The sequence below is a fragment of the Cupressus sempervirens genome, chromosome 10, assembly GCF_028749045.1.
Source record: "Cupressus sempervirens isolate cs-2001-9-10 chromosome 10, ASM2874904v1, whole genome shotgun sequence".
In the NCBI taxonomy this organism is placed as follows: Eukaryota; Viridiplantae; Streptophyta; class Pinopsida; order Cupressales; family Cupressaceae; genus Cupressus; species Cupressus sempervirens.
This window is the reverse complement of record NC_143127.1, coordinates 50,375,767-50,519,945: the sequence shown is the minus strand read 5'-3', so window position 1 is coordinate 50,519,945 and position 144,179 is coordinate 50,375,767. Positions and strand designations below refer to the sequence as shown.

The following is a 144,179-nucleotide window of genomic DNA, read 5'->3' as shown; positions in this document are numbered from 1 at the left end:
AGGCACTCCTAGTGTGTTTGTACATATAATATAGAGCAATGTATTAGGACATACTCTGATATATTGATCATACTCCTTTTTGGTCTACAATTGTGCTTGTGTTTGAGTTCTACGATCTTGGGTGAATATTTCCCTAAGATAGAAAAAGAAAGGTAATGAATGAAAACTAGATCATTCTAGTATAGGTTAGAAAGGACCATAAGTCTTAAGACCTCTAATAGAGGCAAACAATGAGACATAGACACAAGAAAATAAGAATGAATAATCTATTCTTGCATTTCTCTCATCCTAATGATGGATCATAGAGTGTGATCTAAAATGTTGATGCTAAAAATTAAAAACACAATCGAATCCAAAAACAAATCATGCTATTAAAATGGATTGTGGAAACCTGATAAAATTCAAGAATGAAGAAGATAAATAGATGTTTTATAGTTAAAGATGAGTGTGCAAGCTCACACTCCACCCCCAACTACTTCAAATCCAACATTTTTACAATAGATGCAAGCCCATAGAGTACAAATCATGTCAAGTGCTACTATTTCTATTGTTGGCACAAATGCAAAAGATAGATTGAGTGGTGAAACCCTTCAATCGCTCTAGCCTTAGTTGTGTCGAGTAGTAGCACTCCTAAAAGGGAAAAGGGAAAAAGAAGAAGATAAGTTCTCTAGTTAAATTTGTTACCTCAGACCAATTCATTGAGTTTCCAGATTGGGATTTGAAGAATATCACATTTGAGTAGATAGTAATCTTGCAAGACATCTTAGCAAAAAATAATAGACAAGAGGAAATGTGAAGAGAGCAACAAAAAAGGAAAGTATTGCATGATATTAAAGACATATTTGTTGATGCATTTGATATTCAACACATTGATGAGCATGCCCCTATTGTCTCTTAGTTAGTGCAACTTATTGAAAAAGTTAACAAAAAGGATATAGAAACAAATAAGAAATTAATGGCATGGTCACAAAATAAGTTTCAACAAAAGGTACTTGAAAAGGTTTCCATCTTGATTGCATTGAGAAAGGTTGAACTATTCGCACTTGTATTGAATTTGGAAATACTTGTGTAGAAAATAAAAGATTTTTACAATATTATCTATGATGTGCCTAGATTCACAAATGAATTTCAAGTTAGTTTTCAAAAGATTAGAGCTGATTTGAAATCTTTAGGGAGTTCTATCTCTCAATTAGCTAGGTTGAGTTCAATGCATTAGAATAGACTATTTTTTGCACAAGGGAGGTTGGCTAAGCTACATGGAGAAGATAGCCAAATGAGGGCCAAGATTATCTCCATATAATCCATGTTTATATCTCATCTAGAGGTAATGCAACATGAGTTAGCTTCAACAAAGGATCTAGTACACATAGATCATAATCTTTCTACTGCTAATAGCTTGATCGACTTAGTTGCAAATTTGGAGATCAAGATTCAAATTAGAGAATCTATAAGAACTACTTGGGATCATTCTCATTTTATGATTATTCACACTCATAAGTTATTCATTGATAAATATGGTTTGATTCCATCCTCCCAACCCCAGTAGAAGACATGAGTGAAAAAATCAAGGGGGGTAGAAGAAGATTCAAAAGAATGAATAGAAAAATGATATGCATTCAAAAGATAGAACAAAGGTATGACAAGATACATCAAACTATTTAAGTCATGTAACATATGTATGATGTAAAATTTTTTTAGTCCTATATGAACCAAGTCATAGGAATAGAGGGAGTACTCTCATTTCTTGAATTATACTATAATCATGCAATCAGGACAAAGTGATTTTCCCACTAATGTCAAAGGGGGAGATTGTTGATCTCTCTAGTTTTTTTGTCTATTAGTGCCAAACACTTAGTCATATAGAAGGAAAATTTGGTCCATCATCACTGCATCTCAATCACTCTATATAAGTTGAGTCGTGTATTTTTAAATACTTATAAATAAACTTATATATGCCAATCTCTATAGAAGCTAAGAAATTCTATGATCACTGAGTATTCCTATGCAAGTTGAGTTTAGTAAATATCGAGAAAAATAGAGAAAGTGTATGTGAAGTCATACAAAAGGTGTCAAGCTAGTTGAGGTTGAGTGTCAGTAGGAAGAATAGTTATGATTGAGCATTAGAGATAGTATATGGTGAGTAACACAACTTGTACAAGAAAGTATGAAATGGAACAAACTTTGAGATAAACTATTTTGAGTCGACTTGTAAATAATATCTAATGATTGTAGATTTTTTTTATAGAGGTTTTTATGCATTTTGATGAGGATCATTGATCCCTATGAAGGAAAGATAACCAATCAGATAACGAGGCCAAAAAGGGAAACATCTAGATCATTGATTTTATTCTAGAAGACTCTACAAATGTCTATTTAAAGGCAAATTTTATTTTGGTATGAATGTGAGCATATGTAGTGGAGTCAAGTTTTGGAAGCTACAAGAGAAGTTGTGATGTAATAGAGTATAACAACCTAGTGAAGTAGTGAAGAGAAAACAAAATATATATAAGATACGAGATCATATTAGACATTGGAAAGAGAAGATTTGTAAACAACATTTTAAGTGTCGATCAAAGGATCAGGTGCTAAATCATTTTGGTAAGTGAATCATAGTAAATCTCTTAACAGACTAGTCCTAACAGGCCTATGTAAATATCTTAATGAATTTCTTACTTTATTGTGAGTTTTAAATCCTTTTGAATAGAGGTAAAAATAAATTAATGTATATGTAGGAGAAATGTGATTTGAGGGGGAATATAGGATCTATCCTTAACCAAAATTCCCAAAAGGAATGATCCAAATTGATTAACCACAAGGAAGTGATTAATGCACAAATTAATCAAACAATGGAGAATATGAAGAAAGGAGGAAATCCTATAATCTACTATGGAAAGTAAGTACTTGAAACCTTTAATGCATATAAGACAAATATATGTTGGAAATCTGATTGAAAAGCTTATTGATGTTGAAGATCAAAGAGAGAGATTGTTGTAAAATAATGTTTTCAATCATTTTTTTGCCATTGATGTCAAACCTGCTATTTGTAGGAATGACATTTTCTTATAAGATCCAAGTGCTATCACTTAGTTGATTGATGAAGAGGATTTGATCAACAAGATGTAACAAGAGAACCTAAAGGAAAGGTTGAGTTATGATGTTGTAATGACGTGCAAGGATTAGTTAAGACAATGGCTAAGTAATGTCTTAATGGCATACTCATAGATACAGAGGTTGGTCACACTTAGAAACACTAGAGGAAGAAACTGTGAAAAGGATGACTGCAAATCTTAGACTAAAATATTTAGTGGGTGCTGAACAAGTTAGTTGAAGCCAAGAAAATTCTTAGTAGAAAGCAAGTAACAGACATTTCTAGTGTGTGCCAAGTAACACAGTATGTGTCGAGCATCAAGAAAAACATAGTTGATGCCAAGTAACATAGTATGTACCAAGCACCAATATTTCAATAGTGCCAAGCTGTTGTATTATTTCAAATAACAAAGATTCACCTAATCCAAGCTGACTTAGTGGTTACATTGAATTTTGTGAATGAATTGGAGGATAAGGATGATGAGTTGTTGGCACAGAAACCTATGTAAATCATTTTGGGAAAATTCTAATAGATTATTCAAGAAGTTTCTAGAGGAAATAGAATATGGGTTAGGTGCAATGAATCCTACCTAATCCATGCAAATTGAAATTGAAAAAATGGAAGAATTGAGTGGGAAAAGGAACTACAAGACTTCTATTTAAGAATTAAAAAACCAAGAAGCAAAGACCTGTTGATACTGTTGCTATAGAAGTGCCAAATCTATGAAGTGGTTGAAAGGGTGTCAAGAGGGAGACATTTAGGAGAAGGAAGAGCACAGAGGCTCTACTTCTACAAGTGGTCATGAAGAGATGATTGCATTGGTACATTAAGTATGGAGACTCAAGGAGATAAAGCTTGAAAGATATGGCAAGCAGTTAAGAGTTGCAAAGATAGAAGACTATGCAAGGGTATGAGCTAAGAAGTGATCTAAGATCTACAAGATAAGTTGTATGTTGTAGTTAGGTCAAGATTTTCTAACACTCTCTAGCAATTGTATTAGATCTGAAAATCCTATGGACTTAGGTTGGCCTAACAGCCATTTGTAAATCATTTAATAGGGTGGCATTCCAAGTGAATGTTCTAAAGTACTTTAACTAGGCCCACTTCTAATAGGGTAGTTAAATCCTCTAACAAGGTCACATTTAACAATTTGTTTGTAAGCTTTTAACAGGGTAGGCCTTTCATAGGGCATCACTTCAAAAGGCTGGGAATTGAGTAGCATGTTACTGGTGGTTTTTCTCAAATTGATTTTCCACATAAATCATTGTGTCATGTGTTGATTTCTTATGTGTTATGTATAAATGTTGATTTACAGTAACTTGCTAATTAGATAAGTTAAAGTTTGGATGAATGAATGATTGAATGGATTTTAAGGGACATTTAGACCTTGAATAACTGATTCACCCCCCCACCCTCTCAGTTATTCTAAAGCAATTCTAACAATATAACCTTAAAGTAGAGTGACTATGGAAAATGTTGATTTCTGATGTTTATGTATAGTTTTGGGGAATCCTACAAGCTTCTCTGAACAAGAAATTTTAAGAAAGAGAAAACCCAAAAAAATTGTCCTTTTGAGGCTAGGTCAACCTTGATCTAGATAGCGGGACACAATTTTACCTTGGGGTATAATTGTACCCCAAAACTTTAACCTTGACCTACACAACTCTGATGAAAATTATGCTCCTAGAGCCTACAAGTTTAGTAAAAAGGGTATCCAAATCTACACTTTAATTCATTGTCCTATACCTGCACCTGCATGAAAAATGATTTTTTTGTTTGGATGGGGAGTTTTCCTTGGTTAAACCCTAGTTTTGAATTAACCTTGGAATGTAATTGAAATTAAAATATTTATAAACAAAGTAAATGGAACTATTCACCTTGCTTATGTTGAAGTCCTTGTGGAGGATTTGAATCCTTGAATCTACAAGTATGGATGCTCCAAAATGAATGTAGGATGTCTCAAATCAATGGTATTAGATCTTCAACACCAATATTGAATGGATCTTTTCATAAGAAAAGGCTTGGATGAATATCAATATGGATGAAAAGATCTTCAACAAGAGGGCTCCATAAAGATTGAATCCTTCAATGACTAACAATGGATCTCCTTGATGAATTGAATGCTTGAATACTTGAATGATTGAACACTTGATGGATAGTAGATCTTCACTTCATAGAAAAATTGTTCGTCTAATATCTTTTGTGTGTGTAAAATGAGAGAGGAAGGATTACTTATATAGAGATCTATGGCACAAACTTCTAGAGAAGGTCAACATTGGAGAATTAAATCCCTATTAACCTTAACCCCTAGAGGTGGTCCTAGATTTAATTCAATTTAAGAGTCTACCATTCTAAAACCCAAAATAGGTGACCCAAAAGTGGGAAAATGAAACATTTTGAAGCCCAATATCTAGAAACCTCCAAAAATTGAAAATTAGACTTAGGGTTAGGGACATGGTTGACCCTACCCTAGATCAGGGTTGAGGTTGTAGGGTCAACCTCATCCTTGACCTAGGTGAAGGTTAAGGTTGACCTTTACCCTTCAGGTCATCCTTGACCTTGAAAGTCAAAGTCTTCAGTTTCATAGAGAAAATTGTCAAAAAGATGTTGGAAATAGAGAGAGAGAGAGAGAGAGAGAGAGAGAGAGAGAGAGAGAGAGAGAGAGAGAGAGAGAGAGAGAGAGAGAGAGAGAGAGAGAGAGAGAGAAGAAGAATAGGGGAAAATAGCTAGATCCATGCAAAAAACTATTCAAGGTGCTTGACATGATCCCAGACAACTTATGCAGAGGGCTAAATGCTCTTAACATGGAAGTGCTTCCATTTTAAGATGATACATTAAGCCCCCACTGTAGCAAGAGTATGGAGTTGATATAAACTCTTGGTAAAGTAGATCATAATGAAAAGATAATCTTGTTAAAATCAAAGGGAAAATAAGGTCCTTAAGCCTACAAAGACACAAGTCTTCATCAACTCCAATATTCCAATAAGAGAATCATCTCTAGAAAAATAGAAAAACTAGAGTATGACTATCTTGCCCAATGAGAACTTATGTCCCATTAGGAACCACACAAGGAAACAACACAATTGGAAAGATGGAATTGAACTCACTAGTCAACTGATCAAGGATTCACCCTCAAGAATATTCTATTCCATAAGACTAAAACCAAAAAGAGATCCAATCTTAAGGACACCTTTAACCTTAAGGGATCAAAAATATTTGAAACTAGTTGGATCAAGAGATCCTAAAATATAAATACATGCTTTAAGGATTAGTCACTAATGCAAAAAGGGAGAAAAGGTATCTTGAAAAATAATATATATGTATCGAAATGTGTGTGTGTGTGTGTGTGTGTGTGTGTGTGTGTGTGTAATAAGTGAGAAGAGTATGTGCCCCCACATTAAAGTCATTTCTAACACTTTAAAAAGAAAAATGGCTTTACATAAACAACTCCACTAATTACATTTCCACTATGAGATGCTCCCATATGAAGAGAAATCAAGGAAAATACCACATAAACATAAAGAGAAAATAGAAGGGATCTACCTACTATGGGGTCAATATGATCATTATATATATATATATACATACATACATACATACATACATACATATGTATGTATATATGTATGTATGTATGTATATATATGATATTATTGCAAATGAATTGACATCATTCCACAAAGAAAGTAGAACTACAATCACAAAAGAGGAAAGATCACATAAGAAATACGAAGAAGAATATTGTTGGACCATGACCTAGAGACCAAAAAGAATTAGTGCTACCAAGTCAAAGATCTAAGTAGATTACACAAGGAAACATGTATGGGCAATAGCACAAGTACAACATAACATGAAAAAACATATGGAAGAATAGAGATACATATAGAGGAATAGTACAACAAGTTTGATTCCTTTAGCACCTTGCACCAACAGAGAAACAATGATTGTATAAAAGAATCTAATAACAAAACACATTATGGGAGAAGCATAGTACAATGGATAAACACAAAAAAGGCTACCATAAAGGACAAGCCAATCAAGCATGTCTCCTAATCTCCCAATCTCATTATATATCATTCAAGGAAGGTGGGTAACTCACAAGAGAGACTATAACCAACATAGTAGGAATGATAGTCAGTTCCAAAAAAGGATCCTCTTGAGAATCACAATGTTTGATACTAGGTATAATTGTCAATTGTGAGGAAAGTATATTAGGTAAATTAATATGAATGTAAATAGTTTCATATTCACCATTAACATCACAAATATCATCAAGATTATCTTCCACATCTAAATTAATAAAAATAGGATCTAAGATATGAATAGAATCATCATAATCATGTAGCTTAACATCATTATTAGCAACCACTTCTTCTAACACATCATGCATAGTTGTATCCAAAGAAGGTAAATATTTTTGAAGATCAAAATTATGAGATTTAGGTTGAGCATGATTCTTCTTACGATGTTCATTAGTAGATTGAGTATGTTTTGTTTTGTTTGAAATGTGTTGAGAACTAGGAGGAGCAATTACTAGATCCTTCACAATTTCTATAGGAGAAATAATAGGATTATCAGCAGACTAAGAAGCAACAAGAGGATCTTGATTAACTAATGTAGAAGACATAGATAAAGGAGGTTTGGAAGGTGTAGGTAAAAGACCACAATTAAGATCCATAGGAGGTAAACTTAACTCAAGAATCTTATGATGCTTATAAGCTTGATATGAACAAAAAATATGATCAAACTGAGAAGGACATGAATTAGGTAATCAAGGCCAAAACAAGTCAAGTATAGAAAAATCTTTGGGCCTAGAAGTGTGATATAAAATATGCTCAACCATCTTCACTTCTTCATCATGAAAAAATTTAAGACATTTATGGATAGGTGAAGCAACAACATGGATGACGGTTAACCACGAAAAACCAAGCTTAACTTGAAACTGGTGAGAAGTAGGAACAACAACAAAGGTAGTGTTCACAATTTTTCCACAAAATTTAACTATTAAATCAATAGAACCAAATGATGGATAAAGGAAACCATTACAAGTTTGAATCCACACTTTAGATGTATCATAAAAATTACATTGCAATATTTTCATAAAAATATTTTCTTTAGTAATAACATTGACTAAGGATGTAGGATCAACAAGACAACCACAAGTAGGCATCTAAGACACCTTAGTAACAATATAAAGGGAACCACCATGAGCTTTAATAGTCTCATAATTATCGAAGGTAATCAAAAGTCCTAGAGGTCATTTATGCTTAGCGTGTTATCAAGGTTTAGGTTGAGGATTCAATTTAGGCTAAGGTTTCAATTGAGATTGAGATGAAACTTGAGATTGAAGCTGAGGTTGAGGATGACGTGGAGATGCAAACTAAACCACATGCTCCACTTGATTAATAGCATGATCAAAATCATCCATCCTTGAATCATACACAATATCTATAGAAGATAGCTGAGAAATAGTATTAGTATCATGTTGAGGTAAAGGATTTGTATAGATTTTTAGATTTTGATTAGGAGGAGAAATAGACTTATTCCCACTACCATCAAAATTATCAAAAGATAAAGCATTAGAGTCAATTAAATCCTAAACCTTTTGTTTTAAAGAATAACATTTCTCAATAACATGACCATTCTGATGATGATATTGGCAAAAATCTTTAGGATCAAAAGATTTAGATGCAATTAGAGCAAGTGAAAGGGGTCGAATAAGAGGTAAAGTAATCGTATTAGTAGTTAACAACCTATACATAATAGAATGTAAAGATTAAGAAAGAGGAGTAAACATATGATTTAATCAAAAATAAGTGAATTTAGAAGTGGCCTTGTGAGATGAAAAAACAATTTGATCAGAAAATGCTTTTACTTGTTTGTTTATCTTGACATAGTTGTTGAATTTTTGAAATTTATTTAGATTAGGAAAAGTATTTATAAAAAGAAATAGGATCCATTGGAGTGTTGTTCTCAAATTGACTCACTTGTAATTGATAATGATGAAGCATTGCACAAAGTTGTTGAAAAGAGGTAAATTTAGTAAGTAGAATCTTAGTTCTACATCCTTTTCCAAATTTAAAATAAACATAGATTGAATATCAATATTAAGAACATGATAGGAAATCTGAGCATCTAAATGCTTAAATCTACCAATAAATTGAATCAATTTTTCCTTATAATTTTGTTTACACTACATCAAATCAGTCAAAGACATTGATGGGCCAATGTTGTTTTGAAATTGTTGAATAAAAGTGTTGGCAAGTTATGGAAGTGAATCAATAGAATAAGGAGTCAAGGAAAAAAGCCATTGCAGGCCTTGTTATGAAAGGTTTGAGCAAACAACTTAACTAAAATACTATGGTCATGAGCATAATCACTACAAAGGATTTGAAATATTTTAACATGATGAACAAGGTCTCCCTTACCATTGTAATTCTCAAGAAAAGGCACATCAGCTTGCTAAGGAAAGAGAGTACAAATAATATCTCAAGACAATGGACTTGCCATGTCACAAGTAGGAATACTAAACTTGAGTCAAGGTAGCAATTTATTTTTGTAAAGATGACACAATTTGGGCCAAAGTGATAAGTGTTGAATCATTAGATGAATAGGAGAAGTAGCAACATTAGAAACACTAGGTAAAGTGTATGAAGCTATCGGAATAGAAGACACAACTAGAGAAACACTTAGAACTATAGTTGGAAGAGGATTAGAATAAGTAGAAGGAATATTATGATAAGAAGGTGGTGATATAGGAAGGGACATAGGAGGAACACTCATAGGAATAGAGGGAACCATCACAGTCACCAAAGAAGGAGTATAGATAAGCATACTAGTGACATGAGGAATCAACCCTAAATCTTGAGCTTCTTGAGCTAAAGGTTTAACATTTGAATGCATAAGGTGAGTAATATCACATAATAGATTAACATCTTGATCACTATCATGAAGAACTTTCTTAAGAGCCTCTATAGCTTGAATAGAATCTTGATTATGGTTTTCTTGACTAAGCCAACTACTCATTTTATCAAGTTCAATTGAAAGTTTTTGCACTTGTTCAAGAGGAACACTTAAAGCATCATCCTCATCATGAGATAAGTGAGAAGAGTTTTTCTCCATAATAGGATTGGAATCAGGAAGAAGTAGATTCTCATCCGAGATCCTAAGGAAATGAGAAGAAGACTCAAGATCAAAGGTACCCATAAGTCTACAACTTCATCTAACTGGAAGATTAGAAGTAGGACTAGAAGTAATAAAGCTCATAAATCAATACAATACAAATGAGTTAAACTAATAAAACATAATGCATGATTTTTTTAAAATTTTGATAGAGACTTTGCAATTTCTTTTTATTTTTGAAATATAAATGCAAGAAATCTAATTAGCATGTAGGATTTAACATAAAAGACAAATCTAACACCAAAAAAATAAGATAAAAGGAAATCTAACACCACAAAACACAATAAGGCATCTAATTCCACAAAAGAAAAGAGGGTAAGTGTGTCAGGTTCACCAAAATGAATAGAGGTAAAAATGAATGAATTTATGTTTAGGGGAAATATGATAAGAGGGGGGATATAGGATCTATCCTTAACCCAAATTCCCAAAAGGAATGATCTAAATTGATTAACCACAAGGAAGAGATCAATACATAAATGAATCAAACAATGGAGAACATGAAGAAAGGAGGAAATCCTATAATATACTATGGAAAGTAAGTACTTGAAACCCTAAATGAATGAATATAAGACAAATATTAACCTCAAAATAGAGTGAATCTAGAAACTGTTGATTTCTAATGTTTGTGTATAGTTTTGGGGAATAATGCAATCTTTTATGGACTAGAAATGTTGAGACAAATAAAACCTAGAAAATTCTTGTCCTTCCAAGGGTAGGTTGATCTTGACCCAGATAGCAGGGCACAATCTTACCCTGGGGCACAATTATACCCCAAAAAGGTTACCTTGACCTACACAACTCTGACAAAAATTATGTCTGTAGATCATGCAAGTTCTAAAAAAAGGGTATCAAAATCTACACTTTAACTCATTGTCATGTACCTGTACCTACAAGAAAAATGGTTTATTTGTTTGGATGGGAAATTTTCCTTGGTCAAACCCCAATTCAAAATTAACCTTGAAATGTAATTAATATTGCAATATGTATAAGCAAAGTGAATGGAACTATTCACCTTGCTTATGTTGAAGTCCTTGTGGAGGATTTGAATCCTTGAATCCACAAGTATATATGCTCCAAAATGAATGTAGAATGAATGTAGGATGTCCCAAATCAATGACATTAGAACTTCAACACCAATCTTGAATGAATCTTTGCATAAGAAATGACTTAGATGAAAATGGATGTGGATGTAGAAATCTTCAACAAGAGGGCTCCATAGAGATTGGATACTTCAATGGCTAATAATGGATCTCCTTGATGAATTGAATTCTTGAAAACTTGAACACTTAAACACTTGTTGGATAGTAGAGCTTCACTTTATAAAAAAATTGTTTGTTTGATATCTATTGTGTGTGTAAAATAAGAGAGGAAGACTTCCTTATATAGAGATCTGGGGTACAAACTTCTACAGAAGGTTGACATTAGAGAATTAAATCCCAATTAACATTAACCCCTAGAGATGTACCTAGATTAAATAAAATTTAAGAGTCTACCATTCCAAAACCTAAAATAGCTGACTCAAAAGTGGAAAAATTTCTAAAGGTTGATATCCTGAAAAATCTAGAAATTGAAAATTAGACCTAGGGTTGGGGACAAGGTCAACCCTATCCTAGGTTAGGGTCAAGGTCATCCTTGACCTAGGCTAGGGTTGAGGTCAACCTTGACCCTTTAGGTTTTCATTGATCCTAAAAGTCAAAGTCTTTAGGTTCATAGAGAAAATTATTAGAAAGAGGCTAGAAATAGAGAGAGATAGAAGCAGAACAGGGGAAAATAGGTAGATCCATGTAAAGACCTATTCAAGGTGCTTGACATGACCCAAGACCACTTAGTTAGAGGGCTAAATCCTCTTAACATGGAAATGCTTCTATTTTAAGACAATACACCTTTAATCAAGGTAGACCTAACAATCTTGTAAAGCTCTTAACAAGGAATACCCCTCATACAATAGATTATCATAAGTGATCAAATTTTTACCCCTAAAAAGAAAACTTTGTTATTGCAGTAGTCAATATTTGCGGGTGTCATCCCAACCCCAATTTTACCTTCACCTTGGAGGGTTTTTGGATAACCAAAACCTTATGTGTTATGTGTTTACATTTTCATCTTGATGGATGTGATAAATACTTGCATTTATTTCAACATTTAAGGTTATATTAAATGCATGATCTAGATATGTGTGGATTGAGTGGTGAATGCAGCTAAGTTATTTTGAAGGATAAAAGTCAAGTAGTGATCCTAATTTCTCTCCCCCCTCTCAGTATATCAGTTTCCCCATAAAATTCCAACAAAAGTTACTGAAATGGCCCTCTAACATAAAATATTTCATCACATAAAAATAAACTAGAGCATACAGAGGGAGAAGGACAAAGAACTCATAACCATTATCAATCACCACAATCACTAGATTCTTTTCCTTCTTAAAGAATTTATTTATGTGGCTCTTATAATATTTTTTCCTTACTTTTAGTCCATCCCTTTTGAGCTTCTAGCTTGATGTGTTTTCATTGGAATAATGTTCAATTTCTTGTCTAGATAGTGCCTAGGTGGCTCTCTTCTCATCAAGCACCCTAAGGCTTTCCCTTGTGTCTTTTCTAGGTTTTCCCTACTCTATTTTCCCTTATACCTCCATGTGGAATTATTGTCATTCCACTACATTAGGGTCTTAGGTGATCTAGGATTAGGTGTGTTGTTGTCTGAGCATCTTCTTGATGAGAAGAAATTCCTATTTGTTTTGCAAATTTTTTACTACCTCAAGTAAGCATGTTCTGGCCCTTTCTACTAGCTATCCATCTTTGGTAAACTTCATTATGATATAGTCAGAAGAATAGAGTAACAAAGAAATCTATAGATATGTGTCCAGTTGATTCTTGATCAAAGACCAAGAGAAGAAAATATATAAAGATAAGAAACTCTCAGATCAAAGATCCGAAGTCAAAATTTAGTAAGTTATAGAGAGACAAAACTTCATGTTTTCAGCTGCTCATCATCTAGAAGAGAACATTTTCTAATGTGTTTTGGAAGCTAAGGAAATATGTTCTCTATTTAGAAGATATCATGTGTTTATCAGGACCTAGGCACAATGTTATAAAAAAATTAATCTAGTCCCTTGATACACATCACTAAATGATGAATCCACAATTAACAATTTGTCTCGAGGATATATAAGGAAAAGTGGCCAAGGCAAGGAAAATGTTTCAAAATGCTTCTCTCTTCAAAAAGAAAAGGTCCAAATGGTGCCTTTCCATCTAATAGAAACATACAAGGCTTTCTTTCCAAAAGACACGAAGGAAAACAATTCTAAGAACTACATACAAGGATATTCTACGGAGATGCTAGAAAGATGCTTCTAGTGAAGTCAGTTGCAAGCCTCCACCCTTGATACAAAGGAAATCAAGTATTCATGATCAAGGTGGAGAATCCATTCTGTGTCTTCCCTAAATTAAGTTGTGAAATTAAGAAAGAAATCCTTGTGCAGAAAAGAAGGAAATAAAATGCCCAAGGTGTCAGAGGAGTATTGCTCGCACTACGATCCCAAATCAAGGGTAAAAGTAACCTTATAGAAAGATATGTCTAATCTCTCCTTCCCCACACATGCAAAGTTGTGATGAGAACCTTTGTTCTAGATTCTAAAGTAAAGAGGGAATTTACCATAAGGCCAAATTCAATTGATTCAGTAAGTGGCTAATCTCACTACTATACTAGATTTAAGTGAATGATATGATAGTTAGATTTATGAATCTTCATACAGGTGGAAGTGGAAAATTTTAAATAGTCATTAACCATAAAATTCATTAAAAAATCCTACAGTTATGGCCATTAGTTGTGATTTATTTCATTCGTGTGGCACCAACATTCGGATTCCTAAATCTATATGATCATATTTTTCCCAGACATAGTTCTTCATTATTTTAATGACTATTTATCAAGAAATTTGTCCCCTTTATGAAATTGTAAGCTAATGAAAATTAGAGTAGCAATGTATGATCATCTAATTGGTTTGGAAAGTGAATTTAAGAACTTCTCAAATACCTCTTTCAAATTATATAATTTAGGTGATCTACATAGAAGTCTCAACTCTTAGTCAATTCACCCAATAACCTAGAAATTGAAGGAAAGTAGAATAGTTGAAGTTTTTTGATTTCCCATGGTTGTGAAAGAACTAGAACTAGTAAAGGAATGTATCAAAAGATACAATCTGGAGATAGAGAAAATATTTCTACCTGATCAATCCATTATGTTGTCTCTAAACAAAGCATTGATACAATTTTCATTTTGCATTATAGTAAAAGAGGAGTGCTATGACATCAAATTCTCACCCTTTGCATTGATGCTCAATGAAAAGAAGACTCTAAGAAGATGAGACATTTAGAGGAGTTGGTTATAGACACCTTAATCCAAAAAGAGTAAAATGCCAAAGATTATTTTTGGAACCAATTCAAAAAGAGAGATTGTGGACATCTTGGCACTATTGGTAAGATTGAAAGGAAGGGAGGAAATCTTGGATTTCATCAAACATCACTTCTTCTTGGTACATGCCATATCTACTGATTCAACTTAGATCATATTAGAAGAGCTTTCTTCTTGGCTAAGTTTGACTATGGCATTCAGGTAGTTCTATATGTCTTCATACTTGATATATGCATTAACCACACATCACCTCTAGTTGGGTCTTCCCAATATCAAAGACTATGATGAAAATAGAAAGTTATATGAGTTCTATCCCCACTTATAGCTACAAAGGAGCTTCAAATAATATTTAAAGGTTGTGTCAAGAATTTTGAGATTACCCTAAGTGGAACTTTCCACTCCAGGCTATATTGGTTGTGAGTTAATTCAAATGTTGTTTCATCCAATTACCATCTTTCTCCTACCTAAGGATTTGTGCATTTGATGGTTTTCCCAAAAGACTTCCTAAGTATCTAGAGGACAAGGTCATTCTTGTCGAACTATGTAGAAAAATACTAGAGGTCAACACCTTGTGTTCCAATATGAAGAAGTTAGTTGAGATTTCCTTCCCTATAGTGGTAGGACCTTATTCCTATGCTTCTAGATATGATGCCAAAAATCTAGTAAAAATATTTGTGAGTAAAATCAAACTAATAGATTATGAGGTAATAAGGCCTTAGTATGACCGAGTGAACTTTGTGAGAGATCATCTAAATCATTGATATCCTCATAGGCATGTCTTAGATATTGAAGAATATTGGGCTGAATGCTATGATGAATACCAGACTAGGTAGAGGTATTGGTCTAGGCTAACATTAGATGAAATTAAATTTTATAATGATACTTTTGTTGTTTTTAATCTTGTAGATGATATCTCTTGCATTCATCCCTTAACCTATGAGCAAGTCAAGAAGATTCTCATTGTGTCAACTCTACCTAATGGTCCTCTTGTTGACATAGTGGAAGTCCTTATGTGTGGAATCATCAAAAAGACATACAAGTGGGTGGAATGGACTAGAGAAAGAAAGAAAAGAAATAGAAGTGCAAGTTGTACTGGTGGAGTACCTTTCAAAATAACTCAATCAACTATTGCTACATCTAGGACTATTACTACTTCAACATCAGCCTGTCCAACACATTCTTTCAATGGAGGAGGAGACCAACCTCATAAAATTAATATCCAAATTACTCCAACTTGTGAAGGAGGATCACTTCTAGACACATGAATTTTTGAGGATGATGAGAGGAAAAAATAGAAGGCACAGGAGAAGTCAGTGGCTAAGACATCCTCCCTTGTGCAAGTCATCAACTTAGATGGTGAAAACAATCTCCTAGATGGTTAAGAAAAAGAGGCATCTCAACAAGGTGACACTCTAGCCCTCTCAATCAAAAAGGTAATTTTTTTTTCTACTACCACATAAAGCAAGGTGACAACCCTAGTGGGGAGGAAGCTCTTTGATCCTACAATCCTACAGATAGAAATTAATGTCCTTTCAATTGAGTCATGGTTGGAAGAGACTACTAATTTGAAGAAGTGAAAATGTGAATAAGATGCCCCATCCAAGGACCTCATTATGCAAGTAACTTCAACTTAGCCAACATTAAAGAAGGGAAAGAAGTAGAATACTATAGCAGCTTTGGCCACTAATTCTTCTGCTAGTCATATGCTAGTAGAGATTTCAGAACCTCTATAGAAGGGAAATTTTCATGAGTTGACTATAAGAGATTTCTAGATCAAAACTATTGACATAAAAATTATAGTTCATGACTCTATGGTCAACATTTGGAAATCAAAAAATGATATTATTGAGGATAGACTAGAAGAACTTAGGGAAGATAAAGAGGTAATCAAAGTCTTTGTAGTGCCTCTTGTGTTTGCAGTTTGTACCTTATCCATTTTGATTCAAGAGATGCTTGATACCCTTATTATATGTACTTTGAGATGACCTGAGGGTCAAATGTTATACTTTGATTCAATATCATAGATGCTTTTCTGGTATGCTATTCATTTTATCATATTTTCATGTTGATTCCATTTTGAGATGACAATAGATCTATGAGGATATCTGATTATGTGGTTTATTGGGACATATTCTCTAATTATGTTATGAGATGAATTTTATGCTATGGTGATTTACTTTATTCTTGTTCTTTATGCTTTATTTGAATGCAAGTGATGTAAATTGATTAATTAGTTATTTAATACATTAATTGCTTTAGCTATTACATTATATGCAATTGCACTTGATTGTGTGTTTTAGTGTGTAGGATTTATATCCCTGGCAGTTGCATATGGAGTTAGTGATTCAACTATTCATATTTTACCAATGAGATCCCTATATGGTTGATGTATGCTTATTTTAATTATTTAAATTAAAAAAATTTAGTGATTCATAAATCCAAACTCATAGGCATTATGTGATTAGACCAGTGAGCATGTCTGTGCATTTAGAGGTTCGCTCTGTCACGAAAGTGTTAAGTGATTTTTTGTTATTTTGGATTTTTAGGTTTTAAATCTTTTTAGATTTAATGTCTAGTAGCTTTTTCTTATGTGAATTCTTGTTATGAAGAATAACCTATTTTATTTTAGGTTGATTCAGAGTCTAGCTACTCTAGTTGGCTATTTGCCCTAATCGACTATTCACTCAAAAAGTGAATAAGTATTGAAAAAGTGATTTTATTATTCACTTCTCACTTTTTGAATTAGAAAATTTAAGAGCTTTTTGAGAATCCTCTTCTAAAGGGTTCAAATTTTCTTCATTTTGGGCATTTTAAGCATGGGTTTTTTGTGAGGTTAGTCTCATTGGATCTAGCTCAGGGAGTTCCTCCTTTGCCGTCACTTTTAGCAATTTTGATGAGATATTTATTTTATTCTGCGGGTTTCAGTTTCTGCCCCTTTGGCTATCAGGTAGAGCCTTCTCATTTTGTTATTTTTGCTCCATTTTAACTTCCATTTCTTGTAGCAGTATGTTAGGAGGCTGAGAACTAGTGTTCCCCTCTATTTTTGTTTGCTGGTTTTGCCCAATTGGTTGAGTGTGAATGGTTGGTTCTATCGTTATGCTAGCAATTTTTGCATATGGTGTCTAAACCCAAATATTATTGATTTTTTGCAATTTTTGTACCCAAAGGTCAAATGGGTTTTAATTTTGGAATTTTTCCAGTTTGTTGGGTTTTTACCTCATTTTGTGTATCACCCTATTTTCTCAATTTTTCTTGGCATAATGTGGGTCATGGACCTAGATGATCCATCTGGATGTTAGTTAGACCACTATTTCACTTTTATGTTGCATTTGGATGCGTGCCATATCTATCCTCCCGACCTTATTTTTGTTTGAGTGACCTTTTGTATTATTTTCTCATCCAGTCCTTGTGTTATGATCTTCATGATGGTGGTGTGCCACACAAGAGTACATGTGCATACATTTATTGAGTGGATTGTGAGTCTTGATAATCTATGGTACTTCCATAATTAAGATCATTGGGGTTGGGTTGGGAATTTGCATGCCTATGAGAACTCATCATTGGATGAGCATGGGTAGGGTAGGGTAGCATATGGAGGGGCTTCTATCTCATAGCCTAGTGACCATTTCTCAGTTGGCAAAGGAAGTTTTATATAAGTGATAACTAAATAAAACACTGGGTGGTAATAAAATATAAGATAATTAAATGTTTGGGTTTGTGCACCTTCCATTGAGGAGAGCTGCCACTTGGAGTGTGTTTCTCGTTGGGGAGTTCAACTGCCAATACTAGCTTGGGCTTGTTGATGCCAAGCGAATCTCCATGATGTCAGCCCCTACTAAGTAGCCCATTGAGTGTTTGACTAGGACATGTAGTTTATGCATTGTCTTTGTCTTAGTTTTAGTCATCATACTGTCTATCATGTGTGTTAACCATGGACATTTTCTTTGTGTGTGTTTATGGTTGGATCATTATCTCCATCAACACTATGGATATGGACCTATGAGTGCTACATAGTTGGGAGGTGCAGCTACTTATACCACTACTAGGGACCGGTGTATAGAGACAGTCTATTATTCTAGCACGATCACTACTGGATGTTTTCATGTGGTACTTTGGGTTTCGGAGTATGCTTTCATTGGGATGGTTGTCTATCATGTTTAGATGATGTTAGTTATTGTCACATTTCCTTATTATGATGATTAGCATGTGATAAGTGATGTTATCTACTTTGTAGGATTATCTTATGCTTTACTTCTACCATGTTAGATTTCATTATGCTTATGTTGTATCATGTTTTAGTGGTGATGTCTATATTATGATAGTACCAATGATCTGATCAGTGGCTACAATGTTATGTGTGGGGGATGGCTAGGGTCCACAATGGCCTTATGATGCTATTATGGTTGGAAGGAACCATGTACTTTGTTTGTACTATTCATTGTAATGTTATTTCCATCTATTTCAATGTTGCTTTCAGTAATCTGCAATGTTCCTTTCTGTTCTTTCCTTCACTATATGATCAAATGGTTAGATTGTGTTTCCTATTTTCTGTCTTTTAGTTTTGTTCAAGTGTTCTTGCCTCAAAGTGTAGATTTGGTACTCCCTAGTGTGGAGGAACTTTGTTTCTTAGTTCCCTTAGCTTTTAACTACTTTTTGTTCTTGTGTGCTGATTTGAGATTTCACTTTCTCGCACAAGGATGCAAGTCTTTGTATGGTGTGTTGGGTTTCTTCATGTGGCTTGGCACTTTCTTGCACGAAACCTTACATTAGTTCTAGGGTGTCATGGTTGTATAGCCAACACTTCCTCATGCCTTCAACCACATCTTTGTGCAAAAAGGTAGTTCTTCGTGTGGCATGTGGCACATCTTCATGCAAGAATATGGCATTTTGTTGGCCTTGCGCAAAAAATAGGGGCTATCTAGCCTTGTCACAAAAAAGTTTGGAAGTTGGTTTTGGACACTCTTTTAGGTTTTACACCTTCCTAGTTCAAAATAGATTTCCTATGGGGTTTAAAATATATCATTTAAGTTTCCTTATAATTAAGATATATTTTAATATATGTGACAAGTCTTTTGAGATAGGTTCCAGACCTCTATGAGCTCAGATAAAGATTCTAGGAAATTTAAGGGCTTCAAAAATTTAAACTTAGTCAAATTTTAGAGCTTCAGGATTTCAAGCTTAGCTAATTTTCAGGAGTCAGCTTTTGTCTTTTAGCTTGGGTGGTCCCTTTTATTTTCTTGTTTATGTTTTGGTCAATAGTGGCATTTGGAGATCTATTGGTGTTTGGGTGTTTGTTAATCTTACATTGCGATCTTTGTGATCCTCATATGTCGATTGTTGTCTGCTTTCATACTTGTTTAAAAAAAAAATTGACTTGCATTTTCATCCTTGTTCCAACGATCTCTGGGCAGGGCATTACATATGGTATCAGATCCCATGTTGCAACATTGGGATCTCTGTATTATGCTTCCACTATGGTCTTGTTTTCTATTTTGTATTATTATATTATGGTTGTTATTCTAATATCTCATTGGTCTTTGTTTTTTACTCTTATGCTTGTGATCCAATTGTTTTGACATTATCTTGTTGTTTCCAATGAGATGCCTCTTGTACATAGAACTGGTGGCCTTGGTGGTACTCATAGTTGTAATCATGGAGATGAACACTAGGAAGAAGGACATCAAGAAGGAGGGGGAGAACAAGGTAATAATACTAATCACAATGGCATGGAGGCATTGTTGCTAGTGCTCTAGGAAATTTGTGCTTGGATGGGCCCTAATGTTGAGGAGCACCAACAAGATCATGATCAGGAAGAGGGATCTCATCATGGAGATTCCTATCATTTAGAGCTTAGAGAGGAGGAATGTGAACATGAAAATTATCTTACTCCACCAAGTGGTAGAGGGCACCGTCAAGGTGGTAGGGACTGAAATAATGAAGATTCCATCAGGTTGATCAATATCATGAAGTCTCTTCAGTAATCCAAACTACCATTGTATGATGGAAATGGAAGTGGCCTCAAGGCTAAGACTTGGTTGTTGGACATGGAGCACTACTTCACCATGTATCCATATTCAACCAACATGAGGGCCTATTGTGCAAGTATGTAGTTGATAGAGCATGCATCCATTTGGTGGAATATTGAGAGTTAGAAGATTTATATTAGTGTTGCTGATTTCACTTGGGAGATCTTTGAAGAGAGGTGTTGAGAGAGATTTTTATCTACTTAGTTCAAAGAGGCCCATGCTGATGAGTTCCACATCATTTGACAAGGAAACATGATAGTGGATTAGTAAAAATTCTAATTCTCTGAGCTTAGGTAGTATTCTTGTTACAACAATGATGATTTACTCCTCACTCATCATTTCATCTAAGGCCTTAAAGATTCCCTCATTGGAGAAGTTCATATGCATCAACCTAGGACTCTTATTCTTGTTGTTGAGAAGGCATGTATTGCAATGAAAAATCTAGCTAGAGGTTTCAATAGTAGATTTGGTTCTCAAAAACAAAGTGCTTAGAATTTAGGAAAGGATGCATAGTATTCTTGATCCTCGGGGAAGGGCCAAGCTCAATCTAAACCCTCTCAAGGTGGTAGTCATCATTTCTGATCAAGGGGAAAATGACCTAAAGATGAACATGACTCTAGTACCTTAGGAAAGAAGAAAATAAGTAGATCTAAGGATAGAAATATTAGTAGGATCATCCCCTTTAGAGTGCTTAGCAGAATTCTAGCCAGGGTAGTGCACCTTATCCTAGTGCTACCCAGGGTGGTCGTAGGATAGGTTCCAACTTTACAAGGAACTATTACTCTTGTGGTCAGCCTAGCCACAAATCTTTTGATTATTCAAACAAACCATCTTTAGGACTTGGTAAGGGCACAATGAGATCTGAGCCTACTTTAGGAGATAGAGGTCAGAATCATAGTCTTTGCGATAGTTGACAATCATCAAGCTGATGATCAAGGTACAATAGTCTAGGCTATAGGTACATTGCATGGTATTTCCTCTTTAGTATTATTTGACTCTTATGCTTTGGATTCTTTCATATCACCATCTCTTGTTCAATGATGTGGGCTAGTGGTAGTGTGTCAGGTCAATAGGTGGCAGGTTGAGTTACCCACAGGTTTCAAAGTGGTTGTTGATTCATTGGTTAAGAGTTGTGTTTTGAATTTAGGAACCTTCACCACCATAATGGATCTACACATTCTAGCTCTGGGATCATATGACATTGTGTTAGGCATGGATTGGTTAGCCACCCATTAGGAAAATATTGATTGTCATTGTAAGATGGTATAGTGTGTTGATGACACAGGTGAGTAGGTAGAACTTTTGGGAGTTTTGAGACTAGTTTCACTTTGATTGATCTCAACTAATCAACTGAAGCAAAGTGTGTAGAAGGGTTGTCAATTTTTTCTTGTATTTTTCAGTGATCCTGAGGAAGCTAAGAGCCAAACAATGACACTTGATGATTACCCCCTATGTCATGAGTATGCAAATGTGTTTCCTGATAATATTTTAGGTATGCCACCATAGTGTACTAGGAGTGAAGCCAATTTCACAAGCTCCTTACCACGTGACTACTTAGGAGTTGAGTGAGCTTAGATTGAAGTTAGAGGAATTTTTTTCCAAGGGCCATATTCATCCTAGTGTATCCCCTTAGGGTACACCAGTCATCTTTGTGAAGAAGAAGGATGGTTCATTGCATTTGTACATTGACTTCTGATATTTGAACAAGGTGACAGTGAAGAACTATTATCCTTTGCTAAGGATGGATGACTTTTTCAATCAAATTAAGGGAGCATGAATGTTTTCAAATATTGATCTTAAGTTGAGATACCATCAACTTTGTATCTAGGAGCCTAATATTCATCAAACAACTTTTCATACATAATATGGGCATTATGAGTTCACAGTTGTACCCTTTGGGTTAACCAATGTGCTATTAGTGTTTATGAGTTTGATGAATGGTGTGTTTCACACTTACCTTAATTAGTATGTCATTATACTCTTGGATGACATACTGATCTATTTAAAGACTATGGAGGAGCATGAATTCCATTTAAATTAGTTATTGTAGTGCTTGAGAGACCATTAGCTATATGGAAACTTGAGTAAATGTGGGTTCTTCCAGTCTAAGGTGAAGTATTTGGGACACATCATTATAGGTGATGGAATTGCAGTGGATCTAGAGAAGATTCATGCTATCATAGATTGGCCGGTACCCACTAATGTGTTTCATGGGATCATCACTTCATGAAGGATTTCTCATGAGTAGCTCATCTAATCACTCCTCTTCAGCAAAAAGGGAAAAAGTATGTTTGTTCATACCAATGTGAAGCACCATTTAATGCTCTTAAGGAGTGTTTGAATAGTACACCAATCCTTTTAGTGCCTAATCCTATAGGTGATTTCATGGTTTTCACAAATGCTTTGTTGGAAGGCATGGGTGTGGTGTTGATGCAGGATGGTCGCATAATTACATATGAGTCTAGGAAACTCAAGGACCATAAGCTTAACTACCCCACTCATGATTTGGAACTCACGGTCATAGTGCATTCCCTTGTACATTGGAGGCATTTTCTTTTGGGGCATAGGTTTGAATTGCATAGTGACCATAGGAGCTTGCAATATATCTTTACTCAACCAAACCTGAATGCATGACAGCATCACTGGATGGAGTTCTTGTGTGAGTATGAATTTGATGTTCATTACATTAAAGGGAAGGAGAATGTTGTCATGGATTCCTAGACTAGGAGGTGATATGAGGTATCAGTGATGTCATTAGGAGTGGATTTGTGAGGCTGTAACTTGGAGGCCTTGCCTAGTAACACTTGGTATCAGGAGGTGAGGGTAGAGATCAAGTCCGAACATACCCTTGAGGAGAGATTTTTAGGTTATGTGCTAGTATTTGATGGACTACTACATCACATGGGGCATATCTATGTACTCATGTTGGGTGATCTTCATACATTGGTTTTGTTGGAACTGCATTATGCACCATATTCTGCACATCCTAGAGTCAAAAAGATGCATGCTAATCTCAAATAGCTATACTTTTGGGCAAGAATGAGGTGTGATATTGCTGATTTTTTTTCTTGATGTCTTAAGTGCTAGAGAGTGAAGGCAAAACATCAACATCTAGTGGGTCTCTTGCAACCACATACTATTCTAGAGTGGAAGTGGGATACAATATCTCTTGATTTTATCATAGGATTGCCTATGTCATCATGGAGACATGATTGTATCATGGTGATAGTGAACAAGTTGTTGAAGATAGCACATTTTTCACCCATGAGAGCATCCTACATAGCTTCTTTTGTAGCACATGTTTTCTTGGTAGATATTGTTCATTTGCATGGGATTCCTCATTAGATTATTTTGAATAGAGATCCAGTGTTTATTTTTACAATGTGGATGTCTCTCTACCATGCTTTAGGAGCATAGCTCAATTTTAGTTTGGCTTATCACCCAGAGACCAATGGTAAGACTGAGAGAGTAATCAAGTTCTAGAGGATATGCTTTACATGTACATTATGGATAGGTAGGTGAAGTGGGGGGACTATTTGTACCTCCTTGAGTTTTCATACAACGAGTATCATTGTTCTCTTGGCATGTCACTTTTTGAGGCCATGTATGATAGACCATGTCATACTCCTTTGAGTTGGGATCACTTAGAGGATTGAGTTCTTTTGGGTCCAGAGATGCTTCAAGATATGGAGTAGGAGGTTGTTTAAATTAGGGAGCATTTGGTTATTGCTTAGGATAGGTAGAAGAAGCATACAGATGCCCATAGGTTGGATCGGCACTTTTCTAATGCTGATAGGGTGTTTTAGTGAGTGCATCTAAGGAAGAGCCCCATCCATTATGGGAAAGGCTCTAAGTTGGCACCACATTTTTCCAAACCATTTGAGATCCTCAAGAGGATTGGTCCTATTTCTTATTGACCAGTGTTTCCACCTATCCTATCACACATCCATTATGTCTTTCATGTTTCTATTTTGAGGCAGTATATTCTGGATGTGACCCATGTTCTTGATTGCGATGCTTTGCAAGTAGCGGATGGGTAGCTTACTTTGGAGTCCATTTGTATCCTACAACACTAGAATCTAACCTTGTGAGGTCAAGACATAAAGAAAGTAAGGGTCCAATGGGACCTGAGTGATGATACCTCTATGAGTTAGGAGGATGCTACACAACTGAGGGGATTGTACCCCTATCTTTTTGCTAGCTTCCAAGAGTAAGCCTATACTAGTGGGGAGGATGTGGTGCCTCTCATGTTTGCAATCTATACCTTGTCCATTTTGATTCAAGAGATACTTGTTACTCTTATTATATGTACTTTAAGATGACATGCGGGTCAAATGCTATACTTTGATTTAGTAACATAGATGCTTTTCTAGCTATGCCATTCAGTTTATCATATTTGATGTTGATGGCATTCTGAGATGACAATAGATCTATGAGGATATATGATTATGTGGTTTATTGGGACATATTGTCTGATTATGTTATGAGATGGATTTTATACTATGGTGATTTACTTCATTCTTGTTCTTTATGCTTTATGCAAATGTGAGTTTTAGTGTGTAGGATTTATATCCCTAGCAGTGGCATATGGAGTTAGTGATTTAGCTATTCACATTTTACTAATGTCTTCCATGTATGGTCGACATATCCTTATTTTAATTATTTAAATTAAAACCTTTTAATAATTAGTAAATCCAAACTCATCTAAATTATGTGATTAGACCAGTGAGTGTGTCTGTGCATTTAGAGGTGCACTCTGTTGTGAAAGTATTAAGTGATTTTATGTGATTTTGGGTTTTTTGGTTTTAAATCTTTTTGGATTTAATTTCTAGTAGCTTTGCTTAGGGTTTGCACTTGGAAGCACATTTGACTAAAGTGTAGAGGAGGAAAAGAATATGCTACTAAAGTAACAACAGGAAAGGAAATTCAATCAAATTGGTCATGCCTAGATTGATCAAATAAAGGCCCAAGTTCCCCCTTTCATTGAGAACCTTGGAAACCTGCTGCTAGATATCAACAAATGAAGAGTAGTGTCTAGCCATCAAACATCAATGCACAAACCATCAAAGGGTCTGACAGAGCAGTTAGCCTTGATACAGGAGGTAAATGATATGAAAAGTAATGTTCTCATGACCTATGGGATTCTCAAAATAGGCCAAGAACCATTGCTTCATTAATTCATAATTGAGAGCTCAATAAGGTCTAAAAATGAGCTAAAAGATGTACACGATTTAGTGCAGAAAGTCATGGATAAAATATTTGAATATCTAAAGGTGCTCTATACATAATCATATGTCACAAATAATGGTTAATTGGTAGACATTGAAAAAATCAAAACAATATTTTTGACATTTGTGGAAGAAGCTACTAATCCATCAAGCTTCTAGATGTCAAAGATCCTAGAGCTTTTAGTAGTGGATTCAGTTTTGAGGCATGCATTGGAGAAGCTACATTCAAAGATATCTAGAGTTGAAAAAGTGACAAAAATGCATGATTATTGGATGATTTAAGATGATAACATTCTCATCCCATGTATTGGTGAACTCAAAAGTATAACTAATGCAATAAAAGCATACAAAGCTAAGGCTATGATCCCAAAGAAAAATGGATTCTCTAACACTCTCTTTGAAAAATATCACGTCTTCTCTTTCTCAATTTCTAATGTTGTAGCCATATTTGAAATTCTTCTCAAAGGTTAAAATTTTGGAATAGATAACCCTCTAGTTAGTTCTATTATTAAAATTATTCAAAGATACTCTACGGAGTAATCATTAATGTAACTGACCATTCCCATGAAGGCCTATAAATGTAACCTTTTGAGGAATATATCACATCAGCAAATTTATTTTGTGGGAAAATCCTTGTACCGGGATAACTTTAAGAAACGCCCTCCCTTAAAAATATGTAAATTTGTGGTGAATCTAGCATTACATTTGGGGGGGGGAATTAATTTCTATTGGTGAATTTTTTTTTTGATGTCAAGAAAAGTTTAATGTTAGATGTGAATTTTCTTCAACCATTACAAAATTTCATAAAATCAAGATGATTTTGTCCCTTTTAAGACAAAGTGTATATATTGTAGATGGTGATTTTTCCCATTCATAAGATATATATATATATATATATATATATATATATATATATATATATATATATATATATATATATATATATATATATATATATATATATATATATATATATATATATATATATATATATATATATATATATATATATATATATATATATATATATATATATATATATATATATATATATATATATATATATATATATATTACATTAGGAAAATTTTCCTTTCTATTGAAAAATCTATATAATACATTAGCATATGTGGCTGGATGACATGTGTGGAATGTCCTAATGCATTTATGGCATGGTGGAATTGGTTTGGCAAAACATTCTTTAAAATGCAAACATCCTACTAGGTGGTTGCCAAAAATGGGACTACTTGTGGAAGAGGGATCATCAAATGAAAATCCAAGCTCTATTGTCCACCTAGATTTTTTTGTAGAGGAGGATGAGGAACAAAATGATCTTCCAACTAGGCTTATTGTAGCTTTGCAAGTTTTCTCTGCTAATCCTAAGGATGCCATCAAAGAACTCAAAAAGGAGATGGAAGAGGTAGACCTCCAAGCAATGTTTGTTGAAATAGGTCTTGTCCTTGCTAATTTTGAAGATCAAATTGCGGATGCAGTGGAACAACAAATCTAGAACTTCAATGCTTTTGGGATGTTTTGAAGGGTAAAAGAAGTGTTACACAAATAATTGTTAGTTTATTTTTTTAAAGATATTGTCAAAAATGTATGATTTTGAAATGTAATACTTCAAAGCTTTGTCGCTTCCTTTTTTAAGGGAAACCACAACCATTATATATATGAAGATGAAATGTAAAGTAGTTGCAAATAATATAATGCAAAGTAAAAACTTTTTGTTGATATTTGATATTACAATGGGCATTGTGTTTTTTTTGGGCTCTAGTTATTTTATAGTAATTGTAAATTTACTTTCTAAATTAGTGTGAATCGTAATTTCACTTTCTAGTAAGTAATTACTGGTTAGTAGTAGTACAAGTACATACTACACATGCCACATGCAACTAGGAATTGATGTATGCAATAACGGATCTTTGGGAAATGTTTCTAATATTTGTTCATATCTCAAACATATGTAGGGAGTTGGGACCATTTCTCATCCACTTAGCTTATTTATAGGCAATTGAGCTACTTCTTTCATCATTTCTCATCTCATTTTTGGTAGTCAATAGTCTAGTAATAGGTATATACTTTTAGGGCTTGTTCAATTGTAGTTTGATTTACTTGGTGGAATTTTAGTAGAGTGATAGGCTTTACTTTGTAGTCAAGATGGCCACTTAAATTCGCCTAAAATACAAATTTGAAGAGGAATAGAAGGCCTTTTAGGTGAAGTCCCTGATGAAAAACCTCTTCTCAATCTACAATGAGGTTGTTCCTACTACAACTACTACTATGAACTTAATTATTCATGTCGTGAAAATGGTTATGGGGTGTTAGCTTTTGGAGAATAGGAATAGGTACCATGTCAACACTAACATTACATCCTATTTTCTAGCCTCTTCGCTTGACCTCAAAGAAGCAAAGGCCAACATTTTGCTGCTCCTAAGGAAAACTTTTAAAGAAAAATACTTGGGCAATGACATTGATATTGTTGCTCATGTAGAAGTAGGGGTTGGGATCCCTTGGGTGGGTGAAATCCATAAGATTTTGGAACCTAGCCAGAATGTGGCCCTACAACCATATCTATTGGGCTTGACTACTGGGCAACTGAAGCACCATAAGAAATGGGCACAAATTGGCTTGGATTTTCTCTAAAAATAATATAACCTAGATGAAGTCACATAGGACAACCCATGGTTAGAAGAATTTACAACCTTAATCTAGTCTTGTCTTGGAAAATCTTTTAAAATAACTTGGGGGGTGGATTCGTTATTCAAGGTCCAGATGTACAAATAAAACTTTTCACAATTTAGTGAACCCATAAAACATTCTTAAACATGCATGCATTCATTGTGTGTTAACCAAAATTGATATGTTACTATAAAATCAATATGTAGAAATGTAAACCATTAAACACAACATATCCATCAGCACACTTGACATAATGATTTAATGTGGAAACCCAATTTGGGATAAACCACTAGTAACATGCTACTCCTTTTGCACTCTTCTAAAGTGATACCCTATTAAAGGTTACAAAACACATTGTTAAATGTGACCTGGTTAAGGGATTTCAATCACCCTATTAAAACTGAGCCTTGTTAGAGGACTTTAGGCCATTCACTTGGAATGTCACCCTATTAAAGGATTTTCTAATGACTGTTAAGTCAACCTTTCTCCAAAGGATTTACCCTATGCCGATACAATTGTTAGAAAGTAACAGTAGAGCTTTGATCTGATACAACTTACAACCTTACTTGTAGATTACATATATCTATTTAGTCCTCAACTCTACTTGGCTTCCAATCTTTACAGCTCTGACAACTTGTTCACCCTTCAAGAATTCATCCTCTTTAAGCCTTCTTGATTAGTTTATCATTGTAGACTTCTTCTCTGGGTTCACTAGATGAAGCAAACCCTCTTCCTTCTCTTTGTCAAATTTTTGCATCCAAAACTCTCTAACCTTTTTGCTCCATGACCAGACATCCTTACATATAGGAAATTAGAACTCTTTTCCCACTCATTATCCATCACCAAAATTAGGGTTTTTGATAGATTAGTTCAGATACAATGTATCTGCCCCATATCTTGTCTTTTCTAGAAACTTCTCCTAGAATTCATTTGAATTTGCCTCCAAAATAGTTTACATAAGATTTTGAGTCTCTAGCTCATCAATCTTATCTTCCTCTTGATTCACAAGTTCCAAGATAACAAACTTGTCATCTTTTAATTTTAAAATCTTCGATCTTTTTCATAATTTAGCAACTTAGTATTATTAATTTACTGATGCTCAGTACATACTGTGTTACTTAACATCTATTGTAAAATCACTTGGCATCAATTAGATTTTATTGGTGCTCAAAATCAATTGAAAATCACTTGGCATCTACTAACTTGCTCAACATCCACTAGAAATTGCTTTCACTTAGCTCCAACTAACTTTTTTCTTGGCTTGCACTAACTTTTCTCAGCACCTTCTATCACCTTGGTCAAGCTTGGCAAATGAACTTTGTTCAACCTTATCATTCTAAACTTTCTAAGTGTAACCAATTATTTTGTAACCTCAAGTAGATCATCAATACATTATGTTATCACTGTCTTAACTAATTCTTCCACTTCAATACATAATCATAACTCAACCTTTCCTCTAGGTACTTTTGGTACATCTTGTTGACCAAATTCTCCTCATCAATCAAGTGATAGTTCTTGAAACATATAAGCAATTATCTTACCAACATATAGTAGGTTTGATATATGTGACAAAATAATGATTGAAACACTTCAACAATTTTTCCACTTAAATGATCTTTTCAATCATATATCAATAATCTCCCTCTTCGGCATTGATGGCACACCAAACTGATCAACCAGTCAAACAAATAATAAACTAACTAAGTTAAAATAGTAAGGAAATACCAAAAAGAAAGTTTGTGAATAAAACTTCTCCTTCTATCTACAACTCCCTCTTATGATTAGGTTACAAAATAAAACTCCCTCTTTTGTTTTGATCCTTCCTCTAAGTACTTTCTACTTTCTCCCTCTTTCATTCTTACCAAACTAAAATTTTGAATAAAACTTCTTCCCTTGATCAGTTTACTGTACTTTCTCCCTCTTTGCCTACAATTCCAAAGACATATACTCAACACTTGGCATCTTGATATATGCAAACATAGGCTTTTACAGGTTCTTCATTTTTCTCCCTTTGTCACCTTGCTTATGACTAATTTGAAATTCCAACTCTATGATTACTTTAGGCAATTCCTAAAGTTAGGTCCACTGCATCAATTTGTATGAAATAAATTTCATCTTATTTGATGCAAGGTACTCCCTCTATCTCTTACATAGCCTTTGATAGGGGTATCACCCCTAGTTTACTTCTTAAATACTCATAAGCATCCTTAGGTAATGCTTTGGTGAAGATATCAGTAATTTGCTCCTTTGTGTTGGTATATTTCATCTTCACCTCTTTGTATTGAACCAACTCCCTTACATAATGATACTTTATTGCAATGTGCTTTATCTTTGTATGCATTATAGGATTCTTTGATATATTTATAACACTTGTATTATAACAATAAAGTGTCACTGATTCTGTGATTTCTTCATTCATTCCCTTAAGTAATTTTTTGATACATACAATGTTTGTGCAATTAATAGCAATAGCAACATACTCTACTTCAACAATAGATTGGGAAGTACAACTCTACTTCTTGCTTATCCATGTAACAAGTCTTCTACCTAAGAAGAATGCTCCTCCACTGGTGCTCTTTATGTTATCAATATTTCCAACCCAATCAGCATCAGTGTACGCTTTCAGTTCTATATGAATACACATTTTGTGCCAATCACATTCTTTTCTTCTAGTCTAGGAACTAGACTCTAGGTCTTGTTATTTTCTATCTACTAAATTTCTTCTTCCATAGCCTTGTACCAGTCATCATCTTCTAATGTATCTCTCACTATCTTAGGTTTCTTCATGCTTAACAAACATGATTCACTTTTCAACCTATTTCTTGTCATTGTCCTTGCATCTTTGTCTCCAATGATTTGATCTATAGGATGATGTCTTTTGACATATTTGTACAATCTAGGCTCAATTCTTGTGGCTACATTTTGTCTCTCAACTTCAATATCACTATGTGCATCTCTGTCAGGTGTTTCAACATCTCTTTCATGTGTGTTAATCTCAAAGTCAGATTGTGCATTCTCCTCATTCTATAACTTAGCATCTAAATGCAACTTGACATTCATAGGATGTGACTTGGCAGTTGTTGAGACTTGCTATTGATTTTCTACATGATTTATAGAATCTTCTTTAGTAGGCATTCCTACATAGTTGCATACAAATGACTTGTAATCTTTTTGTTCTTTTGTAGGTTCAACTTCATGTGCTTCTATAAACTCATCAAAATTCACATTTGCACTTTTCACAATTTTGTTAATGTTAATATTTAAACACTTGTAAGCTTCGATTCTTGTGGAGTAACCAAGGAATATACCTTCTTCACTCTTTGCATCAAACTTTCCATTCTTAACATCTTTAAGAATATAGCATTTGCTTACAAATACCTTAAAATATTTCACATTAGGTGGATGACCATAGTATAGTTTAAAAGGTGTTGAGTGAGTACCTTTCTTTACTTGCACATGGTTCAAGGTGTATACAATAGTACTTACAACTTCTCTACAGTATTTTAGAGAAACATTTTTCTCCATCATGAATGTTTTGGCACAATCTATTATAGGTCTATTTCTTCTTTCAACAATTCCATTTTGTGGAGGGGTCCTAGGTGCAGATGTTTGTCTCTTGATTTCTCTATCATTGCAGAACATCTCAAACTCATGTGAAGTGAATTCACCTCCTTTGTTTGATCTCAATCATTTCAAACTCTTACCTGTTTCTTTTTCCACTCTTACCAAGTACCATTTAAATATTTGAAAAACATCTGATTTTTTTTTTAGAAACATGATTGTCATCATTCTTGAGTAATCATCAACTAACAATATTATATATCTATCTCCTTTATAGCTTTCCACTTCAATAGGTCCACACAAGTCAATATGAACAATTTAAAGTATCTCCTTAGAGGTATAAGCTTTACTTTTGAAGCTTGACTTTGTCATCTTGCCTAGTTGACATTGTTTGCACATTATATTTTTTGGTTTCTTCAACTTAGGCAAACCTCTAACTCTTTTCATGTTGCTGATACTAATCAGATTATCAAAGTTAACATGACATACTCTCTTGTGCCAAAGCCATACATCATCAAATTTTGCAATAAGACAACTAGCATCTTCTATATCCAAATAGAACAAATTACTCCTAGTTTGGAATAGTCTATTATAGATCTTTTTCTTCTTTCAGCTATTCCATTTTGTGGAGGGGTCCTAGGTGCAAATGTTTGTCTCTTGATTCCTCTGTCATTGCAGAACATCTCAAACTTATGTGAAGTGAATTCACCTCCTCTGTCTGATCTCAAGCATTTCAAACTCTTACCTGCTTCTTTTTTCACTCTTGCCAAGTACCATTTAAACATTTGAAAAGTATCTAATTTTTTTTTTAGAGACATGATTGTCATCATTCTAGAGTAATCATCAAAAAAAAATAGTATATACCTATCTCCTTTGTAGCTTTTCACTTCAATAGGTCCACACAAGTTAGTATGAACAATTTCAAGTATTTCCTTAGTGGTATAAGCTTTACTTTTAAAGCTTGACTTTTTCATCTTACCTAGTTGACATTGTTTGCACATTATATTTTCTAGTTTCTTCAACTTAGGAAAACCTCTAACTCTTTTCATGTTGCTGATGCTAATCAGATTATCAAAGTTAACATGACATAATCTCTTGTACAAAAGCCACACATTATCAAATTTTGCAATAAGACAAGTAGCATCTTCTATATCCAAATAGAACAAATTACTCCTAGTTTGATCACCTTTTTTGGTGCAGGGGCACCTATTCAAGTATGGTAAAACCATTAAAAAGTATAAATATAGAGTGGAAATGATATTATCTAAGTCTTAAAGTCATTTTAATCATATTTTAGGTGTGTAAGAAAAGTTTGAAGTCATTTGGATAATAATTGTAAGAGTTGTTAAAAAGTTGCCAAAATTGTAATGACAACTTTTACAACTTGGTGACAACTTTTTAAAAGTTGGTTTAAAGGTGTTAATGGGTAGTTGTAGGTTGGTTGGAGAATTTAATGTGATTCAAAATTATATATATATATTTGGTCTCTAAAACACAAAATTTTATGTTGGAGAAGTTGGAGGAAGGATTTGGAATGGAAGAAAACTTATTTTGGTGTTGTATATTTTATTTTTCCTATAATTTCTCTAATGTTTTGGGTGGTGCAAACTCATTGTGAATGATAAAAACCTAAACCTTATATTTTTGGAAATTTATATGAGTTAGATTTCATTTAGTTTTGGTCTTTCTTATTTTCATTATGTTTGGAAGAAGTTATGGTTGTTTTAGTAAAGACTAGTCAGATTCTATCATAGTATGAACAACATTGAGAAAATTGCAATAAATTTTATTTCCTTGCTTGTATTTGGCTATAACTTGGACAAAATTTTGAAAAATCACTATTATTGAATCTCACAAAAATTATTGGTTTCATTCTTTCATTTATGGAAGTTATTAATGATTGATTAAGGGTTTTAAATTCTACCCTAGTTGAGAAATTATTATTAAAAGATGCAACATTCTTGATTTCATTTCAATGGTTGGAAAAGATTATAAATGTGAATCCATACATATAATTTCAATTTTTTTTGAAAGACCCATATAACACACTTCTTTTGTGCTACTCTGCATCATTTTTTGATCAAGTTTCCATTTATTTCATATATCTCGGCTGATTTGTTTTCAAACTCAACTTTGCACCCTAAATTATTCAATTGTGGCACACTTAATAAGTTATAATTCAATCCTTCAACATAATAAACATTGTCACATGAAATCTTGTCTATGGAGTCATTTTCATCAGTAATGTAGCATGACTTCTTGTCTTTATCTCTATAGACTCTTCCATAATCTTCTCTTTTATTTGTGTGCTTGTTCTATTCTCTAAAGTTCTTCTTCTATGTGCATCTTGTTGCAATATGACCAAATTCATTGCTATTAAAAAAAATGATAGGTAGCTTACCTTTGAATTTACCTTTTTCTCTATGAAATCTTCTTGCTAGCAATGCTTCCAATTGTTCAATGTCTTCCTCACATACACTACTATCACTGGATGCATACTTTATCTTTATTTTCTTCTTTTTAGGCTTTACCTCCTTAGAATCCTTTAGTAAAAAAAATTATTTAAAAGTTGATTCAATACTCTCTGGTCTATAGTTGTTAAAATTAGATAACTCAAAAGTAGCGAATCTACCCACCAGACCTTCAAGGGTTAGTGTTGAGATAATGGGTGTTGCACACATTGCATAATATTGTTATATTATGTTATTTTATTTTATTATGTAATGTTACACCTAGATGGGTATGCAACATTTAAATATTTCCACAAATATTCTTGATGAGTTGTATTGTAACATTGTGATAATATTTTATGTAATTATTTAATATTGGGGAAAAGAATTAAAATTTTAATATTAAATGTGGAGTTAATGGGTTAGGTAGCACATGATTTTAGCATATGGTTTATGTAATACCACTTGGTGGTTTTGTAAGATTTGCTACTATATAAGTAGCCATAAGGGTACTTGTTGGTGTGACAAGGAGAAGACCAAAGGCAAGAGTTGAGTGAGACAAGGCTTGATAGGTTAGCCAAGGGAGAATTTGTGAAGGTTGGAAGCATGGCATGGGATGTGTGGATTCATGCTTATTCACATAGATTTCTTGGTGGTGGCTATAGCTTTGAAAGCTTCTTTGGTTGTATTGCAATGGTGTTTTTTGCTAAATAATACATGGTGATGGATGCTTTTGGAGGTTGGGTTTTTCCCTCAATGAGGGTTTCCCAGGGTATATCTTGTGTCACATTTGTGTGGGTATGTTGTTTCTTCTCTTGCATGTGGATTTTAATTCATATTTATTTTAGATCTTTTATGGGATATGTGGAAATAGTTATATTCTTTATTCCAAGTTTCCTTACAAGTGGTATCAAAGCTAAGTTGTGTTGTTGTAACCCTAGATTAAATCCATGGGAATGCATGAGAGGATCAAAGAAAGGGCAAGATATATGAGTTGTTTATTGTAGATTTGAGGGTTTTTGGTTTATTGTTATGATGGGGTGTTGGTAGATTTTTTGTGCATGTGAAATTATTGGACAAAAGGGTTTTTTGGATGTTTCATTTAAATGAGGGTTTTAGGGGGTAGCTTGCAGAAATGATCTCCTAGGTAAAAATAGACCTCACCATTGGATCTGGGTTGATGTTTCCATAATTTTTGATATATAATATGCCCTAATTTGGCCATTTTCATAGGAAATGAAAGAGTTTCATCCTATGATGACCATCAAATTTAATCTCGTTAGAATTTTCGTCACCAATATATATATATATATATATATATATATATATATATATTTCAGTGAAAATGGTAAAAAGACTGTCTTAATAAAATGACCATAACTTTCTCTTAGGATATCAAATTTTAGAATTCTTATAAGCATTCTAAAGCTAATTCAGAGCACTACAACTTAGTATAGGTTTGGTTCTATGATTTTGACATTTTGTTAGGTTTTAAGAGCTTGAAAGTTAGATGTTATTTATCTAGAGCATAGATTAGGGCATAACTTGTTCATATGGAGTTAGATTTTGGACTTCAAGTAGTCAACAAAAAGCTCTTCGAGAGCTCTATACATTGGTTCAGATTTGGCGTAGGTTTGGCATGGTTTATTTAGTGATATATTAATTTGAACATTTTATGATATATATTGAGTATCGTAGCATTGTGAGTTTATAACATTGGAGATTCAAGATTTGATGTCATTGTATACTTAGTTCATATTTTAGATTGGTCTCATGATGATATGGTTATCAGTATTTTATTTTGGATATGTATGATGACTTGTTAGGTCTAAAAGTTGTGTAGTGTTGAAAGTGGTCTCTACCTACAAATTGCATTTAAAGCTTGGTTATGGGTTGTCTTTGCCCATTGATCTTTCATTATTGATTCATAATCAAATTGGTGGCTTGGATTTGAGTTGTCTATGCTCTAAGTCACATAATTTTCTGATTTTTTTCTTCATGTAGAAGGGATGAGATGTTGTTACCAGGTACAGTCATGGTGGAGGATTATAGTTGACTATTTTATGCTGATAGGTTGGAGAAATTGAGAGCCAAATGCTCAGTTCATGGATGTGATCATGGTGTCATGGATTTTGGCATGACATAATTAGATATAAAGATGATGGGGTTTTGATATCATGATGTCATGGATAGCTTGGATACACAATTTTTAGTAGAAGCTTGTGGTAGTGATGGGGTGATAGTGCAGGATTAGTTCCTAGTTTGGTTTGTATCTTCTTGGTTTGAAGATCTTGGTTTCACTTGGTACTGACACTTTGGTTGTGTTGGTGTAGAGCTAGAGGATCTTCATATAGGAGATGGGTTTTATGATGCCATAGGTGACTCGGTACCACATTTGAGTGAGATTTTTTGACATTGATATATTTATTGAGTGTTTGTAGATATTGGAGGTTTGTCTTAGATCCTATTGTTGCAGAAGTGCCTTTGACATTTGCATGGTGCACTTGGTTATCTTCATGGTGTGTGAAGATGGTTAGATCTTGAGGGCTCATGGATTTCTTGATTATCTTCATGGTGTGTGGAGATGGTTGTATCTTGAGGACTCACATAGTTTTTGGTAAAAGTGTGGTTTATTCTTTCATTTGGCATGTTATCCTTGATGTGAGGATGGTTTTCATTATTATGTCATGGTATACTCTTGATACAGATTTAGACTTTTGATATGTTATAGTATGTTCATATGGGGCATGTTGTCTCTTTGGTTGAGATGGTAAGATCATGTTGTCATGTGTATGTTCCTTAGGCCACGGTTGGAATTTTGATATTAATCTTGGTTTAGTTTATTTGTATTGAGTAGACTGATCATAATCTAGATACTTCATGATATTGCTATGTTGCATTTGGATTTGGCATGGATTGATTGGTTATAAGTGCTTATGGATACTTAGAGACAGTGGTGATGCTGATTTCTCTTGGATTAGAGAAGTATTTGTTGGAACGGTTGATGGATTTAGTAGAAAGTTTGAGGAGTAGTCACCTGATATGAACTTGAGAGGAGATTGTTCTTAGATGATTCTTAGTTGGAGACTTGGATATCTTGATGAACATTCTCATTCCCCACTCTTGGTCTACTCAGTAGTTTGCTACTTGAGAGGTATAGCCCATTGTTTTTCTCAGTTTCTTTATATTTATACTTGTCTTTCATGGATATGGATCTTAAGCTATGGTACATAAGTTAGTTCTATAGGGTTCATTTGAGAGATGGTTTAGCATTGGTTAGCTCCATTTTCATATGTTCTTATGCTAGTTGAGTTTGGAAGATGGTTTTATATTGGGCATATTCTTTAGTTTAGGAATGGTTTTATGAGTTTGATCTTCTTGTGAGAGGTTCACATCCATGATTAGTTATATGGTATGTTTCGGGTGTTATTGAGGCTTCTTGTTGGGGTTTATTAGAGGAGATTATACTAACACAATTTATATCTAGAGGTGTGTGTAGAAGGACATGATACAGGTTATGATTTGCATGGTTTCTCTCTGGTCTTGGTTATCTCCCTAGATATTTGATTTCACTTACATTGGATTTGAGATTGGTAAGAGATTGTGATCACTAGTTTGTGCTCATGTATGTCATGTGAGAGATGACATGGTTATTCCTTTATCTCTTTTCTCTATTGGTTGTGGAGAACTTGGGAGAGTGTTAGAAACTTGTTATGAGAGTTGTTCTTATAGGATATTAGTTTATGTGTTGTGGATGTCCTTGAGGCTACATGGATTCACTTTTTTGAGATGTTGTGAGTGGATTGGTTATAGATTTGACATTATATTTTATAGTGGGAGCTTCTTGGTATATATGTGGTAGGTATTTCTCTTGAGACTTGTGATTGCAAGTTATAGATTGGATATGTTGATGATGTGAGATTCACGTGGTATACCTTTGGAGGTATGGATAGTTGGATGGATTTGGCAGTTGCCATGGGTGCTATTTCAGCTATAGATATGTTTGATAACTATGGATACATGTGATTTCTTTTTTTTCAGGTTTTTTGTGCTGGCCATTTCAGTTAGTACAAGATTTTATGATCTTCTAATAAGATAGGTTGGGTGACTTTCTCTTTGGATGGCTTCTATGTATGTCCATTGGAAGTAGCATAATAGGATGTGAGATTATTCATGTTTGATATGTTGGATACTTTTTTTTTTGTGGGTACTAGGATGGAGCATTTGGTGTACTTTGATCCATGATGGTGGATGTGCTGGGAGAGATTATTCCCTTGTTCATTTGAGTGGCTACGGATTGACCCTATGTAATGTATACAACAACTGGGAGATTGTTGAGATAATGGGTGTTGCACACATTACATAATATTGTTATATTGTGTTATTTTGTTTTATTATGTAAATTTGCACCTAGATGGGCATGCAACATGTAAATATTCTCATGGAATATTCTTGATGAGTTGTATTATAACATTGTGATAATATTTTATGTAATTATTTAATATTGGGGAAAAGAATTAAATTTTAAATATTAAATGCAGGGTCAATGGATTAGGTAGCACATGGTTTATGTAATACCATTTAGTGGTTTTGTGATATTTGCTACTGATAAGCAACCACAAGGGTAGTTGTTGGTGTGACAGGGAGAAGACAAAAGGCAAGAGTCGAGCAAGAAAAGGCTTGACATGTTAGCCAAGAGAGTATTTATGAAGCTTGGAAGCATGGCATGGGATGTGTGGATTTATGCTTGTTCACATGGATTTCTTGATGGTGGCTATGGCTTTGAAGGCTTCCATGGTTGTATTGCAATGGTGCTTTTTGTTGAATAATACATGGTGATGGATGCTTTTAGAGGTTGGATTTTTCCCTCAATGATGGTTTCTCAGGGTATATCTTGTGTCACATTTGTGTGGGTATGTTGTCTATTCTCTTGCATGTGGATTTTAATTCCGTATTTATTTCAAATATATTACGAGTTATGTGGAAATGGTTATATTTTTTATTCCAAGTTTCCTTATAGTTAGATCATTTCCTAGTATACATATTAACTCTTGGATTGTAGACACACTAATGGCATACATAGGCAACAATGTTCTCAAGAATTTTATTAGCATAGTATCATCATCTATTTTACCAGTAGCACCTTTTATTGGACTAAGAATTTTTTTTATTCTAGAAAAATATTGAGTATTATTTTCACTTTCTTCCATTCTCATGTCATCAAACTTACCTTTGAGGCTCTCTGACTTGGCTCTTTGAATATTTTTGTCTCCTCCATAGATGGTGTCTAGGGCATCCCACATCTACTTTGTATTCTTAAGGCCTTTTATATCATCAAATTCAGCATAGTTAGAGTAGACGCAATCTCCAACATCACCTCATTGTATTCTTTCTTTTTCATCATATCTTTAGCAATTAGGGCTCCTACTAGATCAACATGTTCTATTGAAATGCAAGATTGTGCATAGTCTCCAAATCCTCTAAGGTGTAATTTCTCCATGTAGGGAAATTATCTCTATTGAGCTTGGTTACCTTTCTTTTTGACATCTTGATCTTTATGCTTTTAGCACCTTAAAACTAATCCTCTTAAGCAATTGCACTCTAATACCAATTGGTGAAAAATATTTTAGAATAACTAAGAGGGGGAGTGAATCATTTATTCAAGGTCTAGATGTATAAATAAAACTTTTCACAATTTAGTGAACCCATAAAACATTCTTAACCATGCATGCATTAATTGTGTGTTAACCAAAACTGATATGTTACTATAAAATCAACATGCAAAAATGTAAAACATTAAACACAACATATCCATCAACACACTTGACATGATTTAACATAGAAACCCAATTTAAGAAAAACCACTAGTAACATGCTACTCCTTTTTCACTCTTCTAAAGTGATTCCTTGTTAAATGTTACAACACACACTATTAAATGTGACTCGATTAAGGGATTTCAATCACCCTGTTAAATGTGAGCCTTGTTAGAGGAATTTAGACCATTCACTTGGAATGCCACCATGTTAAAGGATTTTCTAATGATTGCTAAGTCAACCTTTCTCCAAAGGATTTACCTTATGTTGATACAATTGTTAGAAAGTAACAGTAGAGCTTTGATCTAATATAACTTACAACGTTACTTGCAGATTGAAAATCTCTTTTTAGTCCTCAACTCTACTTTGCTTCAAATCTTTGTAGCTCTAATAGATTGTTCACCCCTCAAGCATTCATCCTCCTTAAGCCTTCTTACTTATTTTTCCATTCCAAGCTTCTTCTCTTGGGTCACTGGATGAAGCAAACCCTCTTCCTTCTCCTTGTCAGATTTTTGCATCCAAAACTCTCTAACCTTTTTGCTTCATGACCAAACATCCCTACATATAGGAAATTAGAACTCTTTTCCTACTCATTATCCACCACCAAAATTAGGGTTTTCGATAGATTAGGTAGGATACAATGTATCTACCCCATATCTTGTCTTTTCTAGAAACTTCTCCTAGAATCCATTTGAATTTGACTCCAAAATAGTTTACATAAGATTTTGTCTCCAACTCATCAATATTATCTTCTTCCTAATTCACAATTTTCAAAAAAAAAAAAATTGTTAACTTTTCATTGGCGAATCTTTGATCTTTTTCATGATGCAGCAGCTCGACATTATTAATGTATTGATGCTTGGCACATACTATATTACTTGGCATCAATTGGATTTTATTGGTGCTCAAAATCAACTAAAAATCACTCAACATCTACTAACTTGCTCAGCATCCACTAGAAATTGCTTTCACTCAGCTCCAACTAACTTTTTGCTCAGCTTGCACTAACTATGCTCAACACCTTCTATCAACTTGGTCAAGATTAGCAAATGAACTTTGTTTAACCTTATTCTTCTAAATTTTCCTAAGTGTGGCCAATCATTTTGTAACCTCAAGTAGATCATCAACACATTATGCTATTACTATCTTAATTGATTCTTACACTTCAATACATAATCATAACTCAATATTTCCTCTAGGTACATTTGTTACATCTTGTTGATCAAATCCTCCTCATCAATCAGCTAAATGATAGTGCTTGAAACATATAAGAAATTGTCTTATCAACATGTAGCAGGTTTGACATCAGTGAAAAAATAATGATTGAAACACTTCTTCAACATTTTTTCTACTCAAATGATCTTTTCAATCATATATCAACATCATGTGCTTTCTAAAATGATTAATACAGTAGTACTAGGGTTTTCACCCGAAGTCCAGTTTCACTTTCCATTTTTTTTATCAAATTAAAATCACTCTCCATGCCTCTAGATTCTCTAGATTCTACTTTAAATTGTAATTTTCAAGTGACAATGAATATCAATGAAATTTCTAGAGTTCCATATAAAATTATATTTCATTATTATGCTTACTTATGCAATATTTTTACATTTTCCAATTTTTCTATTAAATTGTTAAGAAAAAAAATATAACATTTAACACTGAATTAAAATTAACATATTGAATTTTCTCATTTAAAAATCAATTTAATTGATAGTTGCTTTTACAATAAGATTTAACTCTCCATTGGATAGGCTTATTTTAGAATCAAATTTAAAGTATCATTGAAAAACTATTTCATTTTTAAAATTAGAAATATTCTAATATATTTAAGAACTATGTTACCAATATTATAAAGTTAAAAGGTCATGTTGCAATGACCATTGGATGAACAAAGATCAATGACTTCAAATGATTTTCACACCAATTTTGGCAACAGCTGACTAGATTATCTAAAAGCCCTAGAAAGAAGACACGTGGCAAACTTGATCAAGTATGAAATCACTATGCACATAGTAGCGCTATTTGATCAAGTTAGATCAATGACCAGAGATGATTTTTGGGAAAATGTAGGGCACACTCAACCAATTTTATACATGCAACTAGAAAAAAGACATGTGGCATATCTAGTTTGTAATAACTAATAAATATGCTATATAAGAATGCTCAACTATTCATATTATAATCACTTTTTAATTAAAACTTTAAGTATGCTATATGAATTAGAATATTTTAACTATATTGTACTAGGTCCTTGAAGTTATTTATATTTTAAGCATCATTAAAAATATAAAATAACTAATAAGATATTAAAAAAATTAATCTAAATGGTTTAGTTTGAAATTCAATGCACATTGCACAAATGCACAAGTGTTAATAGAATATTGTTTTTATTATAATATAATAACAATTAATATTATAATTATAATTTAATATGATGATGCAAGTATTAATATAATAAAGGGGATGCCACCATTACCTTTGGATGAGCAAGGATCAATGACTCGAGATGTATTTTGGGCTGATTTGGGCATCACTCAACTCATTTCCCCAAATCACTTCAGAGGGAAGACACATGACATACATGTAATTTTGGCATGGATGTGGATATCATATTGACATGTGAGACATGGAATCAAGCTGACCAACATTTGATCAACATAGATCAATGAATCCAAATGAATTTTGGGCTATTTTCAACAACAATCGACTTGCATTCACATATTCGCTAGGAAGAGGACATGTGGCATACTTGAAATAAAATCTATTGCATCATCTACATCCTTTACAGTGATACACATCATTCGATCAATAAAGAGCGAATGGCCCTAGTCATATTTTAGGCTGATTTCTAATAGAGTAGTCTTGCTTTCTCAAATGTCATAGAAAGAAGACACATATCATAAAGGAATCGAGTCAGAAAGAAGACATGTGGCATTGACATAGACCATGGTGCGGTAACAAAACATGTAAATATCAATGATTAACACCATTGGAGCATCATCGATTGATGGCCTGAGATTTATTGTGGGCCAAATTTAGCTACCTTCAATTTTGTTTCAAAATTTTCCCCAAAAAGAAATCTTCATAAATTAGTGATAACTATTAGAGTTAATCCTGAATTATATTGTAACAATCATATGCTTCTGGTTTCACAAATAATTATAATAATAGTTTTCCACTGTACAATGTACATTAGAATTAATATCAAACACATGCTCGAGTAATTTTCTTTTGTGCATATCGTAAGGTTTAGTTTTCATTATTCAAACTTGGATTTCTATTGTATGTATAAATTACCAATCCAAGGACTGAGATTTATTAAAAGTAGTGGAATTGCAAGCATCAAAAACTTGGTCTTCTTTGACAACTCACAACATCACAAAAAATAGTTATCAATTACAGTTTCAACTTTCCAAGTAAGAACTAAGATCATGATTACTAAACACATTTTTTACTATGAGGTTTGTAACTAGTATTGGCTGTAAACTTCAAGGTTTAATTTCCAATTTATCATGAATTGTAAGCCTAAATTGTTTACTTTTTAGTGGCTAGATAACTTGAAAAGTTAAAAATTAAAAATATAATTTAGAGTTTAAATGTTATTCATGTCTATAAATTGTAATTTGTGTTTGCGTATAGTTCTATAAATTTTTCAATGATCACAAAAACATATAAAAGGAGTGGCAATAACAATGGACTTGCAACCTAAAAGAAAATATAGGGGACCCAAAAACTAGTTTTTGACATGCACAAACTTGTTAAAATGTCAGGTTTTACTAATAAATTCCATGATGTTTTGGACCTTGTTATCTATGGAAGGAGTATTAAGGAAATCAGATATGCAATTGAAGATAAGTGGAATGATGCACAAAAAGAATCAACATATATTAAATTCAAACACCATGATAGGGACCATTGTTAACAAAGTTGTAATGTCGACTCGTGGAATTGCCCTGTTGGGGTTCCCTCAAGTATTCTCTTTTCTAGAATTTTTAATAGTTTGTATTAAAAACTATTATGAAAATAGAAAGGCAATTGTGAATCAAAACAAATGAGGTAATTTGTTAGAGTAAATAATTAATTAATTGTTAATTATTTATTCTATTACTTAAGCTTACTTAGGTTAATGCATGTAGTTGAGGTAAGTTGTTGACAACATTGAAGTTTGTTCCCTTAGCACACTTATCTTTTCCACCTCTTGTGGATGTGTGCTTAGTTGTCAAGCTTATCTCCTACCTCATTTCAGCTTGTTCTACAAGCTTCCATGAGGCCTTTTTATTCAATCTCTCACTCATTGTAAATTCATTCCAATTCCATTTTCACACAACAATTCTAATTTCCTATTGTGAAATATTCTTATGCGGTATTTGCTTCAAGCTCTTTTCTCCCTAGGTTTCTCTTCAACAAGTTATTTTCATTGTAGGTGATCTTGGCCATTATTGGAGTTAGATTCTCAACTCCTACATGGTATCAAAGCCTCCCTACTGCTTCTTGTTCAAAGGATTTTTGAAGCCATAATTTGGAGTCACAAACCCTAGTTTGTTTGTGCAATTTTTGTTCAAATCGGGGGTAGGGAAAATTTTTGAAGCATTTTCAGCCCAAACAAACACTACCATTGGATTCAAAAGGCTTTTTATAGCTAAGTTTCATATAAAACTTTTCATTTTTGGCTTCAGGCATTTTTTGGAAATTTTTTGGCCTCCCAAGTGGCCATACGGACGAACAGAGAATTTTTTTTTTTTTTAAATAAAAAAATGGGCATCGCCATAGCAGCGTCGAAGCACCACTCGATAGCCACCCACTAGCCAGCTTCCAGTCACCTGCTCTGCACTTAGCTGGAGGCTCCTCATAGCAACGCCACCCACAGAATGCTTCAGCACCACCGCAGTCAAGCTCTACCAAAGCCCCGCCAGGGAGCCACCAACACTAGTGGTGCCACTAGGTTTACCTCCTGGGTGCCATTGCCATCAATAGATTTTTCCATTCTACCACCTTATGACCACTACGACAATTTGACATCGTTTCTCGATAGGATTACATCATTTTTTGACGATCGTACACTGCTGATGTGACCTTCCTGACAGACCACATCACTTTTTCAACAACTTTGCCGATGTCATTTTTGGTGATTTGACATCATCTTTTTGTTTCTTGATGTCACCTATCTAGCCACTAACATCATTATCCTGGTTGCTGACATCATCAATCTAGCGACAGCCTCCTGACGGGCATACGGGCATCAAATTTAATCCATTGTCTGTAATTTTCCAACAAGGTACATTTTTGGAGTAGCAGTCAATTTTTTTGCCATCACTTGAGCATATAGAGGTCTTTTTCTGATTTGAAAGAAGGCATCAAAAAGTTAACTTAGAGACAGAGACATTGGTACTAGTTTTGTAAAATTATCAGTTCATTTGAGCTCCCATTTTTGGCATCAAATTAGAGGCTTCTATTTACTCCTATTCCGCATCAACAAATCTAGGTTCTTTTTCAATTTTTTGGTTTCCATAGTTATTTTTGTGGTATTTGGGAGATATTCTTATATGTTTGTGAGGGGGGCGTGTCTTTTTTTTCTATAATTTTCTTCGATTAAGACCCTTCTACTTTTGTCTTATTCTTTCTCTCAATGGCAGATCCATCTATGACCCATCTCACACCATACAACTACCACACCTAGAAGGCACAAATGACTAGACTTCTCATGTCAAGAGGTCTATGGTCTTGTCTGGATGAGAATCAACCTATTACATGACCTTTTGAGGTTCTATAACACAGGAACAAGATGGATGAAGCCATGGGACTAATTGCACTCAACATTTCAGACAGTCTACTATTTCACCTAGATGGTTTGACTACTCCACGAGCTTATTGGAAAAAATTTTAGACTTTGTTTCGATAGGTGAATGAGTTTCGAGCACTTTAGTTGGATGCAAAATTGACATCTTTGTCGCCAAGCAACTTTCCCACCATCGAGAACTTTTTGATGAAGTTCAAATCCCTACATGCAATTTTTCAAGGATGTCGTAAGAACAAAATGGATAATGAGTGCATATTTTTGATACTTTCAAAGCTAAAGGGGCAGTATCAGGTCTTTTCTTCTACTTTCTACTCCACCACGGATGCCCTTGGAGACAGATATAGGATGCCTACATTTGAGACATTTTGTGACAGGTTCACTAGGGAACAGGCAAATATCCAATAGGTGGATGGCTCTGGCTCTTCCAGCCAAGCATTGGTTGCTCAAAATTCTAAGGGGAAATCAAAGAAAGACACATCAAAATCTGATCCTAAGCCTCCAACAAACCCTCCCAAGGGTAAAGATTCTTCAAAGTTAGGTGAGTCTACCTCCAAGACCAAGAAGAAATCGAGTGAGAACTGTAGCTTTTGTGGGAAAGATGGACATTTAGTTTTTAGGTTTTGGAAATGATTAGAGGCTTTAGAGGAAGCCATGAAGGAGCATCACATTTCAGCTCCTCAGTCTTCATCTCCACCTGCAAGGAAAGGTCATGCTCTTTCTACACGAGCTACGACTTTAGCACCTTTATGGATTCTTGATTTTGGGTCTCTCACCACTTAACAAACACTCATAAGTTGCTTACTTCACTTGCTCATTGTGCCACCACATAGATTACAATTGGGAACTCTTCACAACTTTCAATTTTGGGTTCTAGCACTATTGCTTTGGCTGGGGGCTCTCTACAGGATGTACTTTGTGTTCCTGATATTTTGATGAACCTTTTGTCTATCTATCAGATTTACCACTCTAGCTCTAGGAAGATAGTCAAGTTCTCACCACATGATGTGGTTATTCAGGACTTGCATGATCTAGAGATGATTGTGGCCACTGGGAGTGTTGACTTTGCATTTTGCCTCTACAGATTTGTTGGATTTGAGTCTTCTGATGACATAGGTTCATGCTTAGTTGCACATGCAAATTTAGTAAGCAGACATTGGCATGAACATTTTGGGCATGTCAATTACAGATTTCTTCAGTAGATGAGCACATAGCCACTTGTTCTTGGGCTTCCCCAGATTTCTTGTCCAAATGGTGGTTGTCAGGGATGTGTACTTGGCAAACAACATAGGGATTCTTTTCCACATGGATGAGCCACTCGTGCTTTAGCACCTTTGGAGTTGATTCATAGTGACCTTATGTCATTTCCTACTCCTTTTCAAGTGCTAGATATGTACTTACATTCATTGATGACTTCTCTAGATGCACATGAGTGTACTTTCTTAAGTACAAGTATGATGCCTTTGACTCATTTCGACTTTTGAAGGCATTTGCAGAGAAGCAGTTTGGACTTTCTATTCAACACATACATATAGATAATGGGGGGGGAGTATGTGAACTAGGCTTTTAGAGATTTCTATTCTGAGCATGGTCTTCAGCATCAGCTTTCAGTGCCCTACACTCGTCAGCAAAATGGTGTGGCCAAGAGGAAGAACAAAACCCTTTAGGAGATGGAAAATTGTATGATTCAATCTAGGTCCATGGATTCATGTTTTTGGGCAGAGGTAGTCAATTGTGCCAAATACATTTAGAATCAGATGCCTCACAAGGCACTTCAACATATGACCCCTGAGGAGGCTTGGTCCCATGTCAAGCCTGATGTGTCATCATTCAGAGTTTTTGGGAGTACAACATATGTATTTGTACCTAATGCTCAAAGGAAAGCAATATAACTGAAGAGCTAATGATTGATTTTTGTTGGCTACTGCAAGGATGTAAAGACTTAAAGGTTATTTGATCTTGATTCTAGAGAGGTCCTATTTTGATGGGATGTCTAGTTTGATGAGAGCCCTCCTGTAGTTCATTCCTCACCTCCAGCACCTCCTCCAGCTCCCACTACTCCCTCTTCATCTCCACTTTTTTTCACGGATGATGAGGATGATGATCAAGGTGATCTCAATATACCTCCACCATAGGATCCTCCCCAGATGCTTAAATGGGCTCGAGCTACTGTTGAGGCTACAGGATCTCTAGCTGGTGACCCATCCACATCCTGTCGCACCCATTCGCACACTGCAGGTTCCAGTCTACTCAATCACATTGTTAATACTAATCCTTAGACTTTTATGGAGGTGAAAGGACATTCAGAATGGGATAGTGCAATAGAGGAGGAATATTTTTGTTTGATGAAGAACCACACACGGGATCTTTGTTCTCTTCCTAAGGGGAGAAAACTAGTGTGTTGTAAGTGGATTTATCACACTAAGTATGTTGCTGATGGTTCCATTGATAAGTATAAGGCTTGTCTTATTGTGAAGGGTTTTTTTCAAGTTGAGGGTGTTTATTACTCCAAGACATTTTCCCCTATCACCAAGATGAATTCTATACGCATTGTCTCATCCCTCGCAATTTCACAAGGATGGTCAGCTTATCAGATGGATGTGAAGAGTGCCTTCCTGCACCATGATATCACTGAGGAGATTTATATGGAGCAGCCTCTAGGTTTTGTGCAAGATCCCACCTTCATTTGTAGGCTTAGATGTTCATTATACGGTCTCAAACAAGCCCTTAGGGCTTGGTATGAGAAGATGGACTCATTTTTGTTGTCTACAAGCTTCACTCACTGCCATTCTGATCCCATAGTGTACATTGAACATCTTGGTAATGAGATTTTGATTCTTGTTTTCTATGTTGATGATCATATCCTTATAGGTAGTTCATCATCCATGCTTTAGGATGTAAAGCGTGCACTGATGGACTAGTTTGAGATAATTGATCTTGGTTTGCTGCACTACTTTCTTGGTCTTCAGATTCATCAGTATCCTACTGGTATTTTTGTGTATCAGAAGAAGTATGCTCTTCACATGCTTCATCGCTTTCACATGTTTGATTTTAAGGCTGCTCCTACACCATTTTATTCTAGTGTCACTTTGTCTACCTCTTGCTCCTCACTTACAGTGGATGCTACTTTATATTAGCAATTGGTTGGTAGCCTGTTGTACCTGACACACACCTACCCTAATCCTTCTTTTGTAGTTGGTCTAGTCTCTCAATTTTCTCAAGACCCTCATGAGAATCATTGGCAAGCTACCAGACGTATTCTACACTACATTCAAGGCACACTTCTATATGGCATTCATTACACTACAAGGACTCCATACATTTTTGGCTACACTAACTCAGATTGGGTCGATCATGTCAATGATCGAAAGTCTGCTTCTTTCTTTGTATTTTTCCTTGGCTCCGGTCCTATCACATGGTTGTGCAAGAAGAAACATGCTCGAGCACTTTAATCTATAGAGGCTGAGTATAGGGACGCAATTCTTGCTAGTTAGGAGGCTTTATGGCTTCATTAGTTGATGACTGAGTTTGGCTTTCCTCCTGATCATCCCACTATTTTGTGGTGCAATAATCAGAGTACCGTCCACATTTCTCACAACCCAGTAGAACATCAGCATACCAAGCACATTGAGTTGCATATGCATTTCATCCGTCAGTTGATCTAGGATGGTGTTATTACATTAGAGTACATTCTTGCTGTTGGTTAGGTTGCGGACATCTTCACTAAACCTTTTGCATCACCATGCTTTCTTTAGCTATAGTCAATGCTTGGGGTTATAGAAGTTGTCCTTGGGGGGATTGGTTGAGGCCATCCTCTTTTTGGGGGAGATTTTTCCCCAACTAGTTTTCTCTCTTTCCCCATTTTACAGAGGTTACATTTTTTTGCATTGTACTTGGGTACCTAAAATGGCCTTGTTGCCAGGACCCATTTTTCATTTTTTCTTTGTTTTGTGAGCTTAAGGCATTCCCCTAAGTTGTACTTAAGGGGGGGTGTTAGAGTAAATAATCAATTAATTGTTAATTATTTATTATACTTAAGCTTACTTAGGTTAATGCATGTAGTTAAGGTTAGTTGTTGACAACATGGGAGTTTGTTCCCTTAACACACTTATCTTTTCCACCTCTTATGGATGTGTGCTTAGTTGTCAACCTTATCTCCTACCTCATTCCAGCTTGTTCTACAAGCTTCAATTAGGCCTTTTTATTCGGTCTCTCACTCATTGTAAATTCATTCCAATTCCATTTTCACATAGCAATTCTAATTTTCTATTATGAAATATTCTTGTGCAATATTTGCTTCAAGATCTTTTCTCCCTAGGTTTATCTTTAGCAAGTTATTTGCATTGCAGGTGATCTTGGCACATTATTAGAGTCAGATTCTCAACTCCTACTTAATTTTTTCTATCATATAGAGTGAATTTGGTAGACTATTGGACCTAGGGTTTGAAGAACAAAACCCAACTAACATTGACTTGGAAAAATTGGCAAAAAAATATGACAAGTAAGGTTCAGATAAAAAACATTGCTATATTAGAGGGTTAAAAAATGCATTCAATCAACCTCATGAGCATAAACCTCCTTATGAATTGGATTTTTTTATAGTAGGTTTAGGATATTGTATCTTAGCTATCAATGTGTTTAGGTTTGGAAAGTAATAAAAAGTGGGTGCTAGCATTTTAGATATGATTTTCAATATTCATTGTCTAAAAAAACTTGTAAAATATAATTATATTAGGCACATTGTACATCACATGAATGAACAATTGTTAATGATTACAAGAGAGGCAAACCCATTATCACAGAAGATATTTAGATACATGACCTACTTGTACTATCTTCTATTATCAAAGCATCATCAAATTTTTGAAACAAACAATCTTCAACTTAACTTTGGTAAACCAATATTTGAATGGAAAACTATGATTAGGATGGCAATCCCTAAGGGAACTACAACCACTTTGTAGACTTCTTTCTGGCAACACTTTATCATAAAATTATAGGAACTTCAATGCATAAATTACCTGTGTCTTGTAAATGATTAAATCAACTAGGAAGTCAAATTCAATTAGTTGATTGGTACTTTATGGAAGAGTGTATTGTATTAAGATTTTATGTTTTAGTTGTAGAACCATACAAACTTCCTATACATGTGACAGAGTGTTGACATTCAATCAAGTTTTTTATTAGTGACAACACTTATTCAGATTCTATATCACTATTGATCTCATTGAATAGTCTACAGTGTTTGCCATGTAGTTCAATAGCCACCAAGCACTATAGTTTCTATAGAGCATTTTAGAGGTTACCAAGTGAATTTAGTTAGTATGAAGTGCAACGGTTCAAACCAAGTAGAATCAGGCCATGTGAAGTCTAGTAGTTCAACCCGAGCATTTCAGTGGTTACCAAGCTTTACAATTTCTATTGAGCTAGCAATTCATGTAAAGTGAACTTAATTTTAACTGAGCTATATGATGATTATTGTTCACCAAGTGTAGTCATGGAAAATGAGTAATTCAATTTATACTAAGTTATACAGTATCTACCAAGTCACTAGTGCAGATTGAGTTCAAGACTACATTGAAGTGATTAGTATGGACTTAGCTTCTACTTCTACTGAGTGCATGATAATGTCAAGTAGTGACAATGGACATCGAGTATCAGAACTTCACCAAGTCAGTCTTCAAAACCCAAGTATCTACATTTCAGCTGACCTTGTAATATTAGTGTTAACTTGTATATTGGCCGACTTTGAAATTTTGTAAATTGAATTGATATATATGTAATGCATTGTATCATATCCAAGATAGTATGAAAAGTGTGACAATGAGAATAATGTGAATAGAAGCATGCAAATTTGAATCAGTAGCAAAAAAAGTGTATTGTAAGGCCATATTAGAAAAGGAGCAGTAGAGTCATATCTATCACATAAAGGTTATCAGTACTTCAAAGAATCTCTATCAAAAAATTAGTTGTAATTCAGAGATCAACTATTTCATTATAATACATAAATCAATCCAAATCCTTTAACAAGGTAGACTTAACAATCTTCTCTCAAATCTTTTTACCGAGTGCATACTTCATTGTGTGTTTGTAAAACCTCTAACAAGGTGGACCTAGCAATTCTAACTACTCCTAATCAGCAAGATCATTAGAAGTGATCATTGTAAGCCTTAATAGGCCAAATTTATGATGCAATATTGAATTTTTGTGGGTATCATCCCCACGCTAGTTTTACTTTCCATTTGGAAGGTTTTTGGGTCACCAAATTATTATGTTCAAGTATTATTAATGTTTTGTTTTTAGTTTCTCATGCATGCAGTTAGATCTAATTTAATGAACTAAATGGTAATTGGATTATTGCAATAAAAATCTAAATTTGATAAATTTTTTGAGGTTACAAATTCACCCCTCCCTTCTTAGTAACCTAGCTAGTCTTGAATATTTCCAACAATTGGTATTAGAGCTTAGTGGTTCTCAGGATAAAGTTTGACAGCTTGAGCAAAAGATCAAGGACAATGGAGATATTCAAACTTGATAAAGAAATTGATGATGAAAAGTTGGATCTAGAGATGGCCACTACATAACTCAAGAACACTAAGGAGCAACTTTTTGAATCCTTGAAAAGAAGGAAGGAACTTGCAAATCAAATGAATGATCATCAGTACATTGAAAAAAGAATTGAAGACATTTTCCCTTCAAGCAGTTTAGATGAAGCAAATGATACAATCAGAGAACTCTTAGAGATGAATGGTTCCCTATAAGAAGAAGTAAGAAAGCTCAAAAGAGAACAAGAAATTTAGTCAGTAAGGCTATGTGAAATCTTGGAATAGAGGAACAAGATGAAAGAAGAAATTGATGGAAGAAATAATGAAATTCAGAACCAATCCCTTCAACATGCAAATCTTATGAATCAAATCTCCAATGCAAATGAGGAAATCATGAGCCAAAGATAGATCAATGAAAGCTTTAGGAATGATCTAAATTTGGAAAGACAAATCAATAAAAGAATAAGAAATGAGTTGAGATCTAAGAAGAAAATTAGTGAAAGATTGAAAAATGACCTAAATACTAAAAAGTAAATCAATAAAAGAATGATGAAATCCCAAGCAGACATGAATCAATTGAATCAATTAAATGAGCACAATCTCTATAGACAAAAAGGTAAAGTAGGAATTGGATACAAAGAAGAAGGTGAATCATTCGAACAATATGCTCAAAGGAGTCAAAGACCTACTTGCAATCATTGTGGTAAGATAGGTCATACATCAAATAAATGTTGGAGTAATGTTAAAAAAAAATTCAATGGTAACTGCTACAATTGCAGTCAGCATGGTCACAAGGCTAATGAATGCAAAGAGAAACCAAAATTTGAAGGCAAATGTCACAAATGTAAGAAACAAGGTCACAAGCGTTAGATTGCAGAACCAAGTCATTCAATCTAGCAGAGAAAATTGTGAAAGCAATATCCAGTTAGGACTACAACACTTGGTGTAGATGTTGTTACTGTGGATAATATGGACACATTAGCATGAAGTGTGTTAAACATCACACAAGGAAAAGAGACCACCATAAGATGTTTCACTTGTACTAAACTTGGTCATATAGCTAAAAATTGCATGAATATAGGTAGAATTAAAGATGAAAAGAAAGAAAAAGTAGATAACATTTGAAAGAAATATGAGGTAGCAATGGATTCTTAAATCTACTGAAGAAGCTAGTTTAAGAAATGATGGTCATGTCACTAAAGAAGTGGGTGATTCCACCATTTCCAACTAAGTTCTTAAGGAATAACTAGAATTGTGCTATCAAGATCACATCCAAATAGTTCTAGTTGAAAGGAAGTAAAGATCCAAAGCAGTATTCAAGATACAAAAGGATCATCAAGTAAGATTGGTATCAATTATAACTGAGTTGACTTCTCTACCGAGTAAGGTCAGGTCATGGACTCTACTAAGAAAAGTCAGGAGTAACAAGAACATGTTTGATTAGTGAGTTATGAAGCCTTTACTGAGTGATTCGAATAGATAGTGGATGACAACATATCATGCATAATGATGTCATCATACCTACCTTCGTACTGAGCATTAATGGTGGAGTTTTAACAAAAAGTAGGAAATTAAATTCATTTTTCCTTAGAATTCTAAGTGTTATTGCGATCAAGTGAATTATAGAGCGATCAAGCAACTTCGAGCAGAATTTGTACCTAAAATTCTTCAAAGTTTTTCATAGATAACTGAGTAGCCATGGTAGCATCAAGTAGTAGCAGCAAAGATAGGAAAGGGTCAGAGATGTTGGTCCAAGGAGTAGAATGGAAAGCGCCTGACTTCAAACTTGTGCTAGTGATTGTTGAAACGCTCAACCCAAATAGAGCACAATCACAGATCCCTCCAAAGGTACTACTCATTAGAAAAATTTGAACTCATTTTAAGTGTACAATTCAAGAAATCAAAACCCTAGAGATGGATGATTCCTTAGGTGGATTGTGTGTAAATGGTGTTCTTGAACCTGAACATAAGCATTTGGAAGATAAGGATTTAACCCACATTCCCCACCTACCTCAAAGTTTCTAAATCAAATGAATTAGATACATCCTAAGCTATTTTCACAATAGTTAGTTATGGCTTGAGAAACTAGTTTTGATTTCTAAGAAGATGATTAATCGCATCATTGGCCTTCCTATGCTCTCTAGGGCCAAAACCACTAAAACCCTAGGAAGGGTGGAGTTAGAAAAGAAAACCCTAGCCAAGTGGGACAACAAAGGTATGAAGATCAGTAGTGTAATTGATGTAGAACTAAAATTTAGCATACATGTGATAGTTCACAAGATCTATAGTTTTAGTCATCTCAACAGTGTGTCATGTGAAGCTATTAACCTAGCTTACAAGGTTTTGAAGAATAATCTATCATATGACCATGCAAATTTTTTGTTGAAGTAGTTTAACAAGAACATGGAAAGTATTAGGACTTCCAAGAACAACCCTTGCAAATTTTGTTCTTTGGTAACTTGTTTATTTTTCTATGTTCAAAAGTCATTCCCTTCAAAAGGAATAGTAGTATGGAGAAAGGATGTGCCAATACTAAATCAAATTAATGAGTATATTGTAGAAATTGGAGAAAATTTTGTTAGCATAATGGATAATTATTTTGATGTCTTCAAGGAGAAAATGAATAATAGATTCAAGATACCCAAGAAACTGGTAGAAGACTACAAAGATCATGTTTATTTCATGGTAGACTGTGACAAAGTCTACATTCAAGCAGTAAAACCCAGAGTTGTATGGGTAAAACCTCTTTCCTATGAGGTGAACATTGATGAAGTAAAGGACATAATTGAAGCCTTGATTAATGAGCCCATTGATCCAAAGGCACCACACTTTGGAACATATGATGAGGCCAAGGCAAGGATAGAGCTTGAAATCAAGTTTCAATAGGCAATTAACAAAGGTAAGAGAAATATAGAAAAACTCAAAACAAGCACACCTCTTATGTTAATTGAGAATAAAAGAGAAGATGTGGAAGAAGTAGAGGATGAAGAGGAGTCAAAAAAGGAAGAAGAACTAGTGAAGAAGAAAGGCAAGGTGATCATCACCAAGCCATCCAAGCCATCCACTATAGTGTTCACCAGAAGATCAAGGAAGAAAGGAAATGAATTTGTCTTTAGCACACCTCCTTCCACCTTCCAGGAAAAACTGAAACAATTGGTAGAAGGTGCAAGCATAACTGACTTCAAATCATTGAAGTATGAAACCAGGAAAAAGGTTGAGAAGAAATAGGTTGAAGAGCTGGTTTTAACCAAGATCGGAAAATGGAAGTATTTTCCTGACTAGATAGCCTCCCAAATCTCTAATGAATTATTAGAGAAAATAAATCCAAGATGGAACTTTACTATGCAAACAAAAAAAGATATCTATGCACAAACCCTAAGGCAATTTCTACCTGCATGATAGATGCTGAGGTGAAAGAGTCCATAAAGAAAAAAGAAGATAAGATGACTCTTAGATTTAATACTTGTTTAATTTTGATAAAGGATATAGAGCATGTGGTTAAGAATGCCACAAGTATGTAAAAGAATGTCTATCACTTGCATAAACAAAGTGACTTCCTAGTAGAAGTCAAGGATGATGACAATGATGATGAGGAAGAAGAAGCTTACACTGAGCCAACACATTTTGACAATGAAGAAGTTGAAGAAGATAGAGAGGAAGAAGCTATTGAGGAAGATAAAGAAGATGATAAGGAGATTGATCCTATGAAGATAGTAGCAACAATCATTTCCTCACTTCCTCACTCTCCAAGTAAACCAACAGCTACATCAAGCTCAGAGATAGCTTTAGTAAGTTTTATTATGACCACATCAGATACATCAAATGTCCAATCACTCTTCACTCCCTCATAGCTTAGCACATCAATGATAGAAGTGTCTACCACTTCATCTACCAAGTTGTAGCCTCCCTCTTCTTTAGCTCCTGAGTCAGTATCATCAAGCATGAGTACTATATGTTCTACAATTTTGTGCTCTTATGTAGTAAGTACAGTTTTGAGTACTACAATTTTGAATTCTACAGTTTTTTCTTCTACAGTTTTGGATACTTTTGTAGGTACTTCAATTTTGGATTTAGTAAGCATACTAGTTAGTATTCCATCTATTGGTACTATATCAATTTTTACTGCTAGTCCTACTATCTCTACTATTGTTTCCATTCTAGATTCAAAGGCATTAAGTACAAGGATAGCTAAACCTACGGCTCAACCAAGTACAAGATTTTTGAGTAGAGGTAAGGAGATAGAGGAGGATATAGACCTAGATGAGGAGATTGAGATTCCCAAATGGGATTTTGATAATATCACTATGGATCAAATGCATATAGCTGGTCAACTCCTCCAAAAGAAGGCAAAGAAGAAGAAATTGAGAGAGGAGAGAGATAGAGAATATAAAATCATTAATGATGCCAAGAACGTTTTGACTGAGCCGATAGGTATTGAAGTTGATACTTCTCAACACATTTTGTGTCAACTAGAAGAGGCAGTCTAGATGTTTAATGAGGACTCTAGCAGTCAAGATAAATTGATTGAGAAAGTAGAAAAGAAATTTTATAATAAAGTGCTTCAGCACATTGCTCAGCAAATAGCTATCCAACAAGTGGAGCTCTCATCAATTTTCACCAATCTTGAAACCTCTTGCACAAATGTAAGATCACTTTTTGGAAAGTTGTGTAATGTTATCGAGCTTACAATGGAGATAATGAGAAAACTAACAAAGATTGATGAAGATCTGAAGGCTAGTGCATAGTAGTTGCAACTTGACCCTAGTTCAAGCTCTGCACATCATATGAAAATCAAATTCTTGGCAGATATGCAGGTAGAGTTGTTAAAAGAAGAAGCAAGGATATACTCTACACTAATAGATATTTAGAATATGATCCTTCCCTTCATGGATACAATGCAAAAGCATATTGTTTATTCAAAAACATTGATCCATGACAATAATTTCTTCATTGCAGATCACATGATAGAACTATCTACAAAATTATAAATTGCTCTACATATGTGCAAAGTTTTGCAAGAGAATTGGCATAAGATTCTAGCACTTATACTTAAGGTACATTCTAATTTTCTTTCTTATATTGTTGTTTCCATGTAAATAAGTTTTGAATAAATCTTTGGCATTATTGTCAAAAAGGGGGAGAGACACTTAGTATGCTATACATGGGGAGAGACTCTTATTATGTATAGTGAAATACTTGTTATGCTATGTATATTGTATGGGGAAGAATCATGTGAAAGATAGAGAAGTTTCAGATATAGTATATTGTATATACTTACAAAGACAAATTTTGAAAAATCTCAAAAATAGTATACCATACCAAACCAGTACCACATTGTGATGTATATAAGTTTTGGTTGATAAGTTTTTTTGTCACTAACGCCAAAGGGGGAGATTGTTGACATTCAGTCAAGTTTGTTATTAGTGACAACACTTATTTAGATTCTATATGGCTACTGAGCTCTTTGAATAGTCTATAGTGTTTGAAATGTAATTCAATAGCCACCAACCACTATAGTTCCTACCAAACATTCCAAATGTTACCAAGTGAATTCAGTTAGTGTGAAGTACAATAGTTCAAATGAAGCAGAATCAAGTAGTTTGAAGTCTAGCATTTCAACATGAGCATTTCAGTGGTTACCAAGCTTTATAGTTTCTACTGAGCTAGCAGTTCACGTAAAGTGAAGTTAGTGTTAACTAAGTTGTATGATGATTAGTGTCACAAAGTGCAGTCATGGTAAATGAGTAATTTAGTTTATACCGAGTTACATAGTATCTATCGAGTCACCAGTACAGACAAAGTTTAAGACTACATTGGAGTGATTAGTATAGACTAAGCTTCTACTTCTACTGAGTGCATGATGATGCCAAGAAGCGATAGTGGACACTGAGTATTAGAACTTCACCAAGTCAGTCTTCAAAACCTGAGTATCTACATTTGGGCCGACTTTTTAATATTGGTGTTAACTTGTATATTGGTTGACTTTGTAATTTTGTAAATTGAATTGATATATATGTAATGTATTGTATCATATCCAAGATAGTATGAAAAGTGTGACATTAATAATAATGTGAATAGAAGCATACAAATGTGAATCAGTAGTAGACAAAGTGTATTGTAAGGCCATATTAGAAAATGAGTACCAGAGTCATATCTATCACATAAAGGTGATTAGTACTTCAAAGAATCTCTATCAACAAATTAGTTGTAAGTCAAAGGTCAATTGTTTCATTCTAATAGGTGAATCAATCCAAATCCTTTAACAATGTAAACTTAATAGTCTTCTCTCAAATCTCTTTAGGGAGTGCATACTTCATTGTGTGTTTGTAAAACCTCTAACAAGGTGGACCTAGTAGTCCTAACTGCTCCTAAAAGGGAAGATCATCAAAAGTGATCATTCTAAGCCTTAATAGGCCAACTTTATGGTACATTATTGATTTTTTGTGGATATCATCCCCACCTTGGTTTTACTTTCTATATGGAAGGTCTCTGAGTCACCAAATTATTGTGTTCAAGTGTTATGAATGTTTTGTTTTTAGTTTCTCATGCATGCAATTAGATCTAATTTAATGAACTAAATGGTGATTGGATTATTACAATTAAGATCTAAATTTGATAAAAAAAACTAGGTTACTGATTCACTCCTCCCCTCTTAGCAACCTTGCTAGTCTTGAGTATTTCCAACACAGAGAGCGTATTTGCATTAGAATATGTACGACAAATGGAAAGCATAGATGTATTGTTTCATGGTCACTGAAAGAAAACCATTTTTTCTTCCTTTCCTTTTGGACACAAAGGGTTCACATTTGAGACGAGAGCATTCCATGTGGTACAAGAATTGTTTACAATTTTTAAATTTGATGTTGTCAGGCATTGGCACTATGGCCCACTAAACATAATTGGTACAAAGCTTGTACAGAATGGGAAATCTGCAAGCAAATGTCAACATGAGAGTGTGCCATTAATTGAAAGATTTAAAAATATGCACTCATGGGAAGACATCAAAATAGAGATGGAAAAACACTCTAGTGAAAAATATATTTTAATACATAAATTGTCAGCATAAATTAAAGAATTGCACAAACAAAAAGAAAAAGTGTAGCCTGTGATATCCTAAAATTTCTACTAGAAAGTGAATCATCCAAGTAAAAAAAATCATCCAAATGCCATAAATCAAGATTGTGTAGCTACAAAGTGGTGTTGATAAAAAATTAATGCATCTTAGGAGATGAGGAAGAATCTCGGTGAACCAAACACCTTTGCAGATTTTGGAGACATGTATGAGGATGAAATATTTAGAAAATTATGGGATAATGAGAATCTATATGTAGCAGCACAATGTGATGTAGCTAATGAAGGCAATGAGTATGAGGTTTGTAAGAATCCTTCTTCCATAGCCATGGGCACTAGCACTAGTTCCACTGAATCCACTACTCCAAGTAGTAGTACATTTGATTCAATAAAAATTGGGCAATATGTTGTACTTAATCAATAGACAAGGGAAAAAATGTCATAGGGGCAAATATGATAGAAAAAATGGGTTATCCAGGTGATGGGGGGCTAGGCATAACTAGTGAAGGAAATTGGTATCCACTCCCAGTAATAGATGTACCAAAACATGGTCATAAACACAACATTAGAGATGAATTAGATAACCCATCAAGTTCAAAAAAAGGTGAACCCAAGAAATTTTTCATCCTAGGTGGATATATAACCTCCAATGTTGTTTCCTCTACAAAAGGTACTATGCAACTAAAATTTGACAAGATCGCTACCCCTAGAGTTGAAGATCACTATGCAAAGAAGCAAACGGTTTTGGATATTGATACTAGTACAATGTCAGTCTCAACTCCCTCAACACAAAAGCTTTAGAATAGTCCAAAAACTCCATTTGTTAGTAGCAGTGGGGCAAGATTAGGAAGGGGTGATGTTGTTGGTATTGGTAATTCTCAAAATACAATTATTGCAACCTCAGGCATTGGTGGAGACAAGTAAAATGTTGCAAGTGCTCTTTCTCCTTTCAAGCATTGTATTTTATCAGTAGACCCAAAATTTAAATTCAATAATTTTGTATCAAATTTTCAAGAAACCACAAAGATGAATACAAAAAATAATAAGGCATTCAAGAAGGATGCACTTGAGGTGGTTCGATCTCAAGAACCTAAATTGAGTAGGATATTTCCAACATATAACACCAATAAATAAATGATGGAGTTTATGATTATTTTTCCCCTATAGCTAGATAATAATACACCAAAGAGTGAGATAAATCCATCAGATATTCATGTTAGCACACTATCTATGGATTTCTCCAAAGTACAAAATGTGGACAAAGTTAGTGTACCAAAAAAGACCAACTTTGTGGTCTACGGTTTACTATTCAAGGTGAGAGAGAGAGAGAGAGAGAGAGAGAGAGAGAGAGAGAGAGAGAGAGAGAGAGAGAGAGAGAGAGAGAGAGAGAGAGAGAGAGAGAGAGAGAGAGAGAGAAGGGTTGGAGAGGGAAATTAAAAAGTTAAAAGAAGACCTAGAAAATGCAAAGGCAAAGGGGAAAGGAGCAGATAGCAGGTACAAAGAAATTGAGGAAAGGATTACAAGTGCTTCCTCTCAAGGACCAAGTGCACAGTCTCAGCCAAAAAATATGGAGCCAAAAATGAAAATTATAAAGGAATAATTGGAAGAAAGCAATAAAAAGTTATCTGATGTAAATGTAAAAAGAGAAGCAAAACTCAAGATGTTGAATGAGCAATTGGAATAGAGAAATAAGAAACTCAATGATACTCTGAACCATGTTAATATGGAAGCTAATGAAAAATTCAAATAACTCAAGGACAAATTGCAAGAAAAAAATAAAAAAACTTGAGGATGAAAGAGCATTTGTAGTAGATATTTTCAAAAACTTGTAGTCTAGTATACATATAATTAGTAACATAAATAAGGAATTGGACAATGAGAAGGAAAAAATAAAACATTGGGAAGAAAAAGTAGAGGAAATAAAGAAACAAACTAAAAATTAGTTGTTACAAATGGTGCAAGAGGTACAAAAGACTAATAAAATGATAAAAACCTTGAAGAACAACTTCTCTAAGTCAAATGAAAAAATAAAAAATTCTATCAAGCTAATTAAAGAAAAAATGTGGGGGGGAGGTTTGGAAAATACTGATAGATTGTGTGATTGGTTTGAATTGCATTAAAGTTTTTGAGTTGTTTGTGGGAGTATCAAAGAGCAGGTTGAGAAGAAAAATGACATTTTTAAGCTCAAGAAGATTATAAGATAGATTATACACAAAATCAACACACATAGTGATAGGTATTTGATCATCCAAGGAGTCATGACTGCATTAGTGCATCAGTAAAGACATCAGCTATCATTAAAAAATGCCAAAGTATAAGGGAAGGAGAGTAATATTTGAACTCAATTGGGATAAAATTCACCAAGATTGATGATAGAGAAAAATTAATGATAAGTCTTGGTTTGCCTACTCCTTGCTCTAGTAATTTTTCAATGACATACATTGGTAGGGAAGCTTACAAAAAAGAGTTGGAGGCCCAAATTATGTTTGAAGTAGTCAAGTATCCTTAGAATTCAAATCTTGAAGGCATTTTGAATTGCATCAAACCATTGGAAAATCTAAATGCACTATTGGATGTAGCATTTCTTTCAATTATATCTTCCAAATATGGAATTCTGATGAAGTTAAAAGTCATCCACTATAACATAACATATAATAAAACACAAAATGAACCAGACTTCAACATCCTAAAAAAGTTGACCAAATCTTCAGTTGTATCATAAGACATCCATCAGGCATAAGATTATGTATAATGTGACACTTGGAAAGTGATTTTAATCATCTTTGAAGTGTTTACTTTATTTCAATTTTTTAATTTTTTAATATGATTTTAAAGTTTGAACTTTATTTCTTGAACAAGATAAATGTAGCAAAATTAAAATGCTATTTTTTTTTATCAAGCAGAGACCTATCAAATGCAAAGGAAAAAAAAGTAACTGATACTATATTTGATGTTAGTCTAAGAGTCTAAGACTCTCCCCATAAGGCAAAACAACCTAAAGTTGTTGTTACTCTCTTATTTTTATATTTGTATAGAAGAGAGTTCAAGTTCATTTGTTAAATGTTATAGTTATAAATTAGTACTTTTAACTCATTATTATGGAATTGGGCATTCAAATTTAACTTTTGAAAATTGAAATCACTGAATTTTACCATTTGATTTGCTATATTTTCACAAAAATCATCAAGGATTGTCATTGTACCATAACAATGTATCATATGAGCATAATAATGCGAATAAAAAATAATGGTAATGGTAAAATTTGAATGAATCTCAATTCATGAATCATGGCATCATCTAACTTAAAATGTACTTGTTTTTTTGATATTAGACATTTTTAAAATGATATAACTTATTATGCATGATAGATGAATTATGATTAGATTTAGATAATAATTCAGAATTGGCACATCATACCATAACTATTAAACTTGCCACATCAACTCATCATCTGATTCTTTTGATTCCTTAGCATCAAGTTCAAACAGTCCATCATGCTCCATGTTTTCTCTAGTAGGCATACCTTCATCATCCTAATAGTAATCCTCAGCTTCAACATCAATGCTACCACTACTAGTAGTAGCACCACTACCTAAGTTACTCATATCATTGTTTGAAACATTTCCCAAACCTCTTCTTTGGCATTTCTTCATCCATAATTTCAGTGCCCTTTCATAAGGAAAAGTATTGATTTCATATCTGGCTATATACAGCCTCAAACAATTTTCCAAATTCTTGTCTAGTTTATCTCTTACCTTTGATTTTAGGAACCTCGAAGCACCAAAAACTCTATCATCCTCCACAAACCCCAATATCATGGCCAAACATAATTCAACAAGCTTGAAAAATTCTGATATTGAATCTTGCAACACTTTGCTCTGAGCTAGATTTGTCCAAAGTTTGGTTACTAGTCCTTCTTCTCTAGGGTTCCACATAAGATCATATTGTTCCATCATTATATGAGAAAATGAAAGGATTTCTCTCTCAAATGAGATTCATCTAAAATTCCATACACAATCACCCCATTGATTTCTTTTCTTTTGCGAAATTGATCTATCAAAACCATTAACTTTTCTCAAAAATCTTTAGCACTTCTTAAACTCCAGTAATGGGGAAACACAACACACATTGATTCAAGTAATTTGTGTTGAGGAAATCTTTCTCTAATTTATGAGGAAATATTATAAGAAATATCCTTCATAGAATACATTACAAACTCAACAATCTATTCAAACACTTCCTTTGTAATATTTAATTTTTGTTGCGTGGGTTTCTTTCCTTTTCTTGTGGACATGGGCCTTCCATAGTAGTGCATTGGTATCTCAACACCACATATATTAGCACATTATTCCCCCTTTGCATAAATCTTTAAAAATTTATTAGGATTATCCAATTTTGTGATTCTCATCCACCTTAAAAGTTTTTCATCTATAGAAAATAAATCTAGATTTCTATAGAGATTATCAAGGGTTGTGCATGTCATTTTACACAACGTATTATATTTTGCAATATACATATATCTTTGTTGGATCTTCTTCACTATATTTTTCATTTCCTCTAGCATGGGGAGAATGGTTGCTAATGTTAAGAGTGTCTCTACATTACTTAACCTTTCAAGTAGATCACCATATTTCTATTGACCACCCTGATCATCGTGAGTTGATTCCATTGTACCAAGCAACAATGAATATCCAAAAAAAAACCTGATGAGCTGGACCATCCAAAGAGATCCATTTGGTATATCATTATCCTTAAGAAACTTTCTCCCATTAGTTAGGCCCTTAGAAAACTATTGAAATTCCCTGAATCATTTAGGACTTCAACAAAAGTGCCTATAGATCTCTTTGATTAAAACTTCAACTCTGTACATTCGTGGAGAGTTGCTGACAATTCCAAAAGGTAGATTCATTCTATGGGCCATGCAGTGAATGCCAACAGTGTAAGGTGCAACAATTTTTTTTAACTTTGTGACAAGACGATTCTTGTGGCCTTGCATTATTGAAGCTCCCTCTGCTCCAACACACACCAATTTTTGGGCAATTGTTATTTCATCTATACCTCCATATTCAATTAGGGAACTCTTTATCAATTCAAATATATTTTCCACCATTGAATTATCATTCATTTTAACAATAGTTAGTAGATTGGGTTGGTAGACAAGATTGTGTACAATATAGACATGCATTCATACCTAGGAAGTATTGTCTGTTGTTGTCACCTCATCTAAAGATAATGCAATGAATTTTGACTTTTTGATTTTCTCTTTGATATCTTCCTTTTCAACCTCAACAAGATAACTTGCCCATTCCCATCTATTTTTTACTAACCAGTGACTCCTCGCATAATAAAAAATGTTTGCAAAGTGTAATAAAGTGCTCAATGATGGGTAGTCTATCATGACACACCCTTTTCTTAAAATATAGAAGATAACACTTAATTGAAGAACTGTACCCATTTCTTATCTTCCATTGCTTTTCCAATAAGAGATTCCATGGAGCCCTTTAATTTAGTAGGCTTCATCTGTATTTTCTCCTAAAATTCTAAGATTTATGCATTTTTAATATGTTGACATTCCTCCTTGGTTTTCCATCTTGTAACTGATTTTCCCACTCCATCTATGATTTGCTTCTTATAAACTTTACCCATATGCTTTTCTATGGTGTCAATTTTTAGCTGCAACCTCTTTTACTTTTTATTTATCCTTGAGCATATCGTACATTTGCATTCTACCAAAGGCTCACCTTCTTTTGGATTGCATATAGGTTCAGTGAATGGATACTTTGAGGCCCAATCTATTTGAAAATTCTTGATTGATACATCCCAATGCTAATTTTTGTTAGATTTTGTACCAATTTTTGCATTGTATTTCCTTTTTCCCTTCCCTGGTCATGCACCATCACTAGCTTTGAATTATCATCCAAGTCTATTATATTATTTTGGCTACTCTAGCTATTGACCTATAGATCTTGGATACTCTGGCTATTTACCTAAATATCTTCTTCAAGTTCATCACGATTAGATATATTAGGTTTGTAACTTCTTCAATATATGCCAATGGAACTAGTAGTGGCAATGGTTGGGAATCCTATAAATGCAGTTGTGATGATGTTGCTTCTTGATTTTTGCCACCAAAATATGATACCAAGGTGCAAGTGCACTTGGCTGGCCTTTCTTGACTTCCACCACATGTAGGAGTCCCTCCTTTGTTCATGTTCGACATCTCTGAAGAAATATGGGCTACCATAAAATTAAAGTTATTCAAAAATTGATGATTGACTATGGTCTATTACATATATTTATCTAAATAATATCCATTGGTTGTATGACCTACACTTTAAAATATAGATGTCCTAAGTCTCCTTGGTTACTATACTAGTCCTTGTTGATAACTGACCACTAACAATCTAACTTGTATCTACTACATATAAGAATGAACTAAAATTATAGAGAACAGACATATAGGGGTCTGAGTTACGTACCTTTGGCTAAAATGTAGGCATCGTACTTGTGGCTCACTCAACAATGATCTTGACAATATGAGAAATTGAGACTTTGCAACTGAATACTGATTGGAACTAAGACAACCTACTTATATATGAATGCATTTATACCACTCTTTTGTGGTAGAATCCATGGGAATATTTTATGGCGTAAGAAATATTTGGTGAAGCCCATGTAAGAAAAAACTATATGTTTGAGAGAACTATTAATTACCTTAAATATAATTAATTAGGTAAATAATAACTTAATGTATATTCTATTAAAGTAGAGAAATGCATGTTTTCAATGAGAAACATATATCTATGTAAATTTAATGCTAGTGTTAATTTTTAAATTTATAATTTAATAGTAGTATTAATATTCCAAAATCCATAAAAAATATTGCAATCAAAGTGACTAAGTCTACTTATGCAAAAAAGTAGTAAGAGAGATCGGTCAGTCACAAAAACCTAAATGGGCAATAAACTACAAGAATACATCACTTCCAATCAAAACTAGGGCAAACATTCAACAAGATGTTCCCCCACTAACTACCAGGAATAGCTTCAAATCCCTAGTAAAACTCCATGAAGATCATAATACAAATCTTGGAAACCATTAGATGATCCCAAAATCCTCCATAAAAAGGATCTCAGAAGTATCACACTCAAGGAATATAGATCTGAATGGAGTGGAGGAGTATGGGTGGAAAACTATCAAAACCCCTAGAAACATCAAAAAATGGAAAACATCAATAGCTAGGAATTTAGATTTAGGAAATTTTAGGACAAGAGAACTATCAGGAAACAAAGTCATAAATGAAAAAGTGGAGAGACAAAACATTTTCTTTGCAAAAAGAAATATGCAAACTAGACACCAAAATTAATCACAACAACCAAAATGGGATCTCAAAATGTAGCTAGAGAAAAGCCTATCAACACACAAGAGACCATTATTCCAAAGCCCTCCAAGCTATCAAAAGCCAATAAAGTAACATTAGGTTGTAAACTTCTTCCCTCAGGTCCATATATCCCATCGTATAGGAAAACACTATCTTAGCAATCAACTCTATTTAAGTTTAGATCCTTCAATGCAGAAACCTTAGAAGAAAAAACTAGCATTGCTAAACTTTTTAGAAAACCCCTTTATAAGAGAGTCAACAAATATGTAGAAAAGAAAAAGATTCAAAATTCATCCCTAGATCCAAGTTACTCTAAAATCCAACATCAGCAACCATCATTCAGAATAAAGGTGGAATGAATGTCAGAGACTTGGGATATATGGGTTGGAATGGCCCAGGTAGGAATATTTACAAATTAACAAGTTGGATACAAGAAGTATGCAAAGGCCAGGTAAGTATCTCTATCATTTCGAGTAAATTGATTTACTTTCATTGTAAAAGTATTAGTATTAGAAACAAGATGATTTCTAATTCTAAATGGCTCTTTAAAGGTGATGCTTTAAAAAAAAAATTCCTTGGGAACCCAACTTTAATGAAATCAAAGAAAATCTTAACATGGTTCCAACATGGCTTTGCTTGAAATTCATTACCCCAAAATTAAATCAATCTCATATTATAGAACAAATAGGAAAAGACCTAGGTAATATCATAGGTTTAGAAATAGGAGATCATACATCAAGTGACATCAAAGTATTACTAAATCTAGAAGGATAATATAAGGAAATTCATAAAAATATTATAAAAAATAGATCTATATATAATCTATCCTTTACCAAATATGAAGGAAAAATTAACAAAATAAAAAATATGGAGTCTACTAAACATTACAAGATATTGAAATGTACTTCTAATCTAGAGATAATGATGGAAATTTAAAAATAAAGTAAAGAATACAGAGAAGTGTCAACTAGTAGAGGGACCATATCAAGAGAAAGAGAAGAGGAAGCATGTATAGACAAAGCATTAAAAGGGACTACAAGACATTATGCAGATAATGAAACATAAAGGATGCTAACTACAAAAATTTCTAATTATTACCAAAAAAATGGAAAGCCTATAGGACTGGGTATTATGTCAAGCAGAAGTAGCAGATACATAAACAAGTCTAAGAGAATTCAAAAACTAATTTATAGTTTATTATTAACAAAAACTGATATAAAGGATCAGTTAGAAATATAGTAGAAGACACATTTAGAGAATAAGGGACTCAAATCAAGAAGAAATAAGCAAGGAATAGAAAAGAATCAGAATATCAGTTCAACTAGCAGAGGAAAAGGATTTGCTTCATCAAATAGAGACATGAACTAATCTTGATAGAGAAGTAGGGTAATGTAGAAAAGAGTAAGAATAGTAAGATAGAAAATAAAGTAGACAATTATATACATAAAATAGGGAAAGATTACCCAGAAAAAATGGATACCTCAAAAAGTAGTAAAAAAGAGGCTCTAAAGCCAACACATAATGAAGATCAATGTGCTAAGGAAGCTATTATTTCATTAGCTTCATCAAATCATTGGAGTAATGTGACTATTAGAAAGAAGAAGAAAAATAGATCCAATAAATTTTGGCAAATGCCAAAAAATGGTGAGGACCCCTAGGTAATTAATGATCACAAAAATTAACAATATCAAAGGAAAATCTACTAAACAAATATATTCAAATGTATGTTGAAGTAGAAACCTTCCTAGATAGAATAGAGGTTGCTAGTATAAATGATCAAAATGAAAAGGAGGAGTAGAGAATGGACATGAGTGGGTAGACAACCAACATTCAAGCTTGGGAGAAATTTAGTGTTTTAACAGAGGAACAATGTTTGGAAAAGAAAGAGATTATCACAGAGAAAGGATATGAAAGAGAAAAGGATCAAGACTTGACTAAAACTAAGATAGAATAAAAGATTTGGAAGGAAATAGAAGAAGAAAAATAAATAGAAGTTAATAAAACAAAAGGATTGATTAAGGACCAAAACTACCACGATAACCTTGGAGTAGCAATCAATCAAGAAGGTATGAAAAAACCAAAGTGTGGTAAGGAAAGAAAGAAGAGGGGAAGGAAATCACTCCAAGAGCTAAGATCTACAGCAGGAAAAGATATGGATCATAAAAATATTAGTGAAATCATGAAAGGAGGGAAGTAGAAGGACCTCCCCATAGACTAGTGAGGATTACTACAACGAATGCTAGAGGACTAAATGCCTCTAGCAAGAAACATTTGCTAAAGCAAAATCTAACTATATTTGAATCGAATATAATTTTAATTCAGGAAACTAAACTAAACAAAGAAGACGGTAATAAATTAGAAAAGAAAATAGGTATTTGGAGTATGGATCTAACAGAATATAACAAAGCCTCAAGAGGTATAGGAATAATATGGAATCTCCAAAAATTATTTTAGACAAGGATTACCTCTAAAAAAAATTGGATGGGGAGCAAAATTAAAAGTTTCAAACATAATATATAGTTTATACTTATCAATGTGTATGTGCCAGTTCAAACAACAAAGAAAAAAGAGATATGGAATGAAGCCAGTCACTTTATGGAAGGAACCAATAATGAGAATGTTATTATCGAGGATGATTTTAATGCTATCCTAAAATTGGAAGAGAAATTTGGGGGGATACAATCAACAAATCAAGCAATGAAAGATTTTAAAGATTGGATATAGAACAGCTTAATTGATATACCCACCAATAATGGGGTATTTATGTGGAACAAATCAAGGAAAGGGTTTTTTCATATAGAAAAATATTAGGTAGGTTTATTTCAATGGTGACCTTAGTGACTTGGATTTGACTCTTCAAGCTTTCATTCTTCCCTTTTCAGGATCTAACAACTTTCTAGTAAGAATGGAGCTTTCAGAGCTAGTTAAACCTACAAGGAATCCATTTAAATGTGAAAGATATGGTTAACTAATGATAGCTTCATGGATAATATAGTAAGATGGTCACAATAAGGTAATTTTTAAGGATCTAAAATGTTTTGTTTTGTCTCTAAACTTAAACTATTAAAAGAACAAATTCTAAAATGGTGCAAACCTCATTTTAACATCTTCAAAGAAATACTATAAAATGAAGAGGAGATTAAAAAATTAAATAAGGAGGTCATCAAAAGAGGTATGGATAATGATAAATATCATAAAGAAAAATAATTATTAACAAAACAAGAGTTAATATTAGCAAAAGAGGAAATTTAATGGAAACAAAAGTCTAGAGAAAACTGGTTAGAGGCAGGGGTGAAATACAATTTTTTTTACAAGAGTATCATTAATAATAGATCAATAAATAGAATTTTAAAAAAAATTAAAAAGGAAGGAATTGAAGTAGAGGAACCCAAAAAGATAGCTAAGATTTTTGTAGAATATTATAAGACCATTCTTAATAACTTTGATTACTCTAATCTAAAAGCTCAAGAAACTATGCTGAAAAATATCTCCCAAATGGTAAGTGTTGCAGACAACCTTTTTTTAAACAAACCTTTTACTTTAGAAGAAATCAAATGAGCTTTATTTACTATGAATCTGGATAAATCCCTAGGTCCTGATGGTTTTCAAGAATTTTTATTTCAAAAATGTTGGGATACCTAGGATATCATAGGAGTACATCTCTACAAATAGTCAAAGCAACAAGGAATTTTGGGTCAATATTATAATAAACTAATCATACTTTCTTAACACTTATTCCAAAAAAATTGAACCCTAAAGGACCTAGAGATTTTAGACCAATAGCATTATGAAATACAATCTATAAAATCTTATCCAAATCTCTTACTCTTAGACTAAAGAGTATCCTTCCTAAGCTCATTTGGAATGAACAAACCAATTTTGTTTCTGGTAGATCTATTTTAGATGGAATTACAATCATTCAAGAAACCATTCACTCAGCTAAAACTAACAAAGAAGCATGTATGCTTATGAAACTTGACATTCAAAAGGCCTATGACATGGTAGATTGGCAATTTCTCTATAAAATATTAGAAGCCTTTGGATTCTCTCAGCAATGGATCAACATTATTTTTACATGTATATCAACTCCAAAGATCTTATTGATGGTCAATGGTAATCTAAAAGTTTTTTTGACATATCTAGAGGGATTGGACAAGGTGATCCTATTTTACTCTTTTGGTTTATTATTATGGCAGAGACATTTGGTAGAACTATAACAAAAGCACAATTAGATAGGAAAAGTCAAGGAGTAATGATAGAAGAAAATATCTTGAATTTCACACATCAACAATTTTTTGATGACATTATATTACCAGGGGAGATTACCCTAATAGAATTGCATAACTACAAACATATTATTCTCAAATATACTAAAGTGTCTAGGCAAAAAGTAAACACAAAAAAATCAAAGGTATATTTCATCAATATAACACTAGAGTTGGAGGAAGACATAATCAGAGAAATGGGATTCAAAAAAGGTGTATTCTCATGTAAGTACCTAGAGATGTATTTAGAAAAACACACTAAAAGTACCAAAACCTAGAATAACATTTTAGAAAAAATAGATAAGAAATTGGAAAATTGGAAAGGGAGATGTCTAACCAAGGAGGAAGAACTCTAATAATCAAAATAGTTCTCTCAGTTGTCCCAACATACCAATTTTCATTTCTACCTTTACACAAAAGTCTAAATAAAAAATTGGAAAAAAAATTTAGAAATTTCTTTTGGAAAGGATTGGAAGAGAAAAATATATTGGCACTCATTAACTAGGACAATATATGTAAACCCAAACAAGTAGGAGGGTTGGGAATCAAGAACCTAAACTAGTAGAATGAAGCATTAATTGAAAAATTATTCTAGCAAATGTTCCAAGAAAGAAATAGTAAATGGGCCAAAATCTTGTATGATAAATACTTAAACTACTCAGACCCTTCATCTATATTCAAAGTTCGTAATCCACCCAAAGGATCTGAGCCTTGGAATTTTATGATAAAATGTTGTAATCTTATTAGTAAATTCTTAACCTGGGATATAGGAAAAGGGAACAAAGCTTTATTCTTGGAAGATTCTTGGGATGGGCATCCCCCCTTAGAGACTCTCAACCTCCCTATCAATTTGAAAAAAATCTCTAATAAACCAATGGGGGAAATAGTTAGTCAACTATAAAATTCAAGAAATTTTAAATGCAAAAGTAACATGGAAATAAAGATCTATGGAAGAAATGTATAGAATGAATGAAGAGAAAGAAATATTGGAAGAAGCCCTAAAACAAATACAAATCAATCATAAAAATAGAGAGGATAGACTAATATGGGGGGCTTCTAAAGATTGAAAGTATATGGTAAAGAGAAGATATGAAATTATAGCCTCATCACAAAGATGGGAAAAATCATGTATCCTATTAAATCTCTATTGGGATTCATCATGCTTACCAAAAGCAAGATTAGTGCTTTGGTCAGCATTTCAAAAAAAGGATTCTTAAGATGGACAGATTCAAGAAGATGGGCTTTGAGGGACCATCTAGATGTCTTTTATGTAAAGAAAACTCACAAACATCATAACATATATTATATCTTTGTCCCTTCACACAAGCTTATTGGAGATGGCTCAATAAGATGTTAAAGTGGTCTTCAACAAAAACTGAGAACCTAGAACAACACTTAATGAACTATCCTACTAAAAATAAAAGTTTAGTATATGATAAATTATGGTATATCTCTCCATCGATTCATCTTTGGGAAATCTGGAAAGAAAGAAATAGGTGTATCTTTTGTTAATCCTGAATTCAACATCTACTCCCTTCTCAATAAAGTGGAAACATGTATAAAAAAAGTTATGAATTGTCATTTAAGAAAAGTTGGTAAAGAAGAGGGACCCTTTTAGATTGGGATGCCGATATGAAAAAGTATTGGAAATTTTTAATTAATCCACCTTTAATTTATCCCAAGAAAAACTCCTAATCTAGAAGGGATTGTAGATGGGTTCTACCTCCAAATGGATGAAAAAAAAAACTTTGATGGAGCATCAAGAGGAAACCCAAGAGTAGTAGGGATAGGTTAAATCATTAGCTTATAAACAAGAGAATTGTTACTCAAGAGAGATAAACCTGTTGGGATAACAAAAAATAACATAGAATAATTAGAAGTACTTTAGGAGGGACTCTTTTAGAGTTTACAATTAGGAATTAAGAAACTTATCATAGAACGGGACTCTCAAATAATTGTCAATGCTCTTAGAAAAAAGGTGACACTAAATTGGATCATTAATTCAAAATTAGAGAAAATTTTAAATAGAATAGATAAATTTGAAGAAATAATATTTCTTCACATTTATAGAGAGGGAAACAAAATAGTAGACCCTTTGGTCAACATGGGTGACAATGGCAAAGATATTACCATTATTGTAACCAACTCTTGTTTTTTCCCTATACATTTAGCTCAAATTTTTGCTAGTTCTATTTTAACTTTGTATAACTCTATGTCACTCATATTATTATATGTTGAGTTAAGAATTTAATGTAATAAATAAAGGATGCTCCAATAATTATTTAACATGTTGTCCTTTCTTTAGCACCATCATGAATTAGTAAGGTTTGTAGTCTTTAGGTATTTTGCATGATCTCTCTCTAGAATCATCATGTCCTCATCATAGTATGAATGCTTTAATAGATTTATTTAAGGAACCATGTTCATCCTCTAAGCCAACATTTTAGCCTATTGATTTCTTAGTTAGCATCATGGAGTATGTCGTCACTTTGTTTCATGCAACTGAGGCAAGGACCATGGCTTTCATTAGTTCAATTAAGCCTGAGCATTGGAAATGGATTCTTAATCATGTTGATGACTTGACTAGGGTGCCCGTTAGTAGAGCCCTTGGAGAAAGGTATTTAGATTATATTTTTCATGGCATACCAATAGTGATGTGCTCGAGTCCTTAATAACTTATTTGTTTAGGGCTCATTTCGGTCAATGGGAGATTATGCGTCTCTGTTATAACATTTTTTACCACACCTAGTTAGTAGGGATAGAAGAAGCAATCTTGGGGGTCAATAGGTGCTTGGAAATTCCCTTTGCTAAAATTTATATGGCTAACCCCCCTAGGAGCTTGGAGCATTTATATGTCATTAGGCATTATATTTTTCACCTAAGAGATATCAATAATTTCAATCACACCTGGCCTAAGATGGATGCTAGTTTCCATTTTTTGGTGCATTGGAGGGGAATAATAGAGGTTCAAGAAAAATTTTCATTACTACATTGCCTTCACATTTTTTATTCCTACATAGAGCCTAAAGTAGTCTTTGATGACCTAAGCAAGCTTTATTTCTCTCTACCAAATTTGTTCAAGTCTAGCAGGGATAAGACAACATGGGTTATGGCTCCAGAGGAAATGGTAGCAGATTTGGAAGAACCAAATGACTTGATCATGGTGTTCTAGAAGACTAAGGAGAATGCTTAATTCATTGTTCTCATGGACCTTCTTATTGTCTCTAGTTTTTCCTTTTTTGGGCTCTTATATATCATTGGCATATATCCTTTTGTTTGTTGGTTTGGGCCTCTGGTCATCCTTTTCTTTTTTTCTCTTTGCTCCTTGTTTTTTGGCATCTTGATCCTTACTTGTGACAAGGGTTTTCTTTTATGATTATCCTATGTTCTGTATGGTGATATGATTGCATGGTGATCCTTTAGCTATATTCTAAGGTTTTTGAGTTGTGATTAGGCTATTCTCTTCAGCCCTTTCTTTTGTCTCCTCCCTTTAGATATTTTGGTTTCTTATAACACTGGTATATTCAACCCTGATATGTATTATTACCTTCACACTAGTAGAATTGGCCTCATTTTTTGAAAAAAATTGGTCAAATTTTTGACTCATGTTGGTTGAATGATCTACAAATTGTTTCATCATTTTTTTCTTATTGAAACTTTGACTAGGTCTTGTGAGTGTCAGAATTTTGACACACAATTTGGTCAAAAATGACCTCCCTTGTTTATGAGAACCAAATCTAGGATGCCAAACCCACAATGACATCCTAGTCAATGCATTGGTGGAAAGTTCAACCAAGTTTGGTTAAAATTTTGACCAATGTTGACCCTCGATCGACCAAGATGGCAAACCCATGATGACATCCTAGTTGATGCATTGGTCAAAAGTTCAAGCAATGCTTACCAAAATTGATCAACCTTTGACCAAAATTTCTTTTAAAAAGAACTTACCTAAAGATAAATATCCAAATTAATAACTGACAATAACATGGTCACTGATTAGGTTGGATATTTATCTTTAGGTCTTTGGTGGGTCTACCACCACCTTGAGATGAGATTTCACAGACCTATATTAATGGCACTTATAGAGAGATGGGATTCTAGTATGGCATCATTCCATCTCCTAATTGGGAGAGAGATGAGATTCTAGTATGGCATCATTCCATCTCCTAATTGGGAGATGTTGGGAGTTGGCCATTAAATTAGTAAACATCTATCAGATCCTATACATTTGCATACATGGGGAACAAGTTGTGATAGATAAAATCTTTATAGATGACATATATGAGTCATGCATCTATAAGGTTATGGTAGGTTAGTGGATGGTAAAGGACATCTCTACTTGTGGTTTATTGAGTAAGGGTGGTGCCAGATTTTATTGATGTGGTAAATTTTGATGATTATAGTGGCACTACAAGTGGCTACAAATGGATGAGGTTCCCATCTATCATGGTGTCTCATTCCCTACATCTAGACCATGGAGAGGGAGAAAATATATGTTGGGGTCATAGCATGTTTTCCTACCTACACCATGAGTAGGCATGTGAGTTAACCTTATCCTATTAATGCTTAGCTCCCTCACAACAATATATGTTTATAAAAATTAAGACAAAAGGAACAAGGAACTAGTTTTCCTTTAGGTCCTTGTTCTAGGAACTTAGTAGTTTGCAAGATGTTGATGGAGGAGCATCCTAGGTGTAAGAGAAACCTTGCATCACCCAAAAATATTTTTCTTTTCAATCTTTTCTATTTTAATAAGAATTAGTAGATAGGGTGGTTACTATTATGAGAACTTTCTATTTTTAGTAAATTTTAACATACGAGCTTGGAATGTTCTTATTTTCTACATTCAGGTTCATTTTGGAATTATAAGCCTACCATAAAAATCTCATTGCTCCAGCTTAAGTATTGCATAAGTTATTGCAGGTTTTCAGTGGAAAATTTTGTAGAAAAATCTTTAGGCTCAACATTAGAGGCCTTAGAGTACTTGGATGAGGTCTAAAAAATTGATGGAAAGGTGCTTGTGCTTTTGTAAGCTTGTAGATTAGGAATTGGCATTTCCAAAAAGTCACTATAATAGCCAATCAGAGCAACAGTTTGAGAGTTATGGCCTTCCAAAGTTGGGCTAGCAAAACTACTAGAATAATTTGTCAGAGATGTATTTAGCTGACTCTATATGTATTTTTAGGGTCTGACAGCCCTAGGTATTAAGTTTGAGCATCTAGAACCTTCCCAAATGGCATAAAATTGTCGTTTTAAAAAAGGCCCGAACATTGTCTAGGACAACTCTAGGTGGTAGTTCACAACTTACTCTTGAAAATTACTATAATGAAGGTACCCATGTGAGTTAGCATATTGTACTTATGAATTCATTAGTTCTGCATTTGTGGTGCAAATAAGAAGTCCATATTTTGTTCCCACATTTGTTTTTGTTTCTTTTTTTATGTTATGTGTTTATGGTATTAAGGTGAGCACCCTTCATCAAGTGGTATCAAAACTAGAGTTATTGAGTGTGTGGAAAAATCATTAACTATGAGGTAGTTCACACCACCACTATGGTTTGTGCTAAGCACGTAGACAGATCACTGATTGAGAGGCAATTTTCCCTAGGGTTTCAAAAAAAAGTGCAAAAAATGCCTCCATGAAGAGAGTGTGGCAAAAGAGTTGTAGGTGTTACACCAAATGTTTTTAGAGCCCTACAAAGATAAATGTGAGCATTGGAAGAAAAAATGTGTAGAGGAATAAATATTCCCATAAGAGATGAAAGAGAGGATGAGGAAAAAGTAGAGCAAGAGAGGATTTTTAGGGCCATCTCCAAGATTGGAAAAAGACCTAATTTTGAGGTTGCCACATTTTTGGAAAATCTTAATCTAGAGGAGCTGGTCAATTGGATCAATGAATTGGAGGACTACCTTGAGTATGAAGATATTGAGGATCTTGATAGGGTCAAGTGGTGAAGGACAAAATGAAGGGACATGAAAAGATTTGGTGGCATGAGAGTTTAGTTGGACCGAAATAGAAAGGAAAATGACAAAATCACCAAATGGGATCAGATGATAGCTAAAATAAAGCAACAATTCATTCCTATGGATTATGAGCTTTATTTTTTGAATAAAATGTAAGGGTTGAAGCAAGAAGGAAAATATATTCAATAGTATACTGAAGAGTTGTACCAAGTTCTCATTAGAACTGGCAATGCAGAAGCTAATAAGGAGAAAGTGGAATATTTTCTTAATGGGTTGAGGCCAAGTATTCAGGACAAGCCTAGTCTAGTTTGAATGAACAATATTGAGGATGCATAATAGTTTTCCCTAAGGGTTGAGGAGAAACTGAGCATGAAGTTTTACAACAAGAATAGTGGAAGAAGTCCTGGTGGAAGATCTAGCAAATGATCTTATGGAGGCTATAATGATGATCAGAAGAACAAGGATGAGGCTGGAATTAGTAGTATGAACTAGAGGGGAAATAATTCCAATCATTTCCATGATTAAAACAATAGAGATCAGAGTGGAAGAGGTAGAGGAAAAGGATCTGCAAGAGGAGGCTTCTATGGGAAATGTTTTCATTTTAGAGAAGAAGAGCATAGAACATTTGAATTTTCCTAGTGCCAAGGAAGGACAGATCAAAGAATAGAATGCTAGGCCAAAGTTTCATATGTTGATGAAGATGTCAGATCATCAACTTCTAAAGATGCTAAAAGAGGAGAAGTCCTAGTTAACAAAAGAGTCTTGTTGAGTGGTGAGAATGAACCTAATCAAAGAAGGAGCTTATTTTGCAAAAGGTGCAGATGTGAAGATAAGTGTTGTGATGTGATCATTGATGATGGAAGTATTGAAAATCTAGTGTCAAAAATGATGGTCACAAAATTGAGGCTAGAGAAATAGAAAAACTCATGTCCATATCGTATTTCTTAGGTGCAAGATGACCACAAGGTCATGGTCAATGAGCAATTCTCTGTGAAGTACAAGCTTGGAAGCTACTAGGATGAGGTACTTTGTGATATCATTCCTATGGACATATGTCATATGTTGTTGGGTAGGCCATGGTAGTTTGACAGGCATGATGTACACGATGGGCAAGCAAATACCTATACTCTAACCAAGAATGGAGTGAAGCATAAGTTGAAGTTATTGAAGGATAAAGAAGAAAATGTATGTAGTGATACCAAAATATGTTTTGTTGATGGACAATATTTTCTCAAAGGTATGAAGCGTGAGCATATATGATTTGTTATAATTCTAAAAGATAGTTAAGAAGAAATGGAGGAGATACCTGCAAAAGTTGTAGATATATTGGGAGAGTTTTCTAATATTGTATTAGATAATGTACCTGATGGATTGCCCCTAATGAAGAAGATCAGCCACTAGATGGATTTCATTCTAGGAGCTAGTTTGCCAAACAAGGTAGCACATAGAATGATACCAGCAAAAAGTGAAGAGTTGAACTTGGATAAGTTCATGAGTTGTTGCAGAAGGGGTTGATTTAAGAGAGTCTAAGTCCATGTGTTGTACTAGCCATATTAGCACCAAAGAAGAATGGAGAATGGAGGATGTACATAGATTCTTGTGTGATCAATAAGATCACAATCAATTATAGATTTTCATTGCCAAGGATGGATGATATCATGGACTATTTGAGTGGAGCAAAGTATTTCATAAAGATAGATCTAAAGAGTGGATATCATCAACTTTGTATCAAAGAAGGTGATGAGTGGAAGACTACTTGCAAGATAGAAGAAGGATTATACAAGTGGTTAGTCACACCTTTTGAAAAAACCAATGCACCGAGCACTTTCATGTGGGTACTGAAGAAGTTTTTGGGTAAGATTATCATTGTTTACTTAGACAATATTTTGACCTTTAATAAGACATTAGAGGAACATTTGATTCATATTCACAAGGTGTTTGATAATTTGAGGGAAGAGAAGTTGTTGATAAACTTGAAGAAGTGTATTTTTGTAATAAAGAAGTTGGTGTATTTGGGATTACAATATCAATAGGTCTAAAAATGGACCCGAAGAAAGTGAAGGCTATCCTTGAATGGTCTACTCCAAAGAGTGTGATAGAGGTAAGATCTTTTCATGGACTAGCTAGTTTTTACAAAGAGCTCATAAGAGGTTTTAGTAGTATTTGTGGACCCCTAATTGAAATAATGAGAGGGGATAGGAAAGAATTTAAGTGCACTATAGGAGCAGATAAGAATTTTAGTCTATTGAAATAGAAATTTACTAAGCAACCTATTTTAGCACTTCCTAATTTTAACAAGGTGTTTCAAGTAGACTGTGATGTTATTGGTACTACAATAGGAGCTATTTTGAGCCAAGAAGGTAGACTTGTTGCTTATTTTAGTGAGAATTTGAATGATGCAAAAAGAAAATATTTTGTTTATGATCAAGAACTTTATGCCATAGTTCAAGCATTAAAGAAGTGGAGACACTATCTTCTTCCTAAAGAATTTTTTTTTTATACTAATTATAAAGCTTTGCAATATTTAAATAGTAAAAAAAAATTGAACCAAAGGCATTTGGAGTGGGTTGAGTTTTTGTAGAGTTATACATTTATTTTGAAACACAGGAGTGGAAAATCTAAGAGAGTTGCAAATGCTCTTAGTAGAAGACAACTTTTGCTAAGAAATTTTTTTGAAAGGGATGGTTGGGTTCAAGGAACTCATTACTTTGTATCCAAATGATCTTGATTTTGGTGAAGTGTAGAAGGCTTGTACAGAACCTATTACACTTGACAAGATAAAGTGGTTGGATTTCACGATCTAGGATAATATGTTGTTCAAAGGAAGTCAATTGTGCATTCCCAAAAGTTCAATGAGAGAGAATCTCATGAAGGAGAAGCATAGTGGAGGATTGGTTGGACATTTTGGCAGAGATAAAACCATAGCTTTGGTTGTTGAGAATTATTACTAGCCACAATTTTAGCAAGATGTTAAGAAGATTATACAAAGTTATAGAGTATGTGATGAAGGGGTGCTCCCCTTAAAACCATAAACTCATAACAAAAATAAAGAAACCATAGCCAATGCAAGAAAAAAATATGGACTTCTTATTTGTGTCATAAATGTAGAATTATAGAATTCTCAAGTATAATATGCTAACCCACATGGGCGTCATCATTACAATAATTTGCAAGACAAGCTATGAACTATCACGCAGAGCTATCCTAAACAATGTTCAAACCTTTCTTAAATAGACAATTTTATGCCACCTTGGAAAATTCTAGACATTGAAACTTAATATCTAGGCGACAAACCCTAACAACACATATAGAGTCAGAAAAATACATCTTTGACAATTATTTTAGATATTTTAAGTAGCCCAACTTTGAAAGGCCATAACTCATGAACTATTGCTTTGATTGGCTATTATAGCCACTTTTCAGAAATGCCACATCCTAATCTAAAGGCCTGAAGCTATGCTAGCACCTTTTTGTCAAGTTTTCAAACCTCATCTGGGCACTCTAAGGCCTCCAACAGTGAGCCTAAAGATATTTCTACAATTTTTTCTACCAAAAATCCATAATAACTTATCCAATATTTATGCTTGAGCAATGGGATTTTTATGGTAGGCTTACAACTCTAAAATGAACCTTCCTGTAGAAAGTGAGAACATTTTGAGATCATATGAAAAAATTACTAAAAATAGCAAGTTCCCATAAATAGTAACCACCCTATCTACTAGTCCTTATTAAAAAAGAAAAGATTGAAATACAAACATTTTTGGGTTGATACAAGCTTTCTCTTACACCCAAGATGCTCCTACATTAGACACCTGAGGTAATTTGAGAAGTGACTCCATCACATCTCAAGTGTTCAAAGGAACACCAATATGGTTAACCTCCTCCTTTGCTAGCCATCATGAATCCTCTACTGGCATCCCTTTCCATTTGACCAAGTGTTCCTCATAAGTTATGTTCCTTCTACTTTTCCCAACATGACTATCCAGTATCTCCTCAATCTCCTTTGCAGCCGAACTAGTTGCTTGGAATACTCCACTACACTTTTGCAACTTCATCTCCATCACCTCCTTCATAGTACTCTATCAAATCTAAAATATTAAATACTATTGAGATATTCAATTTAGCATGCAACTCTACCTCATTAGCATTTCTATAATCATGACTTTTCACTATCTTGCATGAGCCAAACTTCTTCATATTCATCTTATTATATGTACCCACTGGAAAATGCTCCTTCCTCAAATGAACCATGACTTCATCTCCAATATAAAATTTCTTATACCTCATTTTCACATCTGCCTTAGCCTTATATTGTGCATTCATCTTTATGATGTGCTTTCTCACCTCCTCATGGATGTTCTTCGAATGTTCAACAAAATCTTCTGCTTTAATACTACTTATCTCTCATTTATCCAATTGCCACAATTTAGAAGCATTTCTAGGAATTTTTGATAGATGGAGAAACTTTCTAATAGAGGAAGTTTTGTTCTCAAAATCTCATTTTGCTATCACATGTTGCATTGCCATCAATGCCAAAGAGGGAGATTGTTGGATACAATTGATTAATTTTGTGTTGTCTTTGATGTTACAAAAATGTCATATCAATTGATAGTCAGTACATGTTAAGCTCACTTGGTCAACAAAGATCGTTTTTAGCATATTTATATTCTTTTAATAAAATATAAGTTGAAAGATATCAAATGTCAATTTTGGGTAATCATCATTATACTAAAAACTATAAAGTCACAAGTATTGGTGTAACATTGTCAAAAACATTGAACATTAAGTCAATAAATCAATATTGTCTCCTCACCCATTACAAAATGTCAAAATGACAATATGGTCTTAGGAGAGGTGAAGGCTTTTATTACCACACAATAATAGTGAGAATGAGAAAGTTGAAACAATACAAACAAGAAAGAGCTAGGGAACTTATTTACCACACTATAGAGAACTAAACCTTGAGGTTAGTGATTGCCTCCAATTCATCCATTAGTAACATCACCATCTTTGATAAAGGAGTGGTATCGACTTTATTTAATAAAACTTTATTTGAACTCTATAGACAACAATCTAACAAAATTGAATTTGAAGTTGTATGCTGAGTTGGATTCAATTTTGGAATATTGTTTGGTTATAGTGGCATTTGATTGGGTCCTCAATGCATTCATTTAATACTCAACTAGATATACATTTTGTGATGAGATATTTAGGTAGAGACAATGATTATTAATGGTAAAGATAGATATAATGGGTTATTGTAATTGAAGGGCACAATACATTTTTGGTATGAGATATATGAATTTTGTTACTTCTCCTCATACAATTTGTTATGTATTTTATTTTTTCTTTCATGTAAACTATGTTCTATTGACTAGAATGTTATCTAAGTTTAGATTGTTCATAATGTAGGCTACTCTTGCATATTTAGTTTTGGCATAAGTCTAGTTCAACTTTTATAATTTTTGTTTTAGATAAACTAATAAATACTCAATGCCTACTTATTTGTGGACATCAACATGAGGTAATCATTGATTTTCATTTTTTCCATGTAAGCTTAAAATAATAGTAGTGCTTGATATGAAGTTTCAAATGTTTCTAATTAAGTTGTGTATTGGCAGGACCATGAGAATGATGATGCAGGGGAGAAGATAGAAGATATTGATGATGAAATGGTAGACATTGAAACATACTCTATTGACATTTCCCCATGAAAAAATATTGGGCATGGTGCTTGTTGGTGTTTTAAAATGTACTAAAACTACTAAGCAACAAAATGCTTAATACCAGAATGATAGTACATAAACAATCTAAAGACTAGCCTATTCTTATTAACAATTGCATATGTAAGGTATTTGGACCCAACTTCAACAAAACCATAGATGGTTTTCTACTCTTTTGGCTCTGCAAAACCAGGGTGGGTGTACCTAGGGATGGTTCAAAACTGAAACAATTGTATGAGGATTATTCTTAGTTTCATTCTTATTCTCATTTCAAGATACTCAAACATATACATAATTCTTACTAACTTGGTGAACACATCCCATAAAACAGATATGGCCAAGAATTCTTCTATAGATCTGCAGATGTTTTTTAACAACAATGGCTAATTGAAGCTAAAACATTCCATGCAGACAAGTGCTGGCCAACTTTGAAGATCTACAGGAGATAAAAGTAAAATTTGACTCGATGATGCATTTGAAAAACCACTTGTAATATATTTCTCCTTCAGCTGAAATAACCTGATCAGTGCCTAATCCATTGAGGTTTAGAGTCTATAGCAAATTCTTAGATCTAATTTGTTGCCTTACAACAAATTCTATCAGCAATTCTTATCAGAACTTATCATTCAAAATCCTGCTCAATACTTAAGGAATCTTATCACATTCATCAAAGCCTTTATTTAATCCATTGAATTGATAGCAATGATAAATGGATATACAACCTAACTAGATTGCATTCAATTGTACAAGCTTTTACTCATACAACATCAAGGTAGCTAAGTATTTAAAAGGAGACAAAATTAAGAAAGAACTGATATGGGGATAGTTCATAGTTTGTACTCATTTCCCTTGAAAATGGTATATCCTTTACAATAGCCTCAAAAAAACTGAGCAAAAGCCCTAGATCTTACAAAATTTTCGTCATTAATAAATCTTTCAGAAGCCTGGGCAACAATTGGGTCAATTTTCTTACCTTGGTAATCAGCAATGATCAAGTCCAAGGAAGGTGTAGGAGGCTCTTGTGGCTCTCCAATATCCAGGTTTGTAGAAGTGACAATCACATCCCCTTCTCCTCCCATTTTTCTAAGCTATTCCTTTAGAGATGCTTCATCATCTATCTAGATTGGAGAGTGGATTGGGGAGTATTGTTCTTTTTGAGAAGAAGAAGACCCCTGCTCTAAGTTTTATCTTTTTAGAGAGCTGGCTGCAGATGGACTTCTTGACCTTGGCTCCTTATGAGGGGGTACTTGTTGCACACTTTGAACCATGACATAACTTGCCCTTTTTCATAAATTATATTGGCCAGGAGTTACCACATTTCTACCACTCATTCTTCTTTGTATTTCTACTGCCTTGTCTGGGTGTGTCTTAATAAATATATCTTTCTTTTCATTCATAGTTTGAATTATTATAGCAAAATTATTCATTAATGCCTATATTTTATCTCCCTAGTATTTGTTATCTTTCAATGGGTCATACTGGGGGTCAAAAGTATTAATGAATTCTAGGTTTTTACTGAAAACTATCCATTTCTCTTTCCTTAATTCTTGCTCCTTCAATGTGAAAATATTTTTGATTATATCTTCCAGATAGTAAACCTGATGTACCATATGGAAGCTCTCACCCTTTCTCTTAATAGATCATAGAATCCTTCAGGGTCAATGAATCTGGCGTGAGATTCTGCCATGTATTATTTATTAAAAAACAAATTTAAATGCTTCCACCCCTTTTTAACAAAAACAAAATCATGCACTACAGTAACCATTGGAAAGAAAGTGCCCTTCTTAACCAATTCCTTCTCATCTATAGTACCTATCTGCCATATGAGCTCAGCTATCCCTATCTTCAAAGGTACATGAAAAGGTAATGCATGAGGTTTTCCTAAGAAACCATAAACTCTTATTACTGTTGAAACATTGTAGGGAATTATATCCCCCCAGTTGTGATAACAAGTAGCCCTTTAGCATGGTCCTTGGGTCTGACCAATTCTAATAATGCTTTTGGAATTCTAGGGCTATCTCCTCTTAAAAGTAGTCTAAGCTTTGATACAAAATACTTGTCAAATCTTACATAACTAGCATCAGTGGCCTCTAAAGTCATATCCACACTCCATAACCACACTGGATTCCTTTATCCATCCTTTGTTGTTTCTAACTCCATACCCTTGGAGAAGAAAGTATATCCTTTGTATAAACATACATGCATCATGAATGAATACCAACAGAATGGTTTGTTTACTTTCCCCTTTGCTATTCCAACCAAACCATTGTGAATCTCTTTTGCTAGGAAAGTGGAAAAATCTAGAATGGTACTCATTCGAAATTGAAGGGTTTCAGCAATTATAAGGACCACAGAACTTGGAATTTTATCACCCTCATCTATCCCCAAAATCTTGCAAAGAGAAAAATATAATGCTTGAGCTCTTAAATTGAAATGTCTTCTTAACAATGGCTCTAGAGTACTGGCTATGATCACAGACAAATTACCAACCCTAGCAGCATGCTCCTGTAGTGGCCCTATTCTTAAGTACACTCATTGTGCATCATATCTAGCTTGTAAATCATCCAGATCAATGATTTCATGCATAGCGTGGTTAGGGTTTAGGTTGAAAACCTCACTGAACAGTTCAGGGCAAACCCTAAAAAGGTTGATCCCTACATGATTTTTTACCCACCCTGTGATAGGGTCATACTTCTTTGCCAGGTCCATCAATAAATCACTATCAAAGAAGACACTGGGGACTACTAATTTTCCAATGTCAAATTCTCATACATTGCTCATAGGAGTGTCCAATTTTCACTCTGAAAACCATTTCTTAAACAACTTCAAACCTCCCATGGAAACCTGGGCACCCCTTATCCAATTAGCTTTGTCATAAAATCCTTCTGCCATAACTAATCTAGGGTTTTTTGGAATCAGTTCCCTTCCCCTAGTTATTTCATGCACTGATAAGGGGAATTATTCAAGAAAATCATTATGCATTGAAAGTTTTAGATAATCTTTTTGTCCAGTAAACTCTTTTCGGGGCGACATTTTAATGAAACTTTGTAAAATTCACAACAGCAGATGCTTCAAATTTTACTCAGAAAGGCATAGAGCACTTACCCGCCAAAAATTGCACTTCTGCACTATATGATGTCTTCTGCAATTTTATTGGAGTATTAACCGAGAAATTCTGTGCCTTATCTCTGAAATCTTGAATGCCCCTTTCTTTTGCACTTTGGTGATTCATTAATGGTGAAATCTTGGGTTCTTTTTATGAATTAAAATCGCACGTACCAGGTCTGGATCACATTTACTCTCAGTAATTGTTGCCTACAATTTGCACTCAAATTTGAATCCCATCCATAGATTTTATCAGATCGCACGATCCTGATTTAAAAATAACAAGCTTTACAGTCCTTTTAGAAAAATGCTACGTGTCACCATTGCGCTTCCTCGCATTACTTAAAAACCTACATCTTCATAATGTGGGGATGTGCCAACCATCAATCAAGACAAGATCAACGATCAAAATAATCCATTTTGTATTAACGACCAGCTAGTTGTATTGACCAATAGGAAACTTCCATATTAGCTCATACTATTTGACAACACTTCATGCCAACGGATAACATATCTTCTTCTGAGCAAGCAAGTTTTTGACGTCATCACGGACACACATCACAAATGCACTTCCCCGCATTACTTAAAAACCTACATCTTTATTATGTGGGGATGCGCCAACTATTGATCAAGATAGGATCAATGGTGATAAGACTTCAAATTCATTAAGCAACCAAAAACCCTTCTATGCATACCTGGCATTACACATCATCAATCATTTGCAGTGTAGCATATTGAAATACAAATACCTGACCCCACTTTGCCATGTGTCACCAATGTGCTTCCCCACATTACTTAAAAAACTTGCATCTTTATTACGCAGGGATGCGCCAACCGTTGATCAAGACAGGATCAATAGTGATACTACTTGGTAAGTAATCTTCATAGCTCTGTCGACGAATCCACCAATGATATTGCAGAAAAACAAAACGTGTACAAAAGTACTGACAAAGCTAACATACAAGAGCTTTTGTGATGTACCAGATCTCATAAAACATCAAGGGCTACGTGTCGCAAATGCACTTCCCCGCATTACTTAATGACCTACAACTCTATAATGTGGGGATGCGCTGACCCTTGATCTCTGATAGATCAACGGTGACTGAAAAACACTTCAACTTGGCATCCTTTCAAATGGAAAATTGCAATTAAAGGTACATGAAAGGTTTACCAAATGCATTTTGACGTAAATAAGACATTAGGATAGAAAGCCCCACCAAAAATCTTGAATAAAATACCTTTTTCAAAAATTTGAAAACGAGGGCACCACAAAACAAAGACATAACAGATTTTTCACCCAAAGATCAAAAATTTTCTATACTATGAAAAATCACACCAACAGTGGCTCTGTCTGGGGATGATATACTACCTGAGTCTATACAGGAATTTAGAATCTTTGGGAGAGCAAACCACATATTTGGTAAGATGAAAACTTCTTCAGAGAGCACAAAGCAACACACAAAAACAAGGAACCAGACTGCACAAGGATATTTACAAGGATTTACAAAAAAACAAAACAACAGGAAACCCTAAAACTACTGTTCATGGAAGAAAACAAGTATTTTTCAAGAAAAATACCTCTTCAAGAACTATCCATGAACTGGCAATTCAAGAATATTGTTAAATATATCTTTGAGTATATAAGAATCTTCTCCCCAAGTATTTTCAATGAGATATGGGCCTAACCAAATAGGATCAAATTTGCCATGTTTTTCTTTATCTTCAATTCTGGCATTCCACATTAAAACTAAATCTCCATTTTCAAATTTCCTGCTTACAGTTCTTTTATCATAGAGTGTCTTGACTTGTAATTGCAACTTTTGGTTCCTTAAAGATGCTTCTCTTTTGGTTTCGGTCAGTCCTACCAATTCATCCATTCTTTCTTTCATTTCATCTGTAGTATCTTCATCATATAATTGGATGTAATTGTATAGTCCCATCAAGTTGTTTTGAGGCATTCTAGCTTCAATCCCATACACTAAATCAAACGGAGCTACACCAATTTCTTTCTTTACAGTTACCCTATCAGCCCATATTGCCAACTGTAACTTGGAATCCCATGTCTTTTTATTATCATCCAAGGTTCTCTTAATGACCTTCAACAGGCTCTTATTTGTGGACTTAGCTTGTCCATTCCCTTGTGGATGATATGGAGCAGATGATGACCTTTTCATTCAATATTTATCACAAAACTTAATGAACTCCTCAGATCTGAAGCACATAGCATTATCTGTTACAATTCTCTATGGACATCCAAATCTAGAAATAATATTATTCAACGAGAAATTATTTACCACTTTACTTGTTGCATTTCTTGTAGGGATAGCCTCTACCCATTTTGTAAAGTATTCAGTAGCAACCAAAATCAAAGAATAGCTATTGTTAGACTTGGGGAAAATATCTCCTATGAAGTCCAGACCCCATTGTTGAAAAGGTGCTTGAATCTCAACTGGCTTCAATGGAGTATTTCCTGAGAACTTCAGCTTTCCAACAAACCTCTGATAAGGATCACATTTCCTAACCATAACTTGAGCATCCTTGAAAAGATAAGGCCACCAGAACCCAGCCCTCGTTATCTTATGTGCAATAGTTTTGGCCATATAGTGCCCCCCACACACTCCAGTATGCATTTCCTTCAAAACCTCTTTTGCCTTTTCTTTATCAACACATTTCAACAGAACTCCCTCAAAATTTCTCCACCATAGATTATTTTGGAAAATTATATACCTGATGGCTTGCAATTTAGTATTCCTCTTTTCATTGTAATAGGGAGGAGCTTCCATAAGTTGCAAGTAATATATGACATTGGTGTACCAATCACATTGGTCCATGTAACATAAGTCAGCTCTGAGATCATCATTTACCAAATTTATCTAATTAGCCTCTAGATTAGTTTCAACCATGAGTTTGGCCAAACCTTAACCTCTTACTAACTTTGTTATTTGTATATCAATGTTAAATTCCTGGATTCTATTGATCCACCTACACCTCCTGCGTGATACTTCCTGTTGAGAGAATATATCTTTAACTACAGCACTAGGTACAAAAGTGATAACAGTAGCACCTACCAAGTAACATCTAAAAGCTTTTACAGCCTTTACCAAAGCATATGCTTGCTTTTCATTTATTTCATACTTCAGTTCAGTAGGCTGTAGTGACTTGCTGAAAAAGGCAATCGGTTGCTCATATCCTTCTTGATTTTTCTATAATAAGACTGCAGCTACAGTATGGAATGATGCAAAAGAGAAAATATGCATGGGTTTTGCATAATCCAGAGTCCTCAACACTGGATCATTCTTTATTGCAATTTTTATATCCTGGAATGCTTGTGAAGGTTCACCATTCCAATCTATAATAGCTCCCTTCTTGAGCATCATTGAGATGGGTCTACTGAGTTCAGCAAAATTGGTAACAAATCTCCTCAGAAAATTGACTTGGCCAAAAAAGGACTGAATTCCTTTCACATTTTTTGGTTTGGGGACTTTGTCAATAGTGGCTACCCTTTCAGGATCTATTTTTACCCCATCCTTAAACACTATGTGTCCTAATAATTTTCCTTCTATGACCCCGAAGGTGCATTTCTTTGGGTTTAAAGATACTCCATATTCCAGGGCTTTTATAAAGATTTTTTCCAAATGTTTGCAGTGATCTTCAGCCTTATTAGAATACGCTGTGAGATCATCCTGGTACACAACCATAAATTTGTCAATATACTCATGAAATGCTACATCCATGGCTCTTTGGAAGGTAGCTCTTGCATTAATCAAGCCAAAAGGCATCGTCACATACACATATGTTCCCCAAGGGGTTGTGAAGCCTGTCTTGAACTGTTCACTTTCTTTTACTAGAACTTGATTATATTCAGAGAAACGATCCATCATTGACATCAATTCAAAGCTAGTCACTTGCTGTAACATGGCTTCCATATTAGGTAAGCCATAATTGTCTTTCAGAGATGTAATGTTTAAATTTCTAAAATCAACACAAAGCCCAATATCTCTATTTTTCTTCCTGACAGGAACCAAGTTTGAAACCCAGGTGGAACGCCTGATTGGTTTGATTATCCCACCATCTCTCAATTTTGTTAGTTCTTCTTGCATTTTTGGGGCAAGGGTAGGATTGATTGGTCTCTATTTTTTCCTAAAAGGTTTTAAATTTTCCTTGAATGGTATGACATGCTGGAAAAGATCCTCCCTATAAGCCTTAAGGTCATCATATGACCAAGCAAAAACATGCCTATATTTTCTAAGTAGGTCAATCAATGTTTTCCTAATTTCAACAAGCAAATTTTGGCCAATATAAACCCTTTTAGGAATTTCATCAGTACCCAAGTTTATTTCTTCTAACTCCTGGGGTTTGGGGTCGTTTACTCCTAATTTTACTCTGTCTTGGCTATCAAAAATATTTTCCAAGACTACTAACCCCTTCGGCATCTTATTTGTTTTCAATTGCATTATTTCCTAACCAAAAATGGTTTCCTTCCCATTTATAGTTTCAATCAATCCACTGCAATCCATCTCCTAATCGTGGTACTTGTCTTCATTTAACAAAAAAATTGTAATATCTTTGTCATTTTCAAAAACCTGCCAATTTTCAATGTTGTCAGGTATGGAAGGTCTATTTTGCATCTCAATTTGGGAGATTCCTGCAAATGATATTTCTTTTGGCTTGATTGCTACATTTGCCAACAGATCAGCCATCTTATTTTGGGTCCTATCTCTCCATGAGATCCCGAATGCATCAAAGAATTCTATCTGATCCCAGACTGCATTTCTATATTGTTTCAATCTCCTATTCTTGGATAAGTAGGTTCCTTTGATCTAAGAGATAATTAGTTCAGAATCCCCTATGACACATAATTTCTTAATTTTATGATGTATGGCAACTTTGAGCCCTAGCATGAATGCTTCATACTCTGCAATATTATTAGTGCAGGCAAACTTGAAGGTGAATGAATACCTAAAAGTGTTATTTTTAGGGGACACAAAGACTACACCTACCCCTGCACCCTCTTTAGAACTAGCCCCATTAAAGAACATCATCCATAATTTTGGTGAATTCATGCAACATTCAACTTCATTTTTGATGATAGCAGGTAAATTTTCAACTTCCTAAATAATCAATTCAGCCCTAAAAGCATTAATCACAGTATCTAGGAAACAAGTGGTATCTTTGTCAATTTCTTCACCTAAGATGTGGTTAACCCTTGGTTCCCTATTTACCCTGATAGCTTTGTCCCCTATATGAAAAGTGGCATAAGTAAGATCACATTGTAGGCTTCCCCCCATGGCAGCACTCCATTTTCTAGATAGTAACATTCTGTAGTGTGGAGGTATATCTACCACAAGGACAGACATGATTAATTCTACTTCAGGATATGCAACCGGTTTGAATGGTAATGCATTTATAGTACCTATGACTGGGACTTCCCTAGCATCCATCCCTTTGCATCTGCCCTGCTTGGTATCCACCTTCAATCCTAAGGCTTCCATTACTTTGAAAGGCATTATAGTGTTGGAAGCTCCTGAGTCTATCATGCAATTTTTTAAGGTTTTCCCCTTTATGATTAGACTGAGGAAAAAAGGATCAATGTCTTCTATGAATGCCACTGAGGAATCATCTAGAAACATCTGAGGAATCTGGGATATGATACCATTGTCCTCTATTACTAATGGGGTCTGTTGGGACATAGTTTGATCTACAATAATATTATTGTTTTCTATTTCACCCAACCATGACAAAGCCTTATTCTTATGCTCTTCAATTCTAAAAAGTTCAGACAAGGGCACTTTTACAGTAATTTGAGATAACATGGATATCATATCAACAGATTCAACCACAGTAGGTTTTACAATAGTACCTGGAGTCGGAGTCTTTTGAGTAGTAGACACCACATTTTGCTTGATAACATCTAGTTCTAACTTCTTTAGTTGCACAACTAGTTTTGTTGCTTCACGTATCTGAAATTGAACCTTCTTCTTTGGTTCCCATTTCTTACCCTTGTTCTCCTTGATTTTAGGCACATCTACATTGACTTTCTTGTCTTGATCATTCATCTTATGAGTGATGTCTTTGATGAATACACTAGATGGCCTTCCTGCATCATTATTTATTGCTATATTTCTCAAATTATAATTACTATGGACTTGTGAAATCATTTCGGCTGTAATTCTATCAATTTCCTCCTTGGAGGGCATTCTTAAACTTGTGAGACCTACATCAAAATATGTACTGCATACCTTATCTGTATCATACCTTTAATCATCTGAAAACACTTGCTGATGATGTAGCTGGTAAGCAATTCTCTAGCTAGTAATATCATTTTCAGGCTCTCTTGAATTAGAATCTATCAAATCATCACACATACTCACCATATTGCAGCTTATATCATCATGGTTTTTCTCTTCAGTTTCTTCTTTAGCTTGCACTCCTTGAGCTTGGGCGAATGATTGAGTAACAACACAATAATTAGTAGAATGATGTGATTGGCATATAATGCACCATTGTACATCGTCATTCATATTTACAGTGTTCCTTTGCAGGGGGTCTGGAGTACCCTTATCCTTCACATTTTGGGTCTGGTTGGGAACTAGTTTACCATCTTTCCATTGAGTGGTGTAAGGGTAATTTTGCATCCTAGGCTACCCAGGGGGTCTTCAGCAACATTTGGCTTATTGAAACTAGTGAGATTCATCTTCTTGAGCATTTCTAAAACCTGGCCTACAGTAGGTTCTTCAAGCTTTTTTCCTATAGGAGTTTTGTCACCCTCCCTTTTATTATTGTTTTTAGGATTAAAAAGCTTAGGATCATCCCTCCTACCTAGTTTGCCAGATGCCTTTCTATTATTCTCTATATTCACTACAACTCTATAGGCATCTCTTAAAGTTATAGGATCTTTATCTCTCAATTGATAAGCCATTTTGCTATCAAAAGCATTGAAATAGGTTGTGAGACAGACATCTTCATTTAACCTCATAAATTGAAAAAGTTTGTATTACCTTTTTGGAATCTCACATTGAAATCAAATGTGGATTCATTTGCATTCTTCTTGATATTGTTGAACTCGTTCAACATGAATCTTACATTAGTATTGTCCCCATATTTCTCCTTGAACAATTTCTCCAAATCACTCCATGAGGTAATACTGTCATCAGGCAACCTCCTAAACCAATCCCTTGCATCCTCTGTTAGTGAATGCACAAATAATTTCATTACCATATCTTCATGTTCAACTTCATAATCATTCAACATGTCAATGAAAATCCTCAAATGTTCTTCACCATAGCCTTATTTCCAAAAAACTTAACCACTTTATCCCTTAAATCAAATGATATGGGATGGGGGGCACCAGGAATACTAGAAAATGATATCTGTCTATACTTTTCCAGGTATATAGGTTTCTTATGGAAACCAGGAACATTTGAGGTACTAGCTATATTAGCTTGACTTAGGGGAGTAGCTTGGGATTGTTGTGGTGGGACAAATGGGACTTGGGTGCCAATAGTGGAAGATGAGGTAAGAGAAAATTGGGGTATTCCCTTAGTTGAAATTGTGGGAGCATTAACTAGTGCAGGATTTGTAGGTGGGATAGACAAATTGGGCCATGAAGCCAATATAGAATTAGACTTTATGAATTGGATTTTCCTTCTAGTTTCTGTAGCTTGAGCTTCATTCTCATCCTTCTCAAGTTCTTTTGCAAGATCTTCCCTCTCTTTTCGAGCCTTCTTAAGATCTAGATCTAATTTCGACATGGAGGGTTGTATAGGTTTTCTTGGTATAGCTTGAGGCTCATTTATTTGGATTTCTATAGCCTTGCCTTTCCCTTTATCTGGAGCTTTTGTAGTGGGCTCTATAGGATCAACTTGAACAGGTTTATAGGCTTGAACTTGAGCAATAACTAGTTCTTGCCTTTGATTTAGGTGTTTCTCCTATTCTTGAACTTTAGCTCTCAGATTATCAACATCTCCAAAAACATCCTTATGGAGAGTTGTGGTATTCTCTTCTAATTTTTTATTTTTCTCTTTCAAAGAAGCCATCCTTCTTAACTAAACATCTCTTTCTATTATGGCATCCAAGGTGGCTTGCTCCTTCTCTTTTTCAAGATGAATGCATTTAGCTTCTTCCTTAGCAATCCATTTCTTCAAAAATTCTATTTCAGAGTGCACTTCTTTAGGATCTGCAGAAGTTGCCTTGAAATCAGTAGGGTCATCTAGATCTATAATGTTTGGTTCTACATATGGGGCTATTCTGGGATTAAAAGGATTATCAGATGAACTCCTAAATCCTAGCCTATAATTCATATCTACTGCAGGATCTAGTCTTAATGAAGAAATTCCCATAGTAAACATGTCCTTGTCTTGAAAAACTCTCTCATCTGGTAATGGGGTACTGAAAATGCCTCCTAAGAGTCTTGTAGTTTCAGATTCAGAACTAAGCGAAGAAGACTTTCTTCCTATTACTGGTTGATAATGGAAATTAATAGATGCATTACCTATGGGTTTTCAAGTGGGATTTGGATCTATCTTTTTCTTATTTTGGTTCTTCCTACCACCTTGGGGTAAATTAGTATACATTGATACATCTGGATTGGCTCTCATGTAAGCTCTTGTGTATTTTCTCTTGTTAGCCATATTCACCTTTTTGTTACAATAAGCACTAGTTTCAAAACCTTGACTGAGTCACCACCCTATTTCGGGAAAATATATAATGATATTTTTTTTGGCTGAAGGAAAACAATACACAAGTAGGAACAAAAATATGTGGCACAAACAAACCAATCATTGATGTCGGAAGACTGCAACTCTTGCTTGTTAGATAAGACACTTGGATAGGTTGGATACGTCAGTGTATAGCAATGGTACTTGGGCTCTATCTTCTTTAAATTCTCAAGGTTTGACACTAAAATATTCCCTTATAACCATGGGCAAAACATAGATCACATGACACACACATACATAGTAGGACCAAAGAAACTGCAGTACTTTTCACAGATGTGTTGGACAACTCCCCAATAGAGTCACCATTTTGTTAGTGTTTTAAAATATACTAAAACTACTAAGCGACAAAATGCTTAATACCAGAATGACAGTACATACACAATCTAAAGACTAGCCTATTCTTATTAACAATTGCATATGTAAGGTATTTGGACCCAACTTCAACAAAACCACAGATGGTTTTCTACTCTTTTGGCTCTGCAAAACCAGGGTGGGTGTACCCAGGGATGGTTCAAAACTGAAACAACTGTATGAGGATTATTCTTAGTTTCATTTTGATTCTCATTTCAAGATCCTCAAACATATACATAATTCTTACTAACTTGGTAAACACATCCCATAAAACAGATATGGCCAAGAATTCTTCTATAGATCTGCAGATGTTTTTTAACAACAATGGCTAACTGAAGCTAAAACATTCCATGCAGACAAGTGCTGGCCAACTTTGAAGATCTACAGAAGATAAAAGTAAAATTTGATTTGATGATGCATTTGAAAAACCATTTGTAATATATTTCTCCTTCAGCTGAAATAACCTAATTAGTGCCTAATCCATTGGGGTTTAGAGTCTATAGCAAATTCTTAGATCTAATTTGTTGCCTTACAACAAATTCTATCAGCAATTCTTATCAGAACTTATCATTCAAAATCCTTCTCAATACTTAAGGAATCTTATCACATTCATCAAAGCCTTTATTTAATCCATTGAATTAATAGAAATGATAAATGGATATACAACCTAACTAGATTGCATTCAATTCTACAAGCTTTTACTCATACAACATCAAGGTAGCTAAGTATTTAAAAGGAGACAAAATTCAGAAAGAACTAATATGGGGACAGTTCATAGTTTGTATTAATTTCCTTTGAAAATGGTATATCCTTTACAATAGCCTTCGAATGGCCTTCAGAAAGAAACATAGCTCATTCTATATTCATGTATTCTCAGAGAATTGATAGAAAAATACATTACTAACTTGCTTTCAAAATTTGGACCAAAAACTAGACTAAGCACAATACTTAGAAAAAATAGAATTCAAACCCTTCTTTAGCCTTGGAATCTCACTTAAATAGTGTGAGATGCAACAAGCTTCGGGCTAAATAAAGTGACAAGTGTCTTCTAAAGGATACTGACAAATGTCTGTCATAAAAGACAAAAACAAATAACAGAAAAGATAATACATCAAACAATCCTTGGTGGGTCCCTTTCTGTTATGCTTCTCAGTTGTTGAAACAAGAAGATAAGATCTGATTCTTCAATTATTCTTCATCCTTAGAGTAAATAGCCATGAGGTTTGAAAGTGATAAATCATCTTCAGTTACCTATAAATTTATTTCAACCTGGGGATTTTCCATGTCCTCATTATTAACTACGAGGGTGACTTTTACTTTTACATTTTCCTCCTCATCATCTTCTGACATTTGTTCTAGAAACTAATTTTTCCATTCATTAAAACCATCATCATTTGGCCAATCAAAACTTAGAGCTTCTCTTTGTATCATTATTAAAGAATTTTCACTTTCTTCTAAATCATCAAATTCTTTCCTCATAGCAGTATAAAATAACTGTATTTTTACTAGCTCTTCATTTGTCTTTGCCCAGAACTAGTGGCTAGTTTCACTCATGATGTTTATTATTCTTTCATTGAATAACTCGTCCATCTCCCTTTTCCACTTTTCTTTTTCTTTTATTGTATCAACAAATTCTAAAGCACAAGGAAATAGGGTGAATTTTTCAGCAATATATTGGGAAAAAAAGAGTGTTAATCTTCTCAACTTGATGATAAGGCATTTGGAATGCAGATATACATATGATTATAATATCATTATTTCTCTCCCTCCATTTCTGTGCAAGAAGAGTCAGTTTATCCTTATCTTTGTTCAACTCATCCATGAGGGTTGCAATTCTTGTCAACTGATAAAAAAAGGTTGACCATTGTATTTTATCCCTCAAATATGTCACACCCTATTTTAATTTCTCTTCATATTGATTTCTCAATTCTATCTGCAACTCATGCAATTTTGTTTTTTCCTCTTCAAAGTCCTCTATAGTATAGAATTGGGGCCTTTCAAGGGTGTCAGGTATTTCAATAATAGGGGTTGATCCAGATCCAACCAATGGCTGTAAAGGGTATGCAATTGTAGGTGCACTGGATTCTCCCATTTTTCTCTTCCCAAGTATCCTCTCCATTTGAGACATTTTGTTTTCCAGTGATTGTATCTGTATACCCCTTTCCTCATATGCTTTCAAAACTTCTTCAAACCTAGCATTGAGGTTGGCAAACTTATCTTCTTCTTGTCCAAATATAACACCACCCAATTTTAGCATTTTTGAAGCCATTCCGATTACTTGTTTACTACTTACCTCACCAGCCCTGTATACTGTCAATGTACCAGTATGTTCTGTAGTGGGAAACTCATGCATCCTAGTACTTTCTCTCTTATCTATGGACCACAAAACAAGGGCTTGGTGGTCATCACTAAATTTGACCCCTCTATGAGCCTATAGTACTTCTTCAGCGGTTGTTAGTTGAACATCCTTCTACTTTCTTACTGAATCAAAAACAATAGCATTTGCTATATCCCATTCTAGCAGAAGGAGGACTCCTAATTGTCTAACTATTTGCCTTCTAGCTGTAGGAGTGAACTAGGCAAAATCACTCAAAAAAATTGATTTTACCTCTTCCTTGATAACCGGGTCAGATTTATTTGGTTGCTCAGCCTTGATCTTCTCACAGGCTTTCTCAAAATTATTTATATTTAATTTCCATAAAAACTGAGCAAAAGCCCTAGATCTTACAAAATTTTCATCATTAATAAATCTTTCAAAAGCCTGGGCAACAATTGGGTCAATTTCCTTACCTTGGTAATTAGCAATAGTCAGGTCCAAGGAAGGTGTAGGAGGCTCTTGTAGCTCTCCAATATCCAGGTCTGTAGAAGTGACAATCACATCCCCTTCTCCTCCCATTTGTCTAAGCTATTCCTTTAGAGATGCTTCATCATCTATCTAGATTGGAGACTGGCTTGCAGAGTATTGTTCTTTTTGAGAAGAAGAAGACCCCTGGTCTAATTTTCATCTTTTTGGAGAGCTGGCTGCAGATGGACTTCTTGACCTTGGCTTCTTATCAGGGGGTACCTATTGCACACTTTGAACCATGACATAACCTGCCCTTTTCTGCAATGTATATTGGCTAGGAGTTACCACATTTCTACCACTCATTCTTCTTTGTATTTTTGCTACCTTGTCTGGGTGTGTCTTAATAAATATATCTCTCTTTTCATTGATAGTCTGAATTATTATAGCAAAATTATTCATTAATGCCTGTATTTTATCTCCCCAATATTTCTTATCTTTCAATGGGTCGTACTGGGGGTCAAAAGCATTAATGAATTCCAGGTTTTTACTAAAAACTATCCATTTCTCTTTCCTTAATTCTTGCTCCTGCAATGTGAAAATATTTTTGATTATATCTTTCAGAAAGTAAACCTGATGTACCATATGGGAAGCTCTCACCCTTTCTCTTAATAGATCATAGAATCCTTCAGGGTCAATGAATCTGGCGTGAGATTCTGTCATGTTATATTTATTCAAAAACAAATTTAAATGCTTCCACCCCTTTTTAACAAAAACAAAATCATGCACTACAGTAACCATTGGAAAGAAAGTGCCCTTCTTGACCAATTCCCTCCAATCTATACTACCTATCTGCCATAAGAGCTCGGCTATCCCTATCTTCAAAGGTACATGAAAAGGTAACCCATGAGGTTTTCCTAAGAAACCATAAACTCTTATTACTATTGAAACATTGTAGGGAATTATATCCCCCTAGTTGTGACTGACAAGTAGCCCTTTAGCATGGTCCTTGGGTCTGACCAATTCTAATAATGCTTGTGGAATTCTAGGGCTATCTCCTCTTAAAAGCAGTCTAAGCTTTGATGCAAAATACCTATCAAATCTTACATAACTAGCATCAATGGCCTCTGAAGTCATATCCACACTCCATAACTACACTGGATTCCTTTCTCCATCCTTTGTTGTTTCTAACTCCATACTCTTGGAGAAGAAAGTATATCCTTTTTATAAACATACATGCATCATGAATGAATACCAATAGAATGGTTTGTTTACTTTCCCCTTTGCTATTCCAACCAGACCGTTGTGAATCTCTTTTGCTAGGAAAGTGGAAAAATCTAGAATGGTACTCATTCCAAATTGAAGGGTTTCAGCAATTATAAGGACCACAGAACCTGGAATTTGATCACCCTCATCTATCCCCAAGATCTTGTAAAGAGAAAAATATAGTGCTTGAGCTCTCAGATTGAAATGTCTTCTTAACAATGGCTCTGGAGTACTGGCTGTGATCACAGGCAAATTACCAACCCTAGCAGCATGCTCCTGTAGTGGCCCTATTCTTAAGTACACTCGTTGTGCATCATATCTAGCTTGCAAATCATCTAGATCAATGATTTCATGCACAACATGGTTAGGGTTTAGGTTGAAAACCTCACTGAATAGTTTAGGGCAAACCCTAAAAAGGTTGACCCCTACATGATCTTTTACCCACCCTGTGATAGGGTCATACTTCTATGCTAGGTCCATCAATAAATCACTATCAAAGAAGACACTAGGGACTTCTAATTTTCCAATGTCAAATTCCCATACATTGCTCATAGGAGTGTCCAGTTTTCGCTCTGAAATCCATTTCTTAAACAACTTCAAACCTCCCATGGAAACCTGGGCATCCCTTATCCAATTAGCTTTTTCATAAAATCTTTCTGCCACAACTAATCTAGGGTTTTTTGGAATGAGTTCCCTTCCCTTAGTTATTTCATGCATTGATAAGGGGAATTGTTTGAGAAAACCATCATGCACTGAACATTTTAGATAATCTTTTTGTCCAGTAAACTCTTTTCGGGGCGGCATTCTAATGAAACTTTAGAAAATTCACAACAGTAGATGCTTCAAATTTTACTCAGAAAGTCACAGAGCACTTACCCGCCAGAAATCGCACTTTTGCACTATATGATGTCTTCTGCAATTTTATTGGAGTACTAACCGAGAAATTTCATGCCTTGGCTCTGAAATCTTGAATGCCCTTTTCTTTCTGCGCTTTGGTGATTCATTAATGGTGAAATCATGGGTTCTTTTTATGAATTAAAACCGCACGCACCAGGTCCGGATCACATTTACTCTAAGTAACCGTTGCCTGCAATTTGCACTCAAATTAGAATCCCATCCATAGATCTTATCAGATCACATGGTCCTAATTTAAAAATAACAAGCTTTACAGTCCTTTTAGAAAAATGCTACATATCACCATTGCGCTTCCCCGCATTACTTAAAAACATACATCTTCATGATGCAAGGATGCGCCAACCATCAATCAAGACAAGATCGATGATCGAAATAATCCATTTTGCATTAACAACCAGCTAGCTGTACTGACCAATAGGAAACTACCATATTAGCTCATATTGTCCGACAACACTTCACACTAGCAGATACCATATCTTCTTCTGAGCAAGCAAGTGTTTGACATCATCACAGACACGTGTCACAAATGCACTTCCCTGCATTACTTAAAAACCTACATCTTTATTATGCGAGGATGCACCAACCGTTGAACAAGATAGGATCAACGGTGATAAGACTTCACATTCATTAAGCAACCAAAAACCCTTCTGTGCATACCTAGCATTACATGTCATCTGTCGTTTGTAGTGTAGCATATTGAAATACAAATACCTGACCCCACTTCGCCACGCATCACCAATGCACTTCCCCGCATTACTTAAAAAACTTGCATCTTTATTATGTGAGGATGCGCCAACCATTGATCAAGACAGGATCAATGGTGATACTGCTTGGTAAGCAATCTTCATAGCTCTGCCGACGAATCCACCATTGATATCACGAAAAAACAAAACGTGTGCAAAAGTACTGACAGAGCTGACATACAAGAGATTTTGTGGCATATTGGATCTCATAAAACATCAGGGGCTACGTGTCACAAATGCGCTTCCCCGCATTGCTTAAAGACCTACAACTCTATAATGCAGGGATGCGCTGACCCTTGATCTCTGATAGATCAACGGTGAGTGAAAAACACTTCAACTTGGCATCCATTCAAATCAAAAATCACAATTAAAGGCACATGAAAGGTTTACCAAAGGCATTTTGATGTAAATAAAACATTAGGATAAAAAGCCCCACCAAAAATCTTGAAGAAATTACCTTTTTTAAAAATTTGAAAATGAGGGTGCCACAAAACAAAGGCATAACAAATTTTTCACCCAAATATCAAAAATTTTCTATACTATGAAAAATCACACCAACAGTGCTCATTCCATTGGAGATTATGGTCCTAGTGTTGTGCATTCTAGCCTAAATGGAGGTTATGGTCCAAGCATTGGTAATTCTAACGTTGCTAGAGGTTATGGTCCAAGTGTTGGTCACTCAGCCCAATTGGAGGATATGGCCCAAGTTTTGGACATTCTATTGAGGGTTATTGTTCTCACTATAGTAGCTATCAATATTAGATGGATAAACAAGTACATTGAATATTTATGCTTCTATTTTTAGAGAATCCAAAACATTAACAAGGTTTTGGATGTTGAATGTAGTTGAAATTTCTTGGGTACTTATTTAGACTGATTTGCACATTACCCAAGCTGATGTTAATACAACAAGGCTATTGAAATTCTTGAAATTTTGCAATATCTTGAGGAATCATATAGTTTATCCATAGGTAGGATGTAATCTTGTATGGTATGATTCCTCTACTTTCATAGGTGCCATTACAAAGTAAAATATTATTGGGACATTTATGATCTTGAAGATTTTTCAATGTTTGCATGTTCTTAACATTTAAATTCATTATTGGTTCAAAGTTTGTATCATGTCATCTTTGTTTTGTATTTAATTTTTTATATTTACCTATTTCTCCAATTCATGTTCCTATAAAATAATTGATTACCCCTTTCAAAGTGGTGATAAAATGGGTAGTTGCTTTTTAAATTTGTAGTCTTGGTGTCTTTACTATTCCAAATTTGCAGTATGTCATATTTGAGATTGAGGAAAGTGTAATGGCTTGTAAAAATATAATAGTAGATGTCTAATGTCTAACATGTCGTGTCTAAGTTTTCTTCCTAAACTAGTATAAATTTTTCTTATTATGAATGTTTCAAATTATTTTCACTAAACTTGGTTTTTCAAATGGAAATTGTGAACTAAAGAGAAGCATTAACTTCAAAGTTTCAGCTTATGGATTGCATTTTGTCTACATGTGAGCATAAATAATAGATTGAATTCTTATACTAGTGAGGAATATTTCTAATGAAACTCTATTTGGGGTTTGTGCACCCTGAATGCCATATTGGGTTTTATTTAGTGTGAGCTTTGTGCTAAGTTGTCTAGAATACAACGGTGATGCATGATCTAAAACTTATAATGTTGAAAATGAATCGATTAGCAATTATAATGCACTCAAAACCACTTTCCCTACAAGCCATCTATAATTAGAGGTATGCATGGGCTAGCTTAATCTTGGTGCCTCAATCGTTAATTATTTAGTGGAGGCCTTGTGTTGGTAGGAGCTTTGATCATTATATGAATATGATATTAAGAGTGGTGGGTACCCTCTATTTTGTGTGTAGATTCAATCATTTTTTTCATAGGAGGTGTTAGTTTATTAGAGTGGTGAGCAATATTGTTTAATGAAAATCTATTTCTAGTCTTTGCATTGTGAAAGACTTATTAGGTTTTATTTAGTGTGAGCTTGGTGGAAAATTGTCTATAACAAAATGGTGACTTGTTGTCTAAAGCATATGATGTAAAAAATGAATAAATTAGCACTTTTGCTAACACTAAAAATAACTTTCCCTAGAAGCTATCTATAATTCCATGAAAGCATTGGCTCAACTTGATCTTGGTGCTTTAATCATTTAGTGGAGGCCTTGTGTCATAGGAGCTTCAATCATTCTATGAATATGATATCAAGCATAGTGGGCCCCCTCTATTTTGTGTGTGGATTCAATCATGTTTTTTATGGTTTACCTTTGATGTATTATACTCATTCAATGTCCAATCTTAATTCTAAATATGTATCAATGGTATTCATAGAAAGTGTAGATAAAATTATATATGTTTTTTCATATTAATGTTCAGTTCAAATTATGTTATCTTCTTGATGATGAATCATAGGGTGATGTGAAATGGTAATATACACATGTGATGAAGGGTGTTCCCCCTAATACTATAATTAAACACATAATAGAAACAAAGAAACAACAACAAATCCAAGAACAAAATATGGACTTCTTATTCACACCAAAAATGTGAAATTATAGAATTCACAAGTACAATATGCTAACCCACATGGGCACCTTCATTATAGTAATTTGCAAACTACCACCCAAATCTATCTTAGACAACATTTAGGCCTTTCTTAAATAGGAAATTTTATGTTGCCTGGGAAGGTTCTAGATGCTCAAACTTAATACCTAGGGCCAATAGAACCTAAAAATACAAATAGAGTCAACTAAATACATCTTTGACAAATTATTTTAGAAATTTTGGTGGCCCAACTTTAGAAGGCCTTAACTCTCAAACCATTTCTTCGATTGGCTATTATAACCACTTTTTGAAAATGTCAGCTCCTAATCTACATGCTTGGAACAATTGAAGTGCCCTTTTCTCGAGTTTTCAGACCTCATCTAGGAACTCTAAGATCTCTAATGGTGAGCCTAAAGATTTTTTTGCAAATTTTTCTACCAAAAATCTACAATAATGTTTCCGATACTTAAGGTGGATCAATGAGATATTTATGGTAGGCTTATAATTCAAAAATTAACCTTCATGTAGAACATTCAGAGATCATATAAGAAACTTACTAAAAATAGCCATAAATAGTAACCACCCTGTCAATTAGTTTGTATTAAAATAGAAAAGACTAAAAACAAAAATATTTTTGGGTGATGCAAGATTACTCTTACACCTAGGATGCTTGTGCATCAAACATCTAGGGTAATTTGAGAAGTGACTTCGTCACATCTCAAGTGTTCAGAGGAAAAACAAGAAAATTAACCTTCTCCCTTGCTAGCCATGATGAATCCTCTACTAACCTCCATTTCCATTTGACCAACTATTCCTCATAATTTTTGTTCCTTTTACTTTTGCCAACATGACTATCTAATATCTCTTCAATCTCCTTTGTAGCCAAACTAGCTGCTAGAATACTCAAATGTACTTCTGCAACTTCATCTCCATCACCTCCTTCATAATACTTTATTAAATCTAAAATGTTAAATATTGGTTAAATATTCAATTCAGTAGGTAACTCCACTTCATAAGCATTTCCAGAATCTTTCCTTTTCACTATCTTGCATGGTCCAAATTTCTTTATCTTTAGTTTATTATATGTACCCACTATAAAATGCTCCTTTCTCAAATGAACCATGACTTATTCTCCAATTTGAAATTCCTTATACCTCCTTTTCACATCTTCTTTAGCCTTGTACTCTATATTCATCTTTATGATGTGCTTCCTCACAGCCTCATGGATGTTCTTCAAATATTTAACAAATTCTTCTACTACTACACTACTTATTTCTCATTTATCCAATTGCCTCAATTTAGAAGCATCTCTAGGACTACTCCCATAAATAATCTAGAATGGTGATTTACTAGTACTCCTATTTAAAAAATTATTATATGCAAATTCTGCCTATGGTAAAATTAGATCCCATCCTTTTGGCTTGTCTCCAACCAAACATCTCAGCATGCTTCCCGAACTACAATTCGCAACTTCTATCTGTCCATCAGTCTGTGGATGATATGATGAATTGAACTTCAAATATATATTCAAATTCTTCCACAATGTACACCATAAATACCCAAAAAAATTGGTATCTCAATCTAAAACTATACTATTTGGCAGGCCATGTAGTCACACCACTTCTCTAAAAAAAAATTCTGCTATATGAACAACATCACTATTCTTCTTGCAAGGAATAAAATGTGTCATCTTTAGAAACTTTTCAACCACCACAAAAATAAAATCATTCCCACATTGAGTCCTCGATAATCCAAGAACAAAATTCATGCTAACATCCTCCCACGACTTCTCTGGTATAGGTAATAGTTGATACAAACATGTATTTTGCTACACTCCTTTTGCCATCTAACATACTTTGCAACTTTGTACAAACTTCTTCACATGTTGCTGCAACTATGGCCATTAATAACTCTTAGCAACCAAAGCTATGGTTTTAGACCTACCAAAATGTTTAGCCAATCCTCCACTATGCTTCTCCTTGATGAGATTCTCTCTCATTGAACTTCTAGGAGGAATGCACAATTGGCTTCCTTTGAACAACATACTATATTGTATCATGAAATCCAACCACCTTTTCCTATCAAGTGTAATAGATTTTGTACAAGCCTTCCATGCTTAACCAAAATTAGGAACATCTGGATACAAATTATTGAATTCATTGAACCGAACCACCTATGTCTACATTTTTGTCAGCAAAATTTGTCTTCTACTAAGAGCATCTAGAACTTTTTTAGACTTCCCACTCCTATGTTTCAAATTAAATGTATAACTCTAAAAAAACTCAGTGTCTCCACTTTTTCAATGCTTAAACTATAGCATAAAATTCTTGATCATAAATAGAATTTTTTTTTTTTTGCATCATTCAACTTCTCACTAAAATAAGCAATAGGTCTACCTTCTTGCCTCAAAACCGCTCCTATTGCAATACCACTAGCATTACAGTCTACTTGAAACACCTTGTTAAAATCAGGAAGTGCTAAAATAGGCTACTTAGTAACTTTTTATTTCAATATATTAAAAATCTTGTCTGCTCCTATAGTCCACTTAAACTCTTTCCTATCCCCTCTCATTGTTTCGGTCAAGTGTCCACAAATACTACTAAAACTTCTTATGAACTTTCTATTAAATGTAGCTAGTCCATGAAAAGATCTTACCTCTATCACACTCCTTGGAGTAGGCCATTCAAGGATAGCCTTCACTTTCTGGAGATCTATTTTCAGACCTTCTACTAAGACAAAAAATCCCAGGTACACCAACTCCTTCTTTACAAAATTGTACTTCTTCAGGTTTATCAACAACTCTTCTTCCCTCAACTTATCAAACACCTTGCAAATATGGACCAAATGCTCCTCCAATGCCTTACTAAAGATCAATAAATCATCTAGGTAAACAATGACAAACTTACCTAGAAACTCCTCCAGTATCTTATTCATGAGCCTCATGAAAGTGCTCAGTACATTGGTTAGCCCAAAGTTCATGACTAACCACTCATACAATCCTTTCCTTGTCTTGAAAGTAGTCTTCCACTCATCACCTTCTTTGATATGAATTTTATGTTATCCACTCTTTAAATCTATCTTCATGAAATACTCAACTCCACTCAAATAGTCCATAATATCATCCATCCTTGGCAATGGAAATCTATACTTGATTGTGATCTTGTTGATAGTGTGAGAATCTGTACACATCCTCCATTCTCCATTTTTCTTTTGTGCTAATACTTCTGGTACAACACATGGACTTAGACTCTCTCGAATCAACCCTTCTACAACAACTCATGAACATTTCTATTCAACTCTTCACTTTTTGTTGGTGTCATTATGTGCACTGCTTTGTCCAACAAACTAGCTTCTGCAACCAAATCCATCTGGTGACTGATCTTCCTCATTGGGGGCAATTCATTAGGTCTAATGCCTTGCCCATAGATCCTTGGAACAAGGATGAATTACAAGCCAAGATTTTTTTTTTTTAAACAAGTGTAAGTGCACATGAAAACAACATACACAGATCATAAAGATCGCAATGGAAGACTGAACCACCATCCTGGCAACCGACAAATCTGCAAGCACTACTACTAACCAACAAGACCAAAAATGAAAGACGTATAACTAAATTCAAATTGAACACATCTTGAATTCAAAATACAACACCATAGGGTTGAAGAACACTAAAGAGAGTATCTGAATCAACTCCCAAAAAGTTTGGATCAAATTGAAAAGTGCCCGCTTCCCACTCGTACAAGTTTTTACAAAACCTAGGCAATACTTTAATGTAGCACTAAAAAGTATCACACAACATTCCTAAAGAAGGAGGATGACACTTCCAAGGATAGGAAAATAGTTCTCACAAAGGAGTGTGATACTTTAAGGGTATCATACAACATTTCTTACAAGGAGGTGTGATATTGGAAAGTATTGCATGATATTTCTCCCAAAGGCATGCAATAAAAATAGGGAATGCACGATAGTATTTCTAAGGGCATGCAATACAATTTTGTGTTGCACCATGCTGATAAAAGGTCACCCAGGAAGCATAAGAACACTTAAGAAAATCTCACAAGGAGAAAAAAAGAGATTAAAACCTCCACACTGGGGAGTACCGATACACATTTTGAGGCAAGAACACTCAAACCGAAAATGAAATATGAAAAGAACAACAGTTAACCATCTAATAGATAAGAGTAAAAGTACAAAAGGAACATCATAGTGTACTAAAGCAATATCACAATAACTAAAATAACATTGCAATGCACAAAACAACCAAACTAACTATGTGGTTCCTCCCAACCATCAATGGCATCATAAGACCATCACAAGCCCTAGCCATCCCCCATGCATAACATCCCAAGCCACCAATCAGATCGTTGGTACTATCATAATAGGGATGTCACTACTAAAACATGCTAGAATCAAAAGCATAAGAAAATCTAAAATTCTAGTAGTAAAGTAGAAGATAACACTAAAAAGTAGATAACATCACCTACCACATGCTAATCATCATAATAAGGAATTTGTCAAAACTAAGATCATCTAAACATGATAACAACATCCCAATGAAAGCATAATCCGTAAATTGAAGTACCAAGTAGACACATCCAACAACAGTCACACTACAATACAACACCATCTCTATACACTAGTCCCTAGCATTGGTGAAGGTAGCTATGCCTCCCAACCATGTGGCACCCATAGGTCCACACCCGCTGTGTTGATGGAGATAATGATCCAACCACAAACACACAAAACAACATCCATGGCTAATATAAACACCAAGCAGTATGATGACTGAATCCAAGATATAGACAATGCATAAACTACAGGTCCTAGTTAGACATCTCAAAAGGCTACTAAGTAGGTGCTGACATCATGGAGAGTCTCTTGGCATTGAAAATCCCAAGCTCATATCTGTGCATACTCAACTCCCTAAACAGAAGGCTCATACACTATGTAGACTCAACTCCCTCAATGGAAGGCTCATACACTAAAGTACTATTTTATTATCTTCAATGTTATTACCACCTAATGTTTTATTTAGTTATCACTTATATAAAGCTTTCTCTACCAACCTCTAGCACCATGAATGCTAGGTTGTGAGATAGAAGCCCCCTCCATATGCTACACTACCCTACCCATGCTCATCCAATGATGAGTGCCTATAGGCATGTAAATTCCCAACCCATCCAAAATGATCACAACTTCAAGAAGTACCACAAAAGATTGGGCCCTGTAGGTCACCCGACAAATGTACTCATGTGTGGTGCACCACCATCACAAAGATCAACACAAGGACTAGATGAGAACACAAATAGAAAATCAATCAACCGAAAACATAATCAAGACAACAAATGCTACACACATCCAAATGCAACATAAAGTGCAAATGTGGTCTAATGGATATCAAAATAGATCATCCAAATCCACAACCAACATTGTGCCAAGAAAACTTGAGAAAATAGGGCAACACACAAAATGAGGCAAAAACCCTAAATTTTGGAAAAAAAATTAAAATTAAAACCCATTTGGCCTTTCGATGCAAAAAGCCTAAAAATCCAAAAATAATTGAAATCAGACACTGTATGCAAAAATGGCCAACATAACGGCTCAAAATCCCAAACCCCCATTTCAAAAATAGGGAAAACGTTCATACCTAACCAACCAGGCAGAACCAGCATACCAAAATGGAGGGGAACACTAGTTCTCAGCCTCCTAACAAATTGTTACAAAAATCAAAAGTTGAAATGGAGTGAAAACAATAAAATGAGAAAGCCCTACCTCACAGCAAAAGGGGTAGAAACTGAAACTCTCATAATAAAATAAATCACCCACCAAATCTGCTAAAAATAACAGCAAAGCATAAACTCCTCGACCCAAATCCAATGAGACCAACCTTGAAAAAATCCTATGCTCACAGCTTCCAGAACAAACAAAAAAAGAATCCTTCAAAAGAGGATTTCCAAATTTTCTCTCAAAATTCTATTTCAAAAATGTGAGAAGTGAATAATGAAATCACTTTTCCAATACTTATTCACTTTTCAAGTGAATAGTCGATTATAGAAAATAGCCAGCTAGAGTAGCTAAACTCTGAATTGAACCAAACAAAAATAGGTTATTATCTGTAATAAAAATTCACCTAAGAAAAAGCTGCAAAAAATTAAATCCAAAAAGATGTAAAGCCCAAAAACCCAAAATCACAGAAAATCACTTAACATTTTCATAATAATGCAAACTTCTAATTGCACACACATGCTCACTGGTCTAGTCACATAATACAGATGAGTTTAGATTTACTAATCATCGAAAGGTTTTAATTAAAATAATTAAAATAAGGGTATGTCGACCATACAAGGATGACACTGGAAAAATATGAACAACTAAATCACTAACTCCATGTACCACTGCTAGGGATATAAAATTTTGCATACTAGAATACATGATCAAGTGCAATTGCATATAATATCATAGTTGAAGCAACATGTATTAAAATACCTAGTTAATCCATTTACATCACTCATGTTTAGAGAAAGTGTAAAGATACAAGAATGAAGTGAATAACCATAGCATAAAATTCATCTCATAACATAACCAATAAATATGTCCAAATAAACCATATAACCAGATATCATCATAAATATACTATCATCTCAAAATAGCATCAACATACAAATATGATAAACTAAACAACATAGCAGTAATGCATCTATGGTACTAAGTCAAAATATAACATCTGACCCTCGAGTCATCATAAGGAAAAAAATAAGAGTATCAAGTATCTCTTGAATCAAAATAGATAAGGTACAGACTGCAAACATGAGAGGCACTACATCCTCCCCCACTACCATAGGCTTACTATTGGAAGCCAGCAAAAAGGTAGGGGTACAATCCCCTTAGTCATGAAGCATCCTCCCAAGTCACAGAGGTCTCACTGCTTGGGTCCCATTAGACCCTTACCTGCTCTATGTCACGACATTGCAAGGTCAACCTTCAATGCTGTAGGATAAAAATGGGCTCCAAAGTAAGTTGTTTGTCCTCTACCTGCAAAGCATCCCAATCAAGAACATGGGTCACATCTGAAATATACTATCTCAACACAGAAACATGAAAAACATCATTTATGCGTGATAGTATAGGTGGCAACACTAGTCGATAAGTAATAGGACCAATCCTCTTAAGGATCTCAAAAGGTCTGACACCAACTTAGAGCCTTTCCCATAATGGATGGGGCTCTTCCTCAGATGCACTTGCAAAAACACCATGTCACCAATAGAAAAGTGAAGATCCAACCTATGGGCATCTGCATACTTCTTCTGCCTATCCTGAGCAGTAACCAAATGCTCCCTAATGTGAACAACCTACTGCTCCATATCCTAAAGCATCTTTAGACCCAAAAGAACTCGATCCTCTAAATGATCCCAACTCAAGGGGTATGACATGGCCTATTGTACAAGGCCTAAAAAGGTGACATGCCAAGAAAACTATGATACGCGTTATTGTTTGCAAACTCAACAAGGTACAAATAGTCCTCCCACTTCACCTGCCTATCCATAACATACATGTGAAGCATATCCTCCAAAACTTGATTCACTCTCTTAGTCTATCCATTGATCTTTTGGTGATAAGTTGAACAAAAATTTAGTTACACACCCAAATCATGCTGGAGAGATGTCCGTTGTGCAGAAGTAAACACTAGATCTCTATCCAAAATAATCTGATGAGGAATCCCATGAAAACAAAAAATATCTACCAAGAAAACTTGCGCTACCAAAGAAGCTATGTAGGATACTCTCATGGGTCAAACATGTGCTACCTTGGACAACTTGTCCATTGTCACCATGATACAATCCTGTCTCCACGATGACATAGGCAACCTTGTAATAAAATCAATAAATATCGTATCCCACTTTCGCTCTAGAATGGTATGTGGCTGAAAAAGACCTGTTGGATGCTGATGCTCTACCTTCACTCTTTGGTACTCAAGACATCTAGCAAAAAAATCAACAACATCACATCTCATCCCTACCCAAAAGTACAACTATTTGAGATCAGCATGCATCTTCTTAACACCAAGATGTGTGAAATATGGTGCATGATGCACCTTCAAAAAAACCAAGATACAAAGATCACCTGACATTGGTACATAGATAAGCCCCATGCATTGCAATATTCCATCAGACTCTAGAACATAATCAAAAAATCTACCCTCAAGGTTACATCCAAACTCGATCTCTACCCTCACCTCCTGATACCAAGTGTCACTAGGAAATGCCTCCAAGATGTGGCCTCGTAAATACACTCCCAATGAAATCACTAATACCTCATGTCACCTTCTACTCAAAGCGTCCATGATGACATTCTCCTTCCCTTTAATGTAATGAACATCAAAGTCATACTTGCACAAGAACTCTATCCAATGACATTATCGTGCATTTAGGTTTGGTTGAGTAAAGATATACGGGTAAAAGCATAGATCTATGTCATCGTTTATGATACCAAAACCTATTTTGGTCAAATCTCATCTCTCTATCAAAACTTAATTTTTTTCAAAAAGTAAAAATCCCCTTTTATAGATCTCAGATTCAGTATCATCATTATATAAATTTTTGAGTATTTTGATTAGTTATAATATGTTGTAATCTCAAAATATGATAAGTCAATATTTCAACATTTCAGAAGATGCTCCATCAAAAAAGGAAAAAAATAGTAAATCATATCAAAAAATTTAAAAAATCATATTGATCTCTAGAGGAGATAATTGTCCTCATGAATATGTAATTTTTTTTCAAGAATTTATAGATTTGATAAGGAAGTTTTGATAGGTGGAAAAAACAATTGGATTCTGATAAGGTCAAACTTGAGTACTTATAACAAAGAAAGTATACATAAAAAATAATTATTAATTTTTTTTTTCCCTAGCTATAAATGTCATCTATAAGATATTTTTGAATTAGAACAAAAAAAGATGATTTGCACATACTTGTTTGATGGGAACTACACCCTATATTTTTTATAGTTAAGAAAGGGACTTCAAAATAAAATAAAATGAATAAATTCTTACTCAAAAAAATTATAAAAATTATAGGCATAAAATTCATCCAATTCTTCATATTTTATCAGTTTACATCATCTTCATATTCTAAACACAAGTACCAATTTTTTTGTCATTAATGTTGAACTATCGCATTCTGATATCCCATTTCTTTATAAAACGTGACATAGGTTTGTGCTTTTACCCATACTACAAGCTCCTATGATCACTATGTAACTCAAACCTGTGGCCCAAAAGAAAATGTCTCCAATGGACAAGGGCATGCACTATGGCTGCAAGTTCCAAATCATGAGTGGGTAGTTAAGCTCATGGTCCTTGAGTTTTCTAGGCTCAAAAGAAATCACTCGACCATCCTGCATTAACACCACACCCACGCCTTCCAATAAAGCATCTATGAAAACCATGAAATCACCTATAGGATTAGGCATTGCAATGGTTGGTGCACTAGTCAAACACTCCTTAAGAGCATTAAATGTTGTCTCACATTGGTTTGATCAAACAAACTTCTTCCCTTTCCTCTGAAGAGAAGTGATGGGATGAGCTACTCATGAGAAATCCTTCATGAAGTAGTGGTAGTAGCCCAACAATCCCATGAAACTATGAACTCATAAGACATTAGTGGGTGCCATTCAATCCATGATAGCATGAATCTTCTCTGGATCCACTGCAATACCATCACCAGTGATGATATGTCCCAAATACTTCACCTCTAACTAGAAGAACCCAAATTTACTCAGGTTTCCATACAATTGATGGTCTCTCAAGCACTGCAATACCTGATGTAAATGGACCTCATGATCCTCCCTAGTCTTTGAATGGATCAATATTTCATCCAAGAATACAATGACACACTAATTGAGGTAAGTGCAAAATACACCATTCATCAAACTCATAAATATTGATAGCACATTGGTTAACCCAAAGGGTACGACCGTGAACTCATAATGCCCATACTGAGTGCAAAAATTTGTTTGATGAATATTAGCCTCTTAGATATGAAGTTGATGGTATCCTAACTTTAGATCAATCTTTGAGAACACTCGTGCTCCCTTCATCTAATCAAATAAGTCATCTATCCTCGGTGAAGGGTAATGATACTTCATCGTCACCTTATTCAGTTTCTAATAGTCAATGCACAAATGCAAAGAACTATCCTTCTTCTACATGATGATGACTAGTGCATCCCATGGGGATACACTAGGATGAATATGGCCCTTGGCCAACAATTCCTCCAACTACAATCTAAGCTCACTCAACTCCTAAGTAGTCATGTGTAAAGGAGCTCGTGAAATCAGCTCTGCTCCTGGCACAAGATCAAATCAAAAATCTATGTCACATTGTGGTGGCATACCTGGAATCTCTTCAAGAAACACATTGGCATACTCACAAAGAAGTGGATGATCATCAAGTGTCACCATATAGCTCTTAGCTTCCTCAAGATTAGTAACAGACACTAGGAAAAATTGACAACCCTTTTGCACACTCTACTTTAGCTGATTAGCTGAGATCATACGAAGTGAGACTAGTCTCTAAAATCCCAATAGTTCCACCTACCCACCTATGTCATCAACACACTGTACCACCTTATGATGGCAATTGATATTTTCTTGATGGGTAGCTAACCAATCCATGCCCAAGAAAATGTCATATGATCCTAGAGGTAGAATATGTAAATCCGTTGTGGTGGTGAAGGTTCCCAAATTCAAACTACAACTCCTAACCAATACGTCAACAGTCACCTTAGAACCTATGGCTAACTCAACCTACTAGCTATCATCCTAATGCATTTCCACTATCCCATATCACTGAACAAGAGATGGTGAAATGAAGGAATTGGAAGTACTAGAGTCAAACAAATTTGAAGTTGAAATACCATGCAACATACCTGTAGCCTCTACTACCATACCTTGATGCTCAGCTTGATAGTTGTCAACTACTACAAAGACTCTGTGATTCCTACCCACATCTCCTATAGTAGGCTCAAATCTCACTATGCCCTTACCAAGTCCTGTAGATGGTTTGATTGAACAATCATAAGATTTATGGCCAGGTTGACCACAAGAATAAAAGTTCCCAGAAAAGTTGGGTCTTGTCCCATGACCACCTTGGCTAGCACTAGGGTATGGTGCACTACCTCTACTAGAATTTTGGTAAACACTCTAAGGAGGATGATTCGACTGAGATTTTTGTCCCCTATTCTTGTTATCACCTTTCTTTCAAGAAATACCAAAAGACTGTTCACCTTTTCCCCAAAATCCCCACTGATAGCCACAGTGTTTTCCACATAGAGAAGGTTCTGATTGAGCTTGACCCTTTCCTAATGATGGGGAAAACTATGCATCCTACCCTAGATTCTCAACACTTTGGTTTTGAGAACCAAATTTTCTACTAAAACCTTTAGCTAGATTCTCCTCAACAATACATGCCTTCTCTACAGCGAGAACAAGAGTTCTAGGTTGATGCATATGAACTTCTCCAATGAGGGAATCCTTAAGGCCTCAAATAAAAAGATGAGCTAAGAGTAAATCATCATCATTGTAGCATGAGTACTGCCTAAGTTCAAAGACTCAAATTTCATATTGATCCATAGTCATGTTTCCCTACCAGATAGCATGGAACTCATTAGCACAGGCCTCTTTGAATTGAGGAGAAAAGAATCTCTCTTGAAAAATCTCCTCAAAGATCTCCCATGTGAGATCTACAACACTAACTCGAATCTTCTAACTCTCAATACTCCACCAAATGGATGTGTGGTCCCTCAACTATATAATTTCACAACGGGCCCTCATGTTGGTTGACTAAGGATACATGGTGAGGCAGTGGTCCATGTCCAACAATGAAGTCTCAGCCTTGAGGCCACTTCCCTTGCCATCATATGGTGGTGTTCTGGAACTCTAAAGGGACTTCATGATATCCAATCTAATGGAATTCTCACTACTATGGTTTCAACCACCCCAATGATGCCCTCTACCACCTAGTGGAGTAAGAGAATGATCATGTTCATGTTCCTCCTCTCTATGCTCTAAATGATGGGAATCTCCATGATGAGATCCCTCTTCCCAATCATGATCCTCTCGGTGCTTCTCAACACAAGGACCCAACTAAGCAAGAATCTCCTAGAGTACTGGTAACAATACCCCCATGCCATCTTGATTAGCATTATTATCTCATTCTCCTTCTCCATCCTAATGTTCCTCTTCATGGTGTTCATTTCCATAGTTACCACTATGGGTACCACCATGACCACCAAGTCTACGTCTAAGAGGCATCACTATGAAAGCAACAAGATAATGTCAAAACAATTGGATCATAAGCATAAGAGCCAAAACTATGAATGAAAAAATAATAATAATAATAATAAATCATAACATAGCAATACACAACAATAAACAAAACTAGAGTGGAAGCATAACACAGAGATCCCAATGTTGCAACATGGGCTCTAATACTAGATGTAATGCCCTGCTCGAAGATCCTTGGAACAAGGATGAAATACAAACCAGAATTTTTTTTTTGAAGCAAGTGTAAGTGCACATGAAAATAACCTACACAGATCACAAAGATCACAATGAAAGACTAAACTATCATCCCAACAACCAATGAATCTCCAAATGCCACTACTAACCAACAAGACTGAAAATGAAAGATGCATAACTAAATTCAAATCAGACACATCCTAAATTCAAAATGCGACACCATAGAGTTGAAGAACACTAAAGAAGGTATCTGAATCAACTCCTAAAAATTTTGCATCAGACCAAAATGTTCCTCTTGCCCACCCACATAGGTTTTTACAAAACCTAGGTGATACTTTAATACAACACTAAAAAGTATCGTGCGACATTCCTAAAGAAGGAGGTTGACACTTTTAGGGACTAGGCAATAGTTTTCATGAAGGCATACGATACTTGAATGGTATCGTATGACATTTCTTACAAGGTGGTATGATACTAGAAAGTATTGCAAGATATTTCTCCTAGAGGCGTGTGATAAAAATAGGGAACACACGATACAATTTCTAAGGGCATGCAATACAATTTCGTGTCACACCATGCTGATAAAAGGTCACCCAGGAAGCACAAGAACACTTAAGGAAAACTCACAAGTAGAAAAATAGAGAGTAAAACCTCTACACCAAGGAGTATTGAATCAACATTTTCAGGCAAGAACACTCGACTAAAAATGAAATACGGAAAGAACAATAGTTAACCATCTAACAGATAAGAGTAAAAGTATAGAAGGAACATCACAGTGTACTAAAGCAACATCACAATAACTAAAGTAACATTGCAATGTACAAAACAACCAAACTAAGTATGTGGTTCCTCCCAAATGTCAATGGCATCATAAGACCATTGTGTGCCCTAGCCATCTCCTGTGCGTAACATCCCAAGCCATCGATCAGATCACCAATACTATCATAATAGGGATGTCACTACTAAAGTATGCTAGGATTAAAAGCATAAGGAAATCTAACATGCTAGTAGTCAAGTAGAAGATAATACTACAAAGTAGATAACATCACCTTCCACATGCTAATCATCATAATAAGGAATGTGTCAAAACTAAGATCATATAAACATGATAACAACATCCCAATGAAAGCATAAATCACAAGAAAGCATACTCTGTAAACTAAAGTACCATGTGAACACATCCAAAAATAGTCACACTCAGATACAAGACCATCTCTATACACTGGTCCCTAGCAGTGGTGAAGGTAGCTATGCCTCCCAATCACATGGAACTCATAGGTCCACACTTGTCCTGCTAATGGAGATAATGATCCAACCACAAATATGCAAAACAACATCCATGGCTAACACACACGCCAAGCAGTATGATTACTAAATCTAAGATATAGACAATGCATAAAATACAAGTCTTGGTCAAACATCTCAAAGGGCTACTAAGTAGGGGATGATATCATGGAGAGTCGCTTGGCATCAAAAAGCCCAAGCTCGGATCTATGCAGACTCAACTCCCTCAAAAAAAAGCTCATACACTATGTAGACTCAACTTCCTCAATGGAAGGCTCATACACTAAAGTACTATTATCTTTAATGTTATTACCACCCAATGTTTTATTTAGTTATCACTTATATAAAGCTTCCTCTACCAACCTCCAGTGCCATGAACATTGAGCTGGGAGATAGAAGCCCCCTCCATATACTACCCTACCCTACCCATGCTTATCCAACGATTAGGCATGCAAATTCCCAACCCATCCCAAATGATCACAACTTTTGGAAGTACCATAGAAGATCAGGCCCCACAAGTCACCCAAAAAATGTACTTGTGTGTGGCACACCACCATCACGAAGATCAACACAAGGGCTAGATGAGAACATAAATAGAAAGTCAATTGAGATAACAAATGCTACACGCATCCTAATGCAACATAAAGTGCAAATGTGGTCTGACAGATATCCAAATGGATTATCCATGACCATGACCCACATTGTGCCAAGAAATCTTGAGAAAATAGAGCAACATGCTAAACAAGACAAAATACCCAAATTTTGGAGAAAATTTGAAATTAAAATCCATTTGGCCTTTCCATGCAAAAACCTCGAAAATCCAAAAATAATTAAAATTAGACATCGTATGCAAAAATAGCTAGCATAATAGCTCAAAACCACAAACCCCCATTTCAAAAATAGGGAAAACATTCATACTCGACCAACCAGGCAGAACCAACATACCGAAATGGAGGGGAACACTAGTTCTTAGCCTCCTAACAAATTGATGCAAGAATTAGTAGCTAAAACAAAGTGAAAAACATAAAATGAGAAAGCCCTACCTGATAGCAAAAGGGGCAGAAACTGAAACTCGCACAATAAAATAAATCACCAACCAAATCTACTAAAAAATAATGGCAAAGCATAAACTCCCTTAGCCAAACCCAATGAGACCAACCTTGTGAATATCCCATGCTCATGGATCCTAGAATGAACAAAACAAGAATCCTTCAGAAGAGGATTTGTAAATTTTCTCTCAAAATTCTATTTCTAAAATGTGAGAAGTGAATAATGAAATCACTTTTCCAATACTTATTCACTTTCCAAGTGAATAGTCGATTATGGCAAATAGCTAGCTAGAGTAGCTAAACTCTGAATTGACCCAAACAAAAATAGGTTAATATCCATAATGGAAATTCAACTAAGGAAAAATTGCCAAAAATAAAATTTGAAAATATTTAAAACCCAAAAACCCAAAATCATAGAAAATCACTTAACATTTTTGCGACAATGTCAACTTCTAATTGCACAAACATGCTCACTAGTCTAGTCACATAATGCAGATGAGTATGGATTTACTAATCACTAAAAGGTTTTAATTAAAACAATTAAAATAAGGGTACGTTGACCATACAGGGATGACATTGGAAAAATATTAATAGCTAAATTACTAACTCTATGTGCCACTGCTAGGGATATAAATTCCTACACACTAAAATACATGATCAAGTGCAATTGCATATAATATCATAGCTGAGGCAACATGTATTAAAATACCTAGTTAATCCATTTACATCACTCATGTTTGCAGAAAGCATAAAGATACAAGAATGAAGTGAATAACCATAGCATAAAATTCATCTCATAATATAACCAACAAATATGTCCAAATAAACCATATAACTAGATATCATCATAGATATATTATCATCTCAAAATAGCATCAACATGCAAATATGATGAACTAAATAGCGTAGTAATAACACATCTATGGTACTAAGTCAAAGTATAACATCCGACCCTTAGGTCATCATAAGGTACAAAATAAGAGTATCAAGTATCTCTCAAATCAAAATAGATAAGGTACAAACTACAAACACAAGAGGCACTGCATCAGGTACATTATCTAATACAATATCAAAAAATTCTCCCAACATATCTACAACTTCTATAGGTACCTCCTCTACTTCTTCTTTACTATCTTTTATAAATATAGAAAAACACACATGCTCACACCTCATACCTTTGAGAAACTCTTTTCCATCAACAAAACATATTTTGGCAACACTACATACCTTTTCTTCTTTATCCTTCAATGGTTTCAACTTATTTTTTACTCCATCCTTGGTCAAAGTGTAGGTATTTTCTTGCCCATCATGTACAACATGCCTGTCAAACTGCCATGGCCTACCCAACAAGATATGAAATATGTCTATACATATGATATCACATAGTACCTCATCCTAGTAGCTTCCAATCTTGAACTTCACTGAGCACTATTCATTGACAATAACCTTATGGTCATCTTGTACCCAAAAAATATGGTATGGATGTAGGTGTTTGTATCCCTTCAACTTCAACTTGGTGACCATCATTTCTAACACTAGATTGTCAGTACTTCCAGCATCAATGATCACATCACAACACTTATCTTCACATATACACCTTGTGCAAAACAAACTCCTTCTTTGATCAAGATCATTCTCACCACTCAGTAGGACTCTTCTGTTAACTAGGACTTCTCTTTAAGCATCTTTAGAATGTGAGGATCTAGCATCTTCATCAACATGTGCAACTCTATCTAGGCCTTTGATTCTTTGATCTATCCTTCCTTACTGTTGGGTACATTCAAATGCTCTATGCCCTTCTTTCTCTGTAGTGAAAACATTTCCCATGGAAGCCTCTTCTTCTAGATCCTTGTTCTCTACCTCTTCCTCTCTAATCTCTATTGTTCTGATCATGGAAATGATTGGAATTGTTTCCCCTTTGGTTCTAATTCATACTTCCAACCTCATCCTTGTTCTTATGATCATCATTATGGCCTCCACAAGATCATCGGCCAGATCTTCCACCATGACCTCTTCTACTATTCTTATTGTCAAACTTCTTACTCAATTTCTCCTCAACTCTTAAGGAAAACTGGTGTGCCTCCTCAATAGTATTCATTCAAACTAGACTCAACTCATCCTAAATGTTTGGCCTTAACCCATTAAGATAACAAGTGACTTTCTCCTTATTAGCTTTTTCATGGTCAGTTCTAATGAGAACTCGATAGAACTCTTCGATATACTCTTGAAAAGCTTTTCTCACTTGCTTCATTCCTTGAATCTTCTTCAAAAAATCAAGCTCATAATCCATAGGAATGAATTGTCACTTCATTTTAGCTATCATCTGATCCCATCTGGTGATTTTGTCCTTTCCCTTTCTATTTCACTCCATTTGAACCTCTTGCCACCAAATCTTTGCATGTCCCTTTAGTTTTTCCTTCTCAAACTTGACCCTATCTGGATCCTCAATATCCTCATACTCAAATTATTCCTCTAGTTCATTGATCCAATTGGTCAACTCTTCTAGGTTAAGATTTTCTAAAAATGTGGGAACCTCTAAATTAGGTCTTTTTCCAATCATGGAGATGGCCCTAAAAGCCTCTCTTCCTCTGGGTTTAGAATTGCCTTTGCTCTGGCATTTTCTTCTACTTTGTCCTCATCCTCACTTTTATCTCTTATGGAAAGATTTATTCATCTACATATTTGTTCTTCCAATGCTTATATTTGTCCTTGGAGGGCTCTAAAACCCTCAAGTGTAACACCTACAACTCTTCCACCACACTCTCTTCATGGAGACATTTTTTGTGCTTTTACTAAAACCCTAGTGCAAATTTCCTCTCAATCAGTGATTTGTCTATGTGCTTAGCCCAAACCACAGTGTTGGTGTGAACTACCTCATAGTTGATGATCTATCCACACACTCAAGAACTCTATCTTTGATACCACTTGATGAAGCATGCTCACCTTAATACTTTTGCATTTGTTCTTCTAATGCTTGCATTTGCCTTTGGAGAGCTCATAAACCCTCAGGTGTAACACCTATAACTCTTCTACCACACTCTCTTTGTGGAGGCATTTTTGCACTTCCATTGAAACCTTAGTGAAAACTACCTCACAATTAGTGATCTATCTACACACTCAACCCAAACAATGATCCTAGTGCAAATTGCCTCACAGTCAATGATCTATCCATACACTCAATAACTCTAGCTCTGATACCACTTGATGAAGGGGTGCTCCCCTTAAAACCATATAATCATAACAAAAACAAAGAAACAATGGCCAATGTGAGAGAAAAATATGGACTTCTTATTTGTGCCAAAAATGTTGAATTACAAAATTCTCAAGTACAATATGCTAACCCACATGGGCATTGTCATTACAATGATCTGCAACAAAAGCTAGGAACTATCACCTAGAGCTGTCCTAGACAATGTTTGAGCCTTTCTTAAATAGAAAATTTTATGCCACCCAAGAAGGTTTTAGACATTGAAGCTTAATACCTAGGGCCAATAGACCCTAACAATACATATAGAGTTAGCCAAGTACATATTTCACAATTATTTTAGATATTTCAAGTAGCCCAACTTTGAAAATCCATAACTCACAAACCGTTGCTCCAATTGGCTATTATAACCACTTTTTAGAAATTTCATCTCCTAATCTACAGGTTTGAATCCACATAAGTGCCCTTCTGTCAAGTTTTCGGACCTCATTCAAGCAATCTAAGGCTTCCAATGGTGAGCTTAAAGATTTTTCTATAAATTTTTGCACTAAAAATTTGCAATAACTTCTCTGATACTTATGTTTGAGCAATGAAAAATTTATGGTAGGCTTACAACTCTAAAATAAACCTTCCTATAGAAAATGAGAACATTTTGAGCTCATATGACAAACTTACTAAAAATAGCAAGTTCCCATAAATAGTAACCACTATGTCTACTAGTCCTTATTAAAATAGAAAAGACTGAAATAAAAATATTTTTGGGGTGATGCAAGATTTCTTATACACCTAGGATGCTCCTACATTAGTATGTCAGATGGTGAAAGGAGTGAAGTAGAATATAGGATTGTATCAGCCATTACTTGTACCAAAGAAGTTGTGGGAGGATGTTAGCATGGATTTTGTTCTTGGATTACCGAGGACTCAGTGAGGGCATGATTCTATTTTTGTGGTGGTTGAAAAGTTTTCAAAGATGGCACATTTTTTTCCTTGCAAGAAGACTAGTGATGTTGTCCATGTACAAAAGTTATTTTTTAGAGAAGTGGTGAGACTACATGGTCTACCAAAGAGTATAGTTTCAGATTGAGATACCAAATTTGTTGGGTACTTTTGGTGTGCATTGTGGAAGAAGTTGAACAGAGATTTGAAGTTCAGTTATTCACATCATCTACAAATTGATGGATAGACAGAAGTTGTGAATTGCAGTTTGGGAAACTTGTTGAGATGTTTGGTTGGAGACAAGCCAAAAAGATGGGATATGATTTTACCACAAGAAGAATTTGGATATAATAATTTTGTCAATAGGAGTACTGGTAAATCACCATTCCATATTGTATCTAAGAGTAGTCCTAGAAATGCTTCTAAATTGTGGCAATTGGATAAATGAGAGATAAGTAGTGTAGAAGTAGAAGAATTTGTTGAATATTTGAAGAACATCCATGAGGAGGTGAGCAAGCACATCATAAAGATGAATATAAAGTACAAGGCTAAAGAAGGTGTGAAAAGGAGGTATAAGGAATTTCAAATTGGACATGAAGTCATGGTTCATTTGAAAAAGGAGCATTTTATAGTGGGTACATATAATAAACCAAAGATAAAGAAATTTGGACCATGCAAGATAGTGAAAAGGAATGATTCTAGAAATGCTTATGAAGTGGAGTTCCCTACTGAATTGAATATTTAACAAGTACTTAACATTTTAGATTTGATAAAGTATTATGAAGGAGGTGATGGAGATGAAGTTGCAGAAGTACAGTGGAGTATTCTAGCAGCTAGTTTGGTTACAAAGGAGATTGAAGAGATATTGGATAGTCATGTTGGCAAAAGTACAAGGAAAAAAACTTATGAGGAATAGTTGGTCCAATGGAAATTGAGGTTAGTAGAGGATGCAACATGGCTAGCAAGGGAGAAGGTTAATTTTCTTGTTTTTCCTCTGAACACTTGAGATGTGACGAAGTCACTTCTCAAATTACCCTAGATGTTTGGTGCACGAGCATCCTAGGTGTAAGAGTAATCTTGCATCACCCAAAAATATTTTTGTTTTTAGTCTTTTCTATTTTAATACAAACTAATCGATAGGGTGGTTTCTATTTATGGCTATTTTTAGTAAGTTTCTTATATGATCTTTGAATGTTCTACATGAAGGTTCATTTTTGAATTATAAGCCTACCATAAAAATCTCATTGATCTAGCTTAAGTATCAGAAAAGTTATTGTAGATTTTTGGTAGAAAAATTTGCAAAAAAATCCTTAGGCTCACCATTAGAGGCCTTAGAGTTCCTAGATTAGGTCCGAAAACTCAAGAAAAGGGCACTTCAATTGTTCCAAGCATGTAGATTAGGAGCTGGCATTTTTGAAAAGTGGTTATAATAGCCAATTGAAGAAATGGCTTAAGAGTTATGGCCTTCTAAAGTTGGGATACCAAAATTTCTAAAATATTTTTTCAAAGATGTATTTAGCTGACTCTATATGTATGTTTAGGTTCTATTGGCCCTAGGTATTAAGTTTGAGCATCTAGAACCTTCCCAGGTAGCATAAAATTGCCTATTTAAGAAAGGCCTGAATGTTTTCTAAGATAGCTTTGGGTGGTAGTTTGCAGATTACTATAATGAAGGTGCCCATGTGGGTTAGCATATTGTACTTGTGAATTCTATAATTCCACATTTGTGGTGTGAATAAGAAGTCCATATTTTGTTCTTGCATTTGTTGTTGTTTCTTTGTTTCTATTATGTGTTTACTTATGGTATTAAAAGGAGCACCCTTCATCACATGTGTATATTACCATTTCACATCACCTTGTGATTCGTCATCAAGAAGATAACATAATTTGAATTGAACATTAAAATGAAAAGACATATATAATTTTATCTACACTTTCTATGAATACCATTGATACATATTTAGGACTAATATTGGACATTGAATGAGTAGAATATGTCAAAGGTAAACCATAAAAAACATGATTGAATTCACACACAAAATAGAGGAGGCCCACCATGCTTGATATCATATTCATAGAATGATTGAAGCTCCTATGACACAAGGCCGCCACTAAATAATTAAAGCACCAAGATCAAGTTGAGCCAATGCTTTCATGCAATTATAGATAGCTTCTAGGAAAAGTTATTTTTAGTGTTAGCAAAAGTGCTAATTGATTCATTTTTTACATCATATGCTTTAGAGAAGAAGTCACCATTTCGTTCTAGACAATTTTCCAATGAGCTCACACTGAATAAAACCCAATAAGTCTTTCACAATGCAAAGACCAAAAATATAATTTCATTAAACAATATTCCTCACCACTCTAAGAAACTAACACCTCCTATGAAAAAAATGATTGAATCTGCACACAAAATAGAGGGTACCCACCACACGTAATATCATATTCATATAATTATCAAAGCTCCTAGAAACACAAGGGCTCAACTAAATAATTAACAATTGAGGCACCAAGATTAAGCTAGCCCATGCATTCCTCTAATTACAGATGGCTTCCAAGAAAAGTTGTTTTGATTGTATTATAATTGCTAATTGATTCATTTTAAAAATTATAAGTTTTAGATCATGCATCATCGTTGTATTCTAGACAACTTACCATAAAGCTCAGACTAAATAAAACCCAATATGGCATTCAAGGTGCAAAAACCCCAAATAGAGTTTCATTAGAAATATTCCTCACTAGTATAAGAATTCAATCTATTATTTATGCTCACATGTAGACAAAATGCAATCCATAAGCTAAAACTTTGAAATTAATGCTTCTCTTGAGTTCACAATTTCCATTTGAAAAACCAAGTTTAGTGAAAATAATTTGAAACATTCATAATAAGAAAAATGTGAACTAGTTTAGGAAGAAAACTTAGACACCACATGTTAGACATTGGACATCTACTATTATATTTGTACAAGCCATTACACTTTCCTCAATCTCAAATATGACATACTACAAATTTGGAATAGTAAAGACACCAAGACTACAAATTTAAAAAGAAACTACCCATTTTATCACCGCTTTGAAAGGGTATAATCAATTATTTTATAGGAACATGATTTGGAGAAATGGGAAAATATAAAAAATTAAATACAAAACAAAGATGACATGATACAAACTTTGAACCAATAATGAATTTAAATGTTAAGAACTTGTAAACATTGAAAAATTTTCAATATCATAAATGTCCCAATAATATTTTACTTTGCAATGGCACCTATGAAAGCAGAGGAATCATACCATACAAGATTACATCCTACCTATGGATAAACTATATGATTCCTAAAGATATTGCAAAATTTCAAGAATTTCAATAGCCTTGTTATATTAACATCAGCTTGGGTAATGTGCAAATTTGTCTAAATAAGTACCCAAGACATTTCAATTGCATTCAACATCCAAAACCTTGTTAATGTTCTAGATTCCCTAAAAATAGAAGCATAAATATTCAATGTACTTTCTTATCCATCTAATATTGATAGCTAATATAGTGAGAACAATAACCCTCAATAGAATGTCCAAAACTTGGGCCGTATCCTCCAATTGGGGCTGAGTGACCAGCACTTGGACCATAACCTCCAACAGTGTTAGAATGACCAATGCTTGGACCATAACCTCCATTTAGGCTAGAATGCACAACACTTGGACCATAACCTCCAATGGAATGAGCACCATGCATAGTATTTTGTCATGGGGAAATGTACATAGAGTATGTTTCAATGTCTACCATCTCATCATCAATATCTTCTCCCCTGCATCATCATTCTCATGGTCCTACGAATACATAACTTAATTAGGAACATTTGAAACTTCATATCAAGCACTACTATTATCTTAAGCTTACATGGAAAAAAATGAAAATAAATCATTACCTCATGTTGATGTCCAAAAATAAGTAGGCATTGAGTATTTATTAGTTTATCTAAAACAAAACTTTTAAAAGTTGAACTAGACTTACTTTAAATGACATATCATTATTAGACAAGTCATCAGGATCAGCCAAAACTAAATATGCAAGAGTAGCCTACATTATGAACAATCTAAACTTAGATAACATTCTAGTCAATAGAACATAGTTTACATGAAAGAAAAAATAAAATACATAACAAGTTGTACGAGGAGAAGTAACAAAATTCATATATCTCATACCAAAATGTATTGTGCCCTTCAATTACAATAACCCATTATTTCTACCTTTACCATTAATAATAATTGTATCTACCTAAATATCTCATCACAAAATGTATATCTAGTTGATTATTAAATGGATGCATTAAGGACCCAATCAACTACCACTATAACCAAACAATCTTCCAAAATTGAATCCAACTTACCATACAACTTCAAATTTAGTTTTGTTAGATTTTTGTCTATAGAATTCAAATAAATTTTTATTAAATAAAGTAGATACCACTCCTTTATCAAAGATGGTGATGTTACTAATGGATGAATTGGAAGCAATCACTAACCTCAAGGTTCAGTTCTCTATAGTGTGGTAAATAAGGTCCCTAACTCTTGCTTGTTTGTATTGTTTCAAGTTTCTCATTCTCACTATTATTTTGTGGTAATAAAATCCTTCACCTCTCCTAAGACCATATTATCATTTTGACATTTTTTAATGGGTGACGAGACCATATTGACTTATTGAATTAATGTCCAATTTTTTTTTTACAATGTTACACCAATACCTGTGACTTTATAGTTTTTAGTATAATGATGATTACCCAAAATTGACATTTGATATCTTTCAACTTCTATTTTATTAAAAGAATATAAATATGCTAAAAAATGATGAATCTACACTATTGATCACCACTCTAACTCATAGACCTTATCTTTCACATTAAATTAAGTCTATCTTTGATACTTTCCCTAATTTACATAGGAATACAAAAGTTCATTCCAAATATCAACTACACTTGGCTTACACTAATGGGTGCAGTCTCTATTGCTACTACCACCACCATATTTAGAGGGATGTGCATCCTTGTGTAGCTAGGACATTCCTATTATATCCAACAAAACAAGAGGAAGATCTTTGTTGTTCACAACTTTTTTAGTATTGACACCTGAAATGGTAATGGTGGATTGTGTGCAGATGTGCTTAGTAAAGGCTATGTATCTCTCTCATACCTATATTAAAATCATGCCAATTATGTTAACTAGAGTTCAAGTGGACATGTTCAAATTGAAATTATCATGAAAATATTTTAGGGCTTGATTGTGTGAATTATTTCTACCAATGCTATGAACCATACATTATGATATTCTCTTTGTCTAGTGTTATACTTTCTTTATTCTAATGATAGATCATGGTGTATGATAGACAACATTCATGATAAGAAGTTTCATGCAATCAAATTATGATAGAAATTTTTTCATGAATAAATAATTACTCTAAAAAATGCAGTGTGATTTACTATAGTGCATGATAATGAAAATTTAATACTTGTTGAGTAAAATTAGAAATAAATATCATATAAGATGATTGGTGAGGTGCCATGGTGCTGAAAAGCACCATTTATTTCCTTAAATCTACTTGTGAATTTGTCCAATTTGCCCAAGTATTTAGGGATTTTCTATAAGAAACCATTTGGTCTATACTTTTGTAAGTTGGATTTCCTTCCATGGTTATGTCTCATCTATTTATACACATTAAACCTTGTATCATATCTCTATTTGTCATGAAATGTTCATTCAAACTTTTCCATATACCTTGAAAAGATTTTAGTTAGATTAATCATTTTCTTCTCTCTTTTGTTCATTTTGATGGTGGATTGTAGAATGTGAATATGAAAATATTGATAGAAAGATTCATATAATATAATCAAGAAATATTAAAACTAATATTATGATGATAGATCATATAATATAAACCAAAGTATTAATACAATTTAAAATATATCATATAATCTTGCATTGTTCCACTATTTCCACCAATTTGATGACTCAAAAACAAGGAAATATGCCTCCTTCTAATGCTCTCCATTAGTTTGTATAGAATCCAAGTGAAGAATCTTTCACCCCTATTCATTGGTCTCCAAAAAAACCAAGAATGGAGCCCAGAATAGTTCAACTGAAGCATTATAATCTTGCAAACAACCAATTAAATGTTTATAACTTAGATACATCCTTGCAAAACAAAAGAAAAATGATTGAAGTCAATACATTGTACAAATTACCATAGCTTTGAACATTGCAAGAGGACTCTTATTAAACATAGATTTCATATTGCTTAGAATTCCTATCTGAAGTAGATAGACCATGGACTCAAACTAACCTCTTCTTATGGAGTCCCCAAAAAACATCAATCTCTTTCCTCTCAACTTCTCAAACATATCCTTACTATTGAACCTAATACAAGATTTTAAATCCAATATCTACAATTAATAGTTGTAGATGTTCCTAAATTGACATATTTTAATCAACATTTCTTGGTGCACTTCCAATGCTTGGGGTCTACACTGTATATCTCTCTTAAGGCTACTTTGATTAATTTTAGGTAAATGGAACTTGGGTATACAAAGATAAATAAAAATGGACTGTTTATCATTATCTAAAAGGATTGTTTTCAAAGTTCCATATATTTATGATAGAATTTATTATTTTGGAAGATTCATTGTAAACAATTTGAATTAGATTTTGTATACCTATTTTATTTATCAACATTGGTGTTACAATAAAATTGTCAATATGAAAATTTATCTATCAAAAAAACCATTTACCTATCATTGATTAGAAGAGAAGCCTTTAATGAATTGGCTTGAACTATTGAAAATAAATTGGATTTATGATAACCATATTCAAATAGCTATACTGCTTCAAGTTATTCATCATTAACAAGCAACTAAACAGAAGCTAACTATTAAGAATAGCTCAAATAAAAAGGAGTTCATTATTTTTTAAGATTCATTGATCAAAAGTTCATTAAATTAGTTATCTACCTTAAACTACCTTGTCAATTTCATAAGGACACTGGATTCAATTACATTAAATGGGTTCAATAGTCAAAAAATAATAATCAAGGTGTATTCAATTTTTATTCAATACCCAGTGTCACTGAGGAATAGGAAGCAAAGAGGGATAAGACATAGTAGATTGTTGAAGAGGAGTTAAAAAAATCAAATCCTAGTCAAACAATTATTTATATAATAGATATATTTGGTAATATTCTCTATTGGTAGCACCAACAATTATTACTGAGTAGAAATATATTCAATCTAGAATCTGACATCAAGGGTGTGATCTATTTCAAAGGGTACAAAAAGCCATGCAATCACCATCCATTCTTTTTTAGAGAATTATTTTACAGTAGGAGAGGAGCATTTGATTCATAAGAAGACATACATAGAGACAACCACAATAGATCCTCAATGAAAAGAAGTTATTCCTCTTAAATAACTTGCATCTATACATTAATACTTGAGAATGTTAAGAGATGAAGGTACAAAAAATAATATCAATTTGGAGAAGAGGAAACTAGTGAATAGGAGTATTAAATAGCATACACTTTATAACCAAAATCTAACTTGGCATCGAGCATAAACACATTGCATAGAAAGAGACATTGACTTTCAATTCATATCAAGGTCTCTACAATCTAAGAAGAGACTTTAGGATTTCTACGTGCAAAAGTTCACATAAATATAGTTTCTTTCAACAACTAACTCCCAATCACCTACGAGGTATGTTATAGTAAACAAGTTACATTATCCAGCAAGGCTATATGTGATACAAGCATATTGGGAATAGAATATTTACAATTAATGTTCTATACATAGCCAACATTGAAGTTAGAAAACATATAAAAAATAATAGGCAAATCAGGTAGCATACTCGAATAGTGTTTAGTAACAAATATATGATATGTCAAAAAATTATGTCACATTAGAATAATTATTTATGAACATTTTACTTCTTTTTCACTATTTATATGTAGACAAAGGATAAATTAGATAGAATTCCCAATTGGTAGAAATAAATTGACCATTTGCATAGATAGCAGTATCTTAAACATTTCATATGTATGTCTATTGGAAATATAAGAGTAGTAACTGAGAGGGGGGGTGAATTAGTTACCAATAAAATAAATCTTAGATCCCTCAGATGTTAACTATAAAATTTAGACTAATAAAATTGATTGCTACTAATACTTGGTAAGCATATAGAAATTGTTGTAACTCAATAAATGCAGAGTGTGAATTACTTTAGTAAATCTTAAGAAGTTATCATAAATTACTTGCAAGCATGAAATAAATAACATGAACACATGAGACACCAGGATTTGATGTGGATACACAATTTGGGAAAAATCACCAATGTAAATAGTTACTATTTTTCACTCTTCTGAAGTGAGCCCTATTAGGAGCCAACCCTGTTAAAGGATTTAATCACCCTATTAGGAGTGGCCTTGGAAAAGGCCTTGAAATAATTTAATGGAATTTCTACCTTGTTAGAGGATTTACAAATGGTTGTTAAACCAAATTTGTTAAGAGATTTTAGCTCACTGTCATAATGGTTAGAGAGTAATAATGAAATGAACTAATTGTGATGCAGCTGAATTGCTGATTATAGATCTCTACTCTGGTTCATACTTGATCCTTCCTGATCAAATAACACTTTTCTACTTCACAAGGATATCTACTTATCCTTCAAGTGCTCTTCCTCTTTTCTTATCTCTTTAATTCAACTTTCATCTCACACACTTTGAGATTGCAACTTGACCTTTTACTTATACCTTCTAGATTGTCAAGTCATCTCAAATACAAATTTAGAATAACCATTATTCATCACATTAGTTGGCTAGAATCAATAGGTAAATCAATTAAGCTTTACATGCAAAAATAAGAGAGCCCTTTGGTAGCCAACCTAGCTCAGTAGAGACTGATTCTAAAGTGATTTCCTATGTTAACCAATAGAAGCTTAGTTAACATTGTGAACTTATAAAATTCCTTTAGTAACCAAGTGAACTTAGTTAACACTAACTCTATTCAACTTTCCCTTATTTAACTGAGTGAGCTCAGTTAACACTCTTTTCTGCATAACTTCCTTCAATGCCCGAGTGAGCTCGGTAGATACTGCCTTCTATATAGAGTAAACTCAAGAATGCTCGATAGACTAGGGAAACTATCTTTGTTGACCAAGTGATCTTAACATGTACTGACTATCAATTGATATGAAATTTGTGTAACATCAAAGACAACACACAATTAATCAATTGTATCCAACAATCTCCCTCTTTGGCATTGATGGCAATGCAACATGTCACAACAAAATGAGATTTTGAGAATAAGAATCCCTCTATCAAAAAGTTACTCCCTCTTTGATTTTACATAGAAAAATTCTCCTATAGTATTCTTCTACTTTGAAGGAACTGCTTGACTTCTTCCTTTACAAAATTTCAAAAATATATGATAGTAAACATCTCCCTCTTTGACAACACATGCCAAAGACAATTCTGATTAGTAGCAATGTACCTTGAGTATAGATTCATCTGCAATATTTCCTTATCAATACTACATCAACTGATTGATCTTCAACTGCATGCACTTACTATCAACTGATATGATATTTGTGTAATATCAAAGACAACACACAATTAGTTAGTTGTATCCAACAATGTTAGCATATTATGCATATTAATTGTCAAGTGGAATCAACTATATCTCTATATAAAAGTTGACAATGGATTCAAAACTTCATTGATCAAAAGTTCATCTTTATGAAATTGGCCTAAACTAATGAAAATAAAATGGATTCATGAGAACTACATTCAAAATAGATTTATAAAAAGAAACAAAGTAGAATTTTCCCATCAAGAGGAGTCCAAATTGAAAAAAGAATACAAACCAATTATGAAAATTTTATCTAGGAATGGTACAACCATCTAGCTTCCATCTCCATTTCTCATAATCTAAATTTGGTCTCCCATTTGGTCTGTAATTTATTTAGGTACTAATGTATGGACAATTTGTAGCATTATAAAGTGGAAATGAGGCATCATGAATTCACTTCCCTAAAAATAAATTGCATTTAGTTTTTATGAGACTTTTTACAACAAAATTTTCTTTGTAAATACCGCCATTATTCCCCTAATAAAATTCAAAGTGTTCATCACACCTTTGTATAATAACCCTACCTTGAATTTTAGCATCTCTAGTTATGCAAAGAACTATTAAGATATATAAAAATAACAAAAACATCCCCATTAAAATAAGATATTTTTCCTTTGAAACTCAAATACAAATATTTACAAGTTAAACAGGAGAACTCACCCAGCTGAAAGAGCCACAAGACTCAACAACTTGAAAACACTTGCATGGTCTTCTATCTATGCTCTATGAAGATAGGGTTAGCACTATAGGTGATGTCATCTAAAAATGACACTTGCATTTTAGATCACATTTGATCTGCTCTCATTTGTGTTTTTCCCTATCAATAAGTATCAATTTGTGACATCAATATTAGGAAAATTTCATCAAGTTAACTCCAAAGCCATAAAGAAAATAGCATAATAATATGACATTTGTTTCTATATAATTTATACAATTACACTAATTAAAGTTTACCTTTGTTGAAGAAGGTGTGTGAGGTACATCATCACCTATGCCTTGTGGTGTATCCATGTCGCCCTATGAAAAAGATTAGTAATTCTTAGCAATCAATAGCGAAATTAAAGTAATAGACTTACCAAAAAAAATTATTAATAAAACAATAGATTCTATATTGGAGTCAATATTAATTGGAGGAAATTGGTTTAAATTTTATACTTACCAGTCTCATGATATGGAATTTTTTTGTATCTATACGATTAAAATTATAATCTATCAGAAGCTCTTCCCCTACATTTATTAATTTTATCGCACATACAAAAACATGATTTCCCTCACGTGCCTTGAATATACAATTTGGCCACTTATGAGTTGACATAGGTTGAGAACTATTTTTAAATCCTGTAATAGTCCCTATTGCTTTTGGCCTTCCATCAATATATATAGTGAGCCTTTTACTTTGATCATTTTATTTGCATTGTATATAATTTGGTGACAATGCATGCCTACACATACTCTTTTTATATTGCACAATCCACATCCAATTGTTGTAATTATAACAAGGTCCTACATACTCCATCTGTAAGAATTTGGCTTAGGCTAGAATTCACCCAAGACCAAGGAACTCAAACACAAGCAAATAGTAGACCAAAATAGATAGAGTGTGATTAGAATGATGATACTCATTCAATATTCCAACTTTAGAGTACACTAGCAGTGCCTGTATATAAAGGCCTCAGCAGAGCTTCTAGAATGTATAGAAGTCAGCAACATGATAAGTCATACAACCAAGAACATGTTCACCAGATATGGGTTATCCTCCATTAAGCAAGGGATTAAGTGTGATGATGTGAGGATAAGCCTACAATGGTGTAGCATGCAAATTAGTGGTGTAGACAACATGTGCTAAATGAGGAGTGCAGGTAACTATGTTCTCAACATGACAACTTAGTGAATGATGCAAACTCCTGTGTTGTAGACACCATGTGCATAATTAGAGTTTTGTAACTCAATGAGAGTACACAAATTCCTAAGTGTCTCACCTAAAATAAATAATAAAATAGTGCAAAATAATTAAATAATGCATTAGCCTAAGTAAACTTAAGTAAGTGTAATAAGTAAATACTTATTTACACCAACAATTCAACAACTTTATTATAACTACCTTTATGGAATCCATGGAAAATAGACCCAAACCATGTAATGAAGATGGAAATATATGATATATCCCTTTGTTAATAGAAAAATTAGTGTTAACAGGAGGTAGTTCCTTGGGTACCCATTCTTTCTAAAAATGTGTGTACCTTAAGGAAACCTTCCTATTGCCTTTGTTCTCATTATCATAAGAAGATGACCTTCTCCCCCCCCCCACCACACTAGCAAAAAAAAAGAATTTTTTTATTGAATTTTCTTCTAATCTTTTGACCTCTAGTTGATCTCCCTATTTTAGACCTACTACATGTCTCAATTTTGTCTTTTATTCTTGCATTTTCCTCACTCGAGGAAGACAGATTAGACAAATACCTACTTTGTGATACCTACAATCCATAAAATTAGAGACATACTAGGACTAAAGTTGATGTTGACTGTAAAGATAAGATATGCAAATTAAAAAAATGTATCCATAGGGTCTATTGACTTATACCTATTGATCCATGTCACTGTGCATGTTCCTAGTCAAAGGCATTAAATAGCCAGCATGTAAATCATTTATCTTAAGTTAGCCAAAAATTACATGATATATATGCTACAAATTACATAGAAGACAAAAATTACATGATGCATTCAATGAAATCATTGTATATTTTTTAACTCCTTACCTCTACTTTATGTGTGGTAGCTATGTAGTATCATTGTATATACTCCATGACAGTAGAGTTTAACACATAATAACTTAATTATAAAAGCATACAAGTCAAGAAAAATTCTATAGATAAATCACCCCATCATACTTGACATTGATCATATGTTGACATACATTTTATTGATCATGTCATTGATCATCATCTTTATCCATGTCATCATCATCATCACCATTAGCATACTTGTCACTTTGATCATCGTCATCACCACCACCATCTTCATCGCCATCATCATCATGACCATCATCACCTTGATCATCACCATGATCATGGCCATCATCATCATCACCAAAATCATCAACATCACCATAATTATCATCTTATTCTTCATCATCATCATTGTCTAATAGTCATTCATGATCATCATTTACTTCATCTTCTAATTCTTCAGTATCTTCTTCTTCCATCACATTATACTTTATCAGCTTTCCTGTTGGATCATGTCTAACAAAAAATGACCAACCCATTTTACATGGAATGCCAAAGTAAAACACTTGCTCAAATTAGCTTGGAAGAACATAGGACTCATCTCCAACTAGCTCAAATGACCTTGTATTAATCATTGTAAATCCACTATCAGATTCAATAACAATCCTATCGGGGTCATTTTGATTCAGTCATAGACTATACCATTTGATGAAAAATAGAACTAATTTGAATCAATTAAAATTGCACTCAAGTATATCATCCTAAATACCATATTATTGATTATCATATTTTTGAAGATGTATGCCATTTCTAGATGAAATATTGGTGACCTCGAAGACTGCACTTATCCTAGAATCACAAGTTTTCTCTATTTCATCTAACTTTTTATGTGAAATTTATAGCCATGGTAGTACATAGCTTTGTGGTGTTTGATCTGTAATTATTCAAACACATCAAGATTATTTTCATCGATCCATGAGTTGATATTAAATTTATGGGTCATGATTAGTAATCTTATATGTACCTTTCTATCTCTTAAGCCATATGCTAGATCAAGTACCATTGGCATAACATTGGGATCTCCATTATGATGAGATTCTTTAACTAATGACATAACACCATCCCATATTAATGAGCAACCATTTTCTTGAGACTATATACAAATGTAGTGCATCCCACTCACGACCAACTATAAAGAAAACAACTAGACCAGTTACAAATAACTTATATTGATGATGGATAAGAATTAATTAACTACAATAAGATCATATAATTACCTCTCACTTCCCTCAATTGACCTTTCCCCATCAAGTACTCCCTTTAAATCTATTAATGGAATTAGGATCTCAAATATGATCTACATGAATCTTTCATGCAAACTTGGAAAGATATTCACTAATGCACACCATGGTCTGAATCCTCAGGATATACTCTTTGTTGAACCAAGCCCTTCATAAATTTCAAGTGTCTCTCAACCATCGACATTGACCTAGTTTGTATGGGTCCACACAATTCAATCTCCTCAACTTGATGTATGAGGTAGTGTTCTTGAGCATTGAAAAATTTTGAAGGTAGACACATTTTTATTTTACACATAAGCAGTGGAATTTTTCTCTTCCAATATTTTATATCTTTTTTATCAATTTCTTTAGATGATGACCACCTACAAGAGATTCAACATGCAAGACCATATCAATAATATTTTAGATAAAATATACAATAAACTGCATAAAAAGTAAAGAAAGTCATAAATATAATATGTGTACAAAAAATTTAAGAAATAACACTTCTAACCTCATGTATTTTCCAAGATTATATATAACTTGTTTAATATTATTGTCAAACTAGTGTGGGAAGGATAGAGATGGAACATATTGCAATCATTAAAAAATGATCTTTTCAATATATTATGAAATAATACAATAGGTAATACATGCAATTTTACAAATATATTGTAAATAGAGAACATGACTTACCTTGAAAAAAGTATGTTGATCATGTGTTTTCAAGCCTGACCCAAAATCACCTTTCTTTGATACAAGACTACTTGTATTTGCAACAAATCCTGTGGAAAAAAAAAATTATGACTTCTTTAATGCATCACTTTGTTGCTTTATTAATAACCAAGTAAGGGCACTCATATTTATGTGTTCTTCATTTCTATTTGATTCATTGAATTTTTTTAGTGCATAGTTGGATTCATGAATGTCATTACAATTTTGGCAGTTTTTTCTGTCATGCCTTCCATCCAATATTTTCCATAATGTCTCTATTACATTCTTTGCAATATGCATAGCATCAAACAAATGCATGATTGGGAGATCCTTTTAGTATGGTAACCTACCAAATTGAGTAGGATAACTTTTTATTCCTTTAGGAAGTTGGTCATTGATGTCTTGACAACCTTCATGAGCATGACTTACATCATTGCTAAATAAAAGATAATATCAAAATATAAATTTCAAATTTTGGACCACAAACTATACATTACCTCAATGATTTAATTGATTGTATTCCAACTTTCATAGATGAGGTGTCATTCTTCATGGCCTTGATGTTATCTCTTCTTTCCCATTAAAAGAATATTTTCTAGTAATTCGATAATTATGATTATTGTGGAGAAAGTTACTAAACTCAACAAACACCTATTTTTCTAAACTTTTTTAATAACGAGATTTCATCTTCAAACTAGAAACAAAGATGAATTGTTAATATAATTAATAGAAATGTTATGCTAACATTCAAGATCATAAAAATGGCATACCTTAGCATACGTGACATTGTTACATTGGATAAGCCATTCATAACCTTCAAGTTCACCAACAACACTATAGTAGAGAGAAGAGTTGTTTGGAAGCCTTGGTATAGAGGCTAATATGCCTTCTCAAGTATAGGTATATCAAGACCATCTTCATCATCATTATCAGATGTGATAGTACCATCATCGTGATAATCTTCAATAGATGTGCCAATACCATCTTCTTTAATCATTTCCTCTGGTGTCAGAAATACTTTAGAATAACTGAGAGGGGAGGGGGGGGTTAATCAGTTATTTAAGGTCCAAATTTCCTATTGAAACTTTTTCACTAAGTGTAGTGAGCCCATTTAACCATTCATTCATCCAAGCTTTAACATTCCTATTCAGCAAGTTATTGTAAATCAATCATGCAAGCATAACACATAAAAGATCAACACATAACACAGTGATTTACCTGAAAATCCAATTTGGAAAAAATCACTATAACATGCTACTCAATTTTCACTCTTCTGAAGTGATTCCCTATGAAAGGCTTGACTTGTTAAAGGTTTACAACACACTATTAGATGTGACCTTGTCAAAGGATTTAACTACCCTATTAGAAGTGGGCTTGGTTAGAGGACTTTAGAATATTCACTTGGAATGCCACCCTATTAAAAGATTTACAAATGGCTATTAAACCAACCTAAGTCCATAGAATTTCCATATCTAATACAATTGTTAGAGAGTATTCAAAAAATCTTTGACCTAATTACACCATACAACTCAACTTGCAAATCTCAGATCACTTCTCAGCTCATACCATTGTCTAACTTATAGTCTCTACAACTCTTGACAGTTTGCCCTACTTTCAAGCTTAGTCTCCTTGAGTCTCCATGCTCAATGTACCAATGAAATCATCTCTTCATGACCACTTTTAGAAGTAGAGCCTCTGTGCTGTGTTTGTCACCTACATGCCTTCTCCTTGACACCCTTCAAACCACTTCACAACTTGGCACTTCAGCAATAGCAGTATCAACAGCATTTTCTTCCTGGTCTATGACTCCTTAAATAGAAGTCTTGGATTTCCTTTCCTACTCAATTCTTCCATTCTTAAATTTTTAATTCATATGGATTGGGTAGGATTCATTGCATCTAACCCATATTTTGTTTCCTCTAGAAACTTCTTGAATAATTATTTGAATTTCCCCAAAAATGGTTTACATAGAATTCAGTGCCACTAGTTCATCATCCTTATCCTCCAACTAGTTCACAAAACTCAAGGCAACAACTTTCTTGGCTCAAATTTGGAAAATCTTCATCATTTAAAATAATACAATAGCTCGGCACTATTGAAATACTGGTGCTCGGCACATACTATTTTACTCGGCATCAACCATGTTTTTACTAATGCTTGGCACTTGAAGTTCACTCGGCACCAACTAAAATTTTTTGATGCTTGGTACTTGATACTTTTCTCAGCATTTGAATATTACTCGGCACATACTAGAATTTCTTGTTGCTCGGTTCTAACTGAGAACTTTCTTGGCTTCAACTAGCTTGCTAGGCACCCACTAATGAACTTAGTTTAATCTTTGTAGTCAACCTTGTTACAACTTCTTCCTCCAATGTTTCTAAGTGTGACCAACCTTTGTATCTTTGAGTATGTTATCAATACATCATTTAACCATTGTCTTAACTAATCCTTGCACTTCATTACAACATCATAACTCAGCCTTTCCCGTAGGTGCTCTTGTTACATCTTGTTGATCAAATCCTCTTCATCAATCAACTAAGTGATAGTACTTGGATCTTATAAGAAAATATCATTCCTACAAGTAACAGGTTTGACATCAATGACAAAACAATGACTGAAAAAATTCTTTTAACAACCATCTTCCTTCTTTGCAACAATCTCCCTCTTTGATCTTCAGTCTTCCTCTCACAATGATCTTTTCAAATAAATTTTCAACAATCTCTCTCTTTGGCATTAATGGAAAACCAAACTAATCAACCATTAGACTAAATGCCAAAAAGAAAATTGTGTTTTCACATCTCCCTCTACTATCTTGATTGTTTCATTTCTACTTCTCCCTCTTAGCTGTTGTATTCTTTCTTTTGTTCTCTCCCTCTATATGCATTGCTCTTCATCTGTTGTTTTGATCAACTATTGATCATTTCTATCTACTTCTCCCTCTATATTCATTTGATCATTTTCTACATTTTCTTGACATTTCTCTTGCATACTTTTGATCAAATGTTTTTTATTAGTTTCTCACTACTTCTCCCTCTTTGACAACAATTCCAAAGACATATTGTTTCAGCATCTTAATATGCAAGTGTAGCATTTGTAGGTTCTTTTAATTTCTCTCTCTATCACCTTGCTTGTGACTGGTTTGGAACTTCAACACTTGATTACTTCAAGCATGAATCTTAAAGTAAACATCCTCTGCATTAATTTGTAATATTTCAACAATCAGCTCATTTGATGCAGGGCAATCTTACTTATTCTTAAGTAGCCTTGGTTAGGAGTATCACCCCTAACTTACCTCTAAGATACTCAAAAGCATCTTTAGGTAGTGCTTTTGTGAAGATGTTAGCAATATGTTCCTTTGAGCTAACATATTCCATCTTCACTTGTTTGTCTTCCACCAATTCTCTTACATACTGATACTTGATTACAATGTACTTGGTTTTAGCACGCATTACAGGATTCTTTGATATGTTGATAGCACTTGTATTATCACAATAAAGTATCACAAGATCATTTGCCTCTTCCTTTATACCTTGCAAAAAATATTTGATCCATACAATATTGGTGCAATTTATAGTAGCTGCAACATATTCAGCTTTTGTAGTGGGCTGTGAGGTACAACTTTGATTTTTACTAGTCCATGTATTGGTGTTTTTCTATCATCAATGTTACCTCCCCAATCTGCATCAATGTAGGCTGTCAATTCAAATTTTTCACTTCTCTTGTAGTACAAACCAAAGTCATCAGTTCTTTTTAGGTGCCTCAATATTCTCTTTACTACTATCAGATGATTTTCTCCTAGATTTGCAAAAAATCTTGCCACTATTCCAATAGCTAATGCAATGTTTGGCCTACTATGTACAACATATTGCAACTTTCCAATCATTGATCTATATAATATCTGATTCATTTCAGTTGATTCATCATTCTTAGAAAGCTTATATCCTATTGCCATTGGTGTGCTAATTAGTTTTGACTCTTCTAATCCAAATTTCTTGAGTATCTCCTTGATATATTTGGATTGGGTAACAAATATGTCATTCTTCAATTGATATAATTGCAAATCAACAAAGAATTTTATTTCTCCAAACATTGACATCTCAAACTCATGTTTCATTTGATCAACAAAATATTTACAAAGAACATCTTCTCCTCCAAATATTATATCATCAACAAAGGTTTCAGATATCAAAATGTATTTACCTTTTTCAGCTTTGATATACAAGTTGTTGTTGTCATCTATTCTCTCAAATCCTATCTTCACAAGGTATTTGTGCAGTCTCTCAATCCATGCTCTAGGTTCTTGCTTCAAGCCATAAAGTGCCTTGTGCAGTTTGCAAACCATGTCCTTGTTCTTGTCATCAACAAATCCCTCTAGTTGTTCTATGTAGACTTCCTCTTCCAGTATACCATTCAGAAAAGTAGACTTGACATCCATTTGGTAGACTTTCAAACCTTTATATGTAGCATATGCAAGCAGTGTTCTTACTACTTCCATTCTTACAAGAGGGGCAAATGTTTCCCCATAATCTAGTCCTTCTTCTTGTGCATAGCCTTTGCAAACTAGTCTAGTTTTGTTTCTTATATCTCACCATTCTCATCAAGTTTATTTATAAACACCCATTTGGTACCAATTACATTCCTGCCAACTAGTCTAGGAATTAGGGTCCAGGTTTTGTTCTTCTCAATCTGATCTATTTCCTCTTCCATAGCTTTATACCAGTCATCATCTTGTAGTGCATCTTTCACTATTTTGGGCTCAATCTTGCTGAGTAGACATGATTCATTCTTTAGTCTATTTCTTGTCATCGGTCTAACATCCTTGTCACCAATGATTTGATCAATAGGGTGATGTCTTCTTACATACTTGGCTAACCTTGGTTCTATCCTTCTTTCCATGTTTGATCCTTCAGCTTTAGAGTCATTTTGTCCTTCTTCATCTGGTATTTCATCATTTCTTTCATGTATACTATTTTCAAAATTTGGATGTGCATTTTCTACATTCTGCAACTTGGCTTCTGAATGTAGCTCGGCATTCACTAGTTGTGACTTGGCTGATATTGAAATTTGTTGCTGATTTCCAACTTGATTGGCAATATTGTCTTCAACAGTTATTCCTTCATAGAAGTATACAAAGGATCTATAATCCTTTAATTGCTTAGTTCCATCAACCTAAACTTCTACATACTCATCAAAATTTATATTTTCACTTTGCACTATCTTGTTAGTGTTAGTATTCAAACACTTATATGCTTTGCTTCTAGTAGAGTATCCAAGGAATATGCCTTCATCACTCTTTGCATCAAACTTGCCATTTCTAGTGTCTTTAAGAATATAGCATTTACAAACAAAGATCTTGAAATGTTTAACATTAGGTGAGTGACCATACCATAATTCAAAAGGTGTTACATTTGTATCTTTCTTTACTTGGACTCTATTTAGGGTGTAAACAGCAATGCTTACAGCTTCTCTCCAGTACTTTGGTGCAATATTTTTCTCCATCATCAAGGTTCTAGCATAGTCTATCACAGATCTATTCCTTTCAGCAATACCATTCTAAGGTGGAGTTCTTGGTGCTGATGTTTTCCTTTTGATACCTTTATCATTGCACAACATCTCAAATTCTTTTGATGTAAACTCACCTCCTCTGTCTAACCTTAGGCACTTTAGACTCCTTCCTATTTCCTTCTCAACTTTGTCCAAATACCACTTGAATATTTGAAATGCATCAAATTTTTTCTTCAAAAACATAGCAATCATCATCCTTGAATAGACATCTACAAATAGCATTATATATCTATCTCCTAGATGGCTTTGCACTTCTATTGGACCACATAAGTCTGTATGGACTAACTCTAGTACTTCTATGAAAGTGTATTTTTTTCTTTTGAAACTAGACTTAGTCATCTTCCCTGGTTGACATTGTTTGCACATTGTGTTTTTAGGTTTCTTCAATTTGAGCAACCCTTTGACCTTCTTCTTTTTGCTGATGCTAATTAGATTTTCAAAGTTAACATGACACAATCTTTTATTCCATAACCACACATCATCAAGTCTAACAACAAGATAGGTTGCATCTTCCATATCTAGGTAAAACATATTAATCCTAGTTTGCTCACCTTTTCCTATTAGATTTCCACTAGTGTTATAGATCTTGGCAGTTTTGTTTCCAAATTCTACTTTGCAACCTACATTGCCTAAATATGATACACTTAACAAGTTGTAGTTCAATCCTTCTACATAATATGCATTATCACATGAAATTTTCTCTGTAATTTTAATTGAGCCTTTTTCTTTGATTTGAAATTGAGCATCATTACCAAATCTAACATTATTTCCATCATATTGAGTAAAGGTAATGAACTTACTTTTATCTCCTGTCATGTGAAGTAAGCATTCACTGTCTATGATCCACTTGTCATTCTTGTTCACATAGGTAACCAATGCTATTGCTTCATCTTCACCTTTATCTGATTCTTCCTTTATGGCCACATAGATTACTTCATCATCATTCTCATTAGAATCTTCTTCAACAATGTAGCATCTTTTTCCTTTTTTCTTGTAGTCCTTCCTATCATCTTCTCTCTTGTTCTTGTACTTGTTTTCTTCTTTTTTGTTCTTCTTCTGTGTACACCTTGCAACAATATGACCTACTTCATTGCAATTGAAACATATGATAGGGAGCTTAACTTTGAATTTACCTTTGCCTCTATGGAATCTCCTAGCCAATAATGCTTCCAGTTGTTCTACATCTTCTTCATCTGTGCTACTATCACTGGATGCATTTTTTCCTTTTCTTCTCTTCTTATTTGATGTCTCCTCCTTAGTGTCTTTTATTGTCATCTTGGCCTTGAAAGCAGATTCAAGGTTCTTAGGTCTATAGTTATTAAAGTTGGATAGTTCAAATGTAGTAAGTCTTCCCACTATACCTTCAAAGGTTAGTGTGTTTCCTTATACACACCTTAGCTCTTGGATGGATGAAACTCTAATAACACAAATAGGGAGCAGAGTTTTTAAATATTTGCTAATGATAGTTTCTTCTTCCAATTGACCACCTAGACTTCTTATTGCATTTACCACTTCTTTTATTCTAGCAATCTATTGAGCAACATTTTCTCCTTCCTCCATTTTCATGTCATCAAACTTTCCTCTTAGGCTTTCTCTCTTTGCTCTCTAGACATTCTA

At 34.1% G+C, this 144,179-nt stretch overlaps 1 pseudogene; it reads right to left on the bottom strand.

Annotated features, from left to right (window-relative positions):
* Window positions 1–45,183: 45,183 nt before the first annotated feature.
* LOC149532515 (protein trichome birefringence-like 36) lies at window positions 45,184–132,871 on the bottom strand (annotated as a pseudogene).
* Window positions 132,872–144,179: the final 11,308 nt, after the last annotated feature.